The 140501-nt window shown below is 42.1% G+C and overlaps 13 protein-coding genes across 19 annotated transcripts in view; 1 reads left to right on the top strand and 12 right to left on the bottom strand.

The window, feature by feature from the left end:
- The window catches only part of LOC306779211 (acyl-CoA dehydrogenase family member 11), a 10167-nt gene extending 6299 nt beyond the window's left edge, over positions 1–3868 (bottom strand). For 2 of the 4 annotated variants that reach the window (XM_079271029.1, XM_079271032.1), the window contains exons 1-4: positions 2070–2483; positions 1364–1959; positions 998–1274; positions 703–813 (exon numbers count right to left, since the gene is read on the bottom strand). The gene's annotated coding sequence lies outside the window, so the exon portion shown is untranslated. Of the gene's footprint in view, positions 1–702; positions 814–997; positions 1275–1363; positions 1960–2069; positions 2484–3013; positions 3025–3831 lie in introns of those variants that run through there. The other 2 variants (XM_079271030.1, XM_079271031.1) reach the window with 2 other exon arrangements.
- Positions 3869–4265: 397 nt separating this feature from the next.
- Positions 4266–16615, bottom strand: morc2 (MORC family CW-type zinc finger 2). 2 transcript variants are annotated; one of them, XM_079270631.1, is made up of 28 exons: positions 16524–16615; positions 15818–15965; positions 14553–14606; positions 14417–14451; positions 14258–14326; positions 14055–14145; positions 13856–13964; positions 13501–13660; positions 12123–12234; positions 11880–12005; positions 11714–11793; positions 11535–11617; positions 11310–11395; positions 10983–11123; positions 10740–10894; positions 10170–10298; positions 9986–10091; positions 9716–9848; positions 9554–9637; positions 8790–9029; positions 8416–8658; positions 6944–7051; positions 6544–6601; positions 6297–6435; positions 6041–6208; positions 5835–5928; positions 5345–5533; positions 4266–5203 (listed from the first exon to the last, which is right to left on the bottom strand). In XM_079270631.1, the coding sequence occupies exons 2-28, from the start codon at positions 15883–15885 to the stop codon at positions 5135–5137; spliced, it is 3129 nt and encodes a 1042-aa protein (XP_079126757.1). In that variant the 5' UTR covers positions 15886–15965; positions 16524–16615; the 3' UTR covers positions 4266–5134. The 2 variants fall into 2 exon arrangements, with proteins under 2 accessions (XP_079126757.1, XP_079126758.1); XM_079270632.1 differs by lacking the exon at positions 6944–7051.
- A 145-nt stretch (positions 16616–16760) lies between these two features.
- On the bottom strand, positions 16761–21290 carry LOC306778454 (insulin-like growth factor-binding protein 3 receptor). The gene is made up of 7 exons (XM_079269950.1): positions 21227–21290; positions 19247–19434; positions 18854–19109; positions 18672–18771; positions 18380–18521; positions 18146–18289; positions 16761–17999 (listed from the first exon to the last, which is right to left on the bottom strand). Exons 2-7 carry the CDS (start codon positions 19418–19420, stop codon positions 17979–17981), a joined length of 837 nt encoding a protein of 278 aa, XP_079126076.1. The 5' UTR covers positions 19421–19434; positions 21227–21290; the 3' UTR covers positions 16761–17978.
- Positions 21291–21608: 318 nt separating this feature from the next.
- Positions 21609–26670, bottom strand: plbd2 (phospholipase B domain containing 2; the record flags this gene model as incomplete). Of its 2 annotated transcripts, none has more annotated exons than XM_079270469.1 (12): positions 21609–22475; positions 22632–22794; positions 22887–23039; positions 23134–23205; positions 23313–23408; positions 24438–24598; positions 24728–24822; positions 25418–25632; positions 25748–25848; positions 25951–26109; positions 26215–26308; positions 26468–26670. In XM_079270469.1, 12 exons carry the CDS (start codon positions 26668–26670, stop codon positions 22305–22307), a joined length of 1683 nt encoding a protein of 560 aa, XP_079126595.1. In that variant the 3' UTR covers positions 21609–22304. The 2 variants fall into 2 exon arrangements, with proteins under 2 accessions (XP_079126595.1, XP_079126596.1); XM_079270470.1 differs by having other exon boundaries at positions 24728–24819; positions 26468–26664.
- A 355-nt stretch (positions 26671–27025) lies between these two features.
- On the bottom strand, positions 27026–33728 carry rbm19 (RNA binding motif protein 19). Of its 2 annotated transcripts, none has more exons than XM_079270218.1 (24): positions 33603–33728; positions 33333–33515; positions 33136–33249; positions 32932–32961; positions 32353–32572; positions 31709–31962; positions 31562–31621; positions 31376–31454; positions 31179–31250; positions 30877–31086; positions 30655–30785; positions 30406–30533; positions 30181–30277; positions 29446–29556; positions 29121–29321; positions 28952–29021; positions 28695–28840; positions 28543–28603; positions 28297–28376; positions 28156–28211; positions 27856–27972; positions 27658–27763; positions 27445–27565; positions 27026–27347 (listed from the first exon to the last, which is right to left on the bottom strand). In XM_079270218.1, the coding sequence occupies exons 1-24, from the start codon at positions 33636–33638 to the stop codon at positions 27268–27270; spliced, it is 2763 nt and encodes a 920-aa protein (XP_079126344.1). In that variant the 5' UTR covers positions 33639–33728; the 3' UTR covers positions 27026–27267. The 2 variants fall into 2 exon arrangements, with proteins under 2 accessions (XP_079126344.1, XP_079126345.1); XM_079270219.1 differs by having other exon boundaries at positions 28695–28837.
- A 4974-nt stretch (positions 33729–38702) lies between these two features.
- Positions 38703–49409, top strand: LOC306779303 (uncharacterized protein). Its single transcript, XM_079271169.1, has 12 exons — positions 38703–38833; positions 40694–40805; positions 41733–41826; positions 42562–42616; positions 45404–45544; positions 45623–45783; positions 45883–45981; positions 46558–46703; positions 46896–47067; positions 47197–47309; positions 47665–47752; positions 48259–49409. The coding sequence occupies exons 1-12, from the start codon at positions 38722–38724 to the stop codon at positions 48310–48312; spliced, it is 1347 nt and encodes a 448-aa protein (XP_079127295.1). The 5' UTR covers positions 38703–38721; the 3' UTR covers positions 48313–49409.
- Positions 49410–50235: 826 nt separating this feature from the next.
- Positions 50236–59569, bottom strand: aifm3 (AIF family member 3; the record flags this gene model as incomplete). The annotated part of the gene is made up of 20 exons (XM_079270460.1): positions 50236–50470; positions 50636–50656; positions 51368–51472; positions 51559–51634; positions 51834–51932; positions 52047–52164; positions 52238–52314; positions 52434–52497; positions 52914–52985; positions 53107–53222; positions 53927–54057; positions 54152–54243; positions 54353–54439; positions 54709–54821; positions 54945–55041; positions 55129–55173; positions 55275–55384; positions 55476–55585; positions 56294–56507; positions 59539–59569. 20 exons carry the CDS (start codon positions 59567–59569, stop codon positions 50428–50430), a joined length of 1821 nt encoding a protein of 606 aa, XP_079126586.1. The 3' UTR covers positions 50236–50427.
- Positions 59570–66279: 6710 nt separating this feature from the next.
- Positions 66280–66936, bottom strand: cldn26 (claudin 26; the record flags this gene model as incomplete). Its single annotated transcript, XM_079271064.1, has 1 exon — positions 66280–66936. The coding sequence occupies one exon, from the start codon at positions 66934–66936 to the stop codon at positions 66280–66282; it is 657 nt and encodes a 218-aa protein (XP_079127190.1).
- A 2142-nt stretch (positions 66937–69078) lies between these two features.
- Positions 69079–78055, bottom strand: LOC306778407 (leucine-zipper-like transcriptional regulator 1). The gene is made up of 19 exons (XM_079269897.1): positions 77522–78055; positions 77354–77416; positions 77215–77271; positions 77036–77115; positions 76822–76930; positions 76399–76482; positions 76254–76311; positions 76008–76147; positions 75715–75916; positions 75499–75609; positions 75226–75318; positions 75003–75098; positions 74005–74179; positions 73747–73916; positions 73290–73573; positions 71729–71878; positions 70561–70666; positions 70348–70428; positions 69079–69935 (listed from the first exon to the last, which is right to left on the bottom strand). Exons 1-19 carry the CDS (start codon positions 77671–77673, stop codon positions 69819–69821), a joined length of 2328 nt encoding a protein of 775 aa, XP_079126023.1. The 5' UTR covers positions 77674–78055; the 3' UTR covers positions 69079–69818.
- Positions 78056–82309: 4254 nt separating this feature from the next.
- LOC306778609 (leucine-zipper-like transcriptional regulator 1) lies at positions 82310–92882 on the bottom strand. The gene is made up of 21 exons (XM_079270205.1): positions 92338–92882; positions 92170–92232; positions 92031–92087; positions 91852–91931; positions 91638–91746; positions 91215–91298; positions 91070–91127; positions 90824–90963; positions 90531–90732; positions 90326–90436; positions 90053–90145; positions 89830–89925; positions 88832–89006; positions 88574–88743; positions 84259–84397; positions 84041–84157; positions 83570–83745; positions 83398–83486; positions 83090–83281; positions 82895–82987; positions 82310–82629 (listed from the first exon to the last, which is right to left on the bottom strand). Exons 1-21 carry the CDS (start codon positions 92487–92489, stop codon positions 82446–82448), a joined length of 2580 nt encoding a protein of 859 aa, XP_079126331.1. The 5' UTR covers positions 92490–92882; the 3' UTR covers positions 82310–82445.
- A 1101-nt stretch (positions 92883–93983) lies between these two features.
- Positions 93984–99918, bottom strand: LOC306778210 (serine/threonine-protein kinase RIO2-like). The gene is given in 11 exon segments (XM_079269646.1): positions 93984–96315; positions 96664–96760; positions 97031–97296; positions 97298–97448; positions 97714–97806; positions 97909–98100; positions 98217–98305; positions 98389–98564; positions 98860–98976; positions 99078–99216; positions 99821–99918. Coding segments are annotated over 11 exon segments (1548 nt in total). The 5' UTR covers positions 99887–99918; the 3' UTR covers positions 93984–96153.
- A 21517-nt stretch (positions 99919–121435) lies between these two features.
- On the bottom strand, positions 121436–126598 carry gal3st1a (galactose-3-O-sulfotransferase 1a). Its single transcript, XM_079269754.1, has 3 exons — positions 126406–126598; positions 123750–123901; positions 121436–123514 (listed from the first exon to the last, which is right to left on the bottom strand). The coding sequence occupies exons 1-3, from the start codon at positions 126409–126411 to the stop codon at positions 122365–122367; spliced, it is 1308 nt and encodes a 435-aa protein (XP_079125880.1). The 5' UTR covers positions 126412–126598; the 3' UTR covers positions 121436–122364.
- A 1385-nt stretch (positions 126599–127983) lies between these two features.
- pes (pescadillo) lies at positions 127984–138582 on the bottom strand. The gene is made up of 15 exons (XM_079269859.1): positions 138435–138582; positions 138102–138181; positions 136927–137080; positions 136648–136757; positions 136357–136528; positions 136139–136228; positions 134750–134866; positions 134357–134434; positions 133261–133350; positions 132635–132765; positions 132374–132499; positions 129302–129486; positions 128862–128998; positions 128614–128781; positions 127984–128381 (listed from the first exon to the last, which is right to left on the bottom strand). Exons 1-15 carry the CDS (start codon positions 138456–138458, stop codon positions 128307–128309), a joined length of 1737 nt encoding a protein of 578 aa, XP_079125985.1. The 5' UTR covers positions 138459–138582; the 3' UTR covers positions 127984–128306.
- Positions 138583–140501: the final 1919 nt, after the last annotated feature.

The following is a 140501-nucleotide window of genomic DNA, read 5'->3' as shown; positions in this document are numbered from 1 at the left end:
TAAAATGACTGGAGAGATTTATTCTGGTCTACACTTTGTATTTCTCTTCAAGATGCACAAACTGATGGCGACACTGCAGGAGAGGCTTTGACTGTATCCTCAGTCATGCAGTGGATGACTGGTCAAGCTCACAGACATCTGCTTTTGGAAGATCGGCAAACATTCAAACTCACAGTGAAATTTGATCATTGGTGTCTGAACGCCATGCCTAACCACACTGTGTGTTACCCAAGTGTCAGTGCTTGCACAGACACCATCACATTCCCAGTAGCCCACATTAAAGATTATGAATCTTTTAAAACACTCCTGCAAACTGCCATTAAGTATGGTGCAGGATTTGATAGAGTGTGATAAATGTGTTCAATAGTTGTTGGCAAGAGCATGGTTCTGTGTTGTGTTTCACTTGTGCTTGTTCTTTATGTTTTCTATTCTTTAGTGAAACAAACAAAATGTTCCAGAATCATTTTATACTGCAGCTATTTATACCACCTTGGTATAATGTGAGTGAGCAAAATAAACACATACGTATCTATTTACTGTGCTTTATTTGTGATCAGTTAAACGTGCATACTGGTTTTAGAATAAGCACATGAGATGTGCATCAAGTATATCAATCAAACTTCATCCAAAAAATGAGGCCAGTTGAAGGACATGCATATAGATGTCCCGTCCAAAAGAAGAGGACTCGACGGTGGGGTTTACTTGCTGCACTGCAGCAAGACCTTCAGCTGACAAGGGGCACGGCATCTCTGCTACAGTGACCCCATGCTCTGGATCAGGTTCCTCATCATGCAAGTGTTCTGCTTGCAGGATCTGAGATGGACCAAACACATACATTAATTACGAATATAGCCATTGCCTCGTTTATACACATACTGTAGACGATCTAATGTTAATATTTATTAATTTAGGTTCGAGTGATATAGCAAATTAATGAATACCATACTTTAAATTGCATTTCTTTGTTCTTGTGCTAAATGTATAGTACACACAGTACCTCCTGCAGATCTGGCTCTGGCACAGGTACTTGTAGCGTTCCAATCCTCCAAAGCTGATTCGGGGACAAGTTTCCCTCTGTGCTTAAGGGGTGGTAATTCCAGGTCTCCACAAAATTTTGCAGATCTTGTTGTAGACGGGGAATGAAGACGTACCCCACACAGAAGAGGTGAACCGCATTTGAAAGGTCAATGAAGCCATCTTCCTCTAAGATGTGAAGCAAGTTGTAGTACTGAGATGTTACAGCATTCCAAACATCTCTCCAAAGGCGTTCCACTCTGGAAGCAAATTACATGATGAAGTGGCTACATTTGATATTCATGTTTTATATAATGTAAACATTTATAGTAATACATACAATTTTTACCTTTGGTTGTGGACACTTTTGCCAGCAATAAAGCTGCCACGACCGGTTCCTCTCACAGTAAACATGCATCTCGCATGTGACACGATATCCCATAGCCAGTAGAGACCCTTTTACAAGCCGATATCCTGCATCAGGCATTCTGGCTTTGATAGATCTCACCTTTTGATCAAGTACAATGTCTGATATATCAGAGTAGGTGTTTCTGACTGAGAGATTATGCTCCCTCATCCTCCTGTAAAGTGTGGATCTTGAAATGCCATGGGCAGTAGCCAGAGTGGTCATTGGTAGGTTCATGCTGAGAAGATTTTCAAGGACTTGGGTATTAATGCTAAATTTTGGTCGACCCACAGTACCATTCCATTCAACTACAGCTACACTGTCAAGTAATGGAGCAACAGTGCTGTTTGAAATGTGAGACTTGATCACTTCACTTAGATTTTGTAAACCATCTACTACACACTGAGGAATATCCATCGAAGAAACTGCAATTCCTGAGAGATAACCATGTGCAGGTAATCAAAATCAATTGGCTCCCTTGTGATTACTGCAGAAAGCCGATCCCTGACCCTGCATAAAAGCCGCCTGCTAATGGATTCCTGTAAGAGGGAATTTAGCAAAATAGAAATTTATTAGAGCAGTGGTATCAAAACATGTTTATATGTGTATATACAGATGAATTACATTTTGAGAAGAGAGGTCAACATACCTGAACAAAAGCTATTTGTGGAAGAGGTTCCATTCTGTAGAAAAGGGAATTATGACCACACTGGATTATTATAAATACACAGACCATATAGTCATATCGTATAACAAGAAAAGCCAGTCATTGCCAACAAACTAAACAATGGAATGATTTAACAAATATACAGAACCCCTCCATAACACACAGACATGTTTAAATGTAAGTTGAATGCGTTTTGTGTCACTATTTTACTCTCTGGAGCTTATTATAAAGGCACAAGTGGTACAATTTTGTTAATTATCAAGTATCAAATGATACAAGCCTTTGTATGGGGTCAACTGATAATGTTACTTACAATAGTGTTGAATATTTTGGGTACCTTTTACTGTTACATGATTCGTACTTGTTAGCACACACAAGAACCTATGAATAAAAATAATAGAGTTGTAGCACATGCATGTTAATTTCCATGCGAGGCATATATGTGATCTAAAATACACTGATTTAAAGTATTTTCCCAGAGCCTGCGTTCATAATTGCCAATTTATCGACTATCATGTATGTGTGTGTACTGCACAGCTTCCGCGACAAGGTGGTGCGTTTGAACAAATAAGGGACGTTTCAAGCAGAGGTGGCAGAAGTAGTAAAGGTTTTCTTCGGTGTCTGACCAGTGTAGTCATAAGACGCATGTCGTTTTTAGATACAGTGTCGTCATCTGTACCTACCTCGGTCAGACAGAACCAAGCTCATAGGATTTGTTTTAAATTGTGTCATACATGTGTAGCTAACCTTAGCTAACATAGATGCCTCAGGTGCATGTAACGTTCGCCCACAGTGGGGCTACATGTCAACACAGCAGCCCTCCATGTCGTTCTTACAAAGAGACTCCACGACACGAACAACATGAGAACAAAGTGAAGTGCTGCTATATTTACAATAATTTTGACAAAACAGAGCAGTCAACTTACCTCCATGTCACGTAACCTCCCGTTTGTGTAGATGATGCAGATACGAGACGCAAGTCAAACGGACCAATAGAAACTCCTGATACATTCAGCAGCGTATGCCCCGCCCACTACACCCAACTCAGCTTTTGGCTTCAAAACTTTTGACTTCAAAACTTTTGGTTCCAAAGCTTTTGGCTTCAAAACTTTGAGTTTCAAAACTTTGAGTTTCAAAACTTTTAGTTCCAAAACTTTTAGTTTCAAAACTTTTGGATTCAAAACTTTTGGATTCAAAACCAAAGCTTTTATTTTTTTAACAAATAAATTATTCTCAGTTTATATATTTGCTTTTGAAACTTTTTTTTTTGCTTTTAAAACTTTTATTTTTGCTTTTGAAACTTTTATTTTTGCTTTTGAAACTTTCTTTTGCTTTTGAAACTTTTTTTTGCTTTTGAAAAATAAAGACACAAATCTACCTTCATAAGAAGTAAGTTAACCTGGGGAACACCGAAGTGGGTCAAAGTTCATTCCGCTGTCATTTCATGCAGTTATTTCGTATCGTTTGATTTAATTGTAGTCTGGTTAATACAGGTAACAAGTAGCCAGCCTGAGCAGCTCAACCTGTTAACTTATTCAAACTGCGAGTAACGTTATACGTTATACGTCAGTGCAACCTGAAATGACCCTCTCAACAATCTCAACAGTTGGCGTCAACGGTTTTCTACACGATTGACAATCACTTTTAGACAGTCTTTATTTCTAATTGCTTTAATAACATTGAATTCTCATGTCAAACGTATGACTTTCCTAAATGTAAGAGAAGATTACAGTTTGCACTTTACCTGAATTTAGCCCAGCACTGTTTACGTTCACCACAGCTGCAAACTCTTGCCTTCAAAATAAAAGTCCAGTTCCTTGTAAATGGGTCTGTTCACGCATACAACATAAAAAGCTTGGCAACATAAAGTTTTTCTCGCAGCTTTTAAGATGTCTTTGAGATTTATGCCTTTACAATTTAGTGAAATGGAAATTTGTTTATCGTGCTCTATCAGCACTATAGTCCCCATTACTCTGGATCATCCATACTGTCAAGTTTTCATAAAAGAAACATTACTGTATCATTGAACTAAAATCATATATTTGTCAGATCTCTGAGCATAAAAAAAAAATCTGTTCTATCTAAAATGTCGTAAAATTCCCACAAACAATATTTAGTTGTTTAGCATATACAGACAATGACAGACATCCATCAAAAAGTGTTGCTGAACCTGTTTTATTGTTCCAAGTAAAGATTTGTCAAAAATACAGACTCCTTTGCTCTAATCAGAACAAACAGACTGAACGCATGCACCATTTAATAAAACATTTCCATGACATGTTAAAAATCTGTTCAAAAGGAAGGACACAGGCACGTAATACTTATGAAAACACAACTTTTGCATCTGAATGAGATTTTTTTTCCTTCGAAAAATAAACACAAAACAGTCATATCTTAAATGCAGGAGGGATCTGTGGGAATAATCATACTGATAAAACCCAGTAAGTAGTTCTCGTTTGTGGGCATGGCACACCACCCAACCGTAAAATATGAACCTGGTTTGCTCCTCAGACCAGGATGGCGGAAGGTAATAGTCATAACACTGATGTGTTTTTAGTGTATAAAAATAAAAGTTAATGTTTTAGTACAGGCTGCAATGCAGAGCACAGCCCAGTCACTTGGTGTGTCCAATTCTCACCAGACAATGGACCAAAACAGGGGAACAAATGTAGTCTGCAGTTTGTCACAGCGTTAGCTGACTATATAAACGGACCTACACAAAGTATTTAAAAAGGTCAAGCAGGATAGGATGTCTTAAACAAAGCTTAACATATATAAGCAGGTGTATAAACAGAACTAATGAGAAAACCCACCAGCTACCCAATAATGTAGAAACACCAGAGAACCTGGCAAAACTCAAAGAGCGCACTAGCGCTGATTAAACGCTGGAAAGAGCAAAATCAAAAATCATACCCATGACATTCTGATTAAACATCCAACTCTGCACATAAAGAGGAGTCCTTTGGGAGCCGTCAACAAATAATGGCTGGAATGAAAACTGCCAGTCTGTTTAATGTGCACGTACTCTTCTCTCTTCTCGGCCTTCTTTAATCCCCCTTGGTAAGGAGGTCCTCTATGTATGCGTCAAGCTCGTCATCTGTGTTGATGTCAATGTCCTAAAAGTGGAAAAAAGCAACATGACTTACTGCAAACAATGACGATTCTATAACAAAGAGTCCATTTGATAGACAGGTAATATGTTGTCTGTGGTGTCCTGTGTCTTGGACCATCAATGAGTACAAATAAAGCAATCGAACCTCTTGTACTTTTTGTAGGAGTGCGACAATGTTTGTTCGTAGTTTCTGTAGTTTCTCGTCTGCCTCCTTCAGTTTCACCTCATTGCTGTTGCTCTTCTCCTCCACAGCTTTGGCCCTGGCATCAGCTCTGCTCTGGTACGAGTTACACAAAGACTGAAGACCTGATTCATATTGCTGGAAATACTCTCTCTAAAAAGGAGAAGGAAAAACACAATACACTGGCACTCAATACTCTGGCCAACACAACAGTTTACTAGATATTCCAATGTGTAGTATTGCCGGACACAACCAAGTTCCCGGCAGATACAGTCGTCCATTCTCTAATCATTGTATTGCTTTCAACGTCTTCAACGCTCAGCATCTCAATTTATTGATCATACTAACGTTTTGGTCCTTCACGAGTGTTTTTTGGTTGTTTGTCGTCTCTGTTTTTTAAATTTCTATTCTAACCTAAGGATCAGTCAATTGAACCACATATTATTTATCTCACCAAAGGAAAGGCCACCAACTCCTCAGCCGTCATGCTGTTAACATCATCCTTTGGGATTTGAAAAGCAGGAGGGAAAAAGTAACCCAACATTGTCCTGGAAGCACAAATTGCACAGTGAACACCCCACAGCATTACGCAACAATGTGCCCTGGCTGTCATCATTTACACAGTGTATTAACAACACCGGTCCATCGTCATCAGCTCACCTCAACATGGTGACGAGACTATCGGTCACCTCTCGACTGGTTCCTGGTTGAGTAGTGTCGGGCTCCATGGGTGCTGGACCCTTCTCGGTCTCCTGCTGGGTGTCGGGTGTCTGAGAGATTGGAGATGGCGGCCGCATCAACCGGACTTCATCACTACCCTTGAACACCCTTCACAAACACAATTATAGGATATTAATTATCTGCCAAAGTCAACAAAATGTGCCCCGAATGCAGCGAAACAGACAAAGTATCTCACCATCTGTCTTTAGGGGTGGATCTAGGCACATAGTCAAACTTCACTTTCCAGCGAACACTCTGTTTATTCGCCTCAACAGCAATGACTTTGCCTGTGTACCACTCCTTGTTGACACGTACCTCAACCAGCAGACCCTTATCTGTGGAAAAAAAAATACAAAAACAAAAAAGGTAGAAATTATATTAGAGCTTTTGATTTCCAGCTGTATGTGTGATACATGTTCGTGTAGAGCAGTCCATCATCTCACCTTTCTGAGGACTCTTAGTGTCGTTCTCTGTATCCTCCTGAGGGGACTTCTCAGACGCCTGCAAAACAAAAACAATCATAACTTCCACTGCAGTGAGAGAAACACCGTTTACTGGAAACAGTGAGGTTAAAAGAAAGGATTTGCCACCGTGTTAATGAAAGAAGTGAAAGTCCCAATGTGATCTCAGGCATTGGGAGGGACTGTCATGCTCGATTGCAGCGGTTAGAAGAATACGAAAACTTTAGTTTCAAGAGAAGATTGTTAGAAGAAAGAATATAATCCGACAGTACACCCAGATTAGATAAAAGGTTCACTTGTCGTGATTGTTAGAGGTTGTGAGAGAAGGTGCAGCCCAGCTATCTATTTAAAGGTAGTAGAGAGAGGGACTGAGTAAAGCTACCTTTGCTTTAGTTCCATGCTGTTGCATGGAAATAGGTTTAGGGAGAGAGGTTGGTGTCGTTGGTGTCTGCCTTATATGAGTAGGAACTCCTTTCTTCTGGGTCTTAACCTGCAAGGTCAAGAGTAGAGGAGCTCTGATTGGAGGTTCAGTAGCCTACTGAGCCAACCTGGAATGCCTGCACTTCATCCTCTTCCTCAATATATGAACCGGACACTAAATTCAGTGTCACCATCTCGCCAGCCATCCAAATACTGTCGGAATGTAATCAAGCTGTGCTCGCTGCAGTTTAGTTCAAAGTCTCCCGATATGAAGATTCATAACCTGTTGTTCCTGAGTAACTATTGGAGTTACGGTAGGTTTGGGATGAGACACTTCATCTGTAATGGATGAAGACTTTCATGGTGCTGTAAACAAACAACTGTTCAGCTCATTTCATCTTGTCCCCTTCATTTACTCACTTCCTACAAGGGAGGTGTTCCTAAAAGGAGGCAACAAGCAGCAGAAAAGACACAGCAGCAGCACTGACACACACAGGCTGACTCACAAGACTACGGTGAACACTTGAATGGTTTATGCAGCATTGCTAATGCGGTCATTTTATTCTATACATATTAGTGGGTTAATGGACCACTGACGATCCGTGATCCGTACGGATCCCCCCTCGCGGTGTGAGGTGTGATTACTCACACAGTTTAACGTTAAACATCACAGTGTGAAATAAAGTTTTACTGATGGCCGTTATCCGCCGATGTTCAGTAAATCGATATGCAGTCAGGACATCGGCATTTATGCTTTTCTAGTCGTCGATCTCTGCTAAGGTTCGGTTACATTGTGATGCGTTCAGTGAAAATGAGTATTCGGCGAAGGTAAATTATAACGTTATGATGTGTTCACGTGTAGTTTTGTAAAATGTAGTGTTGTTGATAAACTTGAACAAATACAGTTGTTTGAAAGAGATGTTTTCACAACAACTCAGATATTAGAGATGAATTATGAGCTGTTTAACTTAACGTTATACATCATTAAAACAAATGTCTGGATTTGTTTTAAATCAATAGAAATACAATCGTTTATTTCCGTGTCATTTTAATTGTGTGTTTTTATGTAGAATAAAAACACTCTAGATGACTAGTACAAAGTAAAAGGATAACATTCAGAATTGTTGATGGTTTAACTGACTTCAGAGTGGTGGAAATGATTTTTGGGAGCCTTGTAGACCAGCTGTCTACTCAAACAAGAAAGGGATATGTTGGCATTTTAGTATTGGCTGCAAATAAAACGTGATCAGGGATCTCTAAAAGTTATATTTACTCCTTTTTTTCTGCTGATCCAATCCATGATCCAATCCAAACCATGAGTTTTATGACGCGTTGCACCACTAATACATATCTACGTTTTGCAGTATTGACATTTTTCCAAGTTGTACAATTAAACATTCTCTGACCGGATGCCGAGGAAAGTCTGGTGTTTACCTCGTCCAACTTGCCACGTTTGGCAGGTGAGGCCTTATCTATCACTTTCCCACGGTTACCAGCTGCTGCGGCCATCTTGGATTTCTTTGTCTGTGGTTCTTCCTCATCACTCTCCTCCTCCTCCTCCTCCTCCTCTGCATCTTTTTCTTCTTCCTCCTCTTCCTCCTCCTCCTCGCTGTCGTCCAGGTCTATAATTCTCTTGCGTTGTCCCGCTGGTTTGGTCGGTGATGCTTTGGCAGGTGTCTGCGTCAGGAGACAGAAATCACTACGTCACACTATCTTGTACATGCAGCCTATTAAATACTTTCACCAACAAAGCCTTCCATTGGTACTTTTTGGTATTCGTGAAGTATTTCCTGAAACCTGTAACTTACCCGAGAGCTGCGGCCGGGTGGGGGTGTTTTGGCTGTAGCTTTGGGTACAGGCTTTGCTGCAGGTGGACAAGGCTTTGCTGCACTTCTGGACCTGGATGGGTCAACTTTGGGTGGCGGCGGAGCGACAGGTGTTCGTGTAGGACGCTGAGAAGTTGCACGAGATGGAAGGGTGCTCTTTAGGAGAGCTAGGAGCGGTGGGGAGCGGGGGCGTGTGATGGACCTGTCAGAAGACCTAGTTGCCTGAACCAACGACATGTGAAACACACAACAGATAAACATTTGAGTGAGATAACGAATGAAAAACAAGATCACCAAGTCATTATGAACAAACCAGGAGTACAGGCACTAATTTATCTGTATTGAATAGCTTTCGCAGTACAATCAAATGTTGGCCAGCAGGTTACAGGTCATATAAACCTTTTTATTTTTTTGTAAAAATCTGTGAATTTAGCGGCAATTCCCTTTCACTTCTTTTGATGTTTGCCTTTTTACAAGTAGCTATTTGTTTCCAGGCATGAACAATAAAACAGGAAACAATGTTTCCAAAGTCCTAAAATAGAAGCAAATCACTTCTGTTTTAACCTGCATGTTATTACCAGCAAGAACTTTCCTGTTAATGCTCATAGTTCCAGGGATATTACCAGAATCAACAATAAAGTAAGTTTAAGAGCTAAACAGCAACTGAGAATAATCTGACAGGAGTATTAACAAAAAATGAGTCAGCATTAGAAACCTACAAGAAGCCCAGCATGGGGAGGTTTTACCTGAGAGGAGCTCTCTGTTGGTTTCATGCTGACATCTAGTGGTAGCTTCTTCACATCTGCTGCCGATTTGACGGTGCTGGTTTTCTGATCAGAGAAAATACAACTCGTCATGTGCTACGTACACATGAGACAGCGACAGAAAGAGCGCGGAGAGTGAGGTACCTGTAAGGCATCTAGTTTCCCCTGCTGCTGTTTGATCTTCTCTGCCAGTTCTTTCTGCTTGTCGTCAGCAGTCTGCTTGTCTTTCTTTAGAACACCACACGGCACATTTTGTTTCTGTTCAGAAGCGTCACACCTAAAACACAAAATACACACTATATATAGCATGTAGCACTACATCGGCATTCAGTACATATGCTACACAAATAACAAAACTAATACCAAATTGCATCTTTAAAGACATATCCTAAAAAAATTGAATTCAGTGTGTACCTGTCCTGGGAGCTGTCGGGGTTCATGAGACACACCCAACTGTCTGGGTAGCGTTTGTCCACCGCATCCATCTGGAATGGCAGCGTTCTCCACTTTAAACACTTATCTGAAAATACACCGCAGATCGAGAGAGTCAGCGTAAGTTAGTTTTTGTGTTTTGTGTGCGTCTGGATCTGTAACTCACCACACTGGATAGTAAGTGGGATCTCCATGCCACGACGTCTCTTGTATCTCGACTCTGATGACGGAGGAGCAGACCAGCTGGCAGACAGATATCCAAACTCATCCCAGAACTTCACTATGCCTTTCTGAGCTGCAAAACACACACACACACGCACACACACACACACACACACACAGACACACACACACTCTTAGCATTTCATACAGCAATACGGCATTAATTAAAAGAAAAAGTTATTCATGCAAATGCTGAAAGTTGCCATTTTTGAGGTGAGCAGTTCCCTCATAGTTCCTTACTGCAGCTTTGCAAGTGTGTGCAGACTGGAGGGAGATTGGGAGGGCAGTGTAATGCAACCAGGACGAGGCTTTGACTTTCAGCCCGTCTTTCAACCATTCTTTAAATATGCTGTCACATTATTGTATTATACCTTTACTGACCTTTTTATGGTTTTATGAGATTGGCTTCAACTTGAAACTTTTTACCACAAGTGTAACAGATTGATGTAAATCCCTTGATAGTTTTACTAAAAACTTGCGACAAATGTAAATACAGTAATTCAGAGGAACTCACCAATGTTGGAGTCCTTCCAGTACTGAGCTAAATGTTCCCCCATGGACTTCAGTAAATGTCGATACTCCTTAGCATCTGCAAAGTCCTGTTTGTTGTGAGTAGGCTCTAGAATTAAATACGGGACATCCACTACTCCAACCACACCTCCACAGGCCCTGTAACACAAATCACATAACTGTAAAATATTTATCTTAAATCATTCAAACACCATCACCTTCCAATCTCTACGTTCAGTTTACTCACATGCCTCCCTCCAGCTGGGGCCCTGTCTTCTCGTACATCTTGATGAGACGAGAACAGTTGTACACAAACATCCCGTCCAGGTCCCTCTGTCCGATGTTCACTCCGAATATAAAATTCAACTCCTTTGGCTCCTTTAATGCTCTGAGGAACAAGAAAGTGTTGGAGACTGATGGGATATGTACAAAGCCCAGCAAACAAAGAGATTGTGTTGTGTTTTCAAGTTAATATTCTAGATTACTTCCATGGGGTTGAAACAAAAACTGTACTTTAACTGTTTGTAAATCCACGAATAGGAGAAATAAGGTTTTACAATGTTGATGATCATACTTCTGTTTGACTTCGAGAATCCTTTTCTTCATGTCACAATCCCGCCGAAGCATCATGGCTGAATCTTGAACCTTTCTCAGAATGGCCTAGAGGAAGAGAGGGCGGAGGGAGAGTCAGTCGAGACACTATAACAACCTTAAATTAAAGTCGACTGTTTCAGATTAGAAGCTCGTTTACAAAACTAAACGATATTTGCATTTGAAAAATGAAAACAATAAGTCGTACCCGTGAATCTTTTGACAGGTCATCTCCTAATCTGGCCTCCAAAGCTATTTGCTTACTCTCCGCCTCTCTGGCTTTCTCTTCCGCTGAAATAAACAAGCAAATTGTTGCTGATGAGCACGAGGGAGTCACAACACAAACGCAAAATGTAAATGAAAACACCAATTTCCCCACCGACTCACCAATCTTAGCAAGGTGATCTGCCTTCTTCACTTCTTGCTCAGCACGGGTTTTGAAGCGAGTTGATGTGTATTTATAAACCCTATTAACAAAACAAGTATGCTCATCAAAGTATTGTCACTGGACTACAGTAGCTACAGACAGGGTATAAGTGAGTAATCACATTACCGTGGTTTATATAAACAGCAGGACAGTCTCTTGGTCCTGACTTTATGTCCCTGGATGAAAATCCTCATGCGTGGGTCGATGTACAGAACAGCAGCGTACGCCCTGAACGACCGCTTCTCTGGCTTCCTATGAGAGAGCGAAGGGCACAGCCATCAACAATCAAAATGACCGATCAATACAATCAACAACCTTCCACCGAGGGTTAGTGATCCCATGGTTAAATGGTTTAATGGAGTCACTCACACTCCTTCAACAGGTGTCCCAGCCATCAGTATGTCCTGGTGATCCGTGTCTACATCCAGCTCTGGTTCTCTGGTGTCCATCAGCTTCAGATTATAGACGACCACAAGAGTGCCTTTTAATAAAACAACACACAAAAGCAATCATTATCAATCATGTCACCCTAAAACTAAACAGGAACTAGAATTACTGCCTCGTGGTTTACATCCATGTCTGTAAAAACAAAGTCATCACTTCATCATTTTATTCTGTTAAAGATTTGTGTGAAATTGTAATAAACTGCATAATCTTGATTTATGGCTGAAATCGTGTTTTGTGAGGTCTCAGTGACCTTTGACCACCAAATTCTAATCTTTTATCTTTGAGTCCAAAACTGACCTCCTAAAGTCTATTCCTAACCAGTTCTCCTTGACCTCTATGGAAAACGTCATGGGGTCATGGAAGGTTGTGAAGGAGAATTCATGAGTTAGGAAAAGACCGCCGTGTTTGGAGAATCCGACTCCACTTTCATTGAGCTACGTCACTGTGATGCGATGGCGGATGTCGCTGACGTAGGTCTGCCACGGCCAAATTACAACGAAGGACGACAAAAAGAGCAACTCGAACATGAGCCCATGAAATCTAGAAGAGCTTCTTTTGTGAAGCTGCTTCACTCGTGGTGTGTGAGGGAGAGAAACCGGATAGTTATTGTTATTGAGAATTTGTTCATAGACAGTTTCCTATATTTACTGTTCATTTTATTTATTTATTTTTTACTTATTTGTTACATGTTCGAGGTAAATAAATACATATGAAATGAAACGTAAGGATTGTTACTGTCTATTCATTACTTTATGACTGTATGACTATATTTGTGAAACTTGTGTAAGATAAGCATATGGTTTGTTTTCATGGACGGCTGAATGGTGCATCACTTTAAATGTTGCCGCCGTAAGGAACTGTGGGGCGGAATTATCTACTTTCCTTTCGTAAAGGAAGGTCCAGTGCTTCCTATGCTAAAGGAGCTAATAAAGGAAGCATTGAAGCACCTTTCCTTAGGATTTAGAGAATTCAAACAGCTCTTATCATGGTGGCCACTTAGATACTTCCGGGTCATTTCACTCCGATAGGAACCTTCCTCAGCAAAAAGGACTATTCCAAGAGCACATTGGTGCAAACTTTGAAGAAATTCCCTCAAAAGGTTCCTGAGATATCGTGTTCACAAGAATGGTACTGATGGATGGACGAACAACCCAAAACATAAAGATTACAAATATATAAAAAAGAATCCAGGTGACATAGATTTTAGAGCGATATGTATGTTTTAAAGGAGTGGCTATGAACTTTTATTGCCATTGCAAAATGACTCTCTTCACACGGAGACAAACATTCATATGCTTACCACTGCTACTTTCTATTTTGTTGAACTGCTCCATCAGCTGCTGTTCATTTTTAAAAGGAGAGTATTTGAAGATCAGCTCTGTCTCTATGGCGTACTTCTCTGGATCAGAGGTCAGTGGCTCCCTGGTTCTCAGATCCCAGGAGGGAAGGGGCACGATCACCTGAGGAGAGAGGATCGAAATCCTTAAATCCACAAGTTTCGAGTTCTTTGAGCAGTCAAACATAATAAAAGGAGTTTAAAAAACACACTCTCCCTGTTGCACTTCCACACTATCAATTAGGCACAATTAGTAATCAAGTTACTTTTAAACATCCCTAACAACAATGATGAGCTCTATCCAGCTTTTGACTCTGACCTCATCCAGTCCCTCCTCTTCATGGAAAGTCCTCGACATGAAGAGGCAAGTCAGCGTGTTGCCCTTTTTTGTGAACAAGATGAAGTCTTTGCCGATACGCATGGAGCCGCTGTGAAAAACAAACATTTTTGATGGTGAAAAATAATTCAAACACTAGTGCACCAAATGTCATCATACACAAGTTAGGTGAGGGTCTTACGATTTCAGTCCGTTTCCATACTGGCCAATCTGAGTGGACTCAGGGGACCGCTTGTTTGACTTTCCAAACTGAATCACGTGCGTTGACTCATCTAGTAACAGAAAGGCGGTCATCGTCATGTTTCACACATTACACCAAAGTTTAATCATGAAATAAAAATAACTAAAAACTAGCTTTGAGTGATGTAATAAAGGAGCACTTACTAGGGTCCATTCCAATGCCATCATCCAGAAAACAGAGCATGTAGCCGCCCCGCAGCTCTGGCCTTTTTTCTGTGAGCAAAGCAGGAAGGTGAAGACGTGTTAGGGGAAACGGATGAATGCTTTATTGGGTGAAAGTGGGTGAGTTATTCTGAGGTGTACCTGTGTAGATGTCTAGTCGTGTGGCACTGGCATCTCTGTGACAGAAATAAACCAAGTGTGAGACAACGAGAAAGATATCAAGCAAACGATGATGCTTTCATCAGTTATATGCCCTGTTGCAAATCATTATGAGTACCTGGAATTGTCCACAAGCTCAGCCAAGGCTCCAAATAAGAACTCGTGGGTTGTCCTGAAAGTAGACCACTCATGTAATTTAGTCAATATACTTGAATGTTAAAGAAGAGTTTAACTTGAGTTGACAGGGCAAGCTGGTCAGAGAAAGGCGATTAGAGGAGATACTTGTTGCCAGCATCGGATCATCACATTAACATTCTGCGTGGGATTGTTATTCAGTTACACAACTTGTATTTCCTCAAGTCTATTCAGAGATGTGTCAATGCTAACAGAACAGCAGATTGTCATTTCCAATGCATTAACGCATTCACTATAAAGCACTCATTGGGGTCAGTCTATGGGGTCAGATCAGTCTGAATATCAATGAATGAATACAGAAGGATTTACAAATGTATTTTATATATATAAATGTCTCTCTCACACAAAATTATTTTTCAATGCACAGAAAAAGTTATCATTACATATAAATGCAAGCAAAATCCACAAATGAAAAAGTAAGATTTTAGTTTGATATAGCAATAATACAACAGCTGAGCGAAGTGCGTTACCGCTTTTACAACGTTGCCTCTGCAGTGCCACTCATAGTAATCGCATTCGCTGAGTCTCCAGCGTTAGCGAACGTTGGCTAATATTAGTGTAGCTATACGTTTGTTTATCAAATGATGGTCTGTTCTTCAGCATCGTGGATGCAACTTTCAATCCATTTTCTGTATCGTTTTGCTTGGATTGTTTTGGGGACAGAGATATCGCGTTCACAAGAGTCAGATGTACAAAGCCCGGGATGTAATATCGTCTCTGTTAAATGTGTTGACTAGTACACCACCACCTATTCAAACATGGACCAGATTGTTCAGTCAGGCTACATCGCAAGAAAATATTGATATATAGCAGGCAACCCTAAAATACATGAATGAATAAAAAAGGTTGTATTCAGTGCAAACTGACATATAATTAATTAAGAGCATATTCGCCTCATTTTTGAGCAGATGATCGGGTTCAAACTGATTTAACCCGTTCAGCTATTCACGTACCCTCTTAAATTGGATTACGGGATTTTTCTAGTGTAGAGGTAGGGCGTATCTGAACAACAATAACATTGTTGGACATTGATCAGTTGTAAAAAAGCGAATTACAAAAAAATAAATCACATGGATGAGCTGGTGAATTTTAGTTAGTATCTGTCTAGTTTGTTGTGTGTGTAATATTTTCTGTCACAAGTATGTGTAGTACCAAGTTCATAAGCACATGAAGCAAGCCGGTACTTACGAATTTGTGTGCAGGTACTCAAAGGTGAGCTGAGCCCTGCTCAGGTTGCTGTAGTTAGAGTAGGCCATGACCACACAGTTATTTGTTGTTCCTACTCTTATGATGGCCTTCTTCTTTTCCAACCAAGCTCTAGTCGAGAATTTTCATCCTGAAAAGGAAAAGAATCACAGATATTTAACGTTACCTACAAGGTGCCTTACTCCATTAATTGACACCATAGCCACGATGTGACAGCAGTTGATGTGGACGGTTTGTTTACATCAAGTGAAAGGATACAAGTTAACACCCACACCTTACTAAGTATGAAGGTTACCACGTGGGAGGCCTGATTGGGAACACAATTAGGTCACAGCATTACCAAGGAAGACCTTCACGTTTATGTATTTATGCAGAAGGCAGTTATTGGTCTAGGCCTAATCATGTTTGATATATGATATAACAATTCCAGACGTTATGCAGCAACTGATACTAAAGGTTAATGTTCGGCTACCATACGTTACGTTAGCTGACGGACATTTGCCTGTTCTAAAGTGTTTATTAGCTAACGGCAGCTAGCTAGCTAGCTTCACACTGTGGATACATGTACTAGCTGACGTTAGCCCCCCTATCGAGTAGTTTTCACCGACTTTGCAGACCGTTTGACATGCCGGAGACTCTGTAGTGGCTTCGCGCTAGTGCAATACTCCGTCCAAGGAAGAATACATACTTTGCATCTTTACGTTTCCTTTTCCCTAACATAAAACAATCCGTCAGGCCTCGAAGAATCCGACCACTTCGACGTTGGTTACTTGGTTTCCCTCTAGTCTGCAGAAATCCCGCCTCTATTTTCCTATAATCAACCAATAGGAAAGGCTCCTGTAGAGATTCGTTACGATGATTGGAGGCGACACCTCGTTACGTAGACAAGTGCACATACCGGTACATATCCGTCTCTGGCTCTTCTAATCAGTGGCATAACATGAATTTGTACGTGCGTTTTAATACGTAAAACACTGACTTACAGGAGAACATTGTGTTTATTGTGTGTTTGACAACTGATCAAAATTGACAATACAGACACATTCGGCAGTGGGTTGACTCTGTTGTGTATTTATACACAATAAGGACGTTTTGACAAAGATGAAGCTGGCACATGTTAATAGATGTAAAGCAAAGTAAGTAAATAAAAGTTCTAAACAGTAATGAAACATTAAAACCATAAATTAAAATTCAGATTTCCTCCCGAGCTCCACAAAACATAAACCTTTATTGATCCCAAGAGGGCACATTCAGTAATGTAGCCAAGTTTGTGAGGTTTTTGACTTAATTGTAATTTAGATAAGTCCCTGCAAAAGTGTATAATAACCAATACTTTGTGTGCATCGATCAATCCTAAAGGGTTACATTAATAGCTTTCCTTCATTTGGCAGAACAACAAATGAAACAGGTGTTTGGTAAAAACACACTCAATGTAAAGTTCCTTAACTTCCCAGTCAGATTTGTAACCTGTTATATATATTTTAACTATTAATGTTTCACTCTGATAAAGCTGTGAAAATGATGTTAGAAAACAGGATACCTTCTTGACCAGTTATCTGTTTCTGAGCTCCTGGACAGACTGAGTTACTCACAGAGTCTAGATGACATGTCAGTTCATAACACTGGTAATTTACAGACTCTATGTGTCCTATTGATTCTTTGTTATTAAACAAACAATACAAATGGCCTGTATTGCCCATTTACTTCATATACAACTCCTCTATCACAACCATGTTTCTCACTTGAATGTTGTATAATATTCCAATAGAACAGGGATACACCACTGATTAAGTGTTGCACTTTCATAAAGTTGAGAAACTTGTGAGAGACGTATTAGAAATGTTCAGAATTGATTCAGCAGAAGCTGAAATATTTTCACTTCGCTGGATGCTACATAAATATCTAGTCTTCAAACCCAGGCGGAGATGAACCCTCATAACATTCCCAGGGTTCATTTCTCAGGCTTTAACAAGCTGCCTCAGAGCTACAGAAGACGTTAGGCTGAGTAGTACTTACTCCTCATGACGTGTAAACTGTTTTTTATGTAAAATGGGTGGGGTGCCCCATTAAAAGAAATGAAACAAATAGCCCTTATCTCTCCACCACCAACTGATTTCTTTAGGACGCAGTGGATGTAAAATGTTCAGGTGTCAATCAAGGGCTCCTGCAAATAATATAAAACATTAAGGTTAGGTTAAAATAGTACTTGCAGAAATATGCAGAGACTTAGATATCTAGATGCTGCCAATATATCTAGATATTCAATCTAAATGCCTAATCTTTACCATAGTCAGAGATAAAAGAAATTACTTTATTTTGCGGATCCATTCCACTCCAGTGGTAGCGGCGTATTAGTGAATGTGTCGAACTAGCAGCTACACAGAGTATCAAGCAAACTCCGAGGAGACACGCACTGAATTCCAACAGATGTCGCGCTGCAACGCTCTGCTCCTCCTAAAGAATGAAAGCAGAGAATGACAGACGGGATGACAAGCTGGTATTACGGCTGAGCCAGCTATGTTGTGCATGTGTGACGTGCTGTACCTGTGTTAACATGACAGTGAGTGTAGGGTCATTCATTGAGTATAGACTGTAGCAGGTTTGTGATGCTGTAGGCCGCTGGTTGCCCGCTTCCACATGGATGGGTGAAAGGTTTTTCTCAAATACAGGGCACTTTGGCGGAAGTCTTCATTTCGGTAAACAGTACATGCATAAAAACACACACAAAAAATATACTGATTCATGAGTTGACAAATGTTGTGTTTATGTAGCTCAATAGTTGGTTATTTAAATTGTGGAATCTTAGAAACACACTTAAGAATTTGAACAAACTTACAGACTCATGGGCAGGAGGTGCGCTGGAGCACTTATGGTGAGACAGGTGTTGGTATCATTTCCAGACAAAAACTCGAGAGTCACATGAACAATCTCCTTGCCTGGGGAGTAAAACAATTGATCCAGGATTATACAAACACGACACTTCATTTTACAACCAAACCAATGCACCCCAATACCAACCTCCAAGATGTAATTGACTGGCTCTCAAGGCAGTGTGTAAAGCAAGGTCTTTCAGAGAGCCACTGTTTGAGCTAGTAGTCACAGCCAGAGGAACCTTGACACGCAGAGTGGTGAGAGAGGGAGTCTTTGTAGAGTTAACTGAAGTGTCTCTATCCATCAGAGCAGGGGGGACTGGCAACACACGCTCAGATGAACTTGCATTGGCTTTCACACACAGCTGGAACTCAGACAATGAGGACAGGAGATGGTTCCAGTCCTAAAAGAGGAATAACATGTATGATTTGCACATCAGTGTCAGCTCAGGACACATGCAGTCACATGTCATTATGTTTTATTTGCACACAAGAACTTGTACTCTAATAAGGACTGAGAACATTGAATAAGCGTCCTTACCGTTGCTGTGTCAGGGTTAGCCAGAGCGTGTGTGTAGCTGTAAGAGCTGAGGCAGATAAAGGAGACAGCCAGAGTCAACAGACACAGGAAAAATGTAACTCCTGGAGGATTCTGGGATACATAATCCCGAAGGTTGGTCACCGGCTGCCAGAAACCCATCATCAGACTCCACATACACCTGCCCCGAGCTGTAGGCAGGAATCAGTCACTTCAGTTTTCACAGCTTTTGTCCACAGTCACTTCGGTAGTGCTAATGAGTCCGTTTCATGAACTTTGGTCAGTTGTTGGAACTAGGTCAATACATTTGTTCAACCTAACGCAAGATGTTCAGGATTCAGGGTTTAAAGATCCCCACAGGACTTTCTTTCAGAGATGTCTTTGGGTGATTGTACCCTTTTCAGCATCGTGGCGTTCAAAACATGATCAAACAAACTGTTGATTTTGGCATTAAATTACCATATGCCTCGTGACTATAGACCTACAAAAACAAGGCACTAACGGTGCATTTATATTATTCTTATTATCTTATTGACGCGGAAAACCACCTTTCTACTGATGTTTGCAGTACGAAGGATATCGTGAACTAGTCCAGACTACATCTGAGAGACAGCGAGATCCTTCTTGTGGCACTGGCACCTCTGCGTCACTCAGCGTCAGTCTGTGTCAAGCATCGTCAGTCTGTGGCACGCAGCGTCACACAGCGTCCGTCTCTGTCACTCAGCGTCCCTCTCTGTCACTCAGCGTCCCTCTCTGTCAGTTCAGCGGAAAGATTCAGCTGTGGCACGCGAGCATAGTTCGGCAATTGTCAAGAAGCTGCGGAGCTGAGGGGGCGGAGCAACATTTCCTGAGAACACCCGTTGTTGTTACGACAGATCAGCTTCCATAAATCAGTTTTATGATTTTAGTTGAGTCACAGGAGCCCCCTGTTCTCTGTATGCATCCTTAGAGTAAGTACGTTGTACTTTTTTGTTTCTCATTCATTTTATTTCAGTATGATTTTGCTGCTTATGCAACAAAATGGAACATAATACACTTTCCAAAAACTTTCCTTTTGGTGTACTGGCGGTTGGCAAACGAATTGGCGCATTACCGCCACCAACTGGTAAAATAAAATAAGGCATGAGACGTGTTGTATTTTGCCAGAGGGGGAAAATATGCTCATATTCCTGCAAAAGAATTGCTGCAGTGTGTGTACAAAGTGTGCGTGTGTTTTGTATTTATTTATATTTATTTAAGTATGCTGTAAACTGTTAACAGTTAACATATGTCCTACTGACATACATATACATATAAGCAGAGGAAGAGTGAAGATATTTTCAAACATGTATTTTTGGATTGGACATTTTATGTCTTAATTTTAATATATACTTTTAAATGATTCTAAAACGGATGATTTATTTTCATTATTTTAGCCGATTGTTGTAAGTGACTATAAAAGTAATAATTTAGAAAGTGTATTATGTTCCATTTTGTTGCAAAACCAGCTAAATCATACTGAAATAAAATGAATGAGAAACAAAAAAGTACAACGTACTTACTCTAAGGATGCATACAGAGAACAGGGGGCTCCTGTGACTCAACTAAAATCATAAAAATGATTTATGGAAGCTGATCTGTCGTAACAACAACGGGTGTTCTCAGGAAATGTCTCAGGAAATGTGGCTCCGCCCCCTCAGCTCCGCAGCTTCTTGACAATTGCCGAACTATGCTCGCGTGCCACAGCTGAATCTTTCCGCTGAACTGACAGAGAGGGACGCTGAGTGACAGAGACGGACGCTGAGTGACAGAGACGGACGCTGAGTGACAGAGACGGACGCTGAGTGACGCTGCGTGCCACAGACTGACGCGTGCCACAAGAAGGATCTCGGCCCTGCTGCTACATCTGGGGACGTGAAACCAGCGCCATTGCCAAGTAACTGCAACGTTAGCTTACGTTCAATGTTATGTTGCTAACCAACTAGCTCAAAAATAAATCCATACCTCGAGTTTCTTGACAGTAAGTAAACCGGAGCTCAACATTGTAAAGGTTCCGCTGCTATCATGGCACAAAGATAAACTACGACAGTTACGTCAATTTACGAGAGTGAACCTTCATGACGACCATGACGCGAAACACGTGACACGACCATGGTACTCTGTAGGCACGCTGGTGTTGAATACACCTCTGAGAAGCCCGTTTAACAATTAGGCATACTAGATATTCATTACTGCTATCTGCAACGCCATTTTGCCTCGTCAAAACATCTGTAATTATATTTTGACGAGTAAAATTGAATATGCTTGGGCTGTCACCATCTACTCATAGTTTAGAAGATGGCACTAGCTTATTTAGTTAAAGCAAAATGTCTTACACGTTTTTCACAGAACCACATGGACATTGCAGTTTTATTGAGAAAAATCATACAATGCATTACATCACAAATGATTTAACTCATGATGAAAATAAGTAAGATTTACATGTTCACATATTTAGCAAACAGGAAACTCATATATGAAGGTTCCACTTTACAACAGCAAGGTTGTGAAGTGTTTTTTCATGTTGCCGTACATTCAAAGCCCTCTTCAACCATGTGTGCTTTAATTATACAAATAGTTGCATTACTGTAAGACATCCTGGATATTATTGCCACTTTCCCGAGAATCAATATTACCATCTTATGGCTTTCATGGACCAAAGGAATCCTTAGTCGACGAACGCTGATATGATTTAGTTCAGATATTAGTTGATTTAATCAACAGATCTGTAAAACTGAGTTTCTCCAAAGAATCAAACAAAAGCTACACTTGTGTTGACCAGAGATGTGTTCATAAGTTTCTTAGAAATAAGTAATTCAGCATGAAAAAACCCCATAAATAACATGACTAATCAACTAAAGAAATCTTAGTCTAGAATAGTCTTAGACCAAAATGACAGATGAGTCGACTAAGGAGGGCAGCCCTAGACGTAAATAAAAGGCGTGTCACACTGATTCAAAGTACCATTTCCCTTTATCAAAACTTCAAACAGCTGGTAGTATTTATACTGACCATGCTACTTGTATATACAGCGTAAAAACAATTATGGGGTCCAGGTGACTTTTATAGGCTTGAATGCCCAAGTATCAGGGTGACCCATATGCATCAGGTCTTTGTAAGGGGACGTGCTCCACTGGAAGGGTGGAACCTGGTCCCATGTTGGCCCGCTCACTGCCAGCATACCATAGTCACGAAACATCCCGAAGGAGGTCATCTGCACAGAAACACACAGAACGCATCAGATTTAACAAACATCTCTTTAACGCGCTACAGTCAGATTCAAACACGGAAAAGATTTGGGGATCATGATGGATAGTAGTACGGGCAGAAAAAAAGTGACGGCAAGAAATGAAATGATAAACATTGAAACCTTCATGTCTGTTCCTCCATGTGACCTCTGCCATAAGGCGCCAAACGGATAAGTGCCATTGGCTGTGTTCAGGTCTGAACGGGCTGAGATAGCATTCTCTCCATTCGCATGTGGATTACAGCCTTCACAATTTGACAATGGGTCTTCCTTAAAGTTATTATACCTGAGGAGAGACACTGCATCTCATAAATAAAACGTGTTTTGCATCATTAGCATAAAGAAATATAAAATCTACTGTTTTAAGTTTGTTTGTACCTCATTAGGCGGACCATTGAGTCCATATCTGTGACAGCTGTCTGGTTTCTCTTGAATATCTGAGCCCGAGGACTATGGTCCAGAGAGAACCACGGGCCAAACTTCTCAACCAGCTCATTGCAGCCGCTGGCATTGAATATGTTTTCGTAGTACCTACACATTAACAGAAGACACGTTTACAGACAACACAATTAGAACACACATCTATAGTACGTATTAACATTAAACTTCTTAATTGGATACTTACGGTATGTTGTAACTTGCCCAGTACCCTTTCTCCAGCAGTTCCTGAGTTTTATCAGAGTACACAACTAGTCCCCTGCAGCATAAAAGATTAGAAAAGCATGTTTTAGCAGACAGGTTTAAACTGTCATAAACACTGAAATAATATTGTGTTTTGATTAAAGATTTGGTGCAAAGACTTACGGAATCTGCTCCAGCACAACAAAGAGGTCCTCTTTAATGTCAGTCCTTCCTGGAGTGAAGTGGTTATAGTCCACAATCATCCACTGGTTGTTATACCTACAAAGCACACATATATACACAAACTTTACCCTACCAGAGTTCACTGATTTTTATTAATTTATTTACTGAAAGTCAATCAGAAAGCTGCAGCTGATTCAAAACGCTGCAGCTCGAGTCCTCACTAAGACCAGGAGGGTGGACCACATCACTCCAGTTCTGATGTCTTTGCACTGACTTCCTGTCCAACAAAGAATTGACTTTAAAATCCTGCTGTTGGTTTACAAAGCACTGAATGGTTTAGGGCCAAAATATATCTCTGATCTGCTGCTACCTTATGAACCATCCCGACCCCTCAGGTCGTCTGGGACCGGTCTACTTTCTGTTCCCAGAGTCAGAACTAAACATGGAGAAGCAGCGTTCAGTTTTTCTGCTCCACATATCTGGAACAAAGTCCCAGAAAGCTGCAGGTCTGCTGAGACCCTCAGCTCATTTAAATCAAGATTGAAGACTTTTCTGTTTGCTGCTGCCTTTAATTGAACCACATTCAATTCATATATGAATCAATTTCCTGCATTTCTGCATTTTACTACTGCATTTTATTTCTTGCTGTTTTTTTCATGTTTTACTGTGTTTATTGTTTCAATGAATGTTCTTAATTGTTTTTAAATCTCCTTTTCTTTTGCCTTGTGTTTTGACACTTTTAATGGTTTTATGTGAAGCACTTTGAATTACCTTGTTGTTGAAATGTACTATACAAATAAACTTGCCTTGCCTTACTGTGTTGATTTCATTTCACAACAAACACTCAGCCTGGTGACCCCATTAGGCGTTTGACCAAACTGAGTTCAGAGTTGACCCAACGGACTTTTCATGTAACTCCTGATTATGAATGCCGTTTCTCTGCTCCACATCCACATCGCAGTCTAAGGTCACTCAAAGACTTATCTAATCAAGTCATTTGTTGGAATTTTGAACACGGAACAAATAGCAGAAGACAACACAGCCTGGATTTCACCCGGACAAAGTAGTGATAATGTTGATTAAAAAGTGATGAGACAGAGTTTCTTGTTGATGTGTAAAACTCACGTTCCACTGTTGTACATGCTGAATATCTCGGCCCACTCTTTGCCAGTAGCAGCAAGTCGATTGGCCACAATGTTCCTCAACCACTCCATGACGGTTCCCGTGGGATGAACAAACTTCCACAGAGCAGGGTTACTGTTGCCAATTGTAGTTTCCAAAGTAACCTGGACACAGGAGACAGATTAAGAACAAGAACCTCCAGCTAGCATTACTCAATTTGCAGCCAGTAGATACAAACACATACTGGAGTTTATTCACTCAGTTCTATAATGCCAATCACAAACAGTTCTCACCAAGCCACTACTTATGATATAAAAGTCATCTCCAGAGAAGATCGATCCAGGATAAGAGGAGAACGCCTGAGTTCCTCCAGGAAGAAAACCCTCTTCTGACAAGAACATAATGAAGTTAGACAAATCTGTATTATTATTAGAGCTTCAAACATGGAAATTAATTTCTCTTTTTGAAAAAAACGGGGCTTTAAACATTAGGCTGGAGCCCATAGCCATTTAGCTTAGCTTAGCTTAGCATGAAGACTGGAAATAGGGGGTAATAGCTAGCCTGGCTATGTCCCAACAGTGACAACTATCACCTCTGAAAACCACCAATAGACACATATCTCAATTGTCTAAACCCAACAAAACCCAAAGTGTAGTTTGTGTATTCCCTGTAATCTTGTTGTCACCACAAGGTGCCAGGCAACCAGCTGATGCCCCTTGTAAATCAAGACTTTGTCATCTTTGGACATAGCCAGGCTAGCTGTTCCCCCGATTCCATTCTTCATGCTACAATAAGCCAAGCTAACCAGCTGCAGCTTCATATGTATTGTAAAGAAGCAGGAATGTTATTTATCTTTTCAATCAACTCTCGCAAAGTAAATAAGTTTATTTGCCAAAGTTCAACCAATCCCTTAATGTAAGTAATGAGGGACTCTAGAGCAGGAGCAATGAGTAACAGGAGACACACTTGCATAAGTACACTACCTGAAGGAGAAACTTTAAAGGCAAACATGTATTTCTTCATGATGCGCAGCATGGACTGGTAGCTGGCCCAGGTGTCATGCGACACCAGCAGCTCCTTGTTGTTTGGCAGCAGCTTAATGAGAGCAGAACAGGAGCCAGATCCAAGAGGTCTAGCTTGGCTGGATTTGTTCAGAGCAGATTCCAAGTCCTCCAGATCCCCGCCTAGTTGAAAAAGTCTGGTTGGACAGAGAAGAGGCAGAGATTGTGAGACAACAGCAAGAAACAAGGTTTAGGATCTCAGGAACAGCAAAGAAACATGTTTGATAATGAGAAATGTAGATAACCACTCACAGGAAGCCGAACGGGTTGAGGGAGAACGACCCTATTGGCAATGACAGCTGATCATTATAGCTGTCCTCCAGACCTTTCAGCTGCAGCAGCGTCAGACGCACCTGACAAGAAGAAACTGATTGTGAAATATCATATTTGAGGCCTTTAACATTCTTGTATCCATGAAAGGGATATTATTCATCGTACAAATGTTCATTGTGTACCTGGTACCAGTAGGGTGAACTGGGCTGCTTCTCCATTTGCTCCTGAACCCACTGCATGTTGGTTGTGATGAAAGCCTTCAGGCGCTCACAGTAACCAGACACAGACGTGAAGGGCCCACAGTAACTTAAAAGAGTGTTCATCCAGTGCTTATAGATGAGCTAAAACAAACAGACACCAAGTCATTCGTTTAAGTTCAATGTAAAGTCAGTAAATAAAACAGACGGCTTTGCGCGTGGAGCACAAACAGGACTGTATAAACTAACCTGAGATGTGACTGCAGCCTCCACTGCACCGGCTGCATAGGCCTGGACACTGTCATTGTACCGACTGCTGGTCGTGATCTCCAAGAAAGACCAGCTGAAAACAATCACGGTGATGGTTTGGTTGCTTTACGTTTTTTCATATTGTTTGTACTAATATCAGGAATAATCGCCTGTACTGTGGGTGAGGAGATGACAGAAGGCATACTTATGCTGTACTAAGAATTATTCAGAAAAACACATGTAGTGAACTCACCCCGATGTGTTAATGTCATCAGTGAAGTTCGCCCAAGCAACGAAATCTTCTCGATATCCCTCGAGAACAGACAGCTGTCCGGTGTGTTTGTCAATAACAGCGGTTCGTATTTCAGCTCGAACACACGCGCACAAAAAACACAACGCGGACAAAAGCGCTTTAAAACTTCCAAGAGCAAACATCTTGTTTGGCCTTGACGCCATGTTAACGTGAACAAGTCACATGACAAAGCGGGTGATTAGTCACCTGATAGCCCAGGAAACGTACTTTCAAAATAAAAGACCGACCATTATGTCACGTGCGCGCACACAATTTGATAATTTAGGTGATCCTTTCTTTTGATTTATGAATTTATGTTAAATTAACATTTTGAGAAATCATTTTTGGATCTATTGTGATTAGTCAGATGATAATCTGCTGTCACAGAGGGAACTGGGTCTTGTTTTATTTCCAGCAAAATGTAGGAAGCATGTGTAGAACGGGGCATCGTTGCAGTCTTAGACCTCACGATGATTAGAAGAAGTACAACAGGCCACGACATGAGACATAAGACTTTAAAAGCATGGAATAAAGTTTTATAGTTAAACAAACATCAGTCCAATCATATAACTTTGAGGCATCATTCTATACAACCCATTACAAATCATGTAAGAAAACCAGAAGTTCCACAAAGTTGATCAATTCCTTGTGATTAGTTCCTTCTGCACACGGTACTCAGGTCCTTATTTTGTTCATACAGAAACACAGAGGAGCGCTGGTCAGAGTGGAGGCTTCCAAAGAGATAATAGCGTTCAGGGAACTCAGTCTTCCCCACCTCCAGTTTCCATCGTCTCCATAATTCCCTCCATAACTTCTGATTTTCGCTGCTTTTTGGCACCCACTGTCATGGAGGATAAATAATATAGAGGAAATAAATCAATAAACAGCGCAGCGTTGATTTAATTTCTTCATGTTGTTCCAAAAGTTTGTTGATTTACCATGAAAATGTTCGGCTGTTTTCCGTCTCAATGTCTCTACTGTTTCCTCAGCATCAGCCCACTCCAGCACGAGGCGTCTCCCGTACAGATGGGTGCTGTGGCACAGAGCAGCAAATGCTTTCTATGGAGATAACAGGGGCATAGTATCCATGATCAGCACTAGAGGACAGTAGATTTCCTAAATACATGTCTGAAAGCTCACATAACACAAACCTTAGCGTCCTGTTTGGTGATGAAGTCAATAAAGCCAAAGCCTCTATGATTCCCTGAACCAGCTGCTTTCTTTGGAAGACGGACTGTCTTCAGCTCTCCAAATGTACTGAAAGGACGGAGGGAGTAAATCATATTATTGTTAAATGATCAACACTGTGTGAATAAAAAAACAAACTGTTGTGTGCATGTGACGCCTACCAGAAGAGTTCCCGAATTTCCCTGACAGTCGCTTGGAAGGGGACGTTTCGCACAAGGATTTTGGATCCCGTCTGTTTCTTCTCGTCTTGCTTCTTCTTCCGTGACACTTCAGTAGTCCTGCACAAAGGGGAAACGACTGAGTGAGTAGTGACAACAGAAGTAAGGTATACATGCAACGCTTCTAGCTAAAGTCTGCCCCACAGACTATTAGAGTCGATATTAGAAATTTGGAAAAAAATAAACACGTGGTGATATTCTCAAGCATATTTCATACTAAAGGCCTTCTGATGCACATCTTACCTTGTGGCTCTCTCAGAAATCTTCAGCTCTAGCTGGTGATCATCTACAGTACAGTGCTGGTGGAGGGTTGAGACAAAGAACACACTTTAGTCAAGGACCAGGTTGTAGAGGAAGGTTGTCAGAAGGAGCATGGTGTGGTACCTGTAGTTGCCTCAGGGCTTTCTGTGCTGCCTCTGCTGACTGATACTGGACAAAACCGTAGCCCATGGACAACATGTTGCCTGGAAATCAACCAACATTGTAAAGTAGTGTGAACTCTGATTCAGAGGCTTAAAAAAATTAAATAACAGACTGCTCTTGCAAAGCCTGAGAAAACACACATATATTGCCTTCTAATGTTATGTTACATTTACGCATGTGAAAGATCCTACTTTTAATGATTGGTACCTGTTTTATCTTTCTTCTTGGAGATGGTGCAGGATGTGATCTTGCCACATTTGGAGAACGTCTGCAACAAACAGAGAAAACAATGTTAAACATTAAACCCTCATTCAGTATTACCAAACGTTACTGAGGGTTGAATTTATGAATTGACCCACCTCCTGTAGTTTCTCCTCTCTCGTGCTGAAATTAAGATTTTTAATGAAAAGTGTTGAACCAGGAGCAGATTGCTCTTCTTCCTCCTCCTCCTCCTCATCTTCTTCATCCTTCTTCTGCTCTTTCATTGCATCCTCTTTTTGTGCTACTTGGACAAATGAAGACATTTTGGTTATTCCAATTAGTACATTTGTGTCTACAAAACTTCAGAAAGATTGTGTGGCATTGTATGTTCATGAGTGTGTTTAAGTGATTTTACCTGGTTCTGGTTTGGCTGCCAAAAACACCCCCACGGGTGCCCACTCCAAATACAGCGGGATGTGATGGAACTACGGGTTTCAGAGATACTGTCAGTACAGTAAAAGCTTTTACAATGCCTCAAACATATGCTGCTGCTGCAGGTCTTGCTGGTATAAAGCTATACACACCTTGCTGTAGGCCAGCCGAGTGAAAGCTCGCTTCGCCTCAGTTGGCTCGAGGAACTCGATGACGGCGGTGAGGCCTGAGGGCGGCAGCAGCACTCGACCCAAAGAGCCATGAGGGGAGAAAAGCTCCTCCAACTCCGACGCCGTCACTCCAGCTGGAAGGTTTTTCACCAGAATCACAGCTGTACTCCTCGCTGCTGCCGCCTGTACAGCAAGGCAACCGACACACGCGGGAAACAATCTTAACCAAGGTAACTGCATTGTGGGCACGGCAAAATGTTTGTGGACAATTTAGCAACATGATAATGGGAGTGTGTATTCAGCATACCTGACTAAAGGAATCCAGACTGACACCGTTGTCTAGTAGGAACTGCCGAGTCTCTTGAACAATCTGCGTCTCACCCAGAGCCATCCTCACTGCAAGACTTCCCTTTGACTCCTGGACCAGAGAAATATAAAGACACGTTTGCCTAATGATTCACATGTTGATGTAGCAGCAACAGATGAAAAAAAGATGCAATCACACAGACAAACAGCCCCCTCTTTCATTTGAATGGGAAGGCTGCATTGGCCTCGCCAAAGGCTGAGGACCGCGTGCACCGTCGTGCGTGCGTCTGTGTCTGCAAAAACACACACAGAGTCGCCTCAACATTTGCCCTCAAGCAATGCGATGTCATCCAGCAACGTCCTGCTCTGACCAGTTGAATACATGCAAGCATGGATTCTTGGTAGATACGTTTATAACATCATTGGCATATTTTTACTGTTTATCTTCAAAGATAAAAAATGTCCGTCATGATGACTTATCAGAGCAGTAAAATCCTTCCTCTTAACTTTATAAATCCCTTTGGAGTGTTTTGGCAACTGAAAAAAACCTTCAAACTCATGGATCTGAAACTCAAACTGGACTTGAGATAGTACTTCATCCTCTCACTGGTACCTCAAGCATTTACGTTTCCCATGCATTGTTTTAATGCAGGAATGCTCACCGTCTGAACACCCACTAATGCTGGCGTTGAGGACCATTCATGTTGTAGAAGAAAAGGACATAAGCATTACTCACATGGTCCAGGACTTGGCTTTTTGTGGTGTTGTATTTTTCAGCAATGGCATCTGCCACTGCACTTGTGCCCAGAAACAAGGCGTTCCAGTTGTGGGAGCTAGAAGGTAACATTAAATGAATAAGAGGAATAAGGGACGGCTCATGTAATTGATCTTTATGAGTAAATTCAGAGAAACCAAAAACACAGAAGCAGAGGGTTAATGTGAATAAATATACTGCATATACCTGGAACTAGAAGCTTTATTTTTAGCATCTTTTTGCCGTTTGTAAGTTGACGAGCCAGGACCACCAGCATCTGAAGACTCTGTCTTTTCCTTCTTCAGTGTAGAGGGAAGCAGGTGAAGCATCCGGCCCTAAAAGCATGCGAGAATGAATGTAATCAGCGTCAACTTAAGTTGTACTACTGAATCCAGACGCCATTACAGGTGCTGTGGCGTACAGATGTATGTCAAACATCAGTTGGAGATCAAATACCTGAAATACATGTCCGTCCAGCTGAGCCAGAGCGGTCACAGCATGCTCTGGTATCATGTACGTCACGAAAGCGAATCCTTTAGGTTTCTTGGTTAGATTGTCAATAGGGAAGAGCATCTCAGCTACAGGACCTGTAAAGATTGTAAAGTTATTATCACCTCTGAAAAGAGTGAAAGCTTGTGTGAACTTGTGTGTGTATGAAAGTTGTATTTTTGAATTCACCATGTTTGTCAAATAGCTCTTTGATCTCTTCCTCAGTGCAGGTGTAAGGAAGGTTCCTGATGAAGAGTCGACCCGACTCTGCAACATCTTCCTCTTCCTCATCCTCCTTCAGCTTCCTGGTGAAGTTCCTGTCAATTCCCTTGTCCTTCCTGTCACTCTTGCCTTTACCCCCAGAGGCATCCACACGGAAGACCTCAATGTAACGCCCGCCTGAAACACACAGGCAGAAGGTATGTCACCGTTAGCCAGTCATCATATACACCTCGGGGTACATATTTAACATCGGACATATTATTTCTCACCTATGTAGTCTTTATTCTTCTTCAAAGCCTTTTCCACCTCTTCATCAGAGTGCAAGTCTGCATATACATAACCTGAAACGAACGCACATACAGTCAACATGGACACATACATCTATCTACCCACCAGACACGTGGTATACAGAACAATATATCTATGAAAACATTACAATTATTGAAAAATGCTTTCAATAACGTACCTGTTCTATTTCCGCTTTCGTTCTTCCCAATCCTGATTGCGACAGGTTTCAGCGGCGTCATGAACTCTCGGATTTGTTGCTGTTGATGTAACACATCAAAAAATGTTTGTGTCGTAGATGCAGACGCTGAAATATAAAGTGTATCATCACTGCTCCTCTGAAACCCGGAGGCTCTTGTTCACTCACCTCTTTCACATTGAACGGGGCTCCTCTGAGCTTCACCGTGAACTCGGTCGTCGGCTCCATCTACAACAAACGGTATTTGTAAAAGCAGAAAACAAATACTGTGCTGCACTGAACAGCAGAGTTCAATGTGTAGATTTAAACAGTCACCTCTTGCTTGGCAGTTTTCTTCGCTTTGCTCTGCTTCTTATCCTCAGAAGAAACTGCAGTTTTGGTCTTTGACACGTTGTCTCTGTCACCGCTCTCGTAGGCGCTGTCTGTGTGCTGCACGGGACCGCAATCCTCATTTTCGTCACCATCATGCTTCTCTTCACTCTCCTCCATTGTGTCGCCTGTCTGTGCCACCTTTGAGCGCAGGTACTCCATATCCGATAAGCCAGACTTCAGTGCTTCTTTAGTGGCACCTGAAAGCAACAACAATATGGAGACCGGTCAATCGTGCCCTTCTTTCTTTCTTTTTCTATTCATACTGTGTACTTCTAAGCTTGTGATGTGAAGCATTTGTAACACAGTGATGAATGTATTCATTGCTCTTCATTGACTGTAACCAGTACCCCACACAGGCCAGACTGAACCAACTGCTGCTCTTGAGACTGTTAAGTCAAACACATTTCCAGGTTTAGACTACAAATTTGCACTAAAATGTCAGAAGAGGTGACTGACAGATCGTGCACTTCCTTTATGATGAATACATTGACACTGTGGAAATCAAGTCTTCGGAGGATGCAGGCTCTCAATTGGGAAACAGCTTTCATCTACAGGACCTACACTAAAAAGGGACCGCCGTTACCAACCTTCATCTTCGTCATCTACGTCTTCCTCATCCTCATCCTCGGACTGTTCTGAATCAAAGTTGAGGTAATCATCCGAAGCTGGCTTCTTCTTGCCCGGAGCCTTCGCCCGTCCAGCGTCGGGATCGGTAGTTTGCTGCACGGTGTCATTGGCCCAGGTCGGGGCTTGGCTTCGATTCTGATGCACTGACAGGAACTCCTTGAATCCCTGATCCTCTTCCAGCTGAGACACACGACAAGTGCACATGCCATGATTAGAGCTTACATAGACTAAGAATTAAATATATTAAAAACAATGTTTGTCATAATCATCAAATATCACAGGTAGACATTAATAAATGTGACAGAATGAAGTACATGACATATTTACAATACAATAAATGATTACAAGATCAGAACTGGGGTGATGTAGAGGGAATACTGTCATGAGTAATGACAAATCTACGAGATGAAAATGTAAATTATGTCCATATTTAACTATTTTAATGAGGCTGATTAAGAGCTGGTTGCATCTCATTCACATTCAGATCTCATATAATTGACTTTTAACAAACATAGTTGCTGAATGTCACATGTACTCACATCTCCAAGAGCGCCGTCGGTTTCCTTTTTCTGAACGCAGAAACAAAATAAATCACTTTTATAGACGGGACAGTGCTGCAGAGCTTCACTGCATCATTCTCCACTAAGATAACGGCATTACTCTGTGGCTGTCCAGATAGTGATATAGGAACGATTTTAATAAGAGTTGCATGTAACTTCTCATCATTTTGTGTCTACAGGTACCTTTTTGCTGTCAGTACCAGCAGGAAACGAGCGTTTGTCCGGGCCTGAGCTCTGGGTATGTTTGCTCCAGGCTTTTGCTTTGGTGGGGTCTCCAAAAGCCTTACACATCTCCACCTGGAATACATGACAACCATGGGGTTCACATGTGGAGAAACAACAACGTCAACAACGCGCATGCGCAGCTGTGACTGCCCTACCGTCACTCTGGATGTGTCCACGAAGCTCTTGTTGAAATGTTTCAGAGCTCCGTTCGCATCTTCCTCCGCTTTAAAACCCACGAAGCCGAACTTGCGGAACTTGCCGTCCTTGGTAAACTTCAGAGAGCAGTCTGTCACTGTGCCAAAGGCAGCAAATATCGACCTGAACCTCTCCTCTTTCATCTGCACACAAGACACACAGTAGTGTTACATCTTCACATGGGCCGAAACAAAACGAAACGTCTGCTCACATCCGGGAGGGTTACTTACCCCATTAGGGAGATTTTTAACGATGAGTCTCGACATAGTTATAGTAGTTGTAAATCCACAAATACAGCATAAGCCTGATTTCTAAATATATGTCAACAAACAAGCGTGGATGCTGCTCTAGGACGCCATGTTTGAGTGGGAGGAGCCTTCGTCTTCTTCTTCTTCTTCTCTTTCTCCATATAAGCGCATTTCCGACATCTGCTGGACTGGAGGACTGGAGTGTGGCGAAGAATACATCTGCAGGAAGGTAAATTCATCCTGCTAAACCTGTTTCTTTTAAACCTGTAAATTAAATGACTCTATTGTTCTCGATCAGTGATTAATGTAAAAGCACATCCGCTTAAACAATGTTAGATCTGTGAGGATGGCTTACTTGTCTTTACTTAATTATTTTCATTCCATGCTAGTTTACACAATTTCTCCACTTTGTGCTTTTTGACTCACTGCATTCATTTGACAGCTTCTTGCTTTACATAATAAGATTATTCATATGATCATCTTATAAAATATGATGCATTGCTATTTATTATACGAAAGTATAAAAGTATATACGATTTAATTACTAATTAGCTAATTCAAATAAAATTAGCCTCACTAACTACAACAGTAAAATGCTACTTGTACATATTAGTAAAACTAAAACAGTAACATGCAATAGAAACACTCACAGGGGTCACTGTTCTACTTTTGATACTATAAGTACATTTTGTTCGTAATAATGAAGTACTTTGCTTCAGTGCTTGACTTGTGTAATGGAGTATTTTTATGTTGCAATATTGCTAGTTTTTTCTTAAGTAAAGCATCTCAATACTTCTTCCACTACTCTCCATCGCCTGATCGGGGTAAGTGGTAAAACAAAGTTGTCTGGAGCCCCATACAGTCATTTGAATCTCAGGAGCAAAATATAAACCTGAACTTAAATCATGTATGGTTTTGATTTGGATAGTTTCACTGAAGAGACATTTATAATCCTAACAAATTATAGGATTTTATTGTTATGTGACCTCACAAATACCTACAAGTAGAAAGGCACAAAAAGCCTTATGGTAAGACCTACATGTGCCATAAAGTGTCTGCAGATTGTAAACACGTCATATTGGCAGTTGACTGTATATATATATATATGTCTTCATTGACTGTACATACAATAGGCTGGAAATCCCAGGTTGACGACCGGTATATGTCTTTTTTCATTTTATTGCAAATTTGAGTATATGCACCACTAAGGTCCAATATCATCTGAAATGATAAGCAGCTTAAAGGGTTTTCGAGGCTTGATTCAAACTCACCTCTCTCTTTGGTTGCACAGACTCCTCATCGAAGTTCATTTTTGGGACGCTCCGGTATACTGTTTGAATGGACCATTCATAATGGATGTTCCACTTCAGTCGAAGCACTAATATAATGCCAGCCTATTGTAAGGTGAAGCGTATGATCTCAGCTGCAGGGGGGAGACTCATTAACTGGTTAAAGCACATTCTTGAATGGGTCTGAGGCTTAAGACGGGTCTGCTGACACAAATACAGAAATAATATTTAGCCCTTGTTTTCTAAATGAATTGAATGGGACACTTTATGTGAGATAGTTTTAATCCATTCCTACAAACAGTCATGATTCCAATGTTCTCCATTCATGTGCCAGAAACCATTATGATCAGCAGAAGACTGTAGACTACTAGAGTACACCACGAGTCATACATGCCTAGAAATAGTATTTTCAGTATTACATATTTAAATATTTTAAATTACTGTTATTATCATATTAAAAATGTATAAATATGGCCTGCTTTAAGTGCTTTCATCCCAAGTTTATTGTCAAGTCGGTAGCACATAAAACAATACATTTAATTTGATTCCGCTATAGAAGATGAATGTATTTTTCTGTTTAAGGCCTAATGTGCAATCACATCAATGGTTGTCACACATGTTGATTAACTTTAGGTCTATAACAGAACAACTCATTCATAAACTTAAGTACAAGTCAACATCAGTTGCTCTTACTTGATGGCAATATCAGCTCATAATCACTCTGAGGGGCATGCTGTTCTGTACGTAACACCCAAAGTGTTCACCGGCCAAAAACGTTTCATCCTGCAAGAATTGGGTCACACCAGAGTCTGGCCATTTAAACCAGAAAGTGAAAATCCAGCAAAATAGAACCGACACATTCCCTACTACTCCCACTCCTGTTAATCCCTGAAAATGTACAATTCAGTTGTGTGAGCAGCAGACAGTGTGCAGTGATTATGTCATCCTCAGACCGATCTGCTCCACACACAGCAGATAAAAGAAACATGTGCCGAGAAGCTCTAGGAACACCATGTGATTCACAGCTAGAAGCCCTCCTTCCAAACAAAACCTAATTTGTGTGTAATATAAAACAAAAACATGTTTGAGCGACTAGAGTCCATTATTTATTTCCCTCAAATCATCACATTTGTTCCCTTAATTCACAAAAGATTACCCGACACATCCTGAAGACAACTTGCTCCAAAATAAAATGTGAGTCAGTTATTTGGTGGTAAACAGCAATTATTTATTGAAATGAAATTAAAAAGAATAAGTACCAGATCTATTGCATTATTGCAACATTTTGTTTCTGTAAGGGGGGGTTACGCTACTGTTTGTTTTTTTCACTCTTGTAGGATGCAGTGAACACAAATATACAAGGAACATTCATCTACCACAGATTGCACACCAGATACTGTCCCCACTTCTGTAGGCCTCCTCCTTGGCCCGACGAAGCTGCCTGAGTTTTTCAGTAAACCAGGGTTTATTATTGCTGTATGTGCAGAAGGTTTTAGTCGGCACACACATGTCCTCACAAAAACTGATGTATAATGTCACAGTGTCAGTGAGCCCATCCAGGTCTGTAGCAGCAGCCTCAAAAACACTCCAATCAGTGCAGGCAAAGCAGGACTGTAGCTCCAGCTTTGCCTCGTTAGTCCATCTCCTCACAGTCTTCACCACAGGCTTTGCAGATTTTAGTTTCTGCCTGTAGGTCGGGAGAAGATGTACCAGACAGTGATCAGAGAGTCCCAAAGCTGCACGAGGGACAGAGCGATATGCATCCTTTATTACAGTGTAGCAGTGGTCCAGTGTGTTCTTGTCCCTGGTGCTACACTTAATATGCTGTCTGCATTTAGGCAGTTCTTTGCTGAGGTTTGCTCTGTTAAAGTCTGTTGAGCAGGGATTCTGGGTGTTTATGCTCCATGTTCTGCTCAGCCAGGTGTTGGAGCGCCTCACTCACACAGGCCTGAGGTGGGATGTAAACACCGACCAGAATGAACGAGGAAAACTCCCGCAGTGATCAGTCTGACGGTAGACTAACCGTTAGATGGACAACGTTACCAGGTATCAGTCAAGGGGGAGCGAACTACATTAACACGCTTCGATTTTACCGAAGTAATAAATAAATAAAAATAGTGACTTGTGTTTCGATAGTTTTGTGTGTGTATTCTTTTATGTAACAAAGCAAAGCAAGACTACAAACTTAATGCAGTTCAGTTTCCTGCTTAACCTTGTGTTGTAAGATACAGCTGTGGAACGGATGCCCCGTCAGGATGTCTACCATCTCACCTGGTGCGACACTAATCACTGGAGGGAAGAGAAAGAAAGAAGTCTGAGAACAATATTTCTAGGCAACTGCAACTACATTTGCATTGTGAAGACCTATTTAATATTAAATGTGTATTCAGTCTATTCCATTCAGTCTCTTCAATTTCAAGTGTTCAGTTTTTTATGTTTTTCAACCACACTATATCCTTAGCAGCGACAATGATCTAATCTCCCCCCAGGAACAAATTAAAAACCCAATAAGTGAGTCAGTTGAAGCCTAACAGTAATGAAAAACACAACAGAAGGTCAGATGCTACAAACCCTTAAGCCAGAGAGTCCATGTTTGTTGCATCATCATTTTTCATATAATACTTCAATAATAACACATAAACTGACTACTTCACTTCCCTAGCATCACACCAGCAGCAGATGTAATGGCTGTAATGGATGTAACTGTCTGCACTGGTCTCTGCCAGCTCCTCTAAACGTATATCTGGACAGTTTAAGGAGAAGACTGGTCAACAACTGTCCTTACAGGAAGAAACAAAAGTGATTTGCAGCAAACTGAATTAATGTCAACTTTAACTGTTGATTTATTTATTGTACTCCAAAACATCTGGTCGTCGTCATTGGAAATCTACTCGATGACAAAGACATCATGGAAAATACATGATCTTCTAAATCCACAATCAGTTGTGGTGATAATGCACCTATAAGATGGTGAAGACGTCATGATATTGATTTTAAATGAAATCAGAGGAATCAGCAAGCTAGCTAGCTAACTAACCATTTAATGTTTCATGCTCACATTCACAGCGTAGTGAAAGCACATTGCTATCATCAGATTTGTGACGACTTTGTACCGACGGCTCATTTTCTGCAAGGAACCTATAAAAGAAGGAAAGGTCATCTTGACAGCAAATCTAGTTTTGCATTGGAGCCAGTTCTATTAAAGCAAATGTGGCGGGCATGGTCCCACTATAACCCATCATATCTGTGTTGTAAATGCTTCTACAAACTATTGTTATGTTGACTGATGATGTTGGTTTACCTTGTTAGTGGTCTCCAAACAGATCATGTCTCTGTCAACAAATGCATAACTCAAGATAGCTCATACATGACCAAACCAGGCAGGTCCAATCCATTATCGCTGACCAGACTGCAATTATAACCAGATCAATGTATTGATGGATCTGATTATAACTGGTTGGACTGAATAATATGGTCTGTCAGAGACAGAGTTAGGAAGAAGAAATTACTTTTTTACAACGTGATCCATCAACAACATCATTTGATTTCCATCTGCAGACATCTTAGTCCTGGTCATGTCTCCAATAAAAACAATAAACCGGCAGACAAACATTTTTAGAGGCAGGTCCAAGGTTCAAGTCCTTGAAAAGTAACCTGTTGCCTGTTCACGATATGAGTCTGTCCTCGCTGTCGTGTCAGGGTTTGACCGCAAGACGGCGCTTCATCCGCACACGGGAGCCCTTGTGCAACACTGAAACCCTTCCGCTGATGGCTTAAGAAACAGCAGCGAGGCGGCTGTGGCTGTGCTCATAATGTCGGGCAGAAAGCCCCGGTCTGTGGCAAACCCTCTGGAGTCTGCGATCACCACACCGAGTGAGAGGATACTGAAAGAATGCCACAGTTTATATGTCGACAGCGAGAACGGTAAATAATCAATAACGCGGATTAATATCAGTCAACGTTATAGCGAAGTTAGGACCGTAAAGCAGATCCAATTTAGCACGCATAGTTGTGCTGTTATGTAAATCAGGGGTTCGTAGGACTGAAGTTTGTACTGAACGTAAAACTAAAACGCTGCTCGGTTAATGAGTGAAGCAGCTGTCTGTCAGAGCAAAACACGTGACATTGAACACTGGTGTGGCTCCTCCGCAGCTCCGGAGGACAGCGCCTATCTGACTGTGTGCAGCCAATAAACTGACAGGTTCCATTACGCACAATGTTACATACACATGAGGGAAACGGGCGTAAACGGAGCCTTCTGTAATATACTGTATGATAAGCAGTTCAGCCCAGTGGAGTTGATTTACAAATGAGAAAATTAGTTTTATTGTCCTGGTAAATGTTTGCAGAAATGTGTTGTCTTCAACAATAATAACAATGCTGTTACACTGTGTAGTTCACTCTGTGCAGACCTGGCTCTCACAGCACGTTGAGGTGGTGTGTTGCTACAGTATGTGTCTAGTTTTAGTTATTACAGTACAATAGTTTACTCTGGTGTAATAGAGGAGACAGAAACAGGAACATGCCTCTCTGACGACAATTATAAGCAGGCTCATTAATAATGAATTGTTTCATTGTAGATTCTTAGTGAATAATGAGGGATTGTGCATAACCAGAGTATAGAGCATAGACCAGGTAATACATTTGAGCTTTCATCTCCGAGCTCCATTTATAATCTTTCCATTTAAAAAAAAACTTAATTCTCAAATATATTCAAAAGTAATTTATTAATAATTAAAGGAATGTAGGAATTCGTTTCTGTCTTCTTTTTTTTTTTTTTTTTTTCCCCAACAATTTGTGATTCATCATCGATTAACCTGCTGATTTTCTTTCTGATTAATCAGTTGGTTTTTAGTCTAATAAATGATCAAAAATTGTGAATAAATGCCCATCGCATCAGTCATCTTCAAATGTCTTCACATATGTTCAGTTTATGATGATAAATGTCAAAACACCAGAGAATATCTGTCTTTTTTCACTGTTATTGACTAAATAATTATTAAAATTAGCCTAATCCATCATCAAAATAGTCTATTGTTCAACAAATGTAATCTATACCCATGTAATTTCTTATATATATAAATATTATATTGCCACAAGTTCAGCTAACCTGCCCTACCTTGACTAGAAAACGTTCAGGGTTACAAGAGCGATTCATTGGAATTAATTAATTAAAAATGTCCCATCTGAACTCTGTCTTAATTTCCCCTTCAAATAGTAGATTATTCTTTCAAGGAAACCTCTTTGGAAATTATTTTAAATCAGTTGTAAAATAAAGTTACCCTTTGTTTTGTGCTGTCCTCAACAAAATAAATGTCTGAGTCGACTAACACACGATTTTGTCAACTTATTGAATACTTTATTTACAGATCTGTAAAATTAAGTGAAATACAAAGAATCACACAAAAGCACCTTTGTACATTGTGTGTTCACCAGGGATGTGCTCATATGTTTCATAAGTCATTCAGCATAAAAAAACATTGAAAAATGACTTTTTGCTGAAAGAAATCTTCTTCAACTAAGACCAAAACGACCGATTAGTCGACTTATCAACATGGTAGGGGCAGCCCTACATTTTTTCTTAGCCTTCTGCCATGTAGAACCTTTATCTTAAGAAGTTATCACTCTTTCAAAACCACATTGTTCACACTCACACATATACACACACTTTACATGATTGTGATGATGCCTCTGTAGTTGCTACATGCCCTGCTTACTTTGTGTGTGTCTGTGTGTGTGTGTGTGTGTGTGTGTGTACGTGTACATGTGTATGTGTGTGTTCAGGCCTGGTGAAGATTGCCAGCAGCCTCGGAGTCCGACTCCTTCCTCCCAGAAAGAAGATCATTGTGATGATAATGGGTAACCACTCTGCAGGGAAGAGCTCCTTCATTAACTGGTAATACATCTGTAGGTTGATGTGATCTACAGTTTACCATTCAGCTTCTCGTGCTCTGGTCCAGAGAACAAAAACAGAAGAAAATATGACCTTATTCCACAGTTTTATTAATTTTGATCCTTTATAAGCTTTTACAAGTAAGTGATACATTTTATTGACCCATTTGGAGGTAAAATAATCAAATATCTATTTTTGGCTTATACAACTGATAAAGTCAGGTACTTTATGGCAATAATCCTTAAACGTTGATTGCAACATTGCCCACAACAGTCTCATACAACCCAATACATATTGGGATAGGGACCACTACCCACTTAATACGCCACAGCTGAATATCTATGGTCTCATAGTTTTCTATTGAAAACGAATTACTTTTAATTTACATTTTAAATAAATTGTTCCTATTTGACATTGTGTAGCTTATTGTCTGACCATGTGAGGTGTTAATAAATTAAAACACCAAAGATCACCTTTAAACAATCCTCGAACATATAAACTACCCTTTGACACAGACTCCAGAATAGTTTATTGGACTTAATTGGTGCTGAAATGATCAAACAATTAATTGATTTGTTGATAGACAGAAAATTAATTGACAAAATGCTAAACATTCACTTGTTCAAGCCTCTAAAAATGTGAGGATTTTTGGCTTTACCTGCTGTATGTAATATAAAAGGAATATCTTTGAGTTTTGGACAAAATAAGAAATATAAAGACATCGCTTTGTGCACTGATAAATAACGATTTTCATTATTTTCTGACATTTAAAATTATTAATGATTAGCTGTAAAAGCAATCGATACAATACTTATTACAATAGTTGCAGCCCTATAACGTAGAGATACGGTGTTGCTTTAGATTTTGTGCTCTTACGAATGCAATATCAACGATAAGAAGAGTATTTGATGCCTCTTGCTGTCATTTTAGGTATGCGGAGGAGCACATACAGAAAGCAGGTGTCGCCATTGAAACACAGGGGTTCACGTTCATCACAAGTGGTCGCAAAAGAGAATCACTGACGGTAAGAGCGGCGTGAAGACGGCCAGCGTTTCAGCACTCATACTGAAGAACTTAATGTGTGTAAGCTCTGATGAAGAGCCCTTCAACAGAAGTACCAACTAATGCTTGAAAAGAGAAACACGATAAATACAACCAGGCTTAATTTGAATGCTTTTATAATTCACTACCAGGTCAGTTTTTAATCATCAGTCGTTCATATTCAGCCGGTACTTCTCAGTTTTGTGTAATGAGAACGGAAGCTGCATCCGGTCATAAAGGTTGATGAAGCAATGCGTTGGATGTCAGCCTGTATGGAGGGGCACTCCCTCAGTCTGTGGTGATCTCTCATTCTGTATGCTGTTCCAATGAGGGGCTTTGTTGTATTGACACACACACACACACACACAGACAGAGGATGCCTCTTTGCAGCATATAAACAGGCTCGGGAGACGTCTGCCTCTCAGTCTTCGCTCATCCTCTTCCTCTGCCTCTCTGTATATATACTGCTATGGTGAAGGTGACGAAGATGAATAATATATTTGCAGTGCAGGACTGCAGAGTGGAGGGATTATCGCTTATGTACAGGAAAAGCTTAAAGCCAGCACACTGAGCTGCAGCCCAGCAGCTTCTGGACGACTGAGTGCAAAGTACTGAGAAGAGAGAACTCTGTTGCAGCGGACGGGAGCTCAGGAGAACTGCAGATTAGTATTTGTCTCACCGGGTTATTTCTCACATTGTGTTTTTCACTCTTTCACAGGGGAATGCAACGCTACATCTCTATCCTCACTTTCGACCAATTCTTGAGTTCAAAGGTGAGCCTTTTCTTCTTGTTTTAGCATCAGTATGAAGTCAATAATGTCTCTCTGAAAAGTACACGTATGGTTGTTCTGATAATGTGGTGATACCCTTATCCTCAACTGAAATCCATTTTATGTTCTCATATTAACCATCATGTGTACATTTTGCATCGCATTTCAAAATATCTCACATAAAAGAACATGTTTTATGTGATCCGAGTGGTGTTGCATCTCCCTGCAATTGATAATGAAACTAGCGCGACATGTTGCTTCCTTTTGTGCGATGTTGAGCTCAGCGCTGCAGTCTTAGTGCTCAACACATGCTCATTGACGTCTCCCTAATACCTGAAAATTCTAATTATTGTCATCACTTTTGTGGAATTGAGAAATGCAAATGATTGTGTTTTTTATTGATCCCCCCCCCCCCACCCCCCCTCTGCTGGCATCGTGATGGAAAACATCAAAGAGAGGGTAAAGTGTTACCATTTGCTGGAACAGCAGGAGAAGCAGCATTAGGGACAGTAAGCAGCAGTTGAATGGAATCATGAGCTGCAGCCACAGATGGGTTCCTGTGAGGTTTAAGATAGAGCTCTGCTGTGTGGCCCGATTCCTAATGGGAGCTGTTGAAGTTAATCTCAGCGTACCTTACAGACTCAGTTCAAGTTCAGAAGTTGGAAATGTTGCTATTTTAGATAAACCGATTCAACTGAAATCCTGTTTTAATCCTCTGTGTCACTCATGATTGTATGTTTCATCAGTTCAGGTGCTTCACCTTGATTATTTAGCGCTGAGTCACATCTTTGACGTATTACATTTTATTTATAAATCAGACCAGGCTCCTGTTCCCATCTCATCACATTTGAGCCGTTTGTTCCTGAGATAATGGAGTCCAGATAACTGTCACATTAAAGAAAGAGACGTAATTAGCGGCATATTTTCTTTTTTAAGACGATTGGTCTCAGCTCTCTGTGCGTCAGCAGTGGTCTGAAGCTTCTGGATGTTGAGGTGGTCGTGCAGAGAGTCTGGGTGTGCCTGCGTGTCTGAGTGGGAGCATCAGTGTGGAGGGGGGAGGGCGGTAATGTATGTGCATGCGTTTGACAGTGAGTGTGTTAGAGAGCGAGGGTTCACTGGGTGCGGACCGGAGCGCTCACGGTATGGCTCGTGAGGCACACGCCCCATCGACAGCAGTGCGGTGGAGTCAGGAGGAGCTGCTGAGAAATGTCACAGCCATTAGCGACGGCACAGCCCGGCAGCAGCTCCACTCTGCGAGGCCCCGAGCGGCACCAACGATCTGATGCTGGAATACAAGCAGGCTTTTCATTGGGAATTCAACGCCGCCTCTGGAAATGCACTTTGTCAGGCATTTGTTTACCTGTCATAGGGACTGAGGATGACTCATCAGGCCGTGTTGTTTAGTCATTTCCTTAAGATGTATTTGCACTGCGTCTGGTTTCACCTGTTTTGTCCAACTAGTTCTTTTTTAGTCTTGGTCGATGCAGCATTATTGCAGCCTTTGCCCTTTTCCCTCGTGCACAGGATCTCCAGTGTAGCCTTCTCAGTTACAGTCGCTTGAGGAACTTAGCACCCATCGGCAAGTATCGCTTTCCTTTCCTTTTCACCATCAGAGGACTTTCTTCAAATAGAGTGGAAGAAGATGTCTGAATCAAGGCGATTTGATTCACTTGCTATTAAATGGGCTTACATAATTGCTGTTTATGTATTTTTAGTAATGCAAAGATGCATGCATGTGTAAGGGAAGTATAGACCGGCCGCCTGATCTAACAAGAAGCTGCTTGATAACATCTGCATATGATGTTTGTCCTACTGTAGCAACAGTCATCCTGTCACCTCAGGGCGAGACAATCGTGGCTCGATCTTGCGAGACTGTGGGAATACACTTCTAAGATGTGTGATAGGAGGCAGATGCATCGATACTGTGGCCATGCCAATGTAAGAGAAACATAAGGGAATGCTAATGTGCCGAAGCAGCAGTGGCCCTGCTCGCTGCAGCACAAGGATGGGATTTGTGCTGGCTGTTAACACCTGCCTCTTCCTATGAAACAGCCTCAGTGTCACCCCAGGCCTCTGTGTGTGTGTGTGTGTGTGTGTGTGTGTGTGTGTGTGTGTGTGTGTGTGTGTGTGTGTGTGTGTGTGTGTGTGTGTGTGTGTGTGTGTGTGTGTGTGTGTGTGTGTGTGTCTAAATAGTGATCCTGTTCTGGTGCTCAGAGTCGGGGGTTGTGGAGGAGACTTGTAGTAACCTCGCAGCGCGTTGCCTCACAGTCGTTCTTCACTGGCTAGCTTTATGTCCGACGCCGCTCGCTAAAGCTGCCAGTTGAAGAGCTGTTGTGTGTAACCATGACAACAGACGATGAGAAAAACGGACACCTGACAAATGTTTCCTGTGTTGAAGTTGATGACGTTTCTATCTGTGAGGGTGTGTCTGCTGTTTGAGTTCAATCTGAATTCATTGATGCTTTTTTTCTCATGTGTGTTAGTGCGTGTAGACGGCTAACATATGTCTTTAACCACATGAACGTTTTTTTAAATTAAATTAAATTAAATGTATTCCAAATGCAAACCCGCAAGCACAAAACGTTGACTGCGTTCCTGATCTTCAGTGTCACCGGCCTCCCTCAGGTTTCCAAGTATTGACCGCACTGCAGTTTCCACTGGCACATAAGAATTATGTCGCCATTAGAGGAAACGGCTTTCATCGGGACGAAACTCTTAATTATTTACAAGGAATTTGTCTTTGTGAAGGAAGCACCTACAGTATGCGCACTCAGCGTTTGTATGTTCCAGGTGTTACGGACTATCTGTCTGCTGAGATCTCCACCTCCAAGCAGAAGAAGTTCAGTCTGGTGACATTTGTGGACACACCGGGTTTGGTGGACGGAGACATGGTCTACCCTTTTGATGTCAACAGCGCCATCACATGGTTGGGTATGTCTTTGCAGCTGTACGTTTTACCGTCTTCTCTGCAGCTGTTGCGTTTCTCTAATGGATGTTTCTTTTGTGCAGGAGAACAGGCCGACTTGGTATTTGTGTTCTTTGACCCAATGGGCCAGGCGCTCTGCAAACGCACACTCAACATCGTGGAGAAGCTGAGTGAGAAATGCGGAGACAAACTGTTGTTCTACCTCAGCAAGGCAGACGAGGCTGGGAAGGAAACAGACAGACAGGTATGGTAGGTCACTTCATTTGTGGCTTATTTTTCATTTCGATAGATTTTCAGCCAAAGAAGTCCTAAAAATATGACCTATATTTATTTACTTCTGCAGAGGGTGATGATGCAGATAGTCCAGGAGCTGTGTCGCCGTCCAGGTCTCAACAAATGTGGTTTTGATATGCCTACAATATACATCCCCAACCCACAGAGGGTAAGACTGTGAGCCGGCTTTATGTGTTCCCCTGATGGGCATTTAACAGGATGTCATTTTTCCTTCATCAGATCTCAGGTCCAGGTCTGATCTTGGGTCTGGATTTAAAGCTCTCTGTTATCCTCAGGGGCTGAACTGCCATTAATTATCCTTGAATGTAAATTCTCCACTCCAGGTGTCCTGGTGGCCTTGATGGCTGGAACAGGATGATTCATTTTGCAATATGATGACTGGTAGAGTTATCCCCTCTGGGGGGGGGGGGGGGGGGGGGGGGGGGTGTAAACCATGACCTCTGATAAGCCACCTTTGACAATGGCAGCCCCAGTCCAGAGTTATTGCTGCACCATCTGGTGATCTACAACCACACAGCTCTTCTCTGCGCGGTAGATTTGTGCACACCTCCCGAGCTCCATTTTATTTTCGCTGAGCAAGTGTAGCTTCACTTCCTGCTAAGTGCTCATTTGCTGTCAGTCAAAATACCCTCAGGACAGTCATCCAGACCGACCCTCTTCCAGATGCACATCTTTGTACAATTATTCAAAAACGGATGCACTTATGAGCCTTTGTCTTGTTCAGCCGAGCCGCTGTGTGAACCAGATCGATGGGGTGTGTCAGACCATCGAGAAGACCATCAACCAGGCCGTTCAAAAGACTTTGGATCAGCTGGAGAAAGACTGTGACCTTATGTGTTCTACCATCATCAGCAGACTAGAGCAGGACAGGTTTGACCTCTCAACCTACAGCATAGCACGTGTTACTGTGTTCAAATCTAACTTATCCTGATACAAAATGACAGGCGGCATCTCAGAGCAAATAAACCACATTGTGTGTCTACGGAGATAAGAGTCACCCAACATTATTATATGCTGCAGAAAAATGTGATATTAAATCAGATTTCTTGCGTGTGCACGCAGGGCTGATGTGGCTCACAACAAAAGCGTCCGTCTTCACTCGTTCTTGTGTGGCGCTCAGGGCATCTTCCTCCCGGTCCTCTTCATCCTCAGTTTCATTGTGAACACCTTGTCCAAAGATCAGCTAGATGAGCTGCTGGGTGAAGGACCGGCCCGGACCCTCGCCATCTTCACAGTGAGTCCAGAGAGTCACACTGCTGATATTTGAACAAATAACATTGCAATAAATTATAATTTAATTTCATATTTTGCACATTTTGGTGTACTTGGTTCTCTGAGTGTCTTTTCAACGTGTTTCTCACAGGGCATGGTGATTTATTTATGGGACTGGATACCAGAAGATGGACAAGTTGTGTTTGTCATCATTTTTGGAGCTTTTTGCTACCTCCTGCTGTTCCTAGCAAAGTATTTTGCAGGGTGAGTTCTACAAATGTACAATACAAACATAAACACATGTGGAGCCGGAAAAAAGAAAATTGATTCATAAATCAAATGATCAACAGAAAATGAATCTGTAACTATTTTGATATTTTGTATATTGCAGCCTTACACACATGCACATGACCATTTGGTCCATATGTGAACCAAGGTACTTAAAACTAAACACTTAAATAAAGTCGAGCTTTTTCTATTTTGTCAAGGAGGGTGTGTGTTTTATGTCAAAGTAGCTTCACATCAAACATATACACACTCTCTCACACACACACACACACACACACACACACACACCCCCAGAGGACGTGATTATTGTTGTGATGTTCTTCATTCTCAGCCGAGGGAATAAGACTCTGACGAAGAAAGAGAAGAGGACGATGACAGAGTACAGTGATTATATCCAGGATATCGTCAAAACCAAGAAGGTTCGATTCTATTTTGTGCCATTATGCTATTATGTATTAAAGCCGCAGTAATAACATGTATAATAACTTTGTTTAATGGAGAAGGTGTCATTAGAAACACAGAGGAAAATGATTATCTGACTCTGCAGCTCTTTCATTTCAGTTAATTGTTTTGGTTTTACGAAACCACAACTTTACTGCTAACTGCTACCACATTTACACAACAACTATACAAAAGTAGTAATATGTCAGTAGATATCAATTTTAAATAATTACAAAGGGTAATGCTGGATTACATGCAGCGTCACTTCCTGTGAATCCCTCATGCATAAGAAGTCTTTTGAAGAAGAATTTGAACACATTAAAATTGCAACAAAAAAAGCAGACCATAACGTATCCCAATATTTCATTGACATCTAAATGATCATAACTTCAGCACAGGTTTAAATGGACCAACTACATTTCATTTGTCAAATCTGAAACGTCAGAATTGTGAATTTTCTCACACAGTTGATTTTCCTCCACAGGGGAAACTGTATGAGTGGTACCTCCAGCAGTGTGCAGCAGAATATGACCTCTGACCCCGGGTCAGCTGTTTTCAGGAATCAGTGGGACTTTTTAAGCAGATGACGATCCACCAAATGATCAGGCTTCTCTCCTCTCAGTCGGGGATGTGTAACCTCAAAATGCAGCAGATATCTCTGCCAACGTGTATCATCTCAAGAGCTTCTTAAAGATCAAGTGCCTTTATTAGTTCGTACAGGAGAAGCAGTCATTGTTTGTTGTTTGATGAAAACAATTTCATAATGTGAATCTTTTTTTTCCAGTTTTTGTAGAACATAAACGTTGATGCCAGAATTCTTTTCCCTTAATTTCTTCATATAGTCGAAGTCCTCAAATGGCACAGCACCGTCCTGAAGTCATGTTGTCTTTACAAGGTGCTAGAATATCCTTCTCTTGTGTTTCACTGTTAGCAATACTACAACAACCAGTGCTGTGATAACACTTAGGCATTATGGACGGACATTTTGTCAAATCTTCATCCCAATAAGAAGCTTTCTCCTGCCTCCAAAGAGCCTCTGTCCATGTTTGTTTTGTTGTGTGATTTGTGCAGCCATCAGATATTATCATTGATAAATCATCATCATGTGATAGTACTTACAAAATCTACTTCATCACAACAGTATAGTACAACTGGTGAGCAGTGGATTCATGTGTATCTCCTAGTTGTTGATGAACGCTGAACCCTTCATGCTGTTTATAGATCTGTGTAACTCAAATCTAGTTTGATGACTACAACACCATGTAATGCCTTTACTCCACTTTTTATAGATATATTTATATATAAGTCTTCAAGGTGCATTGTACCCAAATAATGTAAAAAAAACCTCAACGGGTCGTTTGCAATATCATTGTGAACAGTGTGTACTGTGTGTGTTAGATGCCTCCCAGGTATTGTCCTCATCAGGAAACATCTTTATTCGATATTTCATTTATAAATTTGTGAAACTTGTACGTGTGTGAATTTATCTATTCTGTGTAATTTTTCCCAGAATATTTTTATTGTATGAAAGCGAGGCTCAACTGACTAGATGTTTTTAGAAATCCCGACTCAAAGAATGAAACTCCTGCAAACTATGCTATGTCACTTGAAAATCATTAAACATGTTCTACTGACTTTCACTCTACTCACTGTCTACTGTTCTCCTGGTTTTAATAAACGGAAGAATGCACACACAAACAACAGGTGGAGTACCCATTACAAGCAATTCTGAATGAACATAAGAGAACCGGTGAAATTACAATAACTGGGAAAACAAGTATGAAAGCAACAAATTAATTTCTGCTTATTTTGCCTGTAAGTCCAGGTGACAAACCTCAGTTCCCTGAGTTAGTGACAAAGAATATCCCAATGGAGGTGACCGCTACCAAACATAACCCTAAACTTCTATATTGGATTTATCTAAAGGGGTATTCTCTAGAAAATACATGAATCTATTGTGCATGCACTAGTCTGTGATCAAAGTAGGATATAATTGAATTTGTTAAATCGAATACAGTAGCAAGACAGCCAATACACAGATGTTGTAATTCTACAAGTTGTCATTTATCACAAATTAAAGCTGCATGTGTGTGTTAGTGAGTCTGTTAAAGCTGAGTTCAGGGATCTTCTGCACTTTGTTTGTTTTAGCAGATTTTAGATTTTTTGCGGATGCATCTAAATCGAATACTCACAGTTTAGGGACTTATTTTTTTAACTCATCCATGAAAGTAAGTTATAGCATGCAGATCTAAGGCCTGAATGTGAGCATACAACCAAACCTGTTATTTATAACTTCAGTTCAAATTGTATATTCTTATCTTGTAACAGTGCATTCAGGATTATATCTATATACAATGATATTTGTACAAAAAAATGCCAATGCCCATCCCTAGCTTCTTATAAACAAAGTGTACAGGTAGATACATCTTGCAGCAGCTCAGAGGCTGAATCTGGCTTTGTCACCTTAAGTGTCTCTCAGGAACAAAAGCAAGTCTCAGTATCGTCCTCAGGAGAGTGTGTCTCCAAGAGACACGGCCCTGTCCCCAGTGTGTGTGTGTGTATCCAGACCGGGATAGCTGCTCAGTTTCTCAGCACCATAAGTGTCCATATTGAGTTGTCCAGTGGACTTTGGCTCTGTCCTTCAGATGTGAAGTCATTGAGAGCCTTTGTCAATCAGCCAAGAAATGTCTCCAGTCCTGCAAACCCCCAAAAAACAGTGAGTCAAACACACACATGAACGCTGAACCCTTCATGCTGTTTATAGATCTGTGTATAGATCTGTGTTCATCAAGTCCTCATTCTGCTGCACATGGTCAATATCAGTGAAATTTAAAATAGAAAAAGCTCATATTTATCCGTACTTGCCAAGCCGTGCTAACATCCTTCAAATTTTGAGTTTGCATTGTTAGAAATGAAAGACATGAGACATGAGGAACACATCAGACAGACATGTATGCAGTAACAATACAGTAATGCAAGTACAGCAACATGAGTTAATAACTAATTTATCCAAAAAAGTGTTTTTATAAAAAATTCTAAAAAAGTATAATAATAAACAATGTTTTTAATGTCCGTATACGACAACATTATAGTATGTTATAAAAAATGTATTGAATGTTCAAATGTGCTTAAAAAATACTTGATAATACTTGATTCAAGTAAAGTGTTGCCTGCAATTCCTCGATATTAATAACTGATTAGAAGCTCTACACAACTATATAATTATGTAATTTCCTTGTTCTTCTTTAAAAATGCAAATAAATTAGTGGGTACCTAATATACAGAACCTTTTCTATACTATTGTCTATTATTTTCCTTATAATGAGACGTCCACAGCAATCATTTAAAAATGACGTAACACGTAAAATGAAGCGTCACTTTATTAATTCACAAAACAACAACTGGTGTTATTTTTCTGTCGTACTCTCTAATTTCAATAAGCTGTAGTCTTATAATACTTTCCATGTGATTAAAGTCACGTGCTTTTCTGTCGGAGTGATTACATTTCTCTTGTTTTTCTTCTCAGTAAAAGCTGAGAAACCTAAACAGCAATTGTAACCGTCATCATAGTTAAGTCTTGGAGGGAGACTTACTCCACATCTCGTTTCTTAATCGTCTTTCCGGATCCCAAGACCTCTGCCACTCGGGATACAATAGGATCATAGTTCATGCTGGCAACAGCGACCACCTCTTCACTCCTGCAGATAAACCAAAGGAGGAAGATGACACAATATTCATCCATATCTTCTGTTTATTTAAGATTGTTATGAAAAATAAAACGTACCTGGTGTAAAACGCCACAAATCTCAGTTCATCCAGATCTCCTTGTATAATGACGTCATCAAATCCATCACCATAACCTTCACAAATAGACGATTATACACATGTACGTGTGTGTTTGTCAAAAGCATAAAGAAAAACAGTTTGGCTTTTATTTTGATCTTTACAGCTAGATGGCAGTGTGGTAACTCCACTTGACAGCACAATTCAGCTGTTATTAAACCTCTGATCTTTGTGTGCCTCATAACGAGACTCTTGAAACTAAAGAGGGACATCTACCTGCATAGCGTATGGTCTTCCCAAACATGGCAGACCAGAAGTAAGGCACAGTTTTGATGTCAGCGGCTCTGCCCATCATGCTCAGAGCTGCCACCCTTCCTGTCAGTATAGGTATGAAAACAAGGAACATTTACATGCTCGTCCTTAATAACTTAAATCATCGTCACAGTAAATTAAAACAGCCTTAATATGCAGTCAGGATGACACACTCACCGTGTACATGAGCCATTTGCCAGACGGGGATGTTCACCTTCTTGTTGTTGCGTGGCGGGAAAGGAAACACCACCACATCTCCTCCAGCAAAAACCCCGTCAGCACTTGTCTGCATCATCTGGGAGAAAGTTTAGAAGAGTAAATAAACAATGAAACACTTTCACTCCGGCTTCAAGTATTTTGCAAAATACCTTGTTAACAGTGATGAAGCCCCTGGAGTCCATGTGGATGCCGCTCTGTTTCAGGAAGCCCGTTGCAGGAATACTTCCTGAGACACATGAGACAAAAACAGGGTAAATATGGAGCTGCTACAAATTTCAAAATCTGCATTAATTATATGTCACTGCAGATAATGAAAGGTACATTTTGCATCATCTTCGACATTACCTGCTCCGATGACACACACGTCTGCCCGCAGGACTTTTCCACTCTTCAGTACCACCTCTTTCAGCTGTGTAAACAGGAGAAACAAAATGTCCAGGCCATACTACTGCACTAAAGATGCATCATGTAACATTAACTCCCTAAAAAACCCTAAAAACCCTTTTCTGACCGTCTCTTACTTTGAGTGATGGGTCCTACATGCAGTAAACACAATACACACAATACAGAAGACAGGTTTCTGCCAATGTGTGTCTAGTGCTGTATGTAGTTTCAGGGAGTGAATCTTTATTATAATTATTTATATAGTAATTACGAGGTTGTTTGCACCACAGTTTTCAGGGGCTGGTTGACACACACCAAATGTTTTTTATTTTGGTGAATATTCATGTGTTTTTTATCCGACTCATCTTCTTCATGGATTAAACAAGAGAGGATAGTGCTGCTGAGCATCACATCACGCTGTTTCTCTCACTTTCTGAATACCTCTCCATGATGGCCAATCATCTCTGACACCTCGTTCAGCATGTAGAACTTCACCCTGTTTACCTCGAACAGCTGCAGAACACAAGACACACCACAGACACAGGGACCACACGGTCTTGTGGTTAATGGGAATATTGAGCAGAGAGAGTTACTATGATAGTGTTCTGGAGACGCTTCATAACTGTGTCCCTACCTTCATTATGGCTTTCCCTACTTTCTCCCCGAGAGCTTCTTTAAAGGGGACTGTCTCAATCCCAATGATAGACACCGAGTGGGCCTTGTCAGTTAGAGCTGCTGCCACCTCCATACCTGCCAACACAACAAATAAACAGCATACAGTTCATAAATGTGGTTATTAATGCAAAATGACACAGAAAAAAGAGAGAAAAAATCTAAATAAATGAGTGGAAAAGGGAATGAAAATGATGTGAATCGTGTGTTCTGGCTCTCACAGTCAACTCATACGAATCAAACGGATAAAAGTAAAAAATTTAAATCTGCCACTTCTACTCCTATGTGCAAACTGAAGAATAAATGACTGTTTATTACTTTTAAACTAAAGGGAGCTAGAGAGGAGTCTTAAGATGTCTAAGAGTAGATCGTAGATGGCTGCAGTACCGAAGCAGAGGCGGGGAAACACTTTTCGAGATATTGTACCAGATTCTCTGATGATCCTCGTCGACCAGCAACAGGCTGTTTCAGTTTGGTTTTCTTTTGTTCGCATTTAAGATAATTGCCCCTTATTTCATCCAAATCTATACATTATATGCTGGATATTAGATTGTTGTTGTTGATTGTTGTTGCCACTGGATTCCAAATACTTTTTTTTGCAGAATAACATCTGAGTGAACTGTAAGGATGTATTTAAAGCAGAGGAGCAGATGTAGGGTGCATTCTTGTCTCTGATTGTCTGTTAGTACATGTGATCAGTTGAGAGTTGCTTTTAAAAGGTTAATCTTACAGCGTCCTGGACAAATGAGAAGAATGCGTTTATAAATGTGTCTTTTTCTCACCGACATAAGACGTTCCCACAATCACAGCGTTCTTGTTGTTGGCCAGACGCGCTACGCTGTTAGCGTCATCGGGCGTCCGGAGGTGAAACACGTTCCTGACGTCCTTTCCTTTGTAGACCATTGGTTTGGGTCTTTGGAAGCAATCGGGCGTCAGTTTATGATTCATAGTCTCAGCTGCTTATTCGTCATTGGGAAATAGAATAGTTTAGTTGTTGTTGTCCTTACGTGCTTCCTGTAGCAATAAAGAGTTTCCTGTACTCCATCCTCAAGCCATCTTCAAAGGTCACAGAACGTGTTTTCACATCTATCGCCACAGCCTAAAGCAAACAACATGGCAGGGTCACACGGGTTTATACGGTGGAAAGTGCCAAAGATGGATCGAGATCAAATGAATGAATTGATGTATCTGAGGTCACCACCTCTCACCTCTTTCTCTGTGAGCAGTTCAATGTCGTGATCCTGCAGGAAGTCCATTGAGCGCAATCTCAGCTGCTCTGCTGTGCTCTCTAAGGACTAAAGGTCAGCAAGTTAGTGCTGAGTACATCGAGAGAAGAATTCAATTCAATTCAACAGAAAGCAACCTTAAGACAGCAACTGTAAACAGCCAATTAATGATCATCATTTTCAAGCTTCTCATGGCAAGTCGCATCATTTTTGATTCAGTCATGTTCGTTTACTTCTGCAAAACTTTCTTTAAATCGTCGTTGCTGTGACGTGTAGCTGTTCCACCACCACTGCAGTCTGTTACGTAACATTTATGTGTTCAGGGTCTGTGTACAAACCTTACTCAGTTTAGGCCTGTCGTACGGAGGATGCCTGTCCATGGTGCACATGACGATGCGATCGGTGAAGCCCTCTTGCCTCAGTGTCTCTGCACACACCAGACCTGCTGGACCTTCACATACGTTCACCATAAAAGAGGAAGTTGATTTTGAAAGAGAGACAGTGAAGGAAGACGCTGCTAATAAGAGTCAAATTCGGATGGATCCTTGTTGTTGAGGGATAAACACAGACTGACCTGAGCCAATGATGAGAACATGGCTGAAGCCCGTGCTGGAGTTAATGACTGCTGAGCATCGGGCCATGGGCTTTGACCTTTTCTGCGACTGAAGAGCCTGGAAATGTTATTAAAAAGATCTCAGATCAATAAGATGGTCCGTTTGTTTTCCTGCATAACGTCTCCACATTCTTTCTCTTGTTACCTGCTTGTTTGCGCGAATGATCACCTTGTCCTTTTCAACTCTGACCTGGAGCAAACAGATATGAGCGATGTGTACACTTTGTGATGGTGCTTAGAGACATGATAAGGCAGGGAATGTGTTAAGACAGCGCCAGCGGGGAAGGTCACCTGGAAGGTCGGCAGGCTGTCCAGCCCGGGGAAGTCCTCCAGGTCTCCTGTTGCAATGTTGAAACATGCACCGTGCCACGGACAGCGCACGTGTCCCTTTGATAACACCCCTGGAAGGACAGAAAATAACAAAAATGTCAAATGTATGACATTAAGTATCATAACGAATGTTAAAATCATACCTCGACATATGAGACTCACCTTTGACCAGAGGTGCGCCGTAATGTGAACACTTGTGGGCCATGGCGGAGAACTCTCCGTGTTGTTTGATCAACAACGCTCTGCCACTGCCCAGATCAACCTCTCGCATCCTGTCAAACACACAAAAATGAAAAGGTGCGTTCACTGTTGTATGTTTAAATCCTTCCAAGGAAGCACACAAAGGCCATTTGACAACCTGGAAGAAAACACAGCATGGACGCATCAGGACTATAACTTCACATTCATCTGTCCGAGCTACACTCTGATCAACACAGAACCAAATTAATTAAAGCAACAGTGACATGACAGCCATGAAAGTCTTCATGTGTTCTGGATCAATGCCATGGTTAATATGGAGAAATGACACAATCTTCCTCTAACAAATTGAAAGTAAATTTTATTAACAATAAAACACAATTCAATAAACTCATACATATATTTGGTCTGGTTTGACCAGTAGCTTATTGTGGCTAATTTTCGCTAATGTTAACACACTTTACATCGATGTTGCTGTGTTACGAACAATACCGAAGGAGTTCAATTACTTTATGACTCTTCTCTACTTGTGCTATTGTTACAGTAGGTTTAAACATTATTTATATTGTTCATTGTTTTCTTTATAATTAGACGACATACTGTATACGCTGATACCCATGTATCTGATGAGTCAATAAAGGAACTTTCCCTTTAAGATGGAAACTTATATCCTTCTGGATTCTTGAGCGCCAGCCTCTTTACCTCAGCATGCATGTGTGCATGAGTATGTGTGTATTTTGGGTGTATAGAGAAAGAAAAAGTTGGATTTGTTATTTTCTTACTGTCCGTTTTCCAGGTCTTTAACGTGACAGACGGAGGCCTCCACGTAGTCCCGTGGTGTGTGGTAGAGGGGCAGCGGGGTGGAGTCATCATCAGAGCCGTGTCCCAGGGCGCCGTTAGGTCTGCAGTCAGCAAAGGGACTCGCTTTGCCATTAGGTGACAGCCCGTCCACCTCTTTTTCTTTTTCCAGGAGAGAGAGTTCCACTTTAACTTCAACTGCACAACACAAACACGTCTCACTTAGAAAACGTCTGAAAATGCATGACTGATCACATGCAGCACAGTCACAATGACTGCAGTAAAAAGCTGCTGTGAAACTTTCATAAAGATGTGAATTCAAGTCGCCTAACATTCGCAGACAGTCACCAGTGGATTGAACTGTTATTCTTGTATACCTGTCCTCTGTTGGGATATTGCTATCCTTCACTATTGCTTTGGAAGAATAATTTGCCTTTCAGCTAGGAGAGACTACAACTCTGGGACAAATTGAGTCTGACATCTCCACAACTGAAACAAATGAAAGCAGGAAGCAGGTGAAGGGAGACGTGTAAGTGCCGAGCTTGTCTTCTTTCCTTTTTCTTTCTACCTTCTAGCGAGTAAAATTACAGGCATCATTCAACATTCAATATTAATCCCGATCTGTTAATTACTATTAAAATACATCACATTTTGTCATGCAAAGCACCATATTGCTCCTATGCAGAGCATTGCCGAACATCCTTTAAAATTGTTGCTATTGATACCAGATTTACCGGCGATACGGTGTGGAAACCACAAAAACACAACACAAACATACTCATTCACCTCTCAATCTGTCTGTATCTAAATGAATTGACTAAACTGGAAGATATAGATTTTGACAGGATAATGCTTTAAATAATGAGATTTCCTTAAAGGAAACTGGCATCAGCACAAATACAACAGCACTGTTTTGTGGATATTCCTAATTTTGCCGCTTTAAAAAAATTACAAGCGTGACAACAATTACAGAGTGGAGTAAATTAACTGTGAGCTAATCAGTTTTCTTTGATGACTACTGATGCACAGCTGTTGGGTTTATATTTCTGAACATTAAGAAACGGTTGTGTAACTCCTTTCTTCACTGCAGCAGGCTTTATCTGTTCGGCTGGAAAAATGTGCTGATCATCCGGTTCTTACACAGTAATCTGGCAGGAATTTTCTCCTGCTGAGCAAGTCTTAATTAAAATCAATGGAAAATCATAATAGTGAGTGCAATTGCAGGAGAAAGCTTTAACAAGGACATTTTATTAACCAGCTAGCTTCGAGTAAACACATGTTTAAATCCTTTATGTACAATTTCACAGTTTCTGTAACCTTTCTGCATTTCTTCACATTTGGATGCAAATGAGGAGAGCGATGTGCCATTTCTACAAGCTCTCCCTCGTGCATCCTGTCACGGTGCCACTTACACAGAGCTATATATTCATACACACACACACACACACACACACACACACACACATATATATATATGTATAATTTATATATAAATCCCACTACATTGTGTATTTGCATCAAAATGTGAAGAAATATACATACACGCACATACACACAGTCTATATTTGTTGGGATTCATCATTTTGATTTCAGGTCTCACAGTAAGAGATACTTTCTATTTTTCCTGTAAAAGTAAAGAATATCATTAATGGTTGTTTTTTTTAACCATCTAATGCTTTGATTGATTTGAACCTATAAGTGACATCAGCCCTGGACACAGGACTTCTTTGTTGTTGTTGTGGACGTTAGCAGAAGGTTTTGAGCTGGATAGTCCTCAGATACCTGTAGACGGTAACATCATCACGACTGATCCGGAGCTCTGCTTCATTTTGATACTTAAATGGTGATGATGTTAAACGTGTGTCTAAGCTGAATCATATGCCACTTAAAATATACTATAAAACTAAGGCTAGACGTGGTCAAGCTGTCTCTTGGAACACCACTAAGGTATCAGTCATCAGAATCATAAAGCGGAGATACCTGAATTCATGACATGTCAGTCTGTGTGATCTGACCCTCACTTGATGCTCGAAGGACAATCTCATAGTTTTTATTTCTTGTGAGTTCTCTGACGAACATTTTCATGGCATTGGCAAAAAATGGTTTCCCATTCTAATAATCTTTGAGAGCTGACTTGGAGCATAATAATCTGTAAAGATGAGGTGTCATTGATGCTTTGCTATATTTTTTAATAAGTAGAGTCCATGTTCTGTTGATAGCAGCTCCTATAAAATGATGGTATTGAATTGTTTTCTGTAAGACTAAACTAAACGAACGCTCACTGCCACCTCAAAGTAAAATATATTTTAATACGATATTCCTGTTAATTTGTTATTGATTGTTAGTATTTAGTAGACACTGACAAATTACAGTCAGCCGCCTCTGTTCAATCATATGTATATAGACCACTAGTCTCCTCCACGTGATGCATTGAGCAGATGACTTGATCTCTGATGTTTTGTGTCCCCATACACCTGAATGGGAAGGACAGTGTGTTAATATCACCTGCAAGACTGCAGCAAAGCGAGATTGCTAATCTCCAAGCCATGCTAACACTGATATGGCTACACACACACACGCACGCACAGTGTCATATTTTTTATATTGTCTCGGTATGAAATCCTCTTGACCAAAGATGCCACAGAGAGCATTCAAATTCCTCCCACACGAAACACTGCAGTGCAACCAGATGAGGCTGGATATGAGGTGACATGTGGAACAGGATTTGGAGGAGGTAGCTTTCAATATGAGTCATTCTGAACAAACTCCCTAAATATATATATATTTTTTTAAATAACTGGTCTCTCCATGGAAACAGTACAATATTAAAACATGTGTCTTCAGCTAGATTCACTGACATTGTACAAATGAATAACGGCGATTAACAATAAAGTATTTCAATTGTAATCATGAGAAAAATCAAAATGGATCTCAATCTCAACCACTTTAGTATACTGCATATACTAAAAGCAGAAAAAGCAGCTAATGGAGTGGACACAACAACATGAACACCATACTATATTATGCAATCATGTACAAAAACACCACGGAGGTGTTTCAACACCTTTTTTAATTTCACGTTGTAATTGCATTGTATTGTATTGCAGTTGGCCTCCATCAGACTGTAAGATGCTATTTTGTCCTCCACCCTGTAGCTGCTTGTTGTACTTGTTTGGTGACATTTTCTTTCGAAGTAAAGTAACCTGCCCGACGGGAACATGTTGGTTACCTGGTTTGGGTTTGGAGAAGCATCCTCCCATGGTGGGCCCAGGATTGAGGGACACCCAGGGAGAGGGAGGGACGGGGGAGAGCGAGGGGCGGTGCGGTCAGATTCTCGGGATGGGCTGCTTTGTTGGGCGGTAACGATAACACAGAGCTGTGGATATGAGAACCTGCAGGTCCTGGCTGGCCATCGCACACGTCAGCTCCTCCACATAATCTGCATGGACAGAAGGAAAGACATCGTCAACAACACTCACTCACTTACACCAGACTGATCTGAAAGGCTGTTGTCATAAGAAATAACAACGTTTTTCTGCAGAATTGTCTTATCTTGACTGCTTTCAGTTTAAAGTTGTCTTTCAGATTGACAAAACATTTGGCCAAATGTGTCTCCATACTTTTTCACGGTCCTATCTTTGTCTTCTAATCAGTCGTAGTAAATGATTGTTTCTGTTATCACAAAAAGTAGCTCTGAAGTGTTTGAAAAATCAAGATTAGACAGCCAGATTATGTGTGTGTGTGTGTGTGTGCGTCTATACAACATTTTAGTGCTTGTAAAAATAAAGCAATTGCGTTAATTAGGAACATTTCCATACACATTGTTACCTTTGGTCATGCATATTGCATGAGGAACCGTTAAATATTAACAGCACTCCGACACCTATTAACTTTCTCGTCACACAGCGCTGTAAAGGGAGGCAGGGGCCCCTTGAGTTTCAAAATCCCCTTGTTTTGTTGCCACGTTGCCCTCACATTTCTGCCAGCTCTGGTATGTCAGCCACACATACAGTAGTTAGTTAATCACAGAGCGCTGGCTGCTATGAATCTGGGTGGACCCGGGATGGCAGGTGTTTCGCTCAACATGGTGCAATCCGTCACCAAATTATCCTTTTGAGGTACAACCAAAAGGACTGCTTGATATTCTGAGCACATCTTAATGTCCTTGAACTTCAGAAAAAACAGTGCGCAGTGTTGAATGAAGCACTGCTTAGAACAAGTGAGAAATGGGAAAATCTCGGACTGGCCTCAACTCTGCATGCTGAGATTGAGTTGTTGCATGTATTTGTTTGCAGTGGGTGAAATTAACTCAATTTAACACATTAACACAAGTACTGTGCTTTAGCAGAATTTTGAGGTACTTGCAATGTTTTTAAAGGAAGATATCACAACTTGTATCCCACTACATATATGTGACAGCTATAGTTACTACTGACTTGCAGATTAACATTTTAAGCACCGGTAAAATAAAACACATTTTCTTTTTTCCTTTCTCATTAATCATTGATGATGAAGACACTGGACTAAACTACCTGACTGTATCTAAAGTAGTTAAAACTAGCTCCACCGCAAGAGTAAAACCGATGCGTCAGTATCAACAATGTAATAATGTCACATTATAATAACATGTTAGTCACATGGGCACATTTCAACAAATACTTTTGCTTTTGATGCTTTTTGTCTCTAAAAGTAGTATTTTTCCATTGCTCTGTTTACATAAGCAAAGGTTCTAAATACTTCTTTCACCACTGTTTGTTTGAGAAATATTTCACTGAACAAGTTGTTGCTGGAAGTGATGCAAAGTCAAAAGTCAAATTAAAGCCGATGACGTTTTTTTTTAGCTCTAACAACATGTCAGATGTTCCAAATTGAACGTCCTCCACAAGTGTCATGTTGGTCTTTATTTCGGCATATTTCTGCATTCAGTCAACAGGCACGCTAACACAGCAGAGCCTTTGAAGTTTTGTGTTTCTCGAAATACAGAGAGCAACATATCAAATCACTTCCCGAAGAGAGCAGACTTCACTCTCACATGTTGCCACTTCAAATCATTTGTCGCCACTTCAAATTGTGGTGGTCAAATTGGATCGCAAAGAGCTGGAGCTCCGGCAAGCACCAACATAATTTGTGCAAAACTAAAGTCGGTTAAGCAGATTTGGTGCTCACAACATATGACGCAGATCTCGCTCTGTCGCTGTTGGGCCTGTCCCCAAGCAGTGCTAATAATCCTGCCTGCAAACAAGCTGTCAGTTTCACTCACTTCCCTACAAATGTAATACCTGTTACTGGAATGTTGCGAGGGAGAATTAGCAAAAGGCAGCTCCTGGTTGGAGACGAGGAGGTCAATCAACAAACTGACTGTGGGTGAAAACAGCAGGAATGTTGAGCACCAAAGTCACGTTCATCATTCTCCAACAGTAAACAGTGAGTGATGTTATTGCTCTGAAAAAGATGATCAAAAAGGGACATCGTTCTTATATCTTCAGCTCTTCTACCAGCTGAAGACCTTCGCTCTGTAATGCAGAGCGACAGCAAATGTCCCATAATCCTCCCAGACAAGCACAAACCTGATCCACCAACAAACACTTGACTTGCAGCAGCATCTGAATAAAAGAAGAGCTGCTGGTTCCAACAATCCCAATTTGGGGTCTCTGTATTATTCAAACACTTGCTTGACAGGTTCCAACCTCTGATCCTCAGCTGATAAAAGGCAACAATCTACCTGCACTCTTAATATACGACCACACCTCTGTCCCTCACTCACAGTTTGCATGTTTTCCTGGTTTGTGAAATACAAAGATAAGCCCGAGGAATCATCCCCTGATTGCGTAAAACCAACCGCTGAGCACAAATGCTCTCTCACCGGGCTCTTAGCGGTTATCTATCGTGTTTACCGTCAGCTTAAGTGTGCATTCAATGTAAGGGACAAGTGGGTGAAATTGTTGGGGTCTTTGAAATACAGTAAAGGTCTGCATATCTTATTTTGATTGTTCACAGTGGTAAGGAGACAAAAGTCCATGTTTGCGGTTAGATTTGTAGACCTTGGTCCATTGAGTCACCAGCATGTCCCTCTAAATACCAAGAAGCTTTTGATTCATTTCTATTTACTCCATCGCCTACGTGTCTTAACTATAAAAGAATAAAGACTGGAATAAAGTTCACCACAATCCCCCCTAAGACGCTCTAGTACGTGACACAATCATTCACTGTGAGCAAGTTCATTCACACCATTCTAGAGCCGAGTTTCTACAAATGTTTGTGTTGTTTCCTTGTGGATAAATTGGTCGTGATTATTGGCATGTTACAGGCAAGATCAGGAGAGCTGTCAACAGCTTCAGAAGGTCCCAAACAGTATCTAAAGTGTGTATAAAAACTGAAAAGGGTGGAATATAATGTTTTAACAGGCTGCAGAGGTCATTCATATTTTAATGGGATTCAAAAACCAACCTTTAGTGTTTAGTATAATAGATATATACCACGTGGCTCTAAAAACCCCGGATCATATCTTCATTTGGCATTCTTTACTGTGGCACTCGAAGGAGTTCACAGGGGAGAGCTACTTTCCCAAACTTTAAATTCTGTATATCATATTCCTCTGGAAAGCTAAAGCTGGTCAACAATGGCACCACCACGTCTATCGGGTCATTTTGCTGCTGCTCTGAGCGAAAACCTCTCCATGATGTCATGGAAAACTAGAATGGTGGTGTACAGAGGGGTGTACACCCCCACAGAGGAGCTGTGCTTCCATATAACAATTCTGCAATTGACCGGTTTCTCAGAATGCGCACACACAAACAAATACACGCACACACGCACGCACACACGCACGCACGCACGCACGCACGCACACGCACACACACACACACACGCACACACACAGCACAACCACACACAAGTCAATATAAATCGATAGATTGTGAGATTTACTGTGTGATATTTCATTCTCTCCTAATTTCCAAAAGAGTTACTGATGTAAGAACTATTAAACTTAATCAGCCCTGAAGATGCTCATATTTTACATGTGTGTAACAGAACTGATCCATAAAAAATTGAATTACGGTGTTGTAACTTCAGTTGTATGTAATGCACCACTAGTCTACACTGTTCTTTAGTCTCCAGGGAAGATCTGGCATCTGACAGAGCAAACAACTTCCATATAAGTAGCCTACTTTATGTGCCCATAGTGCACAAATGCAGGCAAGGTAAGTGTGACAATACACAGAGCATCACATAAACACATCATATTGGGAACTAATAAAACAGAGCTATATTTCCCTGAATGTACAGTGAATAAATAAAGCTTACCAGTGTGTATGGAGCAGGTGCACTGAAATCCTGTCAAACTCCCTGGTGCTCAGCTTCCCCTGGGGGAGCACGGTAGCATTATTCCCGGTCTGGGCGTCCCTCCGTATCGTCCTCTTCTGCCTCTTGGTGCAGCAGAGTCTCGAAGTGAGAGTGTAAGTAAGTGTGCTCTGCCCCTCGCGGAGAGCCCCCCTCCAGCAGCAGACTGAGCAGACCGGTCGTGGGAGTTGCTTTCTTTCCTGTCCTGGCCGAGCTTGCAAATTCAGCACGGAGGACCTTTGCCAGTTTCCCAGCTGTATGCAGTGTTGATGGAGTTGCTGAGGGGATGCTAACACAGCATGAAATCTCACCGTTCCCTGCTCTCGTCCTACTCACCTCTCTCTCTCTCTCTCTCTCTCTGCTTGCCTTTCAGCCTCGCCTATAGATGTCAAGGACCTGACTTGCCAGTTAAGCCTGATCAAAGACTCGCTAAACCCACACACACACACACACACACACTGCACTCCCTGGTCCGTCTGCATTGTGCTGAATGCTGCAGTATGAGCTATTGTTCAAAACTTACCAGAGTGACATTTATTGTATTTGTAAACACTACTCCTCAGACTACTGCGAACTATAAAACACTGTAGCAGCTCTTACAGCGTGTGTGTGTGTGTGTGTGTGTGTGTGTGTGTGTGTGTGTGTGTGTGTGTGTGTGTGTGTGTGTGTGTGTGTGTGTGTGTGTGTGTGTGTGTGTGTGTGTGCTGCACTTCTTTCAGTGTGTGCAGCAGTGGGAGGCTCAAAGAGTTAAAGTGCAGTTGGTGCAGTAAATCCCAGTTTCAGTCAGGGGGTAGGGTGGCGCAGGATTAAAAAGGTATAGCGTGTCTTATAGAAATGAGCTCCCAAGATATTTCCATTCCTTATGCTCTCACTGTGGGAGGAACTGTGCCTCCCCTTTAAATAACTGCGGGGACGAGGTCATTCACTCGATAACCTCAGATTCATTTCTATGGAAATGATGGCAGTATTGACACGGGACGATGGTTGAGATGCAGCATTAAGAGCCTTTATGTTGCTTCACAAATGAAGAAAAAAAAGAAAAGAAATGACAACAATTCAGATTGATCAGATGAGATTTCCACTGGTCACATGGAGTGATTGTATTTCTACAGTGTGCTGACAGCTGACACGTGCACATGCACTCCATTGTCAGTATGTTTGTGTTGCTCTCTGCATGTGTTCAAGCACATATTGAAAACAATAGAGTGAAGCCAGGGCGGGCGGTGTGCACATGTACAACAAGATGACTGATCAGGGTCTCACAGGCAGGCACTGATATATCACTCAGTTTAATTGAACTACAGGGGGACTCTCTCATGCAGGGGCCGGAGAGAACTGCAGCATCCGAAAACCCAGATTAAGAGAGACGAGAGAGGTGAAATGAATCATTATTGGCTAAAATAGAAAATTACGGCCTGCCGAAACATTAATGCCAGCTGGTATGAAGGGTAGATTCAACCTGCCTGTTAATTAGATCTAAACAGAGAGTAAATGCATGTTAAACACAATAGATAACTTCATACAAACTATGATGTCCAAAAACTGATAAAACATGTCCAGATCACTTCTGATCATCACAATGTAAAACGTATTCAGGACTAAGAGGAGCTAGTGGTGTCAAGTCCTCTTTCTCCAAAACGAAATTTAACACAGAGGAGCTGCAGCACTGGAATGCAACTCCTGTTAACTATTCACTCCTAGCCCGATAGTGGGCTCAGAGACCCTGTGCACCATAAATGCTGGACATTTTTATGCATGTTCAGTTGATCACGGTTTTTATTAGTAAAATACTGACTCATGCGTGGGGCTGGAGAGAAGCCATTTACTTAGTGCACTGCTTTACATCTTAATGTATCTTTTTCTTAGGACTTAAATACTTAAAACTGATTTTACTTTTCAAACTTGCTTCTAAAATCAAAATCAACAGAAAGAAATCCTTACAAACGCAACTCTAAAGTATGTTCACGGATATATCATATACTTACATACATGCTGTATGTAACTAAAAAGAGTTTATAGGTCTGTGTGAAAAATTGGATTTTTTTTGTCTCATCTGAAATCTCCTTTTGAAAGCATCAGAAAACAACAGTAACCTTGATCTTGTTCATTGTCAGTACTCCTTGAATTAAAAGACTTGCAGTCAATCAGGAGTCAATGGCCTAATACTCTACTGTGACTTAACTGGTCTAGAATACATTGACATTACACCTCAGTAAATGTAAAAGACAATTCTTCCTTAGTTTTAACTAAAATTCGAAGAGGTTAATTTTGAAATATTGTTATTCATTGAATGTCAAGAGAAGTTTTACGTGCAATAGGTGTCTAAGAGTCAATAAAGCCTATACTCTTTCTCCAGACTCTGCACTTTAAAGGAATAAGAACTACTCCAATTGTTATGTCACATTACTTTAACAGTTTTTTTAATGAGGACAATCTCATAATTAACCAGAAGCAGAGACCACGGAAATTTGTACAATTTGACTTAGAAATGAACAAATAGAACACATGTAGCAGTCATGTTATATCAGTCAGAAGTGTTATTCTTGGGCTACTGAAGTAATTTCATTTCACTCCACAAGCCTCCATGTTAAGTATATGAATGCAGATGACACATTTGCCAATAAGAAATCTATAAAACCTCTGTCTTCAGGTTGTGCTTTGTCCTGTGCTTCGCCTGCGGGCTGTTTGGCACACTTGCTGGCCTCTGGTCGTAGTCCCTCATGCACACAGCGACAAAGAACAGAGTCCCTCCGATGACCAGCGCCAAACCTCCAAACCATCCAGAGAACATCGCCTCTCCATACTCCCAGCGAGGCATCACATCAGGGAAACCCTCGTCCCAGAAGTCCACCACAGTTGTGTAGGCCACAAGAGAGACGGGAGCCAGAGTGGTGAGCCCCGACACCCAGGAAAGCACCCCACCGAGGATCAGGAGCCTTCTCTTCAGGCCAGGCTGCCCCACACACATCCCGACCCCCTCCAGACCTGGGACGGCAGCCAGCAGAGCTGAACCTCCAGTGCCTACAGACACTAACATGAGCACCCTGGAGATCTGCAGGTCCATCGGCAGCCCCATGATGGACTCATACGCCTTACACTGAACTCCTACCTCCTCTGTGTAGAGGCAGGTGTGCCAGAGTCCAGAGAACCAGTTCTCCACTTCGTTCAGGTCAGAGTTCATCGTCTTCCACAGTGGAAGGAAGGTGGTGATCAGAGAGGTGACCAGACCTCCAAACGTCACAAAGAGTGCAGTCCTTTGCATCACTATAGGTGTTAGAAAGACCATCTTCTGCCCTCTGTGCTGTGATTCCTGTTCAAGTGTGCAGGTCTATGCAACAGGTTGGGAGATCCAGAGTGGCTCTGTGGCCCGTCCTACCTGCTCAGGTAGCAGGACCAACCAGGTCAGCCCACTTATTCAGCTCCCTCAATAAAATGCAGCTGATAGGTGAGAGATAATCCAGGACCGTGGCAGGACAACAGACATACTGTTTTGTTTCAGTGTTCAACATCATCACAGTGAACAATGAACTCTGTTTTTAGATGAAACCAAATATGTCCAGCGGGAGTCTGGGTTGTGTGCACGCAGGTGAACTTAAATGAATGAAACATGAGCAAGCTGGGCACGGGAGGTACACACACAAAAAGAAGACTTAAAAGCTACTCCAAGCATCACTATACTGGTCTGTTTCTTTGTAATTATATTCTTTTAAGGTTGTAATTATTTCAGATGAGTTGTTTTACTGATGTCACTGATGAGACTTGGTCATTATTTTAGTTAAGACATTTACACTCTAAGGAAATCAAAAGAAGGAGCTTTCGACTTGCCATGTGTCTCAAGTATCTGGACTATGAATAGCACTTTGTGCTCACTGCAACGGTACTTACAACAGAGTCCAAAAGAGTCCAACACACTGAATTCCACTGAAGGTCTTTACAGAACAAATGGCAGCGAACAGAAAACTCTATCTACTGCCTCGGCATTTAGGTCACCCTTTCTCTCAATCCCATGAGCAAAATGTACGATATAACTTAAGAAATAAAAAAGTCAAATATCCTTTCTAGTAATCTGTTTTTTAAATTTATTTTCAAGTCAAACTAAATGCAGTTGTAATGTTTAGGGTTGGTATGACTGTTTTTAAAAGAAGTTGCAATTTGTTCAAACAAATTAACCAATTCAATTTTAATTTAGCTGACTTGAGTTAATCAAAATCTTTGCACGGGCAGAACCCTGCAGAGGCCGAAGGAATTCGGCCTCTCAAACAACCAAGGAGCATTGTCTGAGCGTATCATCCATAGATCTGTGGAAACTGAAACCCCTGAAGGATGTGGCTAATTTGATGAAAGGTCAAGGACTAACCTTCAGCTTTTCACATAGTGTATAGGTTGCAATGGCTTTGGGCGTAAGTCTTTGTTTGGATTTCAGATTTGTGCAAATATTCAATATAAAAATAGTTGTGTATATGCACCATTGTGAGTCTTTTGGAAGAAACTGCATCGGTTCTGAAGTTTCCTTCTTTGTGACATTCAGTTTGAATCTAAGCTTCCATAAATAACACAGAGCACTGCTGACTGTGAGAGTACTGAGGGGGCCATGGCATTTAGATGAAACTGCCCATCAAGCCAGTGGGGCGAGCATGACTTAAATTCAGCCAAAGCAGATACAAAGTAAATTTGCTCTTTGCTTGGGTGAGTATAGGATTCATTGGAATATGGAGAGCCTTCCAATTCTCAAGATGTGACATAAGACAACCAAGTCAGTTTTTTGTGGGCTGTTTCAGAAAACATGCGATTCAACAAGATATTCAGATGTGGCTCCCCTTCCTGTGTCAGCTGCAGGCTCATTAGAATAGTTGTGAACTTAAATTAACTGTCACATAGCTACAGATACATACATTCACTTTAACTCTGCATTTAGGAGGAAATTGGGGTTCAGTGACAGGCGCTAAAACGGAGCGTTTAAGAGAGAAGTTGAATACAGGTATAGTCCTACTGACAGGAGAAAAATAGTTTCCTTTGAACATTAAAACATGTAAATATGTTCAAGTAGAAACCCCAAATATAAGTATGAAAATGAACATGATATGTCGTAAAAGTAAATTAGGTCAGAGGGTCCAGTATGTTTATGACAACTCAGTCTGATACCAACAACAGGGCCCGATGAGGGGTCGAAACATCATTAAATATAAATACTGGGCCTCTATATAGGAAGCTCACTTCTGGCACATTTTACCATATATTGACAACTGCCAAAAGATGGTTGTGCAAAAACGTAAATTACATTATAAGGTAGTTTGTTCATAAGCTAAAGAGGCACATTGGAAGCTCTAAGAAAAATGACTTAAGTGGTTATGAAGTGAGTTCAACATCTGAAGGGGGCCGCAGAGACTCAGTACAACAGGACTCATTTTCTATAAGATTTATTAAGGCTTTAAATACATGGAACCCATGTGGGTAAATATTTAATAACAGCATACTGATGTCACTAAATACACATTGCTATATCTTGTAGATATAGACAGGGCTTGTCCGTTAGTATTGGTAAGAGGTGATTAGTATTACAAATATGTGTGCTAATGAAAATAACATTAAATGAAACAAATAGCTTTAAGACAGACGTACATTCTAATTATTTTCATATGATTATGATTCCTGACATTTAGTCCGGGCTTGATAACCGAGTCAGAGCTGACGATAATACAAGTGATCAATACAGATTCATAGATAAATAATCCATTTAATAGTATACTTTGATAAGGTTGCATTTAGATGACAGCTGAGGGCAACACTTGAACCTCTATAGTGTCACACGTGTCAATTATTAAAGTCCGCTGCATATCTATTTAAAAATGCAGCAGCAATACTGAGCAGAATAAAACCTTGCAAATGTTTCCTCTGTCCTCAAAATAAATAAATCTCAAACATAAAAAGGGATTGTTTTTGGACAAATTATAACTGAGCGAGAATCTTCACTGATTTCACTCATTGAGATGCAGAGTAAGAACAATTTGATACAACATGGATAAAAGCCATCTACGTGGCTCTGGAGATGCGCCGGCCAACATAAAGAACAGTACGACGCGTTGGTGACGAGGGAATAACTAGAAGTAGGTTGAGCAGAGATGTATGGCTTCTGTGAGAGGAGAAAAGAGCCCGGCACTCGGCGTCATCCTAAATGTCGGAGCCCATCTCGGCACACTGTTTGTCTGATATGTGTGTAGCTAGAGACTCAATGATGTCCAACAGCAGCAGCTGGCTGAGAGACCGCAGGTTGGGGAGCTTGGATACCTTTGGGAGGGGAGGAGAGCAAAAAATGAGGGGAAAAAACGAGCCATAAACTAAGACAATGAGTCAAATGAGGAATAAGCAGCACTTAAAAATGAAGATAAACAGAAAGAAGCAGAAACAGTAACAATAGAGCCAACACTGCAGTGAAGCAGGGTGAGAATTGAGTGCTTCGCTGTTTCTTTGAATAACAAACAATAATCAGAGTGGCACTATGACCCTTGTCGCAATGTGATGAGGTGCTTGTACAGCCGGCCGGCCTGTAAACAGTCTCCTCTCTACGTAGCAGATGGAGGGTGATCCACTAGAAGGCCAAAGGTGTCAGCGTCCCGCAAAGGAGAGGAGCCTACAGGGTTAGCTCAGCTGCAGTGAGTGGGCAGCAAACCCCCAGGGCTCCGGATACAAGCCCACCCACCTTAATGAACTGGTGGACAATAATGTGCAGGCAGTGCTTCTTCATGTCCAGAGCCTGGGTCTTATCAGCTGCCTCCAGAATCTGAAGTATTGAGGGAAAAAGTGTGTGAGTAAATGATTCACTCTACGTAAGAAAATTCAAGTATGGGACAACATTGTAAAATTAGGTCACTGTCCCCTGAATCCACCCCCCCGTAGGTGAAAACACAAATACCTGCAAGACATTCTCCACATTGACGTTCATCTCCAGATTCTGCTTGCAGTAAGCCTGCATCCTGTTGTTCGAAAACCCGTAGTAATAAGGTGCAGCAAACAGATAGCTGTTCATCACGGGTTAAGAACAAATGTTTCTCTCTGCGCAACAGCACAAAACCTTCATGTGAATTAGACCTACCTGCTCATTATGTGCAACAATAACACTGTACATGAACACAGCGAAAGACAATAAAAAAAGTTATCTTTTGTTCCTTGTATCGAATCTTCTGCAAGAAGTGACAACAAAAAAGTCCAATACACAAGTGAAGTTCCAATAATGGCCACTAGATGCTGACAGTAGCATTTCTGTGGATCCCAATGAAATCATTATTTTTAGAGATGCAACCATTGCATAATTCTTGGCCGACCAAATAACTTACATTTTCTCCAAAACTGCACCAAGTTACAGGACATTCTCTTGAACAAATCTCAAAATTGGCCAAAAATGATATTTGAATATTGGTGCTTAAAAAATAAATAAGTCCGAACTATGCCCATATGTATTTTCGTGCATTATGTCCATGGCACCGTGTCCCAACTGGCCGCAAGCGACGCAGCACTCTGCATCGAGACGTGCTGTTTTGAGCATTGACGTAATTGCCAGAAAATATCACAGTATAAAATGTGTTTAAAAAGTACAAACGTAGGATGACGGCAAGTAATACTCACCCATATTTTAAGTGTTTACATTGTTGTATCTCAAGGTTTATACCCAACCATAAATTGTTTTTTAATCTTAAGCCTGAACCCATACCTCTGGTTTGGCCGCCACTCACAGGTAGTGCCTGCACAAAACTCCCCAACTTCTCTGTAGAAATTAAATGAATTTCCCACAATGAGTTTCAAGTCTCCACAGAAGACATCAAAGCTATTAGAGAAGTATGTTTTGGGCGAGTTTGCCTTGATCGAGCTTATCACACTCAGCCAGTCACAACTTTCTTATCCCACCGTGACTCCACCACAGTTCCCTTTTCAAAAGGATGGGGATTCTTTCATCATTTCTTTTCATTCAATTTGTAAAAAATGTTCATGAAGATGATTTCAAACTTGTCATTATGGTGGGCTCTGCCTGGGAAACGCTTCATCTGGTGAATGAATATAAAGCAGTCTGACTGTGAGAAGGATACAGGGAGTCTTCTGGAGGCATGTTGACGTCGCCATAGTAGATATAACGCAGCATGGACTCAAAGGCCTGCTTACTGGGAACCATCTCACCGATGGAGATATTAACCTGACCGTCCACAGGCATGAAGGAGCGGAACATCGCCTCAAAGTAACTACGTACACAGTAAATTCACCAGTGTCAAATATGCATTGTCAAAGTATATGGACTCTTTCAGAGTTATTACAACAGTTATTACAACAGTTATTTATACATTAACATTCAGTCGTTTTTAATGTGTTTGACTAAAGCTAGTTAGTGTCACATTTAACTTCAGTGTCTCAGAATGAATTGTGTCATAATGTGATTTCACTTTTGCTGTTTTTATAGATACCATCATGTTGATTAAAACAAAAATCATCGTTTCACAGTTGGAAAAATCTGCGTTGGCCAAGAAACCTGGTGGAGACCATATTGTCAAGGAACACAGGAGGTGACACTCTGAGGTAATTTAGATGTCTCTTCTTCAAGCACATCTGTTCTTCTACGCTTGTGGGAAAAATATATATATTTATTTTAGGGCTGTACTGTACTTTGTCTCTCAAATCAGATTTGGCTGTTCAATACGAAGAATTGTTTGTTTGTACAAATTTTGCCATGCAAGACTTGAGTCATTTGTGTTTTCCTGATGATTCTTCTGCATTTACTGTGGTTAAAATAGAGTTATTGTTATTCAACTTATAGACAACTTTCTATCATCTGCCAAGATGCTAATAAATTCCAACCAAGACCTTTACAATAGAGTCATCAGGGCTGTCACTTTAAAATATTGTATCTGTAACTATATGTTTAAATACCAAATTTGAGTGCAGTTAGATTTACACCATGAGCAGATAAATTGAAATAAGGTAGAAATCTGTGAATCTCTCCTTTATTTGTTTGAAGTGTTAGCTGACATGGTAAAGTAGAAAATGCAAGACTCTTAAAAGTGTTCTGTTATAAAGAGTTAAAAAGGAGTAAATTGAAAATAAGGTGTTGGGTAAGAATTACACTAAGGGGGTAAATACGTTTTAACACTGGCAGGAGTGAGTTCAAAATCAACACTGTATTTGGAGTAATTTCTTAATCAACACTTAGTGTCAAATAGGTCTAACACTCATGAAGAGTAACTTAATTAGAGTTAATTCTGATTAACACTCAAAAAGACAGAGTGTCAAATTTAAATAACACTAAAAGAGTTATTGACATCATAGTGTCAAATTTGAGTAACACTTCTCAGTGTAGTGTAGTGTAAAATATTAACTCTAACCAGAGTTAAATTGACTCTAAAAATGTAACACTATGTCCAGTGAAGCTTTAACACTCTGTAGATAGGGACTATATGTTCACTAAATCAGTGTTAAAATTGACTCTTTAAGTGTTCCATTGACACTGCCGATTTTACTGTGTACAAATATAAACGTTAAAAAGTGTCAACCACTGGGATGAAATGCACCACGATGTACAATGATGAGAAAATATTAGGCCTGGTCCCTAAAATGTTTGTACAAACCAAAAACAAACCATGACAACTGTGTTGTCCCTACCTGGACCGGGCTGCCAGTATGGCTTTATGAGCAGGTCGAGGGTGTCCGTCTAACAGCAGGACGATGTCGCAGAATTCCAGACCGCCTCCCTCCAGGTAAGCCTTCATGTCCTGGACCAGTGAGGTCCCGATGTCCACAGGCTGGTCCGAGTACAGCCTGAGAGGAGGCTGCTGCTTTCGTCGCACAATCTCCACAATCAGCGGGGTGGACAGACGTTCAAACTCCTTCGTCATGATCACCTGGTTGAAGTGAGACTCCTTCACCACAAAATTAAGGCAATGTTCCTAGAGGAAGAAATACACTGTTAGCATGAATGTAAGAATAGATGATTGTTCTTCTGACCTCTTGATTGACATTTATTGTACTGAAGACAGTCTGAACTTCAACCACTGGAGGGCAGTAGAAGCTACATTAGCCAAAAGTGTTAAATTAGTCGTTAACAGTCATCCAGACGTACCTTGAGTTGGTCCAGTTGCAGCTTGTTGGCATTTTCACAAACACTGAGGACGTTCTGTAGGTCGACAGATGCCTCAATGTACTGCACACAAAGCTGCTCGAGGCGGGAAAGCTGAAAACTAAGGGCCAGTTTGTATACATCCATAATTAGAAGAACATCCTGCACATGACCTATGGAGGCGAGCAAACAAAGAAAGAAAATGAGCGGTTTTCTCCTGTCTCTTAAGACTGATCAGAGCCACCATGAAGAGAGCGGTACCTCTGCGTGGGTACTGGATCTTGTCCGTGTAAAGGAACTGCATTAAGACCTCGAAAGGCTGGAACTCCGCCTCTCTGATGGAGACCTCCAGCATCGGCCTGATGCCTGCTGGGATATCCCTCGGGCTTCCAGCTGCCCCTTCGTCACTTTCCTCGCTGCTGTCCTGTTTAGCCTTCTGCACACAAAGACAGCAGATTACGCAACACTTTAATAACTAACAATATGTTTAACATTACAGCTGAGGTTCCTCTAGAGCAGTGACCTCTTACAGTTACAACTGGACTGTATTGTAACGCCTTGTAATCCATGTATTTAACGGGTCCACATATAGTATATACAGTATACTCTTGATATGTATTGAGTGCCACAAATTACTTCACTTTGCATTTAAAGTGATTGTGTTAAAGTCATTGGTTAGCCCTCACTCGGGAAACCACAACTCAGGGGTTCTTGCATGGGCATGTCATTGTGTCATATTCTGTTTGCAGCTTCAATTTGTATGTAAAGTCAGCGCTGAGTCGGTTAATTTACCATAAATGTGGAACTGATACCGTAAATAATCCCTTGATTTCCCTTATCTGCCCATACAAAAGTGGCGCAACAAACACTCAACTTGTCAATACTATTGTGATATGTGATCATGGGGCACAGGTGCATCCTGCCTTCACTGGAAAAGCTAATTTGGACTGAACTCTTCTGCTTTCTGCCAGTCCAACCTCATGTCAGTTTATGGCTGTTTGATATCTGAATGATGAAAGTTGTGCACATTAAATATCAGTATTGTGATGTTGGAGTAAAGATCTGGGAATTTGATAATCATCATTTTATGACATTGTTTGAAATCAGGGTTTTCCTAGTCTTCAGTCTGCGTGATGGTTGAGTGACATGAACTACAAAGGCCTCAGTCTGATTTTCTATCACATGTTGATGTCTATTAATACCTCCTAACAACACCGAGAGTCTTGCCTTGTCTCAGAGGAAACTAAGTGTGCTCTGACCTGTCGCTGCCTATCCCAAGCCTGCAGGATTTTCTTCCGCAGCCACTGACATCTTGCAGTCACTATGGCGATATGCCCCAAGACTCTCTCCTCCCTCTATAAACAATAAAAGAAAAAGGAGTCAAACAGGCTTAGAAATCATCCGAGTAGGTTGATGTAAATGTCACCTCGTCATTTTAAATCAGCAATTTAGCGGCTTAGCCTCCGAGTATCACAAACCCACCTCGCCCAGAATAAACTCCACGTCACAGAACTGACGATTCTCAAAAAGTTTGCCGTAATCCTCATGGAGAGTGCACTGTGGGTAGCAGGAAAACTGCAAGTGGAAAAAAAAGGTATATTTTCAAGAGCAATATAACTTTTAGAGTTACTCTCAAAAACAAGCGTGACAGTTTGCTTTAGACAGGAAAGACTTTCGACCACAGTGTCCAAATGATGCAAAAATATTTTGAGCAAGTGCTTTTATATTTCAACAAGGAATTAGTTTGACACTAACCTGGAATCTGTACATCTCCCCACTGCGCACATTGTTGTCCACAGTTCCTCCAAAGATGTACATGGCATCTTGAATCACAGCAGCAGCATGGAAGAGTCTCCCACTGGGCATCTGAGGGGGGCAAGTAATAATTAAGCTTGTCACATATTTGTCACATCATTCAAACACTTCTATCGTCTGTTGACACAGCCCTTTGTAAATCCATTTGATTCATACCTCACTGTCCATGCTGGGATGGATCACCTCCCAGCTCTGAGAGTCCACATCGTAGCAGTGCAGTTCGTTGGGCAGAGTGTTGTCAGCCGCACCTCCAAATACATACAGGTGACGGTCAAAGGCAACCATCGTGTGGCCGTAACGTCTCTGGGGAGGTGGAGGGGAGCCCCGCAGTAAGTGTTCGGTCGGGATGCGTGTCCATCTGAGAAGGAGTAAAGATTGGTCCCATGTAACACTGGCAACCACAGGATGAGTGACTGAGGTAAGTCATAAGCTCAAAATCTTGAACTCACATGTGGCCCTTGAACTCAAACTGGAAGAGGTTGTTGGTGATTTTGGCTCCACTCTGACCAGAAAACACAAACATCTTGTTCCTGCATACGGCTACGGGGAAGTTGCAGCAAGATGGAGGAATCTCACCACTCTGATCGATCTGATGGACACAAAGGCAGAAACGGGGACGTTATCACATACAGTACAGTGAGCGTTGTACTCTCAATGTGCCTCTGGTTATAGTTATTGAAATGTATTATACTGGCCTCTTCCCAACACGCATGTTCTCGATCTTGCAGATTGATGGTCCACATGTCATTCAGCCTGCACGTGGGGGGAGATATCCGTCAATATTATATGCAAAACACAAAGTGTCACTTGTGACAAAAGCAAATAAAAAGTGAAACATACCTGGCATTCCCATCATAGCCAGCAAATATCCACAGTTTATCACTATAGACCGTGGCCCCATGTGCAGACCGAGCCACTGGCAAGCTGGAACAGAGACAAAAGGAACAGGTGGATTTGAACTGATCTCAACATAGATGTTATGCCCCCATCATGCATCCCAAAATAACTGTTTCCATGTGAAAGAAGAAAACATTATTCCCTGCGATTTAAAGTTAACAAGAAAAAAACAACCACAGGGGGAAACTGAAAATCGGCTGTTTATGTGCTCTTTAATGAAAGTTTTTCACGATTTAAAAAAAACTAATTAACACCAATAAATGTAAGGTTTGCTTCAGAAAAAAAGCTAAAGTAATTAGCCACAGATTAGCTGTAACAGATTATATAAAAATCTGTCCTAGAACACGAATCCTTAAAACACTTTACCTCCCCTCCACTTTCCATTCAGTCCACTGCCCTGTAGCAAACTTGTACTCAAAAAGGTCATTTTTGTTTTTCAGGTTTGAGTTGGAGTAGATGTCGCCAGTGTAGCCCCCTGAAAAATATCAAGTTCACCATAATAGCATCAATATCACGTTAGTTTAAACATGTCGCATGAATGACGTGTGATTATGAGGAACATAAGCTTGTAAAAAGTTACCAAAAACAAACATGCTGCTGCCATAGACTACAGCGGAGTGATGATATCTGGGAGCAGGTGGAGTTCCAGTGGTAAAGGCGCTGTAGTAAATATCACACAAAGGCAATAAATCACATTTCAGTCTGGAACTCATTTATTTGCTTATTTTAATGTGGAATCGTGCCTCACTGCAAACTTACCGACACCACGAGCAGTCCTTCACATCAAAACGGAGCAAGTCGTTCAACATGTTCTTTCTGTTGGTGACAGAACATGCCAAATGTATTTCATGTGTTGGACAATTAGAATGAAGCAGGAAAAGCCACCAGTACTACTCACCCATTGTCTCCCCCAAATACGTAAATGGCATCTCTGTACGCCACAACAGTGTGCTTACTGCGCCTAATCAGAGCAAATTAAGTGGTGGATGAATAAAAGGCTGTACATATGCAGATTAAGCCGGTGGAAGTCAGTTAAACTGCACCTACTCATCTGTCAACATGTTACCTTGCACCAACAAACTCATCACACGGAGGGAGTCTTCTCCAGCGATGAACGGGCTCGTATGGGCCAAAGTTTAGCGTCAAATATTCCACGCTGTCGGAGCAACTGTGGTCAAAATCAACACTCGGGGCCACTTTGGTTGATTTTAAGGACATTGTTGCTACTCATCCAGCTGAATCACTTCTCAGGGCCCCTCCTCTGCAGACACGTCCACGGCCAACGCCATCGTTAAAAGTCAGTTAGCTGTGTGGCGCTGGTATTACCCTTTAGAAGAAAATGAAGTCCGCTTTACTGACGTTAAAGAAGTATGGTCTTCTATGCTAAGAGTTAGCTACTCGCGATGCTAAAAACTAAAGTTAGCAGCATAGCTCACACTGACTAGCTAGCCATCTAGCTGCAAAACAAGCAATGGTTATAGCGAATACACCTTAAACGGATAGCTACCAACGTTACACACAAATATCGTATTCGGTTCAATACTTCGGTTAAGTCAGTGTGCATACGAAGTAAATGAGTCCGCAACAAGGCACCAGCCACACAAGCTAACGTTTCACTAGCAAAACAAGAGTGCTGTCATGAAGTCGGCCAACCACGCCCCCGAGCGCGAGACTAGTGAGTACTTCACTTCCTGTAAAAAAAAAAATCGAAAACAAAACACATTTAACCCTCAAAAGGCCGAATACAAAGTGTACCGTTACGTATAACAGTTTAAAACAAATGTCAGTAGGCATTAATAAAGGGTCATAAAGTTTACAACTAATAAACCATTTATAAAGGATGCTTTATTAGCTGTTGATACATTCATGCTAGTAAATGTAGCTACTATTCTATCTTTAGATATTTAAACTATTTATTCTGGCCTATCTTCATAGTAGATTTGATCTGGGACACAGTTAATACAGTATATTTGTGTGTGTACATGTTTAATGTAAATCTAGATGTATATGAGAGATATATGATGTATTATAGCAACATCAGTAGAATCAGTTTCAAATTAAAAAGAAAACATATTGAGCTACTCAAAATGTCTGCATGTCCCTGATTAGGAGTGTTTTTCAGGTGAAGAGGATTGTTAACTTTCTGACTCTCCAAGCACACAATATTCCTCTTATTTGTGAGCAACACATGTTTTACTGAGCACACTAAAGCTCATGGCAGACAGAAAGCTGATACACTAAAAGAAAACAATGTCATCTGAGATTGAAGTCATTGTGTGTTCCCTCATTCTTGTTTCTGTAGTCGTACTGTTGTCTCTTGTTGTCTCTCTTTAAGAATGTAAATAGACCTTATTCACCGCAGACATTTTGACATGTAATAGTACAAACAGCACAAGTGGAACTAATAACATTAATGTCTGGATGCAATTAAGTGCACCAATCCCAAAGCCCTGTTACTGTACATGCTGGCTCACTGGCTTGACTCCATAGGGAATAAAACATAGCCATCGTTAACATTATTCCACCTGTGGTCTTCCTGCTTCAGTATGATCAAGTCAAAATGTCTGCTGCAAAAAATGTCCAATACACTAAACAAAACTGCAGTGAAGATGAACAGTATGAGAACCATTTATACATCTTTTTTCATAGAAGAAATGTGATGAGTCACAGTAGGAAAAGCACAGGTGTAAATAATCAAATTATGCGATATACAACTCTGAAATCCAGTTAGTCTCCTTTAATTTACAGTCATCTTTTAAAGAAGTTGCTCAAGTGTACAGCTTCAAACTTGGAGTTTAGTACAACTATGTTTTGGTTTTTCATAGTGATGGACCAATTAAATATGATACAATAATTTAATATATCCTTGTATTTGTGCTCACTCCTCCTTGGGCTCTTTCAGTAATCCAGCAGTAATTAATTAATGCGTCAGCGGGGGACCTGCTGATTCATTCATTTGTATTTGCTGCTTAGGTATATTTTCTGCTTTCCAAATTTATTACAACAGGACAATCCTCCATTTGTTGATTTACTTTAAATATGAGATTGTTGTGATGCCATATACATTCATTTTACAATAAACCAATAACATTTCTACTTAATATAAATAGAGTAATATAAGGATGAAACAGTCACCGATTGAGAGGAAGCTGTTTGTGAATCACAACATATACGCAATATTACATGTCATTTTCACTTTATTTTGAGGATAAAAAGATTATCATATGTTATATTATACAATAGAGGAAAATACCTTTTGTTTTAAAGTAAAATTGCTCTAATTTACAATGGATTTTAACAATCTTAGTCTCATTTTGTTGTTTTTTTCAAGCTTAATCCAGTCAGGTAGATTTTAAAGGTTTTTGAGTGGTTTGAATTTTTTGTCACATACCTACAATATGTTTACATATAATAAAGTTGTCATTGAAAGATGTAGAATCACCTAGCTGACAATGTACGAACAGTATCCAAAGTAAAAGTACTCACAATGCAGAATGTCTCCGTTCACAGTTCGTGTACATTATTATGATATAATATTAATGTTTTTATATATGTAAGCATTTTAATGTTTGTCAACGTGGAACCAGTTTTAGATACTTTGTATACATATTGGTCCGAGTATTAAGTACCCAGTAAGTACTTTATTTATACCCCATATGTACTAAACTATTACACAGTACTATGTAGGTTAAAATGATATATATATATATATATATATATATATACACAATCAAATGCTCATTCACTCTAGTCTCAACAGGATCCATCAGGTGCTTGAGAAATGATGGACAGCTGAGGCAATCTAAAATTGGATGGACACAAACAGTACAAATGAAGACAAATGTTAAAACTGTAACCTGAAAAACGTAGCAAAATAAACCTGACAAGGTCAACTACACACACACACACACACACACGATTCATCATGAGCTGCTAATCGGGTTAATTGTTCCGTGTGTTTGGGGTTTTCATGGTCCTGTATCTCCTTCCTGATGGCAGTGGAACAAACAGAGAGGGACCCGGGTGAGTGATGTCTGTGCAGATGTTTCTGGCCTTCTTCTGGAGACGGCCAGCATACACAGCGTCCAGGTCAGGCAGGGTAACTCCCACAATCCTCTGTGCTGTTCTAACCACCCGGGCCAGGTCCCTCCTGTTCTCTGCTGTGCAGCTGGTGTACCACACAGTAAAGCACTGACACAGGATGCTTTCGATCATGCTTCTGTAGAAGTTAACCAGAGGTTCAGGGAACAGGCCAGCTTGTTTTAGCTTCCTCAGGAAGAAGAGCCTCTGCTGGGCTTTCTTCACCAGGTGTGATGTGTTCAGGGACCAAGTGAGGTATTCAGTAATGTGGAGCTCCAGGAATTTGATGCTGTCCACCCTCTCCACTTATGTAGAGTACAGAAATGTACAGAAGCTGAGAAACAAGTTAGAAAAACTGTTCTTTTGAATGTACAGAAGCTGAGAAACAAGTTAGAAAAACTGTTCTTTTGATCCAAGTCTGATCTTAATTATTGTATCTCTCATGTTTATGATTTAAGAACACGGGAAAAAGAAAGTTCTGCCTGGATTCATTTTCTAAGTTACTTTGTTATATGAAAACAGGGGAATTTATTAAAATTCTATTTTTTGTTTAGGAACCTTTTTTTCTGTCAGATTAATACAGAGCTGCCATATCATAGACCATAGATGAGTACAATGTACAGTAAATATAGTTGAAGTTTGAGTAATCTGTAAGAGCAAGCCTAGTTTAAGAATGTCAAGTTTTAGGTATTTCTTTAAAAATAAAAAAATGTCAATGTGATGTTCCCAGTAGAACCCCGCCACCTGGTGGGCGGAACAGGATATACACAGTCAGTCAGCAAGATCGCATGAACAGCGGTTATCCCCAGAAGGAGGCGCCATCCAGACTAGACGTGATGTTTTCTTGGTTCTCTCTCCTGGATTTGGTCACCAAGTTGGCTTCTCCTTTCTGCAGACGTCTCCTCTGTGCAGCCTTCTGCTGTTTGCCGGACTGCGTCCGCACCTTCTGACGGACTACCTCCTGCAGAACACACAAAGATAACGACAGCTGCAGCTGGTTACTACAGATGAATGTACTCACTGTCTGTCTCTGCAAGGCAGGCAAAACAGTGTGTAGACATTTTGTATCTGCTTCGAGCCAAACGTCAAATTCTTTGACAAAATGCAACACCATGTGAAAGCTCTTCAGCAGCACCTACAGGACATTTCAGCTCTTGTCAACACTGATTACTGGGATTGCTACGCCTAGTGAAGTGTCCAAACATTCAGGGATCACCTCAGAGTGTTTGTATTGTGTAATGGTACTGTATTAGTGTATGGCGCTCTCACCTTGACCCTGTGTGTGTGTGTGTGTCTGTGTTTTTCTTACCGGTGGTATTGTGGAGCAGCCCCCTATGCTGCCCATTGTACCCTCACTGTCTGTCCTCATCCTCCGGTGGTCTGCCATGTGGAGACTGTCTGAGTCTCTGCAGGAGAAAACACACAAAAAACCCAACTGCTATTATGGCACAACAAAACCAGTAAATCACTGTTAGGGTAGAATTTGCATGTTTTTAAACATCCTTACTAAATTTGATGCAAATGATGCTATATTTTATAATCTGAAATTTATCGACCAGGAATTCGTATGAACAGACCTAAAATGATTTGGTGGTACCACAGTGTGGCGTATTCAAACATTATGTCATCTTACATGTTTTTCATGTTTGATTATGATAACGTCCTACTGTGCTTACCTGAAGGGTTTGAACTCTTTGTTGGAGGCAGACAGTTCTGCCAGCTCTGGACACTCATCCACTGCCTCATTCAACGCTTCCACCAAGTCCTTATCTGGCTCTTCATCACTTCTTGCAGTAGATGTCGTCTCAGTCTCTTTTTGTTCTTCCCCCTTTTCACTCATGTTCTCTTCATTTTGGACTTCTGCATGCGAGTCGCTGACTTTCAGACCTTCCAGTTCCAGCATTGCATGCTTATATTTCTCCATGTCCACACTCTTCTTCTTTCTCTACCTCCTCTTCATCGTCGCTCTCCTCTTCATCATCATCGTCCTCCTCCTCTCCCTCGGGTCCAGCTGGGTGTAGCAATGCAGCATCTCTCTGCAGATCTTTGGTGAAGCCGCTAGCTGAGACTTCGACATCCAGAGAACAAGAGCGGCTGCAGGAACAAAGAGTTACAACAAAAGTTCATGTAAGACTTGCTTTCCAAATAACGATAAGATAAAACAATTATCAATGCAAAATGTGATTTTTGTAAACACTTGGAAAAATGTTGAACAAGTAAATAAAATCAAGTTGTTTAATAAATAACACAGAGCAGACAACATGAGGTTTTTCCATCACACATCTGAAATGAACACCAAGACAACTTTCTTTGTACATCAGGAGTTTTATTGCAACTGAACATAACCATGCGTAGTTACCTGATGTCTTTGAAGGTTGGGAAGAGCTCGCTTTCGTAATTGTATCGTCTGGCAAAGAAATCTCTGATACATTTGACATCTCTGTCAAAATACCTATAATCAAAGTTAGAAAAAGTGAACAACGGATTCATCTTCATGTCTGTTTCATAATCGTACGTGTACATTCATTTTCAATTGTATAACTCAGACACCAACCATTCAGCATTAAAATGTGTGGTGGACACCATTTGAGGGAAGTCGATCATAGTTATGTGGTCGTGGTCGTCCAGCATCAGGTTGAACTCGTTAAAGTCTCCATGAATCAGGCCGTGATTGGCCAGTTTGACTATGAGCTCCATGAACTCATTGTACAGGGCACCTGGATCCTCCAGCTTATGCACCTGAGACCTGAAAGACAACAATACACTCTAAATTACACAACGAACAGAGAGTAGGATGTGTGCGCTATTGCTATCACTAAAGCAAAATACAAAGCAAGAAAGAAGGATGGCTTGTTTACATACAATGGATATCCATTGATGAGCTCCATCACGACAGCATGTCTGTTATAGTCCACAGGTTTAGGAACAGGAAAGCCCCGATCATACAATGCCTGAAACATTAGGAGACATTTTAGTAATTGCTGGTGACATTTTCTTTCTAGTCCACATAACTTTCTCTGATTTGTTCCGTTACCTTCATGTAGGCAAACTCCTTCATGGCAGACAGGCGAGAGAGGTAGAGCCAGGACATGTTCTTCCTGTGTTGGTGGTAATCTCTCTTGTTCTTCAGGTTCCTGAAGGAGGTACGACCTAATCTGTGAAGCTTCAGAGCGTACTGGTCGTCGTTTGGACTCGCCACGATATATATATCTACAGAAAGTGAGCGCAAACAATCATTTCTGTGAACAAGAGAGTTTCTGACATTGTCCAAGCAGCCTGGGAAACTGACAGAGAACAGAAGTCATTTACATCAACAACAAGGGAAACGTTGCACGAACTACTGGCTTTTGAAACACTACAGATAGACTTCTCAGAATTTCTTCATGGTTATTATGGGTAAAAACAACAACCTCTATCCTGATTTTTACAGAGATTTGTACAAGAAAAAGAGGTGGCTATGTGAACATATGCAGACTATGTACTACGTATGCAACTTTTTTCTTACCCGACTCTTTACCCACACCTATCTGGTTGCCAACTGAGATGAGAACTTCTCTGGCGCACAAGGTCTTCAGAGCCAAGTAGTCATATCCTCCATTGTTCAGCCTGTAACCCTGCACAGCTGAAATCCACACACACATGCCACATTACAAATATGACCCAAATGTACTATGTCCACCAAGACTAGTGAGGTTCAGCGAGCATTCCTGTGTATTTTCTCACCTTTGGAGCGTTCATAGGCCACGAGTTTGTGTTTGACAAGCTCTCTGAGAACCTTGTTGCAGCCGCCGTGTTTAAGGCTAGCTATGGAGGACAGGAGACTCACTGGAACAATCTCATGGTTCTTCATCCCCATCTCAACCTGTGTGCAGAAACGTTCACATGAAGAACCAGAAGTAGATCAGAGCGCTTTAAATCCAAGCCTGCTAGCAGAAATAGTGCTGCAGAGCTGAATTGACATTAAATGAGCACCGCTTGATGAGAGCATGGCCTGGGATTTTAAATGTAACAATATGATGACATGTCGTCGAAGAGGCATTTGACTGATAGTTTAATTGTCATGAGGAGCGCTACTGTGAGCTAAGCTAACTTCATCTGTAGCTTAACTTATATACAGTCTCTGTTTGGAACACGTTTTGGCACAGAATGAGGAGAACTGAGGATGTTGTCCCCCATCACGTAACGTTAACACTACAGTGAAATAGGAAGGGTTCCTCTCCGGGCCAGTATGGACAAGAGGAATACCGACTACCTATTCAAGGTCCATGGGCAAGCAAGTATTGTTTTAAGATGGGCGTCAAAGTGTGAACCTTTGTCAACTCTACACTGACAACACTGACGACATTTCACTCACCGCAACGGTGACATGCACCGGCTAACTCAAGCTAGCAGAGGCTAACTCAGCTGGGACTGAGCAGTTACCGGTTAGCTTAGCTAACGTTAGCTAGCTAGCTAACGTTACTTACCGCTGTGAGGACTCGGAAGTCATCTCGAGATAAGTATCTCAACACCATGACATTCAGCTTCCCCATGTTTCAACCCGATAACAAACGATACGTGTGTTTGTAAAAGTATTACTTTTAGGGCCCAATCGTCCACATGTTTAGTAAACACACGTGCAAGTCGGAAGTTCAGGGAACGGGAAAACGTCACTTCTGGTTTACGTTCGATGACGCCATCCGGACACACCCGGTATCTTTAACACAATACAATACTTCACAGCAAGTTGCACCAGCTGCGCCAGCGGAATGCGATGACGTCATAAAGGCGTGAGCAGAGCATTCCAGAACTCACGGAATGTGATGACGAATAAGGGCAGTGATGACACTCAATTCGAAGTCACAGAAATCATATAGTCTGCATGTCCCTGCATTATTACTACATTTTCACAGATCTAATCGAGCAATCACAATGGACTCCAATATGGATCACAATCAACTCTTTCGGCTTGATATAAATCAGCTCAAAATTAAACTAGAATCATCTGAAGAGGTCAAGCTTAAACTAAAAGTAAGAACTCTGCAGGATATAAACCAGGGCCTCGAGTTAAAGTTGGCACTGGCCAATAAGGAATTAATCACAAAATCCCAAAACTCCCAAGATTATTTGGCTTATTTTGAAATGCAAACTACGGAATACGAATCCGCAATAGTAGCTCGGGATGAAGAGCTGCGCAGGATGATCGCAAAGCACACATATCAGCTTGAGAGCAATGAGGAAATGCACACTAGAACCGTCGCTCAACAAACACTCACACATGAAGCTGATAAGTTGGAGATGACAGCTGACTTCAATAGGCAAAAGGGAGAGATGGAGGTGACCCACCAAAAGCAAATGGAAGAGGTAGTTTCCACTCTTAAATATGAAATAAAACAGCTTGAGGCTGAAAGGCAGGCTGCAGAGGTGAACCACAAGAATGAAGTAATGGAACTAGAGCAAACGAAGAACAGAAATGAAGACAAAGCCAACACTGAGATGAGGCTCCTCAAACACGAATACTACAAGCTGAAAGGAATCAACAATGACCTGGAAGTAGAGAAGTATAACCTGTGCAAGAGACTTCAGGAGCTGTTAGACATGGATCTTCTAAAAAAGGAAAAGATGGATCTCATTCTGATTGGTGAAACAAATGAGAAGACTATTTGTGATCTGCAAAAACAGATTCAGTATTTAAAACCGTCCCTCAACAAAGTACAATCCAGTCTTCAGGAGGAGAAAAATTCATATGCAATTTTAAAAACCAAAGAGGCCCTGAACTGTAATGTGATAAAGGACCAAGGGTTTAAAATAAGTAGAATGCAGCTCGAGTTAAAAAAAGAGAAAGAGGCCAAGCAGGAGGCCAAAGCAGTAAACTCCAAGCTCACCATGACCATTTCAACTCATGAGGACAGACAGAGGAGTTCCGATGCAGAGAACAAAAAATTGAGGCAGGATATCCAAGCAGTGCAGCACGATTACGTGCAATTCAGGGCGCGTATAGAGGATTGCTTTGATGAAACTAGCACCAACAAAGAATTCCAAGAAATAATGATTAAGTTTAAAAGACATTACATGGATGATGTCAAACCCACGACAAAGGCATGTGTTAAAAGATATGAAGAGGAAAAGAAGAACGAATCAGTATTCAAGGCCCGGATGACAAATGTTCTCGAAAATATGAACAATTGGAGGAAACGCGTCAACAAACAGGCTGAAAATGAGCGAATAAAACTCCAAAAGACACAATCAGAGTACAGGACCATGATGAGCGAGCATCTGCAATTACGGGACCAAAAAATGGCGGAAAAGAAAGTGGATGCAGCACCAGCTGACCTGCCAGGCAAGGTCACCTACATACATGTGAAGCCGTATGTAATGAAGGCTCAGTCGGTTCACATCGATGGACGCTCACTGCCTTGATGTGTGATACATCGATGGACGCTCACTGCCGTGATGTGTGATACATCGATGGACGCTCACTGCCTTGATGTGTGATACATCGATGGACGCTCACTGCCTTGATGTGTGATACATCGATGGACGCTCACTGCCTTGATGTGTGATACATCGATGGACGCTCACTGCCTTGATGTGTGATACATCGATGGACGCTCACTGCCTTGATGTGTGATACATCGATGGAAGCTCACTGCCTTGATGTGTGATACATCGATGATGTGTGATGTGTGATACATAGCTGAGAGCCGAGTGTGGTGACCTCACTCGGCTCCCTTTTCGCTTCTTCTTGGGAGCCTCATCATCATCGCCACCCCCATGTTTCTTGGTGGGCTTCTTCTTGTTCGCCACCCTGCGCCCCCTGGGAGCTTCATCATTCTCGTCTTCGTCCTCGACCACAAGGACATTAATCAACAATGCCCACAATTACAATTGTGTAATGTCAGTCAGTCCACCACAAAAAATGGCGGAAAAGAAAGTGGATGCAGCACCAGCCGACCTGCCAGGCAAGGGCACCTACATACATGTGAAGCCGTATGTAATGAAGGCTCAGTCGGTTCACTCGGTTCACTCGGTTCTCATCGATGGACGCTCACTGCCGTGATGTGTGATACATCGATGATGTGTGATGTGTGATCCATCGATGGACGCTCAGTGCGATGATGTGTGAGCCATCATGAGAGCCGAGTGTGGTGACCTCACTCGGTTCTCATCGATGGCTCACACATCATCGCTTGAGGCTGAGGCTGAAAGGCAGGCTGCAGAGGTGAACCACAAGAATAAAGTAATGGAACTACAGCAAGCGAAGAACAGAAATGAAGACAAAGCCAACACTGAGATAAGGCTCCTCAAACGCGAATACTACAAGGTGAAAATAGTCAACAATGACCTGAGAGAAGAGAATCATATCCTGTGCAAGAGAGTTCAGGAGCTGTTCGACATGGATCTTCTAAAAAAGGAAAACATGGATCTCATTCTGATTGGTGAAACAAATGAGAAGACTATTTGTGATCTGAAAAAACAGTTTCATTATTTAAAACCGTCCCTCAAAAAAGTACAATCCAGTCTTCAGGAGGAGAAAAATTCATATGCAATTTTAAAAACCAAAGAGGCCCTGAACTGTAATGTGATAAAGGACCAAGGGTTTAAAATAAGTAGAATGCAGCTCGAGTTAAAAAAAGAGAAAGAGGCCAAGCAGGAGGCCAAGGCAGTAAACTCCAAGCTCACCTTGACCATTTCAACTCATAAGGACAGACAGAGGAGTTCCGATGCAGAGAACAAAAAATTGAGGCAGGATATCCAAGCAGTGCAGCACGATTACATGCAGTTCACTAGGTTCTCATCGATGGACGCTCACTGCCGTGATGTGTGATACATAGCTGAGAGCCGAGTGTGGTGACCTCACTCGGCTCCCTTTTCGATTCTTCTTGGGAGCCTCATCCTCATCATCATCGCCACCCCACGTTTCTTGGTGGGCTTCTTCTTGTTCGCCACCCTGCGCCCCCTGGGAGCTTCATCATTCTCGTCTTCGTCCTCGACCACGAGGACATTAATCAACAATGCCCACAATTACAATTAGTCGTTAACAGTCATCCAGACGTACCTTGAGTTGGTCCAGTTGCAGCTTGTTGGCATTTTCACAAACACTGAGGACGTTCTGTAGGTCGACAGATGCCTCAATGTACTGCACACAAAGCTGCTCGAGGCGGGAAAGCTGAAAACTAAGGGCCAGTTTGTATACATCCATAATTAGAAGAACATCCTGCACATGACCTATGGAGGCGAGCAAACAAAGAAAGAAAATGAGCGGTTTTCTCCTGTCTCTTAAGACTGATCAGAGCCACCATGAAGAGAGCGGTACCTCTGCGTGGGTACTGGATCTTGTCCGTGTAAAGGAACTGCATTAAGACCTCGAAAGGCTGGAACTCCGCCTCTCTGATGGAGACCTCCAGCATCGGCCTGATGCCTGCTGGGATATCCCTCGGGCTTCCAGCTGCCCCTTCGTCACTTTCCTCGCTGCTGTCCTGTTTAGCCTTCTGCACACAAAGACAGCAGATTACGCAACACTTTAATAACTAACAATATGTTTAACATTACAGCTGAGGTTCCTCTAGAGCAGTGACCTCTTACAGTTACAACTGGACTGTATTGTAACGCCTTGTAATCCATGTATTTAACGGGTCCACATATAGTATATACAGTATACTCTTGATATGTATTGAGTGCCACAAATTACTTCACTTTGCATTTAAAGTGATTGTGTTAAAGTCATTGGTTAGCCCTCACTCGGGAAACCACAACTCAGGGGTTCTTGCATGGGCATGTCATTGTGTCATATTCTGTTTGCAGCTTCAATTTGTATGTAAAGTCAGCGCTGAGTCGGTTAATTTACCATAAATGTGGAACTGATACCGTAAATAATCCCTTGATTTCCCTTATCTGCCCATACAAAAGTGGCGCAACAAACACTCAACTTGTCAATACTATTGTGATATGTGATCATGGGGCACAGGTGCATCCTGCCTTCACTGGAAAAGCTAATTTGGACTGAACTCTTCTGCTTTCTGCCAGTCCAACCTCATGTCAGTTTATGGCTGTTTGATATCTGAATGATGAAAGTTGTGCACATTAAATATCAGTATTGTGATGTTGGAGTAAAGATCTGGGAATTTGATAATCATCATTTTATGACATTGTTTGAAATCAGGGTTTTCCTAGTCTTCAGTCTGCGTGATGGTTGAGTGACATGAACTACAAAGGCCTCAGTCTGATTTTCTATCACATGTTGATGTCTATTAATACCTCCTAACAACACCGAGAGTCTTGCCTTGTCTCAGAGGAAACTAAGTGTGCTCTGACCTGTCGCTGCCTATCCCAAGCCTGCAGGATTTTCTTCCGCAGCCACTGACATCTTGCAGTCACTATGGCGATATGCCCCAAGACTCTCTCCTCCCTCTATAAACAATAAAAGAAAAAGGAGTCAAACAGGCTTAGAAATCATCCGAGTAGGTTGATGTAAATGTCACCTCGTCATTTTAAATCAGCAATTTAGCGGCTTAGCCTCCGAGTATCACAAACCCACCTCGCCCAGAATAAACTCCACGTCACAGAACTGACGATTCTCAAAAAGTTTGCCGTAATCCTCATGGAGAGTGCACTGTGGGTAGCAGGAAAACTGCAAGTGGAAAAAAAAGGTATATTTTCAAGAGCAATATAACTTTTAGAGTTACTCTCAAAAACAAGCGTGACAGTTTGCTTTAGACAGGAAAGACTTTCGACCACAGTGTCCAAATGATGCAAAAATATTTTGAGCAAGTGCTTTTATATTTCAACAAGGAATTAGTTTGACACTAACCTGGAATCTGTACATCTCCCCACTGCGCACATTGTTGTCCACAGTTCCTCCAAAGATGTACATGGCATCTTGAATCACAGCAGCAGCATGGAAGAGTCTCCCACTGGGCATCTGAGGGGGGCAAGTAATAATTAAGCTTGTCACATCATTCAAACACTTCTATCGTCTGTTGACACAGCCCTTTGTAAATCCATTTGATTCATACCTCACTGTCCATGCTGGGATGGATCACCTCCCAGCTCTGAGAGTCCACATCGTAGCAGTGCAGTTCGTTGGGCAGAGTGTTGTCAGCCGCACCTCCAAATACATACAGGTGACGGTCAAAGGCAACCATCGTGTGGCCGTAACGTCTCTGGGGAGGTGGAGGGGAGCCCCGCAGTAAGTGTTCGGTCGGGATGCGTGTCCATCTGAGAAGGAGTAAAGATTGGTCCCATGTAACACTGGCAACCACAGGATGAGTGACTGAGGTAAGTCATAAGCTCAAAATCTTGAACTCACATGTGGCCCTTGAACTCAAACTGGAAGAGGTTGTTGGTGATTTTGGCTCCACTCTGACCAGAAAACACAAACATCTTGTTCCTGCATACGGCTACGGGGAAGTTGCAGCAAGATGGAGGAATCTCACCACTCTGATCGATCTGATGGACACAAAGGCAGAAACGGGGACGTTATCACATACAGTACAGTGAGCGTTGTACTCTCAATGTGCCTCTGGTTATAGTTATTGAAATGTATTATACTGGCCTCTTCCCAACACGCATGTTCTCGATCTTGCAGATTGATGGTCCACATGTCATTCAGCCTGCACGTGGGGGGAGATATCCGTCAATATTATATGCAAAACACAAAGTGTCACTTGTGACAAAAGCAAATAAAAAGTGAAACATACCTGGCATTCCCATCATAGCCAGCAAATATCCACAGTTTATCACTATAGACCGTGGCCCCATGTGCAGACCGAGCCACTGGCAAGCTGGAACAGAGACAAAAGGAACAGGTGGATTTGAACTGATCTCAACATAGATGTTATGCCCCCATCATGCATCCCAAAATAACTGTTTCCATGTGAAAGAAGAAAACATTATTCCCTGCGATTTAAAGTTAACAAGAAAAAAACAACCACAGGGGGAAACTGAAAATCGGCTGTTTATGTGCTCTTTAATGAAAGTTTTTCACGATTTAAAAAAAACTAATTAACACCAATAAATGTAAGGTTTGCTTCAGAAAAAAAGCTAAAGTAATTAGCCACAGATTAGCTGTAACAGATTATATAAAAATCTGTCCTAGAACACGAATCCTTAAAACACTTTACCTCCCCTCCACTTTCCATTCAGTCCACTGCCCTGTAGCAAACTTGTACTCAAAAAGGTCATTTTTGTTTTTCAGGTTTGAGTTGGAGTAGATGTCGCCAGTGTAGCCCCCTGAAAAATATCAAGTTCACCATAATAGCATCAATATCACGTTAGTTTAAACATGTCGCATGAATGACGTGTGATTATGAGGAACATAAGCTTGTAAAAAGTTACCAAAAACAAACATGCTGCTGCCATAGACTACAGCGGAGTGATGATATCTGGGAGCAGGTGGAGTTCCAGTGGTAAAGGCGCTGTAGTAAATATCACACAAAGGCAATAAATCACATTTCAGTCTGGAACTCATTTATTTGCTTATTTTAATGTGGAATCGTGCCTCACTGCAAACTTACCGACACCACGAGCAGTCCTTCACATCAAAACGGAGCAAGTCGTTCAACATGTTCTTTCTGTTGGTGACAGAACATGCCAAATGTATTTCATGTGTTGGACAATTAGAATGAAGCAGGAAAAGCCACCAGTACTACTCACCCATTGTCTCCCCCAAATACGTAAATGGCATCTCTGTACGCCACAACAGTGTGCTTACTGCGCCTAATCAGAGCAAATTAAGTGGTGGATGAATAAAAGGCTGTACATATGCAGATTAAGCCGGTGGAAGTCAGTTAAACTGCACCTACTCATCTGTCAACATGTTACCTTGCACCAACAAACTCATCACACGGAGGGAGTCTTCTCCAGCGATGAACGGGCTCGTATGGGCCAAAGTTTAGCGTCAAATATTCCACGCTGTCGGAGCAACTGTGGTCAAAATCAACACTCGGGGCCACTTTGGTTGATTTTAAGGACATTGTTGCTACTCATCCAGCTGAATCACTTCTCAGGGCCCCTCCTCTGCAGACACGTCCACGGCCAACGCCATCGTTAAAAGTCAGTTAGCTGTGTGGCGCTGGTATTACCCTTTAGAAGAAAATGAAGTCCGCTTTACTGACGTTAAAGAAGTATGGTCTTCTATGCTAAGAGTTAGCTACTCGCGATGCTAAAAACTAAAGTTAGCAGCATAGCTCACACTGACTAGCTAGCCATCTAGCTGCAAAACAAGCAATGGTTATAGCGAATACACCTTAAACGGATAGCTACCAACGTTACACACAAATATCGTATTCGGTTCAATACTTCGGTTAAGTCAGTGTGCATACGAAGTGAATGAGTCCGCAACAAGGCACCAGCCACACAAGCTAACGTTTCACTAGCAAAACAAGAGTGCTGTCATGAAGTCGGCCAACCACGCCCCCGAGCGCGAGACTAGTGAGTACTTCACTTCCTGTAAAAAAAAAAATCGAAAACAAAACACATTTAACCCTCAAAAGGCCGAATACAAAGTGTACCGTTACGTATAACAGTTTAAAACAAATGTCAGTAGGCATTAATAAAGGGTCATAACGTTTACAACTAATAAACCATTTATAAAGGATGCTTTATTAGCTGTTGATACATTCATGCTAGTAAATGTAGCTACTATTCTATCTTTAGATATTTAAACTATTTATTCTGGCCTATCTTCATAGTAGATTTGATCTGGGACACAGTTAATACAGTATATTTGTGTGTGTACATGGTTAATGTAAATCTAGATGTATATGAGAGATATATGATGTATTATAGCAACATCAGTAGAATCAGTTTCAAATTAAAAAGAAAAAATATTGAGCTACTCAAAATGTCTGCATGTCCCTGATTAGGAGTGTTTTTCAGGTGAAGAGGATTGTTAACTTTCTGACTCCTCTCCAAGCACACAATATTCCTCTTATTTGTGAGCAACACATGTTTTACTGAGCACACTAAAGCTCATGGCAGACAGAAAGCTGATACACTAAAAGAAAACAATGTCATCTGAGATTGAAGTCATTGTGTGTTCCCTCATTCTTGTTTCTGTAGTCGTACTGTTGTCTCTTGTTGTCTCTCTTTAAGAATGTAAATAGACCTTATTCACCGCAGACATTTTGACATGTAATAGTACAAACAGCACAAGTGGAACTAATAACATTAATGTCTGGATGCAATTAAGTGCACCAATCCCAAAGCCCTGTTACTGTACATGCTGGCTCACTGGCTTGACTCCATAGGGAATAAAACATAGCCATCGTTAACATTATTCCACCTGTGGTCTTCCTGCTTCAGTATGATCAAGTCAAAATGTCTGCTGCAAAAAATGTCCAATACACTAAACAAAACTGCAGTGAAGATGAACAGTATGAGAACCATTTATACATCTTTTTTCATAGAAGAAATGTGATGAGTCACAGTAGGAAAAGCACAGGTGTAAATAATCAAATTATGCGATATACAACTCTGAAATCCAGTTAGTCTCCTTTAATTTACAGTCATCTTTTAAAGAAGTTGCTCAAGTGTACAGCTTCAAACTTGGAGTTTAGTACAACTATGTTTTGGTTTTTCATAGTGATGGACCAATTAAATATGATACAATAATTTAATATATCCTTGTATTTGTGCTCACTCCTCCTTGGGCTCTTTCAGTAATCCAGCAGTAATTAATTAATGCGTCAGCGGGGGACCTGCTGATTCATTCATTTGTATTTGCTGCTTAGGTATATTTTCTGCTTTCCAAATTTATTACAACAGGACAATCCTCCATTTGTTGATTTACTTTAAATATGAGATTGTTGTGATGCCATATACATTCATTTTACAATAAACCAATAACATTTCTACTTAATATAAATAGAGTAATATAAGGATGAAACAGTCACCGATTGAGAGGAAGCTGTTTGTGAATCACAACATATACGCAATATTACATGTCATTTTCACTTTATTTTGAGGATAAAAAGATTATCATATGTTATATTATACAATAGAGGAAAATACCTTTTGTTTTAAAGTAAAATTGCTCTAATTTACAATGGATTTTAACAATCTTAGTCTCATTTTGTTGTTTTTTTCAAGCTTAATCCAGTCAGGTAGATTTTAAAGGTTTTTGAGTGGTTTGAATTTTTTGTCACATACCTACAATATGTTTACATATAATAAAGTTGTCATTGAAAGATGTAGAATCACCTAGCTGACAATGTACGAACAGTATCCAAAGTAAAAGTACTCACAATGCAGAATGTCTCCGTTCACAGTTCGTGTACATTATTATGATATAATATTAATGTTTTTATATATGTAAGCATTTTAATGTTTGTCAACGTGGAACCAGTTTTAGATACTTTGTATACATATTGGTCCGAGTATTAAGTACCCAGTAAGTACTTTATTTATACCCCATATGTACTAAACTATTACACAGTACTATGTAGGTTAAAATGATATATATATATATATATATATATATATACACAATCAAATGCTCATTCACTCTAGTCTCAACAGGATCCATCAGGTGCTTGAGAAATGATGGACAGCTGAGGCAATCTAAAATTGGATGGACACAAACAGTACAAATGAAGACAAATGTTAAAACTGTAACCTGAAAAACGTAGCAAAATAAACCTGACAAGGTCAACTACACACACACACACACACACACGATTCATCATGAGCTGCTAATCGGGTTAATTGTTCCGTGTGTTTGGGGTTTTCATGGTCCTGTATCTCCTTCCTGATGGCAGTGGAACAAACAGAGAGGGACCCGGGTGAGTGATGTCTGTGCAGATGTTTCTGGCCTTCTTCTGGAGACGGCCAGCATACACAGCGTCCAGGTCAGGCAGGGTAACTCCCACAATCCTCTGTGCTGTTCTAACCACCCGGGCCAGGTCCCTCCTGTTCTCTGCTGTGCAGCTGGTGTACCACACAGTAAAGCACTGACACAGGATGCTTTCGATCATGCTTCTGTAGAAGTTAACCAGAGGTTCAGGGAACAGGCCAGCTTGTTTTAGCTTCCTCAGGAAGAAGAGCCTCTGCTGGGCTTTCTTCACCAGGTGTGATGTGTTCAGGGACCAAGTGAGGTATTCAGTAATGTGGAGCTCCAGGAATTTGATGCTGTCCACCCTCTCCACTTATGTAGAGTACAGAAATGTACAGAAGCTGAGAAACAAGTTAGAAAAACTGTTCTTTTGAATGTACAGAAGCTGAGAAACAAGTTAGAAAAACTGTTCTTTTGATCCAAGTCTGATCTTAATTATTGTATCTCTCATGTTTATGATTTAAGAACACGGGAAAAAGAAAGTTCTGCCTGGATTCATTTTCTAAGTTACTTTGTTATATGAAAACAGGGGAATTTATTAAAATTCTATTTTTTGTTTAGGAACCTTTTTTTCTGTCAGATTAATACAGAGCTGCCATATCATAGACCATAGATGAGTACAATGTACAGTAAATATAGTTGAAGTTTGAGTAATCTGTAAGAGCAAGCCTAGTTTAAGAATGTCAAGTTTTAGGTATTTCTTTAAAAATAAAAAAATGTCAATGTGATGTTCCCAGTAGAACCCCGCCACCTGGTGGGCGGAACAGGATATACACAGTCAGTCAGCAAGATCGCATGAACAGCGGTTATCCCCAGAAGGAGGCGCCATCCAGACTAGACGTGATGTTTTCTTGGTTCTCTCTCCTGGATTTGGTCACCAAGTTGGCTTCTCCTTTCTGCAGACGTCTCCTCTGTGCAGCCTTCTGCTGTTTGCCGGACTGCGTCCGCACCTTCTGACGGACTACCTCCTGCAGAACACACAAAGATAACGACAGCTGCAGCTGGTTACTACAGATGAATGTACTCACTGTCTGTCTCTGCAAGGCAGGCAAAACAGTGTGTAGACATTTTGTATCTGCTTCGAGCCAAACGTCAAATTCTTTGACAAAATGCAACACCATGTGAAAGCTCTTCAGCAGCACCTACAGGACATTTCAGCTCTTGTCAACACTGATTACTGGGATTGCTACGCCTAGTGAAGTGTCCAAACATTCAGGGATCACCTCAGAGTGTTTGTATTGTGTAATGGTACTGTATTAGTGTATGGCGCTCTCACCTTGACCCTGTGTGTGTGTGTGTGTCTGTGTTTTTCTTACCGGTGGTATTGTGGAGCAGCCCCCTATGCTGCCCATTGTACCCTCACTGTCTGTCCTCATCCTCCGGTGGTCTGCCATGTGGAGACTGTCTGAGTCTCTGCAGGAGAAAACACACAAAAAACCCAACTGCTATTATGGCACAACAAAACCAGTAAATCACTGTTAGGGTAGAATTTGCATGTTTTTAAACATCCTTACTAAATTTGATGCAAATGATGCTATATTTTATAATCTGAAATTTATCGACCAGGAATTCGTATGAACAGACCTAAAATGATTTGGTGGTACCACAGTGTGGCGTATTCAAACATTATGTCATCTTACATGTTTTTCATGTTTGATTATGATAACGTCCTACTGTGCTTACCTGAAGGGTTTGAACTCTTTGTTGGAGGCAGACAGTTCTGCCAGCTCTGGACACTCATCCACTGCCTCATTCAACGCTTCCACCAAGTCCTTATCTGGCTCTTCATCACTTCTTGCAGTAGATGTCGTCTCAGTCTCTTTTTGTTCTTCCCCCTTTTCACTCATGTTCTCTTCATTTTGGACTTCTGCATGCGAGTCGCTGACTTTCAGACCTTCCAGTTCCAGCATTGCATGCTTATATTTCTCCATGTCCACACTCTTCTTCTTTCTCTACCTCCTCTTCATCGTCGCTCTCCTCTTCATCATCATCGTCCTCCTCCTCTCCCTCGGGTCCAGCTGGGTGTAGCAATGCAGCATCTCTCTGCAGATCTTTGGTGAAGCCGCTAGCTGAGACTTCGACATCCAGAGAACAAGAGCGGCTGCAGGAACAAAGAGTTACAACAAAAGTTCATGTAAGACTTGCTTTCCAAATAACGATAAGATAAAACAATTATCAATGCAAAATGTGATTTTTGTAAACACTTGGAAAAATGTTGAACAAGTAAATAAAATCAAGTTGTTTAATAAATAACACAGAGCAGACAACATGAGGTTTTTCCATCACACATCTGAAATGAACACCAAGACAACTTTCTTTGTACATCAGGAGTTTTATTGCAACTGAACATAACCATGCGTAGTTACCTGATGTCTTTGAAGGTTGGGAAGAGCTCGCTTTCGTAATTGTATCGTCTGGCAAAGAAATCTCTGATACATTTGACATCTCTGTCAAAATACCTATAATCAAAGTTAGAAAAAGTGAACAACGGATTCATCTTCATGTCTGTTTCATAATCGTACGTGTACATTCATTTTCAATTGTATAACTCAGACACCAACCATTCAGCATTAAAATGTGTGGTGGACACCATTTGAGGGAAGTCGATCATAGTTATGTGGTCGTGGTCGTCCAGCATCAGGTTGAACTCGTTAAAGTCTCCATGAATCAGGCCGTGATTGGCCAGTTTGACTATGAGCTCCATGAACTCATTGTACAGGGCACCTGGATCCTCCAGCTTATGCACCTGAGACCTGAAAGACAACAATACACTCTAAATTACACAACGAACAGAGAGTAGGATGTGTGCGCTATTGCTATCACTAAAGCAAAATACAAAGCAAGAAAGAAGGATGGCTTGTTTACATACAATGGATATCCATTGATGAGCTCCATCACGACAGCATGTCTGTTATAGTCCACAGGTTTAGGAACAGGAAAGCCCCGATCATACAATGCCTGAAACATTAGGAGACATTTTAGTAATTGCTGGTGACATTTTCTTTCTAGTCCACATAACTTTCTCTGATTTGTTCCGTTACCTTCATGTAGGCAAACTCCTTCATGGCAGACAGGCGAGAGAGGTAGAGCCAGGACATGTTCTTCCTGTGTTGGTGGTAATCTCTCTTGTTCTTCAGGTTCCTGAAGGAGGTACGACCTAATCTGTGAAGCTTCAGAGCGTACTGGTCGTCGTTTGGACTCGCCACGATATATATATCTACAGAAAGTGAGCGCAAACAATCATTTCTGTGAACAAGAGAGTTTCTGACATTGTCCAAGCAGCCTGGGAAACTGACAGAGAACAGAAGTCATTTACATCAACAACAAGGGAAACGTTGCACGAACTACTGGCTTTTGAAACACTACAGATAGACTTCTCAGAATTTCTTCATGGTTATTATGGGTAAAAACAACAACCTCTATCCTGATTTTTACAGAGATTTGTACAAGAAAAAGAGGTGGCTATGTGAACATATGCAGACTATGTACTACGTATGCAACTTTTTTCTTACCCGACTCTTTACCCACACCTATCTGGTTGCCAACTGAGATGAGAACTTCTCTGGCGCACAAGGTCTTCAGAGCCAAGTAGTCATATCCTCCATTGTTCAGCCTGTAACCCTGCACAGCTGAAATCCACACACACATGCCACATTACAAATATGACCCAAATGTACTATGTCCACCAAGACTAGTGAGGTTCAGCGAGCATTCCTGTGTATTTTCTCACCTTTGGAGCGTTCATAGGCCACGAGTTTGTGTTTGACAAGCTCTCTGAGAACCTTGTTGCAGCCGCCGTGTTTAAGGCTAGCTATGGAGGACAGGAGACTCACTGGAACAATCTCATGGTTCTTCATCCCCATCTCAACCTGTGTGCAGAAACGTTCACATGAAGAACCAGAAGTAGATCAGAGCGCTTTAAATCCAAGCCTGCTAGCAGAAATAGTGCTGCAGAGCTGAATTGACATTAAATGAGCACCGCTTGATGAGAGCATGGCCTGGGATTTTAAATGTAACAATATGATGACATGTCGTCGAAGAGGCATTTGACTGATAGTTTAATTGTCATGAGGAGCGCTACTGTGAGCTAAGCTAACTTCATCTGTAGCTTAACTTATATACAGTCTCTGTTTGGAACACGTTTTGGCACAGAATGAGGAGAACTGAGGATGTTGTCCCCCATCACGTAACGTTAACACTACAGTGAAATAGGAAGGGTTCCTCTCCGGGCCAGTATGGACAAGAGGAATACCGACTACCTATTCAAGGTCCATGGGCAAGCAAGTATTGTTTTAAGATGGGCGTCAAAGTGTGAACCTTTGTCAACTCTACACTGACAACACTGACGACATTTCACTCACCGCAACGGTGACATGCACCGGCTAACTCAAGCTAGCAGAGGCTAACTCAGCTGGGACTGAGCAGTTACCGGTTAGCTTAGCTAACGTTAGCTAGCTAGCTAACGTTACTTACCGCTGTGAGGACTCGGAAGTCATCTCGAGATAAGTATCTCAACACCATGACATTCAGCTTCCCCATGTTTCAACCCGATAACAAACGATACGTGTGTTTGTAAAAGTATTACTTTTAGGGCCCAATCGTCCACATGTTTAGTAAACACACGTGCAAGTCGGAAGTTCAGGGAACGGGAAAACGTCACTTCTGGTTTACGTTCGATGACGCCATCCGGACACACCCGGTATCTTTAACACAATACAATACTTCACAGCAAGTTGCACCAGCTGCGCCAGCGGAATGCGATGACGTCATAAAGGCGTGAGCAGAGCATTCCAGAACTCACGGAATGTGATGACGAATAAGGGCAGTGATGACACTCAATTCGAAGTCACAGAAATCATATAGTCTGCATGTCCCTGCATTATTACTACATTTTCACAGATCTAATCGAGCAATCACAATGGACTCCAATATGGATCACAATCAACTCTTTCGGCTTGATATAAATCAGCTCAAAATTAAACTAGAATCATCTGAAGAGGTCAAGCTTAAACTAAAAGTAAGAACTCTGCAGGATATAAACCAGGGCCTCGAGTTAAAGTTGGCACTGGCCAATAAGGAATTAATCACAAAATCCCAAAACTCCCAAGATTATTTGGCTTATTTTGAAATGCAAACTACGGAACACGAATCCGCAATAGTAGCTCGGGATGAAGAGCTGCGCAGGATGATCGCAAAGCACACATATCAGCTTGAGAGCAATGAGGAAATGCACACTAGAACCGTCGCTCAACAAACACTCACACATGAAGCTGATAAGTTGGAGATGACAGCTGACTTCAATAGGCAAAAGGGAGAGATGGAGGTGACCCACCAAAAGCAAATGGAAGAGGTAGTTTCCACTCTTAAATATGAAATAAAACAGCTTGAGGCTGAAAGGCAGGCTGCAGAGGTGAACCACAAGAATGAAGTAATGGAACTAGAGCAAACGAAGAACAGAAATGAAGACAAAGCCAACACTGAGATGAGGCTCCTCAAATGCGAATACTACAAGCTGAAAGGAATCAACAATGACCTGGAAGTAGAGAAGTATAACCTGTGCAAGAGACTTCAGGAGCTGTTAGACATGGATCTTCTAAAAAAGGAAAAGATGGATCTCATTCTGATTGGTGAAACAAATGAGAAGACTATTTGTGATCTGCAAAAACAGATTCAGTATTTAAAACCGTCCCTCAACAAAGTACAATCCAGTCTTCAGGAGGAGAAAAATTCATATGCAATTTTAAAAACCAAAGAGGCCCTGAACTGTAATGTGATAAAGGACCAAGGGTTTAAAATAAGTAGAATGCAGCTCGAGTTAAAAAAAGAGAAAGAGGCCAAGCAGGAGGCCAAAGCAGTAAACTCCAAGCTCACCATGACCATTTCAACTCATGAGGACAGACAGAGGAGTTCCGATGCAGAGAACAAAAAATTGAGGCAGGATATCCAAGCAGTGCAGCACGATTACGTGCAATTCAGGGCGCGTATAGAGGATTGCTTTGATGAAACTAGCACCAACAAAGAATTCCAAGAAATAATGATTAAGTTTAAAAGACATTACATGGATGATGTCAAACCCACGACAAAGGCATGTGTTAAAAGATATGAAGAGGAAAAGAAGAACGAATCAGTATTCAAGGCCCGGATGACAAATGTTCTCGAAAATATGAACAATTGGAGGAAACGCGTCAACAAACAGGCTGAAAATGAGCGAATAAAACTCCAAAAGACACAATCGGAGTACAGGACCATGATGAGCGAGCATCTGCAATTACGGGACCAAAAAATGGCGGAAAAGAAAGTGGATGCAGCACCAGCTGACCTGCCAGGCAAGGTCACCTACATACATGTGAAGCCGTATGTAATGAAGGCTCAGTCGGTTCACATCGATGGACGCTCACTGCCGTGATGTGTGATACATCGATGGACGCTCACTGCCTTGATGTGTGATACATCGATGGACGCTCACTGCCTTGATGTGTGATACATCGATGGACGCTCACTCCCTTGATGTGTGATACATCGATGGAAGCTCACTGCCTTGATGTGTGATACATCGATGATGTGTGATGTGTGATACATAGCTGAGAGCCGAGTGTGGTGACCTCACTCGGCTCCCTTTTCGCTTCTTCTTGGGAGCCTCATCCTCATCATCATCGCCACCCCCATGTTTCTTGGTGGGCTTCTTCTTGTTCGCCACCCTGCGCCCCCTGGGAGCTTCATCATTCTCGTCTTCGTCCTCGACCACAAGGACATTAATCAACAATGCCCACAATTACAATTGTGTAATGTCAGTCAGTCCACCACAAAAAATGGCGGAAAAGAAAGTGGATGCAGCACCAGCCGACCTGCCAGGCAAGGGCACCTACATACATGTGAAGACGTATGTAATGAAGGCTCAGTCGGTTCACTCGGTTCACTCGGTTCTCATCGATGGACGCTCACTGCCGTGATGTGTGATACATCGATGATGTGTGATGTGTGATCCATCGATGGACGCTCAGTGCGATGATGTGTGAGCCATCATGAGAGCCGAGTGTGGTGACCTCACTCGGTTCTCATCGATGGCTCACACATCATCGCTTGAGGCTGAGGCTGAAAGGCAGGCTGCAGAGGTGAACCACAAGAATAAAGTAATGGAACTACAGCAAGCGAAGAACAGAAATGAAGACAAAGCCAACACTGAGATAAGGCTCCTCAAACGCGAATACTGCAAGGTGAAAATAGTCAACAATGACCTGAGAGAAGAGAATCATATCCTGTGCAAGAGAGTTCAGGAGCTGTTCGACATGGATCTTCTAAAAAAGGAAAACATGGATCTCATTCTGATTGGTGAAACAAATGAGAAGACTATTTGTGATCTGAAAAAACAGATTCATTATTTAAAACCGTCCCTCAAAAAAGTACAATCCAGTCTTCAGGAGGAGAAAAATTCATATGCAATTTTAAAAACCAAAGAGGCCCTGAACTGTAATGTGATAAAGGACCATGGGTTTAAAATAAGTAGAATGCAGCTCGAGTTAAAAAAAGAGAAAGAGGCCAAGCAGGAGGCCAAGGCAGTAAACTCCAAGCTCACCTTGACCATTTCAACTCATAAGGACAGACAGAGGAGTTCCGATGCAGAGAACAAAAAATTGAGGCAGGATATCCAAGCAGTGCAGCACGATTACATGCAGTTCACTAGGTTCTCATCGATGGACGCTCACTGCCGTGATGTGTGATACATAGCTGAGAGCCGAGTGTGGTGACCTCACTCGGCTCCCTTTTCGCTTCTTCTTGGGAGCCTCATCCTCATCATCATCGCCACCCCCACGTTTCTTGGTGGGCTTCTTCTTGTTCGCCACCCTGCGCCCCCTGGGAGCTTCATCATTCTCGTCTTCGTCCTCGACCACGAGGACATTAATCAACAATGCCCACAATTACAATTGTGTAATGTCAGTCAGTCCACCACAAAAAATGGCGGAAAAGAAAGTGGATGCAGCACCAGCCGACCTGCCAGGCAAGGGCACCTACATACATGTGAAGCCGTATGTAATGAAGGCTCAGTCGGTTCACTCGGTTCACTCGGTTCTCATCGATGGACGCTCACTGCTGTGATGTGTGATACATCGATGATGTGTGATGTGTGATCCATCGATGGACGCTCAGTGCGATGATGTGTGAGCCATCATGAGAGCCGAGTGTGGTGACCTCACTCGGTTCTCATCGATGGCTCACACATCATCGCTTGAGGCTGAGGCTGAAAGGCAGGCTAAAGAGGTGAACCACAAGAATAAAGTAATGGAACTACAGCAAGCGAAGAACAGAAATGAAGACAAAGCCAACACTGAGATAAGGCTCCTCAAACGCGAATACTACAAGGTGAAAATAGTCAACAATGACCTGAGAGAAGAGAATCATATCCTGTGCAAGAGAGTTCAGGAGCTGTTCGACATGGATCTTCTAAAAAAGGAAAACATGGATCTCATTCTGATTGGTGAAACAAATGAGAAGACTATTTGTGATCTGAAAAAACAGTTTCATTATTTAAAACCGTCCCTCAAAAAAGTACAATCCAGTCTTCAGGAGGAGAAAAATTCATATGCAATTTTAAAAACCAAAGAGGCCCTGAACTGTAATGTGATAAAGGACCAAGGGTTTAAAATAAGTAGAATGCAGCTCGAGTTAAAAAAAGAGAAAGAGGCCAAGCAGGAGGCCAAGGCAGTAAACTCCAAGCTCACCTTGACCATTTCAACTCATAAGGACAGACAGAGGAGTTCCGATGCAGAGAACAAAAAATTGAGGCAGGATATCCTGTCAGGATCCCTGTCTGACCCACTGTGTGGTTACCTCTGTTTCCCCTCCAATCTCCTCTCCTCATGTGTCTGTCATTCCCCTGTGTGTGTTTTGTTATGCCATGTGCTTGGTGTTTTCTCGGACCTGCCTCCAGACTCCTCCCACTGCTACCGCTCTGATGGATGCCAGCTGCGGACAATCTGGCTTGTTACCCGGCAGCATATAAGCCCTGGGCCTGCAGGCTTGGGGCGTCAGTCTGTATTGTCTTCTGCCTCGGTAGCGTCCGCCGTGTCGTGAGTAAACCCCATGGTATCTTCCTGTGCTAATCTCTCTCCTCTCTGCTACGGGTGGAAAGTACTGGGCGATCTACGAACTCTCCGGTGTCGAGCCACGGGCCACACTCCATTCGAGGCCTCCCTGGGTTACCAGCCACCTCTGTTCCCCGCCCAGGAGGTGGAGATAGCTGTTCCCTCAGTGCAGCGCCACCTTCGTCGCTGTAGGAAGGTGTGGAGGGAGACCCGGGCCGCCCTTCTCCGCACGGCGGAACAGAATAAGCGTTTTGCGGATCGCCGCCGCATCCCTGCTCCACATTACCAAGTCGGTCAAATGGTGTGGCTCTCCGCCAGGGACATCCCATTACGGACCGAATCCCGGAAGTTGTCTCCCCGGTTCATCGGTCCGTTTGCGGTCCAGGCAATTATCAACCCGTCCGCAGTTCGTCTGAAGCTTCCCTCATCCATGAGGATCCACCCGACGTTCCACGTGTCGCTGATCAAACCGGTGTCCACCTGTGCCCTGTGCCCTCCGGCCAGACCCCCACCACCCGCCCGACTCATCGACGGAGGTCCAGCGCATACGGTCAACAGACTGTTGGATGTTCGCCCTCGGGGTCGGGGTTTCCAATACCTCGTGGACTGGGAGGGTTACGGTCCTGAGGAACGCTCATGGGTGCCCCGGTCTAGGATCCTCGACCCCACTCTCGTTCGGGATTTTCATCGACGGCACCCGGACAAGACTGGCAGACCGCCTGGAGGCTCCCGTTGAGGGGGGGGTACTGTCAGGATCCCTGTCTGACCCACTGTGTGGTTACCTCTGTTTCCCCTCCAATCTCCTCTCCTCATGTGTCTGTCATTCCCCTGTGTGTGTTTTGTTATGCCATGTGCTTGGTGTTTTCTCGGACCTGCCTCCAGACTCCTCCCACTGCTACCGCTCTGATGGATGCCAGCTGCGGACAATCTGGCTCGTTACCCGGCAGCATATAAGCCCTGGGCCTGCAGGCTTGGGGCGTCAGTCTGTATTGTCTTCTGCCTCGGTAGCGTCCGCCGTGTCGTGAGTAAACCCCATGGTATCTTCCTGTGCTAATCTCTCTCCTCTCTGCTACGGGTGGAAAGTACTGGGCGATCTACGAACTCTCCGGTGTCGAGCCACGGGACATCACACCGTCGATCTGTCAACTCTTCAGTGTCGAGCCACGGGACATCACACCGTCGAGCTACCAGCCCCCGGTGTCGAGCCACGGGACTCACACCAGCCACCCACTTGTCTACCAAATAAACCTGTTTCATTGGACTTTGTCTCCTGTGGTCTGCATTTGGGTCCTACCCGTGAACTCCCGTGACATATCCAAGCAGTGCAGCACGATTACATGCAATTCAGGGCGCGTATAGAGGATTTCTTTGACGAAACTAGCACCAACAAAGAATTCCAAAAAATAATGATTAAGTTTAAAAGACATTACATGGATGATGACAAACCCACGACAAAGGCATGCGTTAAAAGATATGAAGAGGAAAAGAAGAACGAATCAGTATTCAAGGCCCGGGTGACAAATGTTCTCGAAAATATGAACAATTGGAGGAAACGCGTCAACAAACAGGCTGAAAATGAGCGAATGAGACTCCAAAAGACACAATCGGAGTACAGGACCATGATGAGCGAGCATCTGCAATTACGGGACCAAAAAATGGCGGAAAAGAAAGTGGATGCAGCACCAGCTGACCTGCCAGGCAAGGTCACCTACATACATGTGAAGCCGTATGTAATGAAGGCTCAGTCGGTTCACTAGGTTCTCATCGATGGACGCTCACTGCCGTGATGTGTGATACATCGATGGACGCTCACTGCCTTGATGAGTGATACATCGATGATGTGTGATGTGTGATCCATAGATGAGAGCCGAGTGTGGTGACCTCACTCGGCTCCCTTTTCGCTTCTTCTTGGGAGCCTCATCCTCATCATCATCGCCACCCCACGTTTCTTGGTGGGCTTCTTCTTGTTCGCCACCCTGCGCCCCCTGGGAGCTTCATCATTCTCGTCTTGACCACGAGGACATTAATCAACAATGCCCACAATTACAATTGTGTAATGTCAGTCAGTCCACCACAAAAAATGGCGGAAAAGAAAGTGGATGCAGCACCAGCCGACCTGCCAGGCAAGGGCACCTACATACATGTGAAGACGTATGTAATGAAGGCTCAGTCAGTTCACTAGGTTCTCATCGATGGACGCTCACTGCCGTGATGTGTGATACATAGCTGAGAGCCGAGTGTGGTGACCTCACTCGGCTCCCTTTTCGCTTCTTCTTGGGAGCCTCATCCTCATCATCATCGCCACCCCCACGTTTCTTGGTGGGCTTCTTCTTGTTCGCCACCCTGCGCCCCCTGGGAGCTTCATCATTCTCGTCTTCGTCCTCGACCACGAGGACATTAATCAACAATGCCCACAATTACAATTGTGAAATGTCAGTCAGTCCACCACAAAAATGGCGGAAAAGAAAGTGGATGCAGCACCAGCCGACCTGCCAGGCAAGGGCACCTACATACATGTGAAGCCGTATGTAATGAAGGCTCAGTCGGTTCACTCGGTTCACTCGGTTCACTCGGTTCTCATCGATGGACGCTCACTGCCGTGATGTGTGATACATCGATGATGTGTGATGTGTGATCCATCGATGGACGCTCAGTGCGATGATGTGTGATCCATAGCTGAGAGCCGAGTGTGGTGACCTTACTCGGCTCCCTTTTCGCTTCTTCTTGGGAGCCTCATCCTCATCATCATCGCCACCCCCACGTTTCTTGGTGGGCTTCTTCTATTTGTAAATAAAATATATTCATTCACTGTTAAATAATATGCGCTATACTTGTAAAGCTTATATTGCGGAGTTGTGAGGTCACTGTAAGTAGGTCAAAAACGCCGAATGGGGCATTCCGTCACCCGCTCGTACGATAGAAACAGATACAGTGGCCCTGAAAGTAACACTTGCTTAAACCACCAGATTAGGGTGGAAACTGCCATCTTAGAGTAGGAGAAGAGCTCTTTTTATCTATTCACACAGAGACTTCGAAGTAGTTTGGAATTGCACCCTTTTTCTGCACCTTAAGTGTTAACAATATGCTGTACATCAACATCTCACACACACTGACGTTCCAGAGAAGGCGGGTCCCGGACGTGAGCCATTGTGGGTGACGTTGCCCAGTGCTCCATCAGGCCATTTGAATGCTAGAAACAAATCCGCCTCTGCTTTGATTTTGACCAATGGCTCCACAAGGAGAACCAGATGACACGCCTGCGTACTCTGTATAAGCGCTCTTAGGTTTCACTTTTGCACCTTTTGGTCCGTGCACGTTTAACTGCTGGACATAATACTTCTGTTACAAATAAACCTTATTGCTTGAATTGAGCTAAACTCTTCGACCTAAGTCTGTTCACCTGAGTTTTCTCCTCAACATGGGTTTCATTCACAACATTGTTCGCCACCCTGCGCCCCCTGGGAGCTTCATCATTCTCGTCTTCGTCCTCGAGATACTAAGTGGGTTACATTATCAATTAATCCACTGCAGAAAATGTTTTCGTAATTCTTGCAATTCTTAAAGACGACACAAGATGACACTGTGACACAGGTTTACTGTAGCAGCTGAGCTGCTGTCTTTTGTCTCTGGTTTAATTCCTCCTGTGTGTGCACCTGGCCTTTTGTCTGAACTGAAGTGTCTTTGTGATATTATAATAATAATAAAAATGTATTTTATTTGTAACGCACTTTACATTATTTTTTTTTTAAAATCTCAATGCCACAGAGCCAGTACATAGTAAAAACCTGGTAAAAAGCATAGTTAAAACATAAAAAAAACTATAATAAAATAAAAAACCAGTGAATGAACGGAAACACAAAAGAAATAACTGACAGTGACTTAGGTCAGAAAGGCTTTCCTGAATAAAAAGGTTTTTAGGCCAGTCTTAAAAGAGACCAGTGTCTGTGTTGCCCTTAGATCAGCGGTTCCCAAACTTTTTAGGCCACGCACCCCCTTCTACATCCCGACCGGGTTCACGCACCCCCCCCCCCCCCCCCACACACACACACACACACCTTAAAAAAAAAAAAAAAACCAACAGAGCCGCATAAAACTCGGACGAATGAGAGAACAGTTTGCTCGCGCGTGGCGTTTGTTTACAAGATAAAAAAACACAAAAACTCTTCCTGCACCGTGCCTTCGAAAAGGTAACGGACGTAACGTTACGAAGGTAACGGACGATTGGCCAGATTGGCCACATCTGTAGGCTCGTCTACTTGCAGAGAGTAAAACTCACTCTTCTTCACGCGACCGACTAATGTAGCCAGGATGTCTTCGGACAAAGCATCGATGCGCGCGACAGTGTTGTTGGACACCGGGATCACGTCCAACTTTTTCGCTTCTCTCTCTCCAATCATATATGCCACCATCTCTTTAACATTTTTCCCTCTCCACCACCGCCTCTCCTTCTCCCTATTACGCGGTCAGAATACTACCACAACACGCCGCCTGTCTTCGGCAGAAATGCGCTCATCCACGCACGGGAACAACACCGAGTTGTAATATATACCTCCATAACACCCCGCCACTCTCGGCTCATACCTCCCCAGCAACGAGGCACATCACCCGGTCACAATACCTCCAGAATATCCCCCGGGTGAAATCCGGGACTTGGTTTTATGGTTCCGAGTGGCGGGCGCTCACCCGTTGGCGCTGGGACGCGAGGTCGTGTCCCGTGATGTGTCGCGAGGCCGTGATGTGTGATACATCGATGATGTGTGATATGTGATCCATCGATGGCCGCTCAGTGCGATGTGGAAGAGGTAGTTTCCACTCTTAAAGATGAAATAAAACAGCTTGAGGCTAAAGGGCAGGCTGCAGAGGTGAACCACAATAATAAAGTAATGGAACTACAGCAAGCGAAGAACAGAAATGAAGACGCCAAAAAGGAAAACATGGATCTCATTCTGATTGGTGGAAGAAATGAGAAGACTATTTGTGATCTGAAAAAAGAGATTCAGTATTTAAAACCGTCCCTCAAAAAACTACAATCCAGTCTTCAGGAGAGAAATTCATACGCAGTTTTAAAAACCAAAGAGGCCCTGAACTGTAATGTGATAAAGGACCATGGGTTTAAAATAAGAAGAATGCAGCTCGAGTTAAAAAAAGAGAAAGAGGCCAGGCAGGAGGCCGACGCGATAAACTTCGAGCTCACCATGACCATTACAACTCATGAGGACAGACAGGAGATCGGATGCAGAGAACGAAAAATTTAGGCAGGATATCCAAGCAGTGCAGCACGATTACATGAAATTCAGGGCGCGTATAGAGGATTGCTTTGATGAAACTTAGTTTCTTAGGGTTCCCACGGTACCTGGAAACCATGGAAACATGGAATTTATTTTTTCATTTTCCAGGTTTGGAAAAGTCATGGAAACTGAGCAAAAGTTAACAGGGATCTTTAGAGGTCTTTCCCCCCTCCTCCAACCCCCCCCCCCCACACACACACACACACACACACACGATGACATCACGGATTCTTTCCATGGAGTCCTCCATGGAAAGAATCCGTTCACAAAACTGTGACCTCTTTCACTCCCAGATGCAGGTCATCGCATCCGAACGAGCACAAGAGCAGGAAGCAGCAAAACAGACGCTGGAAACAGCCGAGGCTTTCTATAAAGCCCAGATGGACCTCGGTAAGGCTACAGTTAATGAACAGTTAGAAGCCAGCAGTAAGCTCAAGGAGGCTCTTCATGAGGCTGAGCAGCATCTGGGGACTGTTCATCTCCAGTGGCAACATGAACATTTTAACGTCACAGCTCGCCAGCAAAACTACTGTGAATACCTTCAATCACAGGTGCAGGTCATGGCTTCCGAACGAGCACAAGAGCAGGAAGCAGTAAAACAGATGCTGGAAAGAGCAGAGGCTTTCTATAAAGCCCAGATGGACCTCGGTAAGGCTACAGTTGATGAACAGTTAGAAGCCAGCAGTAAGCTCAAGGAGGCTCTTCATGAGGCTGAGCAGCATCTGGGGACTGTTCATCTCCAGTGGCAACATGAACATTTTAACGTCACAGCTCGCCAGCAAAACTACTGTGAATACCTTCAATCACAGGTGCAGGTCATGGCTTCCGAACGAGCACAAGAGCAGGAAGCAGTAAAACAGATGCTGGAAAGAGCAGAGGCTTTCTATAAAGCCCAGATGGACCTCGGTAAGGCTACAGTTGATGAACAGTTAGAAGTCAGCAGTAAGCTCAAGGAGGCTCTTCTAAAGGCACAGCAGGAGCTGAAAAATGGACATCTACAATGGCAAGAGGAGAAGTCTTCCCTCAAAGCACTCCAGCAACAAAATTGTGACCACTTTCACTCTCAGGTGCAGGTCATGGCTTCTGAACGAGCACAAGAGCAGGAAGCAGCAAAACAGACGCTGGAAAGAGCCGAGGCTTTCCATAAAACCCAGATGGACGAACAGAGAGCGGAGACAAACAGGATCGCAGCAGCTCTGAAAGAAACACAGGACCTGCTGGAGATTGAGCGTCACGTTCAGCATAAAAATACCACCGAGGAGGAGATTGATGTATTCAAGAACTGTCAGGCTAGAGTTGATAAACAGTTAGATGTCAGCAGTAAGCTCAAGGGGGCTCTTCTAAAGGCTGAGCAGGAGCTGAAAAATGGACATCTACAATGGCAAGAGGAGAAGTCTTCCCTCAAAGCACTCCAGCAACAAAACTGTGACCACTTTCACTCCCAGGTGCAGGTCATGGCTTCCGAACGAGCACAAGAGCAGGAAGCAGCAAAACAGACGCTGACAATGGAGGAGCTGACAATGGAGAGAAACAGGATCAAAGCAGCCCGGAAAAAGACAAAATATATGTCAGAAACTGAGAATTTTCTATGGTGGCAGGAGAGTTGTTACCTCAAGGCGACCGAAGAAGATCTTCAGAGGCAGATCACCAAGTTGCAGAAGAAACAAAACTGTGACCACTTTCACTCCCAGGTGCAGGTCATGGCTTCCGAACGAGCACAAGAGCAGGAAGCAGCAAAACAGACGCTGACAATGGAGGAGCTGACAATGGAGAGAAACAGGATCAAAGCAGCCCGGAAAGAGACAGAATATAAGTTAGAAACTGAGCGTTTTCTATGGTGGCAGGAGAGTTGTTACCTCAAGGCCACCGAAGAAGATCTTCAGAGGCAGATCACCAAGTTGCAGAAGAAGAAGAAATGGTTCAAATGGTTCTAATGCCCGGCTCCCTACTGTCAAAACATCAGATCGTAAAACACTGACTGGGTACATTTTACTGCACATGTACTTCTACTTTTAGTACTCTTAAGTACACCTTGCTGATTATAACATAATTGACTAAGGTTTCGAATGCAGGACTTTTACTCGTTGTGGATTGTTTCATCAGTATGGTATTAGTACTTTTACTGTTGTTGGGATCTAAAGGAGCGTGTTTGGGTTATCAGCATTTAAGAAACTGAATTCTTGACATCAATAGAATTATTGATGTATGTAACAATTATTAATGATTATTAATATAAACGGGGCACCACCCTGCGAACAGGGACCGATAACCAAACGATAAAACTAAGTCTCATAATTAGTAGTCACTCATAATGTCAATAGTCTGCGTATGACTATACATTCAGTGACAGTGAAGGTTTTAAGTTCGAGCACAGGCCACTACATACAGTCTTATCAAATACATATGCACAAGTAATCACAGACGACTGCTCCTGAAAGTATAACAGAGTTTATTGAATCAAAATAATAAATGATCAAATCAATTAATATTGCAACCAACAAACGTTATCATACAATTTTATATGCCTAAACTAAAGAATGAATAAAGTGGATGAGGGTGTATGTCTGTGTGTGTGTGTGTGTGTGTGGGTCTGTGGGTGAAAAGGAGGGAGTCTTACAGCTACGCTAAAGACTACAAAGATGGCGGCGTCGAGTGACGCTGGCCAAAGGGGAGGGGCCTTAAGAACTACAGCTAAAAACTACAAAGATGGCGGAGTCGAGGGACCCGGACAAAATGGCAGTTAGGCTGCTGTATGTACTCACGTGTGCCTGGGCAGCACGTGATGTGAGGCGCTCGTTTGAACGAGGTTCCCCAGGAGTAGAACTAGGAGCTATGTGTATGTGCGTGTTTCGTGAAAGAAGGAACGAGAAAAAAGGTGGGGGCTCATGGATCAGACTTCTGCGTGCTGTCCGCGTTGTAGTGATAATGGGGGTGTCTGGCGTATCGTACATAACGTGCCGTTGTCGGTAGAACTGCCAGCAGTTATGTACAATAGCCGAGATTCCACACTTCACTCACAGAGCTGATTTAATGAGCAGAGAATACTACACGAAGTGTAGTAAAACCAATGAAAAGAAATCACATAAATCCCAAGCAAACAGTCATAGTTGATACACACATACAGCGGAGCTTCTCTGCTCCGTAATGATTGCGTAATACCTCAATATCACGCGACAGTCTTAAACACACAAAAACACGGGAATATCAACATATAAATGAATGGCCTGAATTAAACTTGAGTTAATTTAAGCTAAGCTATGCCCAAATGCCAAGAACCTTACTTGTAGATGCTTCGTTGCAACGTGGAAGTGTCCGTGGCAAAGCTGTCCGTTTTCCTCGTCGGGAAGGGGGACAGGGGGGGAGCTTGCGGGTCGGCGCGGCTTTGCAGCGGGCGCTGTGTGTCGCGCGGCGTTGAGCTGGCGCTGTTTCGGTCCGTCGTGGAATGGCTCTGGAGCAAACGCAGACGTGAACTATCCTCGCTGCAGGGAGGACAGTTTAACTTCGGCTGAGACGACGTGGTCCGTAGGTCTCCCGGTAATCATCGGTCAGGAGAGGAGCGAGGCTTCGTCGGCTCCTCTGTGCCGGTTTGTGCACAAAATAAAAAGAAGCAGAAAGCACTGAACGAGTGCTGATGCAGATTCGTTATCGCGGGCTGTTTCGTCCAGCGAAATGGCTCGTGACCTGTCAGGGTTTGATGAGGGTTCGAGGGGCTTCCTCGTGGGGGGAAAGCTGGTTCTTCTGTGGCCTGGACGGGGGGTGTCCGAGCGAAGAGAGCGTGGTGTGCTCCCTGTTCGACGGAGGTCGACGGGAAAAAGCTGGTTCTTCTGTGGCCTGGACGGGGGTGTCCGAGCGAAGAGCCTTGTGTGCCTCCTGTTACCCCGGAGGGAGAGTTGGAAAAAGGCTGGATTCTCTGTGGCCTGGACGGGGGGGGGGGGTCCGGGCGAAGAGAGCGGTTGTGTGCCTCCTAACTCAACCGAGGTCGAAGGGGGAAAGCATAGAAGTGTGAACTAAAAACAGTTTTATAGAACATCGGCTGAACCACAGGGGTCCTGGGGTCTCCTGGCCTTCGGCCAATGAGACTGCAGCGGTTACCATGGTTTTTTGGGGGGGGGGAATTCACACCTGAGTGTGAAATCCCTTTGCTCTCCTCAAACTACAAGTCAGGATGAGACCTTTGCTTGAAAAAGCGAAGGCCTGATTGTCTTTGTCCACAGCACATGTTGAAGCCATTTATCAGACCCCAACATCCCCCCTTTGTTCTGAAGAGCGAGATGTTGGCTTCGGTCTTTAGAGCAAACCAAGGGCTGGCGTGTGCATCCATGTGGTGGGGAAACCTGAAGAGGTGAGACAGTCCAAGTGTTCCTGAGACCAAAAGCAGTGGTTAAAACAGGCAGTGTTCATTGTTCATAGAGTTCAAGGTTCATAGTGGTCAAGTTCATGGTGTTCAAGTTCAGAGTTCATTGGCATCTGGGCAGATGACTAAGGTGGCATCTGGGCAGATGACTTTAACTACTTCTACCTACATCTACTATCATACACAATTCAAATCATAGGTGAGCAAAACATTATTCCCAAATAATTCAATCGCTATTATGATGTTGTGATAATCTAGCATTGTGGCACAGTGTCAAAGAAAGTAACAACCCAAATAAACAAAACAAAACACAAAAGAGAGAGAAGGAAAGAATAGAAAGACAAGAAGCAGGTGAGGGGCAAACAGTGGTTACTGGTTCAACTCCTAGACAGGACTGGAGTCCGTCGGCGGAGCAGTCGTAGGTTGGCTACGTGGTGTTATGAATAGGAGGGAATCCAGTTAGTCTGTCGCTTCTGGATCTATTAGTACATGATATGTGCGTCTACCTCTCTCTAATCGGTAGATTTAGAGCGAGTCCTGTGTCTAAGTTTTGGAATCTATCGATATTGGAGTTGCGTTGCCAAGACTATAGGCCAGAGGCACCTGTGAGGGTTGCATAACAGTAGTGGTAGCAGATTTACAGATTTCGTTAGCACGGCTAGTGTGACTAGCTAGGCTGGTCTCTCGCTGCTCCAGCTGTTGACAGCTGAGCCTTCTCGGATGAGGTCCTGGGTTAAATCTGACTGCTACGGCAGAGGTTATGTCCTCTTTGGTGACTTCTGGTAGAGTCTATAAAGCATGCAAAGGGTTCTCTATGAGAGTGGAGCATCAGTTTACAGTCGCAATGAACGTCAGGTCATGCAACTGTTCTGGTTGAAGTTGGCTGTGTTAGCGGTTAGTGCATGTCTACAGGGTGAGTTGGAGCATGCAGTTAAACGTCAGTAGTCAATAGTAAGCTGCCATTCTGCCGGTTGGTTTCGGCACTGGCGAGATTAGAGTGTACTTCCTGTGAAGTACATCTCTCTAAGTTTCTGTTGTCAGAGAACCCACCCCCCTCGCGCTGTTTGAGTGGCGAGGGCAGATATCCCACGTTACCGTCAGCACTCAGGGAAACGTCGCGAACAGTTTCACTCTGGAGTGTGTCATGACGGGCTGGTGATATCTCCCTCCCCCCACCCTCCTAATTAGAGATGGAGACAGGTCCGGCGCACAGGTCAAGTTCAGTTACCTACGGCACTGGCGACTTGACAGGCCCGGGCGATGACTCGGCTGAAAGAAGGCGGTGGCTTCGTTGAACAAGCTGGAGGTGGCTCATGCTGACAGAGCAGGAGAAGAAGGCTTAGTTGACGAAAGATCTTACGAGCTTGGGTGCTCGAAGGGCCTCTAAGGTTGTGGCACCCTAGAGGTGTATGCGAAAAGGTGGGGGAACACATGAGGCTCGTTTCTGAACCGGAGTCGGGTAGAGCAAGAGTGTTATGACCCCCCAGTAGGACTGAAGAATATGTATAGATTTATACATAACGGGCATTGCCTTTGCGAACAAGGTCGCCCAAGAAGGTTGAAGAAAGAGGTGCGAAATGGGAGTGGTCGTTTCCGGAAGTGTGCTGAGTTCTCTTCCCCCCCCTTACCACGTCGACTTGGCAGCAGGGGGAAAGGTCACTTGGCTGAGTCAGGTGGGCTGCGAGTCAGCGTTACCTGATGGGTTGCCCTTGAGGGCGTCTTTCACCCCCCTGGTTCTGTTGGTCTTTCGACCGCCAGGGTTGTTTGTTCCTCGGGGGTGACCAGGGCTCGCTAGGCCAAGTCCTCTCGTCGTCTTCCGACGCTAGGTCGGAGTCGCTCGACTGTTGGATGCCTAAGACTATGGCGGTGTCTTCGTACCGATTTGTCGGCCGTCCGCGTGTCTCCCATGCAAGTTGCGCGTACTTCCTAATCTCTGGCATGGTGAGGTTACTCGTTCTGCAGTGCATGGTAACATCGTATCTCACGTTGTCGTGGAGATTGTGCAGGAATAGCGACTTGAAGGCATGGTCTTCTTCTAGACCTGGGGCGTTACGTCCTTGGAAGTACGCAGATCTCAAGCGCCTGAAGTAGTCTCTCGGAGACTCTAGCCTTTCCTGGAAAATGGCAAAGGCGCCGAGGGTGGCAGAAGCTGGGTTGGTGTACAGGGAGTACTCCTCCCTAAGGGCGTGACAAAGGGATGAATAGCGGTCGCGGATACTCGGCTGGAGCGTTTCCACGAAAGCGTGGACGCTTCGCGCTGTGGTTTTCCACACTAGCTTTAGCTTTTCGCGCGATGAGAGGCGCAATAGGTCGAGGAGGCAGCGATCGATCTCCCTTAGGTAGTCATCGATGCTCGAGTCGCGATTATCGGGATTGAAGCGCTCTACGTCTTTCACCAGAGACTCAATCTGTCGAGTACGCAGGCCTCCAAGGTTGATGGGGCCTGAGTCGTCTGAGTCTCCATACTCGCGATGGTGGTAACGACTATCATCCTCCCTCCCTGAGGGGGATGGGGTCAGTTCTTGTCGCGCGCGTGAACTGCGTGGAGGATTGCGTTCGCCTGAGGTGGTTTTGAGGCCACCTGGGCCGACTAGGACCTGATGTTGGTCCTCTCTCCTCCTGGTTGGGGGTGTCGCTTTCAAGAAATGCAAGGTGGTTCGGGTCTCGGGGAATGAGGGAGCCGAGACCAAGAAATGACTGGGCTGAAAGGCTCGATAGGGGGTAGCAGTACCTACCGGGGTTGCTGGAACACCTTGAAGCGCTTTCAGTTTGTCATCACTCTCTGATGCTTTAGAGAGTTCTAGGTTGACCTCTCTGAGGTCACTGCGCAGGCTACTATTTTCTGACTGTAGGGCTCTACAGTCACGTGACAACTCCTGAACCTCTGTTCGGAGTGTCCAGATCTCGCGTTGCTGCTCATCGCTCTGTGCCCGGGTTCGGGCAGCTTGCAGCTGCATTTTCTGATGATAGATGAGCAGTATTTCGCCGATTACATCCTGAATCAGGCGCTCTCTGTTACCTGCTGGGTTATTTACATAAGCCACCAGCTGCTCTAATTGCTCGTCGCATAGGACAGCCGTGTATTTTTCAAAGTACTCTCTTTCCTTTGCTGTGAGTCCGAGGACATCAGCCACTGCATCTCGTAATGCGGTGTCTTCTGGAGCTACAGCTCCAGGAATGGGGGATTTCTCATCGCTCATTCTCTCTAATGAGCACGACTCCCAGTAGTTGTTAATTCCCTAGTGTTAGAACGGAAACTGTTAGTGTTTACGGTTCTCAGTGAAATGTCTAGTTCTGTAACTTAGGATTTCTACTGTTAGATGTTAATTACTGTTAGTGTTACGGTTCATGCAGGCGCACAGTGAAATGTCTAGCTCTGTGACTTACGTTTCTACTGTTGCTGCTCTGAGGTATCACTACTGCTTTGCAGCCAGAGGTGCGAAAATGCTAATGTGGTTTAGCACTTTGGGCCTGTGACAGCTGTGTGTAACTTATTTGGAGGGATTTAAGAAAACAAGCAAGGTATTACAAATAAAACGATCAAATCTACTACACAGCTGGCTGTTAGTTTAAGAAATGAAACGAATAATTAAACCTGGAAACGAAATAAAATTTCGAGAAGGGAATTAAAGATTAAGATTAAAAATCTGGATTTAAAATCAAAAATTTAATTACAATAAGACAAGATTTTGAAGATCAAAGCCTACCTATTTTGGGAAATAAGTTTCAGGAATTTGGATCATTCAAAAGAAGAAAAAAAATAATTTTTCGAAAAAAATATCTTTTTGGAAAATTAATTATTCAAAAATAATTATGGATTAATGTGCATATATACTGTAACAAAACTGGAATAACGTACCCTCACACGGGGCACCATTATGTTGGGATCTAAAGGAGCGTGTTTGGGTTATCAGCATTTAAGAAACTGAATTCTTGACATCAATAGAATTATTGATGTATGTAACAATTATTAATGATTATTAATATAAACGGGGCACCACCCTGCGAACAGGGACCGATAACCAAACGATAAAACTAAGTCTCATAATTAGTAGTCACTCATAATGTCAATAGTCTGCGTATGACTATACATTCAGTGACAGTGAAGGTTTTAAGTTCGAGCACAGGCCACTACATACAGTCTTATCAAATACATATGCACAAGTAATCACAGACGACTGCTCCTGAAAGTATAACAGAGTTTATTGAATCAAAATAATAAATGATCAAATCAATTAATATTGCAACCAACAAACGTTATCATACAATTTTATATGCCTAAACTAAAGAATGAATAAAGTGGATGAGGGTGTATGTCTGTGTGTGTGTGTGTGTGTGGGTCTGTGGGTGAAAAGGAGGGAGTCTTACAGCTACGCTAAAGACTACAAAGATGGCGGCGTCGAGTGACGCTGGCCAAAGGGGAGGGGCCTTAAGAACTACAGCTAAAAACTACAAAGATGGCGGAGTCGAGGGACCCGGACAAAATGGCAGTTAGGCTGCTGTATGTACTCACGTGTGCCTGGGCAGCACGTGATGTGAGGCGCTCGTTTGAACGAGGTTCCCCAGGAGTAGAACTAGGAGCTATGTGTATGTGCGTGTTTCGTGAAAGAAGGAACGAGAAAAAAGGTGGGGGCTCATGGATCAGACTTCTGCGTGCTGTCCGCGTTGTAGTGATAATGGGGGTGTCTGGCGTATCGTACATAACGTGCCGTTGTCGGTAGAACTGCCAGCAGTTATGTACAATAGCCGAGATTCCACACTTCACTCACAGAGCTGATTTAATGAGCAGAGAATACTACACGAAGTGTAGTAAAACCAATGAAAAGAAATCACATAAATCCCAAGCAAACAGTCATAGTTGATACACACATACAGCGGAGCTTCTCTGCTCCGTAATGATTGCGTAATACCTCAATATCACGCGACAGTCTTAAACACACAAAAACACGGGAATATCAACATATAAATGAATGGCCTGAATTAAACTTGAGTTAATTTAAGCTAAGCTATGCCCAAATGCCAAGAACCTTACTTGTAGATGCTTCGTTGCAACGTGGAAGTGTCCGTGGCAAAGCTGTCCGTTTTCCTCGTCGGGAAGGGGGACAGGGGGGGAGCTTGCGGGTCGGCGCGGCTTTGCAGCGGGCGCTGTGTGTCGCGCGGCGTTGAGCTGGCGCTGTTTCGGTCCGTCGTGGAATGGCTCTGGAGCAAACGCAGACGTGAACTATCCTCGCTGCAGGGAGGACAGTTTAACTTCGGCTGAGACGACGTGGTCCGTAGGTCTCCCGGTAATCATCGGTCAGGAGAGGAGCGAGGCTTCGTCGGCTCCTCTGTGCCGGTTTGTGCACAAAATAAAAAGAAGCAGAAAGCACTGAACGAGTGCTGATGCAGATTCGTTATCGCGGGCTGTTTCGTCCAGCGAAATGGCTCGTGACCTGTCAGGGTTTGATGAGGGTTCGAGGGGCTTCCTCGTGGGGGGAAAGCTGGTTCTTCTGTGGCCTGGACGGGGGGTGTCCGAGCGAAGAGAGCGTGGTGTGCTCCCTGTTCGACGGAGGTCGACGGGAAAAAGCTGGTTCTTCTGTGGCCTGGACGGGGGTGTCCGAGCGAAGAGCCTTGTGTGCCTCCTGTTACCCCGGAGGGAGAGTTGGAAAAAGGCTGGATTCTCTGTGGCCTGGACGGGGGGGGGGGGTCCGGGCGAAGAGAGCGGTTGTGTGCCTCCTAACTCAACCGAGGTCGAAGGGGGAAAGCATAGAAGTGTGAACTAAAAACAGTTTTATAGAACATCGGCTGAACCACAGGGGTCCTGGGGTCTCCTGGCCTTCGGCCAATGAGACTGCAGCGGTTACCATGGTTTTTTGGGGGGGGGGAATTCACACCTGAGTGTGAAATCCCTTTGCTCTCCTCAAACTACAAGTCAGGATGAGACCTTTGCTTGAAAAAGCGAAGGCCTGATTGTCTTTGTCCACAGCACATGTTGAAGCCATTTATCAGACCCCAACACTGTAGTGAAGCATCTGAATACTTTTTCCTCCACTAATTACTTGTAAGTGAGTTTGGCAAACAGTTAATATACAAACAGTGGTTCCAGTGGTTCTTACCCCCTGGCTCCAGGGGGTAAGATGGGGATAAAGTGTGACGACCCCTCCCTTCCACCAGGGGTCTGTGTCTGTTTCCTCTCAGGTTGTCTTCCAGGATGTTAATCGGCCACTGATGGGTGACACCTGAGTTGGGTTGGTCCCAGCTATAAAGGCTGCCCCTCTTCTTTGGCTGTGGTGCCTCTCTGCGCCTCTCCTCTCTGACTCCTGTGTGGAGGACCTGGCTGGTTGCTGCCTTGTTTTGAGTGTTTGTTTAGTTACTGGTTCATTAAATGAATGTCTATTTATTACTTTTATCACTCGTCTTGTCTCCCTCATGTTACGAGGGACCTTTTTGAGCCGGGTCGTGACAGAAGTTAAAATAGGAAAAAAAGAGAGAAAATGTATCCACACATACATGAAGTACAAGTGTGTTTACAGGGGTGTTAGGTGTGAGAACAATGTTGTTTCTCTTTTAGCCACGATTTATTAATACCTCTATTAAAAACATGTTAGACGATGTCAAACCCACGACAAAGGCATGCGTTAAAAGATATCAAGAGGAAATTAAGAACGAAGCAGTATGCAAGGCCCGGATGATAACATATTTCAAAAAAATGTGCAATTGGAAGAAAGGCGCCAACAAACAGGCTGAAAATGAGCGAATGAGACTCCAAAAGACACAATCGGAGGACAGGACCATGATGAGCGAGAATATGCAATTACAGGAACAAAAAAAGGCGGAAAAGAAAGTGGATGCAGCACCAGCTGACCTGCCAGGCAAGGGCACCTACATACATGTGAAGCCGTATGTAATGATGGCTCAGTCGGTTCACTCGGTTCTCATCGATGGATGCTCACTGCCGTCATGTGTGATCCATCGATGGCCGCTCAGTGCGATGTGGAAGAGGTAGTTTCCACTCTTAAAGATGAAATAAAACAGCTTGAGGCTAAAGGGCAGGCTGCAGAGGTGAACCACAATAATAAAGTAATGGAACTACAGCAAGCGAAGAACAGAAATGAAGACGCCGCCAACACTAGGATAAGGATCCTCAAACGCGAATACCGTCTTTTAAAATGATTGAGTTTAAAAGACATTACATGGACATTGGGGTAGGTTATATGTTTAATTAATGCTCTACGTTGCTGTTGAGCCTTCGGTCAAGTCGGTGTTTGAGTTGTGAATACGGAAGAGTAGGGAACTGGTCAGTTTAGCGTGCTAGCTAGTTAGGCTGTCATGCTAGCTAACTTGGGGCAGCATTACAGGCATGGCTCACGGCGTTACATTTTGTGGCTGTTTTTGGTCGCGAATTTACAGGGTTCTCTCTTGAAAAGTTGTTGGCCTGGGGACACAGTGCTCGACCGGCTGCGCCCCGTCGAGGTGGGGGGAGGGGGGCTGAATTACTTCGGTTAATTGTACATGTTTTGGGTGAATAAAATCACTATTTTTTCCCACTTTACCTGCTCTCCCAGCTTTAAGGGTACCCTGGTCCCTCCTTCTCTGTACGCTATAGTCACAAGGCTGTGTACACACATGTAGGTGATGTTTAACGCTAGTCATAATGCCTTCTGGGCATGATTTACCTTACTTGGCTAACAATGACTTTCTGTATTTGCTCCCCTATTATTTAAATGATGGCTGATTTTGTCCTCCATAGAGGTAAAGTGGAATATAGTACATTCACAATTTTCACATCTTTATTTTAGCCCTTAGGGAGCTTTCAGTCCTTTAAAAGTTAAATGCTTGACGATGTTTAGCTTAAAGCAAGTTACCATTCTTTCCGTGCCTTCAAACAATCTTAGAAATTTGGCAGGGATGGCGGATTTGTTGTCTTTATTCCATTAAAAACCTTGTATAATTAATTAGTCCTCAACTTAATTGTTCACTCATCTGGTACATTAAAACAAACTCAGAGTAAGAACGTGTCAAATATAGAGAACAATACTAAGCCTCGTCTGTGTGTAGTACACTGGTTCAGTGTTTGTAGAATGTGAGGTCTACAGTATTTCATTTCTCAAGCTCCCGTCAAAGACATTACAGCGCACAATCCTATGAAATGCAAACAAGTCAACGTGGATGCATTTCAACAAAATGGACAGGTGATAAGACAGAAACGTGACATAAATCTTTTAACCTTTCACTTTATCAGCCACATATTCAGATTCCTCTTCTGTTATTACAGTCTGTCAGAGTTGAATTGGCCCCTGTTGCTCACATGTCTCGTCACCAGTTAATGATATCTCGGACATGGCCCCACAGCTTGGTGATCCACAGGTTAACCCCAAGCTCTGTTAAGTACTGAAGCTCTGGCATCAACATCTTTCGGCACAACTTCCTATGTGCCTTGTCCACATTCTTCTTCAGGTTATAGCCCATGATGGACTTCTCTCCGATGGGCTGCCAGGGCTGCATGTCTGTCTCTTGGATGCTGCCGGCCTCTACAGCTCGACCCCCCTCAATGCAGATGGATGTCATCTCTGCGTTCCTTCTCCTGAGCTCTGCCACATCCTCGGCCATCCGCCTCCGTCCGTATGCATCAACTTTCTTCCAAAAAGTCTGGTTGAAATGCTGGTACAGCTTCCAGTCAACAGCGTTCCACTCGAGAGCCCTGGCCCTCAGCTCAGGCGTGAGTTTAGACACAGTGGACCCTTTGCGGGCATTGAGCTTGAAGAAGAGCAAATCGTCCATCTCCCAGCAGAGGGCATCCTTGAGCAGGATGAGCGATTCCTCAAAGTATTCCACCAACATGACCAGTTGAAAACGGTCAGTGATGAATCTGATTCCCTCTTCTACCCGCCGATCATCCAGCTCCAGAGTGTTGTCCTGTCCAAAGTCGAAGAACAGCAGATTCTTGAGGTAGAACGCGTTGAAGCCATCTGGATCAAAGTAGTAATGGGGGTCACGTAGAAACTCAGTCAGCTTGTCATCACCTGGTATCTTCCAGGTAAAAGGCGCCAGGCGGCCAAAGTAGTGGAAGGATGACTCAAAAAGCTCTGAGGGGTCTCGCAGAATAGTGATGTAGGAAGTGTCCGTAGGGAGCAACTTGGTCACCTCGGGTGCATTGAAGCGCATGTGATTACAGATAATGTTGAAGCACATTCCAGGTCTGTAGTCTTTAACCTGCGAGCGCTGGAACAGGGACGGATAGAAGAAGTCATTTCTGCTGTCAGGGAAGGCAAATTTGAGTCTGTGCTTCTCCCCAAAGCGGAAAAGGATGTTGAGGAAGGTGCTACTGGCTGTTTTGTGGGTCTTCATGAACATGATATCCACTTTAGGAGTGCAGGTCTGGCCAGTGGTTTGTTGTGAGCCGTTTGTGATTGGTTTAGGGTGGAGCTGGGACGGACGGTGGGCACAGGAGTAAGGCACTGGCACCCTGCAGAAGGAAAACAATCGTATGATATATGTGCTGATGAAATGTACTCTCACACAAAATAAAGAAAAGCAGCAAAACGTCACCGTTAACAGGCTAGAATCAAAAAAACATTCCTTGAAAAAATTACTTTGTTTTCAACTCTAAAATACAGAAATTGCTGAAGAAATTTGACACACTGTATGTTTTACATTGTGTTTTCTACAGATCGCATGTACACGTGTGTGCTGAGTCTTACTCAGGATGACTGAAGGGGATCTGCGGAGTGGAGAGGCAGTAAAGCAGGATTGTGCAGCTGGTCAGGAAGGTACCCAGAACCAGGCCTTTGCACATGGACCTCCACTGCCTCACTTGCTTGCCAGCCATGGTCCGGCAGAATAAAAGGATTACCTTAAAAACACAGAACTTCATCATCAGTATCACTGTGGCACGAATTTTCTACCAGACATTGTTTGATACTCTCAAAGTACAAGAAAACCTCAGTATTATGTTATCTCTGTTACTAAGAGGCAAGCTTTGAGGACACAACGTCCTCTTTGAATGATGTATTCACATGATGACTTGGAAATAAATAAGTATTAAGTGATACGTACAGATCACAATCTCTGTTCTCTGGTTACTGGAGTAGACACAATAACATGAACGTGCAAGAAATATAAAGCAATCCAATGCAATAGCATAAAATTGTAATATAACAGTGATGTGTTGACTCAACTATAGGTTGGTTTATTTGTTCTGTTATCGTGATGTCATCAGGTGGACCATGATTGAAGGTTCTCACAGGGAGGTATATTCTCATTGTGTTTGACACAGTTTCACAGTTAGCCTCAGTTCTCTTGTCTGTCCACGTCATAAACATTTTGAACACAGGGTGTACTTAAAGTTGTATGGGGAGCTAGAAAATGACATACTTGTGGTTTATAATGACCCAGTGTTTCTCAGCTGCCCCATGAAATAAATAATGTATTACTGTGGAAAGTGATATTGCATCCCCCCCTGCTGACTGCCGTAAGACGAGCCTCCCGCTGACGCAGCTAGCAGGTATAAAGTGAGTCTGACTACCTGGAATTTAAAGCATTATGTAAACTGATGTGACCCCAATACAGATATAGCAGTGTTTAAAGAGGTGCACTGTTTTTAGCTTTTCCTGCTGAGTTTATAGTTAATAAATATCTATACATTGAACTTCAAAAAATAGTTGAAAATCAGATTTCAGTGGAAGCGTTTATATATACATTCATGTTTATATACATATATATATATATATATATATATATATATATATATATGTATATATATATATGGGTATATATATATATATGGGTATATATATATATATATATGTGTATATATATATATATGGGTATATATATATATATACGGGTATATATGGGTATATATATATACACATTTTTCTCTTCAGCTTAGGTTCGGTAAAATCTTTAAAAACAGAAAGAAAATAGTCTTTGCTGCCTCAATGTTGTTTCGGTTGAATGAATTATTATGTTATACGGTACAACTAGTGGTGGAAGAAGTGTTTAGATCCTTAACTTAAATAAATACCAAAACTAAAATGTTAAATTACAAAAAAGTAAGTACAGAAGTGTTATCAGCCAAATAAATAAAAGTATTTGTTCTTCAGTAAATGACCCCTGTGACTTACTGTATATATGAAGCTTCTTTTAAATACTTTATATACAGTTTGGTAGTTTAGCACAGTGGTTCTGGCCCCTCCACAGGATCACAAGATAAATCTGAGTGGACGTGAGGAGAATAATGGGAGAGATAAAGAATTCCAATCAAACCAAATACAAGTTTGCAGTTTTTCTTATTTGTATGTTTGGAGCCAGGTGTGTTGCCTACAATCTGATTTGGTGTTTGGGGGAATGTCTCTCCTTTTATTTTAGAGACAGTAACTGAAGTTACAATACTTTAGTCCATGATCATGTTAGTAAATCACACACCAGAGTTTTAATGAATCCACAAAGAATTGTAACAGTAGCCTTTTTACCTTTTGAGAAATCCAAAATGAATCCCAGCCTATAGTTCGAAGTATTAAGTCCTTTATTTGGTGTCCGGTGTGTCATTTATTATTCATTTTTGGATTCCGTCCATGCTTTGGGTTAAGGTAGACATCTTAAGCCTTCATGTTGACTAGAGTTACTCTGTGCACCTTGGTCCTATGACCTGTAGAGTTACATTTTATGTTCAATCTTATCATCAGAGCATTACATAAACATTACTCTCCAAACACAGCTAAGAGCTATTTCTGCTCTTTGTCTGGACTCCATGAAGGGACTATTATGGAGGCATGTGAGAGCCCTTTCTCACGGTCATCAGAAGACACTCTGTTGTGAGACATTTGAGGACGAGGCTATAGTTTCTGGTGGAACAGTTCAGCCTGCAAATGAAGGAACATTTAAGTGACATTATTGTCTCTCCTGCTTCAAAGGATATGCCAGCGGTAACCTTCAAACCTGAGATCATATTGGACAAATACTTGGTCTTGTTATTTTTTATATAGTTTCATCGTTTGCTTAGGTTTTTCATGTGACCTCAATGTGTGTCCTTGTACGATGTATAACTTCATCCATTATCATGAATTGTTCTCCAGCCTATTAATCATTAGGACTTTGAGCTTTGTATGGGTGCACACCAAACTCAGATTTATTTGTTGTTCTGGTACAATAGGAACTACATCAGGATTGATGTCATTTTACGAGTGAAGGATTATGTGTAACTGTTTTCTTTGTCTGCATTGACGTCGCTGAGTGTTGGGAAGTATCACAAGGTTTCAACTATCTCGTTTTTCTAGATCATTATCAATATTACAAAGCACAAAAAAAGTTGGATAGAAAAGCGTAATTCAAACAAAAGACTGGAGTATTTCTTACCCTCATACATAAGTCCAAAGACAAACTAATGGAAGTGTTTCTTGTCCAACTGCATTGTCCTCTTCCTTTGCATCCAGTCCCAGATGACTAATTAAAGTTGCTCCCCCCCCCCCTACAGCAGTTCTTATGTCTGATCTTGACATACACATATTGTTTCAGACTCGGCACTGTCCCGCGCTCCCTTCATCTCATGCACAGTACGACGGAGCTCACTCATGTGGTTGCTGCTCCTTCTCCTCTTTCTGCATGAACACCTGCCGCCTCCCCCTAAACTATCAATTCCAAAAACTGATCTTGCTGAATAAAGCCCTACAGGGAGGCTCGTCGAAGCACCTGTGACGTCAGTGTCTGTCAGGGGGGCGTGCACTTGTCAGGGAGTATAAATTAGGAGTGAGACGGAGAAGGGGAGAGGCTGTATAGTCCCCATTCTGTGATTACACAGAGGGCTATTGATTGTTGACTCTTGAGTCTGAGCTGAAAGCTGATAGGTTGGGTGAAAATGGCATAAAAAGCACAAAGGCTCCAATTGTACCAGTAGACCAAAACCACTCAGTCTGTATTGTCTGAAATGCTTATTAAGCAAGCGGTCTATTCATTCTATATGAGGGATGTACACAGGACAGATGTGAGTTATTTGCACGACAGATTAGACCAAACACAGATACTCATATACAGCCTGGATTGAGTCGTGACAATACTGTGAGTTTTAAAATATAAAATTATTAATCCCATCTTTTTCTGTAATGTATGCATTAAGCTATCAATAGTTTAACTCTTGTGACCTGCAAGTTATGACACAAGTTAAGGTGCCACTCTCAATACAATCTATTGTGCAAGATAGCAGACATTTCAAGAGAGAATGAAATGAACATTCAAGTCCGATTAACAAGTCCATCTGGCTCTGCTAGGCAGGATGTAGCAATATGTGGTCAAAACATTTCATCCATTACAGTACGTGTGAGCTGTCTCTCTCTCTCTCTCTCTGCATTCGAGCCCAGACTCTTGGAAGGCGCTCTGGATTTGTGCTGCTCATCCCACACGCTCAGAAACGACACTGCTGCTTTTGTTGAGCAGGGTGTGCCTTAGCCCACAGGCAGCCAGAGTGCCAGGCTGAGAACCGGACTGGGTGGGCATGCGTGGAATGCAGATCAGGGTGAGAGAAGGCATGGAGTGTCACAAACTGAATGAGGCGATTGAGGAGAGCAGGGGGCATGACTTGACTGCCCTTTGGCCCACCACAATCACAGCAGCGTCTCTAGAGGGCAGAGGGGCTTATGCTCCTTCGTCATCAACGCCCACCGTCCCACGTGTGGACACATCACTCAAAACGACCCACGAACAGCACAGTGAGCTCAGCCCACTGCACAGAAGTGTTCTTGTGGGACAAACTGCATTTTCACATTGTTTTGATCCATACACAGCTGTGGGAAGTGACACGCAGCAATAACTCACCTGCTAGTTAAACACTCACTGCTTGCTTACTTGCTTGATCTGTAATACGCCACCCAGGTGTGCAGTGTACTGTAACTGAGCAAGTAAGAAACCCTAATGTTGCAAGATCACAAGTAACAGGCTTAATACTTTGGGGTTTTACTTTAATACAGACAGTTTCAAGCACAGATTATACAATAAAATGTAAGAAATATCTTGTGTAATATAGAACAGTTCATACAAACAACATAAAGTCAAACCTTTACATGAATAATTACACAATTAGCATTGCCACATCCTGCATTTCAGCTTGAAATTAAGCAAAGGTCAATGCACATCATGGTGCATGGAACTCACCCACAGAGCTCTCCAACACACTTACATGTTTGAGGACATGTTAACCTGCAATACTCTCTACCTCACGAATTTAAATACATAAAGTCTGTCTGACAAATGCATCATCAGACGAGTCATTTTCTGGTCTTCTTCTTCTTTGACTTCTCAGCATCATCGTGGGCCTTCCTCTTGGCAGTCAGCTTGTTCGCCTGTGAAGAGACAATGACAGCAGAAAGGCATTTCAGAGTTCAGTGAACTCCGGGGTCATCACTGGGCTTCAACGGACTCTACACACCGCCGCTATAGAATGCTGTTTAACAAGATACGGTGTCCGATACCGGAAACAAAGGAGCCAATGTTAAAAATGTAAGAACGTTATCTATTCAAACTGTATTATCTAAACGGGAATCCCTATTCAATCAATAATAAAACAGAACAAACCTCTCGGATTTTTCTCTTCTTTCCGAACATGATCTTGTCGTAGAGGTACTTCTCCTTTTTCTTCATCATCATGATGGCCAGACGTTTCTCCTCTGCCTTCTCCTCCTGCTCCAAGCGGGCCTGATTGTCCACCTTCACTTTACCAGCAGTCACTTTGACCGGCAGAGACTAAGAGAAAGAGTTGACGAAAGGTTCACAAACAGTTTGGAAAAACAAATGGCAACGAAAAAGGATCAAATGTTTCTTACTTTGCCCTGGGATCTTTGTTCTTCCATCTTCTTCAGATTCTTCTCCTCCACCTCTTCATCATCGTCCTCATTTTCTTCTTCCTCCTCCTCCTCCTCCTCTTCATCATCATCTTCCTCCTCCTCCTCCTCCTCTATGGCTGTGATGGAAGTAAAATAGTCTCTGAATTATTATGCCCCCCCCATTAGGACTTTGATATAGAAAATATATCTTTTATTATGAAAACTCTATAAATTGATGTAAAAGCATCACAAATATCAAACAGAACATTTCACATGTATTCATCTTCTATGATGCACCCGTGTGTAATCCAGGTGTGGCCATTGACTGAAGGTAAAATACACCTACATCCTAACTGTACTCACTGTGATTCAATGTTGTAAAACAATAAAAAGCATAAACGTTTCTATAAGCACAGTGTGAAAGACGCTTGGGTTCATACCGGGTTTCTCTCCTCGCTGTAGGGCCATGATCTTTAGCTTTTCAGGGGGCACGTAGTCTCCGTCTTTCTCCTCCACGAAGGGAGAGAGGTGGGGGGGCAGAGTCACTCCAAGGAAGTAGTCCTCCACAGGCAGAAGGAGTTTGGCATTGACACAATCATACACCCACTGGGGCTGGATGTAGTACCTAAAACAAAGAGGATCATGGTAAAACAGTGCACATCTCAACACTATACATGGGGAGGATTTTTCCTCTCTGCTGAAGAAATATGTGACGAGTTGGCAGACACGATGGAGTTGACGTGACCATTTAAAAATGCAAAGCAGGATAAAGAAAGACGACAGGGTCCGTCAATCACGGTGAAGAACAGGGTTGCTTTGAGGAAAGAGCGGAAAGACACCTCTGAAAGGAAGCACTGTAGAGGAGATGGTAATACACAAGGAAAGAGAAGCAGTCAGTACAGACTTCCTGCATTTAGGAGACAGAAGTAGACTCATCTTTATTGCATGTTCTTTTGAAATGTTTCATTCCGTTCAACTGTTTACTAGTCCTGCATGTGCAATTGTGAAACTAGGACTTTATCTGAAGACATCACTACTGGGGTTGGGAATCACCAGAGGTCCCGCGATACGATATTATCACGATACTCTGAGTATTGCGATTTATTACTTTTTTCAACTTCAAATGATGTCTCCAAAAGAAAACTGTGTCAACTTGTTTTATCTAATAAGATAAAGTTTTCAGTCTGTTCATCTCACTTCAATCATTTTTATTGCAGCAAAATAGGATTGTCAAGCAGACAGACTGACCAACAATGTCATAAATGTTGCATGAACCTGACAAACTGAACTGTTTGTGTTACTACATAGTCCAACTTAACTAAATGCAAACGTGTGGACTCAGTATATGAACGATAACTTATATAAGTAGGATATTAGAGTTATATAACTCAGTATAATTTGCGATGCGTGGCCGTCGAGGGCAGAGAGCCAGTTATGCGCTGCACTCTCCCCATGAGCCGGCTACTGTTGGCAGGTTTAACCCCGTTGTGAGGCCAGATGTCTCTGTGTTTTGACCAACTTCCTACCAATCACGCTGACCGGGGACCTTTGCTGACCTCACCAGAAAACAACTCAGCACCATCTAGTGGACTGAAAAAGCAATTGATTTTATTTTTCTAGTAATTATTATTATTATTTTTTTTTTAATAGTTTATATCATAAAATATCGATACCTGGCGTCCGTGTATCGATATATCACCACGCAAAATATCACGATACTATGCTCTATCGATTTTTCTCCCACCCCTAATCACTACTACGACATAATAGGTCTGATAATGCAGCAATGACATTAATTGGCTTTAGTTCTGTCACTTCAGTTACATTTTTAAAATTTAAATAACAGATGTCCACTGTCAGACAGTGGGAAATTCATTTTGCATTGCACGTGATCATAATGCATGCTGATCAGAGTTTACAACACTAGTGTAGTAAAAACAACAGCTGTGGTTCACTATAAACTAGTGTCATCCATGAATAAATTATTTGTAGATGTTGCACCTTTTACAGCATTTAAAGATGGATAAAGACAATGAATAACAGTGGGAACTAGAAAATTCCTAAAGAAATTTTGACAGTGTGGCTTCTACTGCCCGTCGCAATATACATACGCCAATGTTACCGGTAGTGTCATTCAGGTTCAATTGAGATAGTGCTACTCTTTTTTTCTGCATTTTAGATTCATACTCTTGGATTGAAACTTGTATTTGTGGGGCTTTTATTTTGAAAGGGTGGGACTGGGTGAGTGAGAGAGGAGACCGAATCATAATGTTTGACACTAAAATGAGAGGCGTCATCACAAGCATTCCAGTTAGAATTCATTATGTGGGGCTTTTAATTTGAAATGGGGGGGGGGGGGGGTGAGAGGGGAAAAGTCCTCTAAAAAGTGTGTTCGAGGCTACTTAAGAGAGAGTGAACAGAGATTTTTCAACAAAACTACCTGTCACACATATGCCCTTCATACCAAAACCATGAGCCTAATCAATAAAATATGGATACCGCGAGAGAGATAAGACTCTGGCAAACGCCCTGATGTGTTTTTTATGTTTGTGGTGTTAAAAATGTGAGCTCAAGTGCAATATGCAAAACTGGTACCATCTGCATTCTTTGAGAAATGAGTGGTGAGATTTAACATGGAGTCTAATGGAGCAGTTGGTTGGAGTTCATGTCGCTCTGTGGCTCTTTGAGCCAAATGTGTAAGTCCGTTGGATTCCACAGACATCTGTGTGCGACAGCACAACATTTCTACGCTTTTTGGCCAAAATGGTGTTTCAAGACTAAAAATTGTGGGAGCTAGAACAATTTGTTTGGAAAAAAATCACAGAATATTTTCCTGCTCTGCTCCACTCTGACGGTTATGCTCTCACTCTAGCTCTTAACGAGCTGCGTAATACACACCCATTATAAAATCTGAAACTTAATCTGCGACTTCATGAAAACTGTGCTAGCTATCAAAATATCCCTTTGGCTCAATAAAGTCCAGCGTTCTTGTCTACGTTTTAAACTTGGATTTTCGGGAAAACCGCGTGGCGAATCTCTCCGAAAAATTGATAGCACACTATTCCCGATCAGGCCGCACGTCTTGATGTATTTGTTCACGCCGCTGTTGGCAACGCTGTGTGAGGAGAAACGCGCCAAACTCCATTTTGCTCCGTTTTTCTGGGCTTTCGGAAAAACCGCTGGGCGAATCTCTCCGAAAAATAGAATGCACACTATTCCCGATCAGGCCACACGGTTTGATGTATTTTTCATGCCGCTGTTGGCAACGCTGTGTGAGGAGAGGCGCGCCAAACTTTTGGATAAATCTGATTATTATTATTATTAGTATGATTAAGCCCGATGGACAATATACAGTGTGCTTTGGCACAGGCAGTTTTACTGCCTGTGCCACACTGAATAATGTATGGCTTAAATCAATGTCTATGTTTTAGTACATCCACATTTATTACTTTGTAAATTAAATTGGTTGTATAAAATGGTGTGATGGTGTTGTTCATGTTTGAAAGTTTTACCTGTTGATATACTGTTTGTCGATGTTGGGTCTGTCAACAATTTGATGCGTGATGGTTTCATCAGTCACCTTGTACGTGCTGCCGATGCAAACAGACTTGTCCCAGGACACTTCACCACCGAAACACCTGGAAGGCAACGCACAGAAGATAGAAAAGCAGCTGTGCATCAGATTGAGGTGTATACGGAAGGTGTTTTCATCTATTCTTGTAAAAACTGCCTTTGATTTTTCTGTGAGTTTCACTGCAGCAGCTCTTGTTCACCTGATGAGAAAAGCCAGCGACTCTCTGGGCACTTCTCTGTTGAGGAACAGCTTGATCCCCTCAAAAAGCTTCTTCTGAGCTTCCTGTTGTTTCTGCTCCTTCTCCCTGGCCTCCATCGTCTCCAAGTCCTCCTGATGAAAAGTTAAAAAGAAAACAATTGGTACTTTGTACAGACTGGAGGATTAAAAAGTCACTGTTTTTTGGAGTTATTGACGAGTTCTTTGAATTCACGGTTGCGCAATGTCTGACGGAATTATGTACACGTTACAGCAGTGAGTTTGACTCATCAGGGAAGATCATCTTGATATTTTCTGGGCGGTTAGAAAGTTACCGTTGAAATGCAGAATCAGTTTTGAGTTGGGAAAATGGTTTTGGAGTTCCTGTAAAACCGTGTTTGGGCACAACAAGCTTTACAATCTGAAAATCATCTCGTCCTTGGTAACCAAGCGTGCAGCAGTAATCCCCAGTCTCACACCTCCATCAGCTTTGACACCTCAGACAAACATGTGTGAACCCTCACTTCTGCCTTCAGAGACCAATTAGTTTGTCAACTGTTCATAAGACTTTTCTCACATCCACGACTATGACAGCTAATCATATCTTGTGAATACATCATATTTTCTTACCTCTTCGACAGGAAACTTGTCGAGTTCAGCCTCCTCCTCCTCTGCAGTGGAAACCACCCGTGCCAGACTGGTACTCAGGGAGGACAGTTTCTGCACAGTCAAAAAAAACATCGACTGAGTTCAACAATCCCGAATTTTGATATTTGCATGCACACGTACTCAGCATTACTGTGAATAACCACATAAAAAAGTAACAGTTCAGTTAAAGAAACAATATCTTTGATAATGTCCAGAAGAACTTGTAGTTCACTATTTATCAAAACTAAATATGGGAAGCTGAAGTAGTGTGCACAGTTTTTACAAGTTGATGAATGTATTTTGCCATTGCTGCTGGTAATGCCGTTTTGTGTGTAGAAACCCTGCTTCGCGTCGGGTATAATGAAGTCCTATCTTGCAGAGAAACAATCAAACCACTAGATGTTATCAAAGACAACAAAGCAGAGTTCATACAGACATTTGCATGCATCAAAAACAATGCTCACTCATCTTAATGAGGCCACAGAGGGGTGTGTCAACAAAGAACACACACACACACACACACACACACACACACACACACACACACACACACACACACACACACACACACACACACACACACACACACACACACACACACACACACACACACACACACACACACACACACACACACACACACACACAAGATATCTTGTTTAGAATCTTTCCTGCTTGTGATCTTTTCACAGAATCTGGAAACTGCAGCTCAGCAGGTTCTAGCGTTTGGTCTGAATTCCCAATCAGGTGTTTACATGTGCAGTAATTTCATGGATTGGCTGGTAATGAGTGTGTTTACTAGGTAATGCACAACAATACCGAAGTGTGTCTTACAGTGATACAAGACAATCACAATGAGGAGAATGTTAATGTAGGTTTGACAAAAAGATAACGGTACATGCACTGCATCTTGTTCCAGTTTCAAAAAATATTTTTGTCCAGCCACCAGTGTTGGCCAAAATGTAAGAAATGGATGTAAAAAATAAAAGCAAAGCAATCTGTATGATTGAATACCACTAGAAGTAAGAGTGAGTGGTTTAACGGATCCTTTAGAATGGTTCAAGATAAACAGTCTCACCTCAAGGTAGCTCTCTGAATTCATGGCATAGTCCTCATCATCCTCTTCCTTCAGCTCAGACTCTGCTTTTATGTCCAGCTGCAAAAGGAGGGATGACATTAACACAGTGCAGGTGTACCAACATGTGACCACATTAATCCTACAACCAAACGGTTGTGAACTCCAAACCATCACAATTTTAGATACTTCACAATATTTATATCTATAGGCCATATATAGCCACTTGAATCAATGTGAATTTGACCAACAATAACTATAATACTGTAACAAATATTGCAGTACAAATTTGGTCTATACCGACCACCCACATAAGTGTAAGATAAATAAGGCGTTAAAAATACTAAGTCCATATATAGAGAAAACCCCGTGGGATGGTTTCAGAGTCCAAGATACCTTTGGTGGGTAGACCAGGTTGAGGGAATGGTAGAGTCTGAAGTTGATGAAGCCCAGCAGAGTAGTGTACAGCTCTGTGAACGTTGCCATTACTCTGTAGTCAACATCGGTTGGGTGCTGAAAGGGAAAAAAACTGAGTATGACTCGGTCTCTGTGGTAAAATGAATGAACACGAGTCCAAACACCAAAGAATAATGTCTAATCCCTGGAGCACACAAAGACCTCAGGGCCGGCAGTGAACTCCTTTCAACGGCCCCCGTTTACACAACAGAGCGACTCCATCACAACACAGACTGAAGTATGTTGTGTGTTCGACAGCAACACTGCTGGTTGACTTACAAATGCTGACAGAGCTGTGTCAACCTCCAGTTTAACCCTTTAATAAAAAGTCCCTGCTGAATGTTTGCATAGTCACCATGGACTGCATTTCCAGCGCCGCTGTCACAAGGATAGATACAGGAGAACATTCCTGCCCACTGCAATAAGACTTTACAATAAAACAGCTCTGGCCAGATCATCCTCCACATAACTACACACTGCTTCACTGTTTGCTGGGGTTGACTTTTGCACTACTGTTCTTCACCTAGTCAGATAATTCAATACTATTCTATTTAATTGTATATACTGTGCATTTTTATACTGATATACTATATACTGATATTTTAATTTGTCCTACTCTGTTATTCTGCTGTGCATTTTTTAATACCGCACTTTCCGGACTATAGAGTGCACCTGTATATAGGCCGCACCTGCTCATTTTTAAAAGAAAAAAGAATTTGTACATAGAAAAGCCGCAGGTGTCCCTGTTGAACAAGTTATTGCCTCGTTGCTTTTAGATTCTAATGAGAAGACACGCTGCTTCGTTTTACTTCTTCCGTTTGGTAGCCTTGAGAGACCTTAGTCTGTAATGTAAGTACGTCTGTATGAAGCATGAAAAGATGTACGAAGATATATTATATTCGCTAATGCTAATCGTGGTTAGCATTTCCCCATTGGCGGTAATGTTAAAATTAGCTTAGAAGCTAGCGAGTCGGACATGGTATGATGTTCAGAGAAGAAGACAACTTTAGTACTGTTAAAAGCATTTTGCTGTTCAACCTTTTTTGTCAACAGTCCTAGTGGGAGGTAGGTCAAACGTCAAAGGTACTTCATCCATATTTATGTTAAATGTGTTGGCGGCGCAAAGCTACGGAAAAATCCATACATAAGCTGCACCGTTGTATAAGCCGCAGTCTCAAAGCGTGGGGAAAAAAGTAGCGGCTTATAGTACGGAAAGTACAGTACGTAATATTTTTGGTTACTCTGCTAATTGGTGTGTCTTGCTGCTGTAACATACACATTTCTCCCTGGGGATAAATGAAGTACATATCTATTTCATCATTCACTTACATCATGGGAGAACTGATATGGCACCAGCCATGTAACGAGCTGTCCCATCACCTCCGCTTGGTAATATATTCCCTTGATGGAGATGAAAACCTGTCAGGAGCAGACGAGAGTTTAGTTCCGTACAGAACAGAGGTCAATCAACTCAATAAATATCACAAAACAGCCCCTTTTTATTTTTACGTAGAACAAATAAAGATGGTTGCTGTGCGAAGCGGCACCTTTCTGAGAGCACGGGATGCGATCACATAGTTCATCCACTCCACAGTGAGGCGTCTGCACAGCTGGATTGTCTGAACGTGGCATTTTCCTGTTCGGGCAAAGGTGGAGAAGAGGAAGCCCATGCAGAGCGCATCGTCCATGTCACGGAGAGCATCGATGAAGGAGGGGTACCTGCAACAAACAGGAACAGCAGTGTGACACAGCTTGAACAATATTATATTTGATATGTTGATTTTAAAAAAGATGAATAAAATGAATTAATTTGTACTTTGTATTGTAAACCGTCTCACCTTTCTTTGACGATGTGGTCCAGTTTATAGGTCGGCTTGTTCTCCTTCAGTCTCTCCACAGCAGTCCATTCGGTTTTTCCATAAGCCTTCTTAAGTTTGCGTACAAATACCTGTTTTTTGGACGATGAGACAGTTCACATTTCCTAACATTACTGCAGAAATTCAATTAAACACAGTTCAATTATGACCCTTTTCCATACAAACTCTTTCTCATAAGCATGTTCATATAATTGAGTGGAACGCGATATTTAAAAAATAGAAAACACATGCATGCGATACCTTGTAGTCTCTGAACTTGCCAACGATCGGCTCGTGCAGCAGAAAGCGGATGTCTTTGAGCAGGTAGAAGGTCCTCGCGGCTGTAGATCCCTTGTTCACCTTCTTCTTGTGCTTGGGCTCATGAGGGTAGATGCCTTTAAGGATGCACAGTCGCCTGAAAATCGGAGAAAGGTTATTTGTCTGTGACACGTCTGATGTTTGGGTGCAACTTGCCAGTCAGGTGCCCGATTCTCAACAATCTTATGTGCTTAAGAGTAGGTTTAGATGTTGTGACATGTTTTTTAATAATTATGATAACTGATTAGCTGTCATTATCAAACAAATGTACCGGTAATCTAATCTGGTTCCAGACATTAAATTCTCTAGATTAAAAAAAAACAAAAAATAATATTTGAACACATTTTGAGTTCAGTAGGAATTTGTCCGTATTTTCCAATTAATATTGTCTCCAGATTAATAATTTGCAAAAATAATTTTTACTGTTTCCATCTGTTCAAATCCCCTAAACATCTCTGGTTGTATGAGAACATTGAAGAAAAAAAATGCAGATCAGTGATAATATGGCATATCACATGATTGGCCTCAAACAAACACATATATCTGGTCATTTTGTTTATAAATGATGTTTCCATTAATTTCTCACAAAATGTAGTTATTGTAAGAATACACTTAGTATTGATGTATGAACTCAACACAGCTAAAACTAATCTGTATGACTGAACAGCCTTACAATACAGCCTACCTTTATGGAGTCTATTTTGAGTTTTTTGGTGTTTCAGAGAGATGTTGACTGAACTTAATGGAGAATTTAGAGGCTGCATTAATGGTGCCTTTGAACTCCATTGTTTCACACAGACTGTGTACCGTAGATATAAATGAAAGGGACAAAATATTAATTTAATAGAATTAGAAAAATATCTTAGTATGTAACACAAATCAACAGCATCAAACTAAAGACATCAAAGTGACCATAAACTTGAATAAACACATTTCTAACAGAGTTTGAACATTTAAAAAGGAAAGTGTAGACCTTCATGAAAGTAGGATACATTACAGAACCGTTGCATTCGTGTTAACTGTGTGTACCTTATAAAGTGAGCGCATATGAAATGATGTACACCATGATTGTGTCCATATCGTCCAATTCTACAATACAATCAACACAGTGAGGTTACCTGAAGTCTGGGAGGCTCAGCTGTAACTTCTTGCGAGCTTTGTTTCTGGTGATGTAGTTGGTGACAGAGCCCCTCTCATACTAGAAAACAAGGACAGACGACCACATCAACGTTGTTCACACGAGTCACTTCACGAGTGAATTACTTTAATTCATAGTCACGTTATCTAAATGCTTTGAACTAAACCGCTGATCTCTAACCAACAGATTATAACGTCACTGTTTCAGAAAAACAAACTTCGGCTAGCTCCGTTAGCTAACTAGCTCACATTAGCCAGGCTGCTACGTGAGTGAATGTGCCTGAGCCTGACAATAGCGCGACGACAACTCTTACCTTTTTCTTCTGAATACCTCCCATTCAAAAATAGTATCTAACACTCCACACTGGTTCAGGTAAATTGAATTGTCTACAAATTACGCAGGCACGAGGGGAACACAACGTTCGCTATGTTCAAGCCAAGCAGACGCACGTGTTGTTCGACATGCGCAGATGCGTGGCGGAGGCTGTGAAGGACCCAGCTGAGGGGTCGCCCGTTTGTCCGCCTGTATTGAAAAAAGCTGCTTGCCTTTTCTATTACATGTTTTTGTTGTACAGCATGCGCGCACATCCGTGTTTCCCGTGTCTTATTACATTTGACTTGCCATATTTACCAACCTCATGCATATGTATCATAAATATGTAAAATACATTTTACAATCAACACTATATATTGTTTCCGTGAAATGTTTTTAACTACCGTCACCTTTGGTGTCTTATAGTCCCAAGAGTTGATTGTAAAATGTATTTGTACGATCAAAACTTGAAATTATGAAGGCACTTGCAAATGACAAGGTAATGCAAAAATGTAAACCACAAGTAAGACGGCCTCTTTTCTTCTTCCAAACACAATCATCCCATCTCCCCAATTAAGCAAGACAACACTGTCGGTGAAACTGTAACATTAACTCAGACTGCAGACTGTGTTGAAAGTAAGACAGTATTGTTCTCAGCCGTGACCTCATTTTACACGTTTAATCTGTTGCTCATTATCAGTCGGTGGGATAAGTCTGGGAGCAGGAAGAGTGGGAGAGTCTTCCTCTCGCTTTACTGTCAAACGTCTGTGTGTGATCATAACAATCCAACTGAGAGCTGGACTGAGATTTCTATCCAGCATATATCATGCAAATTGAACACTGATTTGAAACAGCCTCTCTCCCTGAACCAAATGTATTTAGAAAACTCTCAGTTTAACTGACGTGGTGTTATATTATGAGTTCTGAAAATACTATAAGGTCACTAATGACTCTTGCTAATTGCAACAGATTAGTACCACAGTCACATTTATATCATATTAATACAATCAGTGATAGCTGAATATTTGAAATGCTGTAGAAAAGTGAGCCTATATGTGATAATGATAAATGCTAAAACAGTGAACATATCTATTTAAAGGTTACATTTAAACATTCGCCGCCCATAAACTACTGGTCATACCAGACCAAGTAAGCCTGTAGCACCTGAATGTGTTGAATTAATGGTGTCTTTTATTGGTAAAAAAATTACTAATTTGTAAGGGATATAATGTTTTATTTCTTCATTCAAAAGCCTTATAGTCTGGTATGGAAATAGTTTGGAATCTTGGCCACTCATGTGGGTCGGTTTCTTATGCTCCTGTATTGTTCTTATTTATTTAGCAGTATTCTGTTGTTTTTAGACCTTACTAATCAAATTGTAAATACTCTTCAAAAAACATTGAGAAAAGAATTATCGGCATTAGTGACTAACGATTGTAAAACCAGCAATAAATTCCAATGCATATGTATATTGTCCACTGTAATGACTTTAATGCCCACTTGCTGTTCGATCATGCTGCTGTATGTACAAATGTCCCTAAACCTGAAGGATTACATGTGTTATGATGTGTGAAGTAGGTAAGGTTGTGCAGACATAGTACTGCAAGATCTTAAAGAAAACCTGTCTGGGTCCACCTTCAGGCCACAATTCACTTTTTTTTTGGTTTATTATTTTTGCAGAGTGGTATCCAAGAATAGCAATGTTTATTTTCCCTCAATTTTTCATCCTTCAATGTTTTTTGTTTAATGATCATCACATCTTTACTGCCAGCATGGCCTGTTAGTTGTATGTGTGGAGAAAGCATTGTTTTTTATGTCAAACAAACCCAACTTGATGCTAAATTACCCAATGAAATACTTAGCATTATTATGTGTTCATCTTCTTACCTCCCTGACCGTTGATGGTTTCTCAGAGCTGTTGGATATGTGGCAATGCTTTGATCTGTATATGGTTGATTCAAAATCCTGTGTTCTACAAAGTAATCCTATGACTCGGTGTAGCTGCTTGTTGACAGATGCAAAGCTGTTTTAAGCCACTATACATGTCATATTCACTATTTAAGAAGCT

This window comes from Melanostigma gelatinosum, assembly GCF_949748355.1.
Source record: "Melanostigma gelatinosum genome assembly, chromosome: 6".
Taxonomy (NCBI): Eukaryota; Metazoa; Chordata; class Actinopteri; order Perciformes; family Zoarcidae; genus Melanostigma; species Melanostigma gelatinosum.
The sequence above is the reverse complement of the archived record's forward strand: the minus strand, read 5'-3'. Positions and strand labels throughout refer to the sequence as shown.

Bases quoted from the DNA above. Each gene is read 5' to 3' on its own strand.
- morc2 (XM_079270631.1), bottom strand. From the start codon at position 15,885: ATGGCCTACTCTAACTACAGCAACCTGAGCAGGGCTCAGCTCACCTTT. The intron at 6,436-6,543 runs GTGAGATGATGG...TTTTTTCCACAG, and splicing joins CACTAAGAGTCCTCAGAAAG to ATAAGGGTCTGCTGGTTGAG. The intron at 6,209-6,296 runs GTGAGATACTTT...GTGTTTGTGAAG, and splicing joins TCCACCCCTAAAGACAGATG to GGTGTTCAAGGGTAGTGATG.
- LOC306778454 (XM_079269950.1), bottom strand. From the start codon at position 19,420: ATGTGGAGTCTGATGATGGGTTTCTGGCAGCCGGTGACCAACCTTCGG. The intron at 18,290-18,379 runs GTACAGCACGTC...TTCATTCTTTAG, and splicing joins TCACTGTCATGTTAACACAG to GAGGAGCAGAGCGTTGCAGC. The intron at 18,000-18,145 runs GTAATTTCTTTT...TATTATTTGCAG, and splicing joins GAATGGATCCGCAAAATAAA to GAGCCCTTGATTGACACCTG.
- rbm19 (XM_079270218.1), bottom strand. From the start codon at position 33,638: ATGTCGAGACTCATCGTTAAAAATCTCCCTAATGGG. The intron at 32,962-33,135 runs GTACCTGTAGAC...TTCTGCGTTCAG, and splicing joins CTGGTACTGACAGCAAAAAG to AAAAAGGAAACCGACGGCGC. The intron at 31,455-31,561 runs GTGAGTGAACAA...TTACATCAACAG, and splicing joins CCCCGTTCAATGTGAAAGAG to CAACAAATCCGAGAGTTCAT.
- LOC306779303 (XM_079271169.1), top strand. From the start codon at position 38,722: ATGTCGGGCAGAAAGCCCCGGTCTGTGGCAAACCCTCTGGAGTCTGCG. The intron at 45,982-46,557 runs GTAAGACTGTGA...TGTCTTGTTCAG, and splicing joins ACATCCCCAACCCACAGAGG to CCGAGCCGCTGTGTGAACCA. The intron at 47,068-47,196 runs GTGAGTCCAGAG...TGTTTCTCACAG, and splicing joins GGACCCTCGCCATCTTCACA to GGCATGGTGATTTATTTATG.
- LOC306778407 (XM_079269897.1), bottom strand. From the start codon at position 77,673: ATGTCCTTAAAATCAACCAAAGTGGCCCCGAGTGTTGATTTTGACCAC. The intron at 77,417-77,521 runs GTAACATGTTGA...TGCTCTGATTAG, and splicing joins GATGAGTTTGTTGGTGCAAG to GCGCAGTAAGCACACTGTTG. The intron at 75,099-75,225 runs GTGGGTTTGTGA...TATTGTTTATAG, and splicing joins TGGAGTTTATTCTGGGCGAG to AGGGAGGAGAGAGTCTTGGG.
- LOC306778609 (XM_079270205.1), bottom strand. From the start codon at position 92,489: ATGTCCTTAAAATCAACCAAAGTGGCCCCGAGTGTTGATTTTGACCAC. The intron at 90,437-90,530 runs GTATGAATCAAA...TGCCCCCCTCAG, and splicing joins ATCCCAGCATGGACAGTGAG to ATGCCCAGTGGGAGACTCTT. The intron at 90,146-90,325 runs GTTAGTGTCAAA...TTCCACTTGCAG, and splicing joins GGGAGATGTACAGATTCCAG to TTTTCCTGCTACCCACAGTG.
- gal3st1a (XM_079269754.1), bottom strand. The intron at 123,515-123,749 runs GTAAGACTCAGC...TTCCTTCTGCAG, and splicing joins ATCCCCTTCAGTCATCCTGA to GGTGCCAGTGCCTTACTCCT.
- pes (XM_079269859.1), bottom strand. From the start codon at position 138,458: ATGGGAGGTATTCAGAAGAAAAAG. The intron at 137,081-138,101 runs GTAACCTCACTG...TCCGATTTTCAG, and splicing joins CTGAGCCTCCCAGACTTCAG to GCGACTGTGCATCCTTAAAG. The intron at 136,229-136,356 runs GTGCCGCTTCGC...TGCTCCTGACAG, and splicing joins CATCCCGTGCTCTCAGAAAG to GTTTTCATCTCCATCAAGGG.